Raw genomic sequence first — 144,179 nt, 5'->3', positions numbered from 1 at the left:
CTTGCACCTTGTGTGGAAATCCGAGGTGGGGGAAGATGTGTCGTAAAGTCTTTAAGGTGATGAAGCTTGTGCATGCTAATTTGTCTACTTGGGCATTCATAGTTAACTTGGAATCCATGGTGATTCCTAGGTTTTTGACTTCCTTGGATAATTGAGGAGGTGGTCCGAGATCGTCAGGCCAGACGCACAGAGGGTCATAATTTTTCCAGTCACCACATATGAGTATTTCTGTTTTGGAGGTATTGAGTTTGAGATGGCTCCAGGTCATCCACTGATCAACGGCTCTGAGACAACTGAAGATTTGTGAGTTTTCAATGTTTTTGGGGCCTTCTAATTTAAGTAGTATTTGTGTGTCATCTGCATAGTTGTAGCATGTGAGATGGAAATCATTGATCAGTTCTGGTAAAGATATCATGCAGATGTTGAATAGCAAAGGTGAGATGATTGACCCTTGGGGGACCCCTGCTTTTGTGAGGTAGGGTTCGGACGAGAAGGGGGGCGAGTGGATGATATTCGCTCTTTTTTGAAGATAGGAAGTAATCCAGTTGAGAGCAATCCCTTGTATGCCGGCTTCGTGGAGTCTTTGAGTTAGGGTGTCATGGTCAACCGTATCAAAGGCAGCTGAGAGGTCCAAGAGAAGTAGTGCAGCAACTCCATTTTGGTCGACTGTGTTTTTAAGATCGTCCCAGATTGCCATGAGTGCTGATTCAGTGCTTCTTCCTGGGTGGAATCCAGTTTGGAAGTCTGAAAGTATAGAATTGTCTTCAATGAATTGTGACATCTGGGCGAATGCTGCTCTTTCTATTAATTTGCCCAGGAAAGGTCCATTTGTGATTGGTCTGTATTTGTTGGGGTCTTGCGGGTCTAGGTTTTTTTTCTTTAATAATGGTCGTATGTATGCCTTTTTCAGGTCTGCAGGAAAAGTTCCTGAAGTTAAAGAGTTGTTGATGATTCTTCTTACAGGTGTGGCAGCAGAAGTAGATAGCAGGATGTTCTTGAAGATTTGTGGTGGACAAGGGTCAGAAGGGCAACCAGAAGGTCTGCTTGCTTTGACCAAATCCATAAATTGATCCTGGGATATTTGTTTGAAGGACTGTAGAGGTTGGGATGGTTTATTCTTAAAGGGTATTTTAGGAAAGGGGTTGGTGCTGATGTTTTTCTTCTGTTTTAAATAGGAGTCCAATGTGTCTGCCTTGGTTGTGTAGTGAGTTGCCAATTTGTTTGTGAAATCTTGAGTGGTGGGATGACTTCCTTCCATGCATGTAGGTTTTCGAAATTCATTGAGAATTTTATAAAAATCCTTGGTTGTAGATTGAGCATTTTGAATTCTGTCTGAGTAGTATCTTTTTTTAGCTTTTTTGATTGATGATTTGTATATCCTGTTAAGTTTGTGTAGCTGCAGTTTGTCTTGACTGTTGTTTGTTTTGAGCCAGGTCCGCTGCAACTTTCTGATTTGTTGCTTTATCTTTTTAAGTTCTGTGTTTCTCCAAGGTGTTGGTTTTCTTTTGTTGTGTTTAGTTTTTCTGAGTGGTATTAGGACATCAAAAGCTTCCAGTAGCCACTTATAAAGTTTTGGTACAGAATTAATTGTATCTAGATCTGTGTTTGCTGTTAGTTCTGTTTCTAAGTGATCCAAATTGAGTTTGCTCCATGGTCGATAGGTGTATGTATGTAAGTAGTTGTGGGGTGTGTTGATTTGTGGAGTTTTATGTCGCAAAGTTATCATATGGTGGTCTGACCAGGTGGTTGGTGTGATGCTATGAATAGTAACGAGTTCAGGCTTAGCAAAAATGACATCTAGGATGTGACCAGCGATGTGTGTGGGATTGTGTACAATCTGATGTAGGTTCAATGCGAGTAGGCCAGTGGTGATAGCTTTTGGATGGGGCATATTGGGTTTGTCAAACCAAATGTTTAGATCCCCAAGAATGCATAGATTGGAGTATAGTGTAATAAGGTTTGAGACTGTGTCAAGAAAAGCATCTGGGAAAGTGGAGTTGTTAGGTGGAGGTCTGTAAAGGAGGAGAAAGTTACAGGAGGAAGTTGGAGTAATTTAAGTATTACATTTTTTGTGCCTGGTTGTTCCAGGTGATGTTCAAAGTCAAGCCTTAGAAATGCAGGCAAGGTGGAAACATCATCCACACTGCAAAAATCAGACTGAGGCCCCCTCACATTCATTTGTATAAATGCAGGGAAAACAGACAATGTGGTATCCAGCTCTAAATATTGTACCTTTGGTTGTTTGCTTTTTGTCTATACAAATTTTAGTCACTATCATTGTTATTTGTTGTCTTTGAGTGGGAGGGCACTGCTAGAGATTTCATTCAAAACAAAATCCATTTAATTAATGACCAGTGTGAGTGAAATCTAGGCCTAACCAAAAGCTGCATTTTAAATGTGCACTTTCATTTCTAAACTTAGCATGATCCGTTTTCGCCTGACTTACTTGATTGCTAATGTTGACAAATTGCAAAACAACTTTAAATCACAATAAATGTTTCTATCAAAACTTTTGCATGGCCTTTGCATGACACAAGCTTTCCTATTCTGACAAAGAAAGCTTTCTTACTTTATTTTTTTTAACCACTAGACCTGCATTGGCATCTCAAATCTTAGTAAACTAAATGGAAACTTGATTTTTTGAGAATAGGCTTTAGTATGGAGATGTGTGGGAACAAATATGACACAAACTATTTGTGCATAACAGTTTACTTCAGAAAGTAAAGCACATGAAAAAATTAAGTAACAACCAATGTAGAAATGTTGACAATTGTATCCTACAACTAGAACTGTCTTTGTTAGAAGTTACCATATCAATAGAAATGTTTCTACTCTCATAGACGTCCTTACTCACGATTGGCTGTCTAATATCTTGGATGAAACAATTTTACCAAAATGTATAATTTGGGTTTGTTCTTTCCCAGAGGCATTTTTATAGTACAGATAGCAAGAACGTGCACAAGCTGCAACGTTCTCATACTCTCTCTCAGAACTCGACTGTGAGACTCAGACAGACTTTGCTCTCCACCTAGCCTATTCTTTATCAGAGTCTGTTACAGTAGTCTTTATTTTTACTGATAGCTTTACTGAGTAGGTTGCTTCTTAGACATCTCTTCCTTTTGATATTTTCTGGCTAAAATTATTTATTCTTACTGATTTAGAATGTTAAAATAGGGATAGATTTTAGGACACTCTTTATGCAACGCTCTGTAAACCTTGTTTGACTTTCAATTTTTCATCTTTATTATTTATGATAAATATAACCTTAAACTATAACTAAAACTCTCATTATTGACTCCTGACAATATATATTTTATGAAATGTAATTGAGAACTGAAGCTCTTTTTTTATTTCTAGCCCATATCCAATATGTCTTCATGGGGAGTGTTTTATAAATTTAGAATTCTCTGTGCTTCCAGCACCAAGCAACTGTCTATTATTCTATATGAACAATATCAAAATTCATAAAAGATTTTTGTGATTTACTAAAATACTGTCAGTAATTTAGAGACTAGCAACATTGTTTATGGCCATAGACAGTGTAGTCTGCAATGCTTTCCAAATAATACATAATTTTTAAATAAGCCTCTAGTGAAACATTTTTCTTCGTAATTGCCTGAACAATGAAAGATGGACTGGCGGCTTTAAACAGCTAGCCTGACTTTCACTAATGTGCTGATCTGTGTGCAGGTGTTGGTTCTTGCCTGCACTGGAAACAAATCATTTGCTGTGGTATATCACGTTGTCCCAGACTGCATCCAGTACAGATTTAAATGTGTGCAGTGGAACTGAGTGAGACAGTGGCCAGTATCCATAATGTAGCTCTGGGCTACATATCTGGTAACCATCCCGTCCATAACTACTAATATGTCATCAGATCACAATGCAACACAGAGACAGCTACTTTACCAATCATAGACAACCACTCTACTGACCACAAAAGATTACTCTGCCTTCTGATATTGCTTGACCCCCTCAGTTCATTTTACACTGTCAACTCTCCCACCATAATCCACACCCTAAAGGGATTCACTAACAGATCTTCATCAGTTCTCTTTCGACCTACCCAACCACCATTAGTTCACTCACATGGGCAATTCCTGGTCCCAGAAAATCCTATAAGTTTAAGTGGGTTTCATATTGTCCCTCTTCATTTTCATCTTCCACATGGAGCCCCTTGGTACAATACGAAATGACATCAAAATTTACCAATATGCTGATGACAAACAACTATACTTGAAAGTTTCCTCTGCTCAAGGCATCCGAGCCCTTTAACACTAACTCAAACACCACCAAAAATAAATTCCTCTTATTCATCTCTTCATGAGGATCCCAAATGCTGCAGCATGCCTCCTCAGGGCCTGAAGAAATAGGGCCACCTCATCAACAAGTCTTTTCCATTTATGCATTCATTGAAGAATCTGGCATGGTATCCCCAATTTAGGAATGAATGAGCTGAAAACAGACCTCTTTAAATTCCACTACACTAGGACACAGTAGTAGTAATTTTCCTCTTATAGAACTTAGATACCCCTCAAATTATTTGTTGAATGCATCCTTGCCCATGAACATGCGCAGCACTCCAGTGCTTTTTGGCTAGGTTTGAGCTATACAAATACTAGATACTTGGTGAGCCCTAAAATAAAAGAGTTGGATAAAACAGTCAAACATGCCTATGGTCGGGACAAATAGTTGTGCTACTACAAACCAACTTTGACTTCTAGCCAACAGCCTACTGTCAGAACCCCTGTCAGAGTGCTACAGGGAATACAGGGATTATTGGGCCGAACCTTGGTGGGTGAGATTTTTTACCATTGATGTCTGGGGTCTAACCTTCTATGGATCCTGAGCAACTGAGCCAAGTAACCCTTTAGTAGTTGACTTTCAGTGAAGCAGTCAAGGCTCCCTCAGTGTAGTTGCAGGTATCTGAACACGACTCATAACTGGAAGTGCACTCAGTAATGTTAATAAATCACTGTCCAGTCAGGTGCTTATTTTTATAGGAAAAATAAGTATTTTATTTGTAACTCTACACATTCGTAAGCAATAATACAATCCTCTTGAGATCCGGGCTCTAATGTTTGTCTGGTGTCAGAGTCACCAGATCCTCGGGGTCTGCGCATGTTCCCAACACGTCCACCACTGAACAGCTCCAAGACTCTGATAGATAAATCACAGAGGCTAAGAGAGGTCAAGAGGGGAAGAGGGGATTAGGAAGGGAACAGCTGGGAAGGAGACCTGTAGTAAGAAAAAGGTTAAAACACACAATATGAAAATTACATCTCATGAAATCAATACTAGACTATGACTCTATGCCTAGTCAGTCTGAAAACATGAACAACCTAAGAATTAGGCTTAAAATGACTAAGTTTGAAGATGGCTGGATACCTGTAAGGGAATAAAGATGGATTAAATGAAACTTTCAAATTCAAGTACTTTCCTTTACATGAGAATCAGGAAAACATTCTGAATAAGTTCTAAACCAGTCATATGAATCTTTTTTTGAGAATGTATACTAGGACCATGCAATATTCCATCTAGAAACTCTTGCCTTTTGTGTTCTCTTGAAATATTTCAACATGAATTGCGCACATTGCAGATTTTCATCTATATAGTAAACACCATAAAAGGATTGTGCACCATGAATAACATAATATGGATTCAGGAAACAAATCACACAACTTGTCAACTCGAATACTACCTAATAAATGTCTTAGAATAGTGGCATACAATGATCAACATGAATTAAGCTCGAGGAGAGAATCGTGTGTCTTGCCGATTTGAGTGTCACCATGTAAAATGTCAAGAAATGGTAGCACGCAATGAATATCAAGGTTAAATCACCATTAAAGGAATCGCGCGTCTTGCTGATTCGTAAGCCACAATGTAAATGCCAAGAAATAACAGCGCGCAATGAATAACAAGATTAAAGCACCATGAAACGAATCACGCGTCTTTTGCCGATTCTTAAGCCACCATGTAAATGTCAAGAAATGGTAGCGCGCAATGAATAACAAAGTTAAATCATCATGAGAGAATCGCGCGTCTTGCCGATTCGTAAGCCACCATGTAAATGTCAAGAAATGGTAGCGCGCAATGAGCAACAAGGTTAAAGCACTATGAAACGAATTGCGCATCCTGCCGATTCTTAAGCCACCATGTAAATGTCAAGAAATGGTAGTGCGCAATGAGTAACAAAGGTAAATCATCATGAAACGAATTGCGCGTCTTGCCGATTCGTAAGCCACCATATAAATGTCAAGAAATGGTAGCGCGCAATGAATAACAAGATTAAATCAACATGAAACTAATCGCGCGTCTTGCCGATTCGTAAACCACCATGTAAATTTCAAGAAATGGTAGCGCTCAAAGTAATCTGTTAATCATTAAAGAATTAGGCCAAGAATACGAAAGTTCTCGATAACGGCGTCGGGAGCCCAGCCCAATCACCGTCTTACCACCCAGAGCAAGGATCACCAATGAAGAATGAAGGGCAGAGGCCTGGAAGATCAAATAGGCCACTGGGACAGGAGCTCAGGAAGTAGCTGCTGCTCTGCACCGGGACCTCTGAAAAGTGAGCACTTGGAGCTGGGCTGGCTCCCTTTTATAGAGTCTTGGCCCAGCCCACAACCACACCCAGGCATGCTGCAGGGAAAGCCTCTGGAAGGCCCTGGAAAAGGACCATACCCTAACACACTCTGAAAGCCTGCAGCAATACATTGCAAATGAACAGTATTTGTAAACACATTAAAAATAAGTCTTCAGGATTAAACTCTGCAATGCAAAAGGTTAAACAACAACATATCAGCACAATGCATAAATTACGTTGTTTTGAGAGTGCTGGGTTTTTGCATTCTAGTCGCCAATAGAGCGCGCACTGCCCTGGTGTTGACATCTGGCAAATCCCTGTCCCACCTATATCCTTGCACTGGTGGCTGCATCCAGGGAATGCTCACTAGCAGGCCTTACTCAAGAGCCCCCCCTTAGTCACAAGTATCTAAGAGTCAATTTCCTAGGGTGCCTCAGCACTTATAGCGGTTAATCGCCCAGTGGTCAACAAGACCAATTCAAGTCCTACATGCTCCTGCAGCACGAAAGCGATAAGCGCTTCATCGAGTGCTCCAACTATGGGCACTTGCAAACTTTGATCCTTGTTCGCAGAAGTTAGTCTGCTTGCGGAACATGCAGCAGCATCCGGCTCTCTCCCGAGCAGTGCAGTCAGCTCCCTCAGTGATCCGAGATGCTCCCAGCTTCCATAGGCACAGTAATTCTGTTTTCACCTCATAGGCAGTTGGGGGGTGAATGTGGGAAGGGTTGATCTTCAGCTCCCAATTGGATCCCAGCAGTTGTGTCCCATTTTCCTCAGCATTATCAAAGGTCGAAGGGTCAATCGGGAGCAGCTCACAAGACACTGGCTAGACTCACGAGTCTCAGCTTCCACTTTCTTGGGTAGAGGAGCGTACTCCTGGCAAACTTAGTACCAACAGCTCCTACAGGTAGGGTTGCTGACTCCTCCAATGCAATCACCCACACCACAGCTCGCCCTCCTAGCACACGGGGTCACTGCTAAGGTATACACAAGTCTTGGTGAGCTAGTCAGCACAATCACTTCAACGGTGGCCCTCTCTGGCATGTAGGGTCATTGCAACGAGGCAGTACGAGCTTGGTGCTCCCCACATAGCGCTCGAAGCACGGTGCCATTCACGGCAGACTCAATCCTAACATCCAGGGGTCAACGAATCACTCCTGCACATGCGCAATGACCTGATTGGTGCACAGCCATCTTCTCACACCTAGCACAGGGAGTCTTCTAGGTAGGGCTCCTCACAGCCTTCTATGCTCTTCTCTCCAAACAAGGCAAACTCATCAGGCAGGTGCTGGTGCTCCAGAGCAGGTGGTCTTGGTTTGGCAGGGTGAGGTCCCCTTACCCAGCAGGGAGACTAGCAGGGTTTGGCCCTCAGTCTTGGTCACAAGCAGAAGTCTTTCAGAGCTTCCCCTTCTCACAGCCCACCTGGCTGCTTGGCAGATGACAAATTTTGAGGTCTCAACCTCTTATTTTTTATGTCCATTCCCAGACACCTTGGGCCTGATTCTAACTTTGGAGGACGGTGTTAAACCGTCCCAAAAGTGGCGGATATACCACCTACCGTATTACGAGTTCCATAGGATATAATGGACTCGTAATACGGTAGGTGGTATATCCGCCACTTTTGGGACGGTTTAACACCGTCCTCCAAAGTTAGAATCAGGCCCCAAATGTGATTTGGGGCCTGGGTTTTGAAGTTTTATGTTGGGATTCTGCTTCTTTGGAAGTGCATACTTTTCAATCTCTCTTCTTCCTCTTGAAAGGCTGTCACTGCAGGAAAGACTCAGAAGCTAATAGTCCCACAACACAGGCCAGAGTGACTACAGTTCACACCTGGATCACAGTCATAGTGATGTGTGCATCAAAAGGTTAATCCTGGGCTCTCAGCCCTACTCTTTATGATTCCTCTATCAGCCCCATCCCTTATTAAGATATGTCCAGGCTTCTTCCTTGTTATCTATCACTGAATCAAACAGCACCATTTTGAAGTGTACAAGAAGAGTCTATTTTTCTCTCTCTCTCTCTCTCTCTCCCTCCCTCTCTCTCTCTCTCTTCCTCAAGTGTGTCCCACTGGGCTCACAGAAATGCAGCAGACCACACGTCTGACTCCTCTACTTTTCTTGGCTACTCCTGGCAGGCCTGGGGTTCCCAAAATGGAATCCAGGGTCCTCCATGTGATGTACAATTACAGGCACTTGTTCTCAATGTATGTCTATAGAACACAAACTATCGAGTACTTTTACCTACATGCATTGTGCCATCACAGACACATACATTCAGCCCACATATTCATTCTGTGCACACTGCTCAGCACTGTAGCCTTTCGGCATTGTGTCATGGTGTACTAACAGTACATTGTAGGAGGCTGGCCTATTTTGTAGTGGGTACCTTGGGTACTTACACCTTATACCAGGTCCAGTTATCCCTTAATAGTGAAATGTAGTAGTGTTCTAGCAGCTTAGGCTGATAGAGGTAGCTATAGCAGAGCAGCTTAGGCTGAACTAGGAGACATGCAAAGCTCATGCAATACCACTTATAATTACATAGTACTTACACACAAGTAAAGACAATACTCAGTTGAGTGTCAGAGGGTGGAGTGCTGGGGACCTGGGCCAGGCTGTGCATGAAGGAATTTTGAAAAGAGTGCACAGAGGCCTCAGGAGGTGAAGAAGACACAGTACACAGGGGTACCATTGTTCTGGGGGAAGACAAGTCCTTACCTCTTCCAAATTGCGTCAGCAGGACCTCAGGACAGTCTATGTCAATGATGTCCACCCTCTGTGTCCTTAGGAGCATGCCCATCATTGAGAGAGGAGTCCCAGGGAACCGGTCGTCGTCTTGGAAGGTGCCTGCTTGGAGCAGGGGAGTGACTCTGTCACTCCACGGGAGATTTCTTCAGTCCTTCTGGTGCAGGATGAAGACAGGGAGTCCCCAGGGCGTGCACACCATGGAAACTGTTGCAGTTGCTGACTTGGAGCTGAGGTTGCTGAGGAAAAGTGTCTCTTGTAGACACTTTGTTGCAGTTACAGCGTTTCTTGGAGCAGACTGCGGTTGATCCAAGATCAGAAGAGTCTGAAGTTGTTGCAGAGGATTCCTGAAGGACACTGGCAAGCAGAATCTGAAGAGAAGCCACAGGAGGGACCTTAAATAGCCCTGAAAGGAGGACTGGCTACCTTATCAGGTAAGGACCTATCAGGAGGGGTCTCTGATGTCACCTGCTGGCACTGGCCATTCAGAGCCCTCCAGAGTGCCCCCACACCTTGCAAAGCAAGATGTCTGAAGTATGGGACACAAATGAGGAGCTCTGGGCACTACTCCTGGGGTAGTGATGGACAGGGGAGTGGTTACTCCCCTTTCCTTTGTCCAGTTTCCCACCAGAGCAGGGGAGAAGGGGTCCCTGAACCGATGTAGACTGCTTTATGCAAGGAGGGCACCATCTGTGCCCTTCAAAACATTCCCAGAGGCTGGGGGAGGCTACCACTCCCCAGCCTGTAACACCTATTTCCAAAGGGAGAGGGTGTAACACCCTGCTGTCAGAGGAAATGCTTTGTTCTGCCTTCGTGGGACTGGGCTGCCCAGACCCAAGGAGGCCAGAACCCTGTCTGTGAGGTGGCAGCAGCTGTAGCTGCAGTTCAAGCCTCAGTGAGCTGGTTTGGCAGTACTGGGGGTCCATAGTGGAGCCCCTCTGATGCATGGAATTGGCTCCCCAATACCAGATTTGGAATGGGAGGACAATGCCATGATCTTAGACATGTTATATGGCCATATTCGGAGTTACCATTGTGAAGCTACATATAGGTATTGACCTATATTTAGTGCACACGTGTAATGGCGTCCCCACATTCACAAAGTCCGGGGAATTCGCCCTGAACGATGTGGGAGCACCTTGGCTAGTGCCAGGGTGCCCACACACTAAGTAACTTAGCACCCAACCTTCACCAGGTGAAGGTTAGACATGTAGGTGACTTATAAGTTACTTAAGTGCAGTGGTAAATGGCTGTGAAATAACGTGGACGTTATTTCACTCAGGCTTCAGTGGCAGGCCTGTGTAAGAATTGTCTGAGCTCCCTATGGGTGGCAAAAGAAATGCTGCAGCCCGTATGGATGTCCTGGAACCCTAATGCCCTGGGTACCTAGGTACCATATACTAGGGACCTATAAGGGAGGTCCAGTATGCCAATTGAAATTTGTAAATTAAGTCACTGGCCTACAGTGACACATTTAAAAGCAGAGAGTGCATAAACATTGAGGTTCTGGTTAGCAGAGCCTCAGTGACACAGTTAGGCACTACACAGGCATACATATCAGGCCACAAACTATGAGCACTGGGGTCCTGGCTAGTAGGATCCCCGTGAGACAGGCAAAACACACTGACATATAGGTTTTCATCTATGAACAGTAGGGTCCTGGCTAGCAGGATCCCAGTGACACAGTAAAAACACACTGACACACACTCACAAACAGGGCAAAAGTGGGGGTAACCATGCTAGAATGAGGCTACTTTACTACACACATGCACTAATCATTTTACACAGCACTGCTCTAGCCCTTTACTGTACCCTTTCCAGGCACATACATCCAGCACAGCCACAACACCTGCACTCTGTGCAACTCTACATGTATCTGATTTAGGCCGAAGGTGAATTAAGCACACAGCAGCAGACTTTTTAAAAAGCGAGTGAGCATGTAATCATCACTCCAGTGACACAGGGTAAAAAGCACCTGTTCACTCCTACTGATCACTATACTGTATGAATTCAACACTACACTTGCACTACTTAGCTCCTGGTAAAACCAATAGCCTTTCACCACTAGGAAGGTAGTGCTTTGGATTTCCTGCCCGGTCCAATAAAGCCACAAAGTGCGAGACAGGCGTATGTTATGTTGCACACGCATGATTCGTGTTTGCCTATGACAAAAAAAACAGTGTGAGGGATCCATACAACAGTCCAGTTGAGCACTCTGGGCAGCGGGAAACATGTTATACCATGCAGAAGACACTTCTGCTTTGGAAATGGATATATACATTAGAATAACTTGACAGGCATCACAATTGGAATGCTAGCTTTAAACTTAATTTTGAGAGAAAACTTTTTTTTGCTGAAGACCCACGGTATCAGGCTTGATGACTACCAGTGATGACTTTTGCCCATTTTTTTGGTTTGGTTAAAAGCCTGCCCCATTCCAGAAAACATGCACTCATGACAGAATACATGCTGTGTGGTGGACCATCGCCAAAATGCACAACAGTAGAAGCCCCAACCTAGTCAATAATACCCATTACTTAATCCAGTTTGAAATCAACTCCTAAAGTTAGCTAAACATACCACACCATTTTAACTTCCCCAGAAGACAAGGAATTACAACGCATGAAAAGAGACAGGCAAACCCTGTGTTTGACAAAGTCCTTGAACAATGAGAAAATATAATCATGTTTATATACAAAATCTAACAGTTGCCAAACACAGAAAAGCCTCTGAAACACAAGCACAAAAATGCTTATGTCACACTAGCAATAATTCACCAGCAAAAAATGTTTTGCTGAGGAAATAAAATTAAAATGGAGATCAAAGGGTAGAGGAAATGTTGCGTACATCACAATGGGTTGTTACTAAACACCACCTCAGAGAAATCTTTTCAAAACACTTAAAGAATTAGGCCCATATTTATACTTTTTAGCGCTCCATTTGCTCCGCTTTTTGACGCAAAATCGGCACAAACTTACAACTGCATTTTGTAAGTTTGCACCGCTTTTGCATCAAAAAATGACGGAAATGTGGTGCTAAATAAGTATAAATTTGGGCCCTAGTCTCTCCCCCACAACCCACCACCCTCAGATCTGTAAAATGCAGTAAAGCTTTAAAATCACGAAAAACTATATAATAACTATACATATGACAGCATCTACCCATTGCAGTAACTTAGAAGGGAACTATCTTATCGTTTTACATTGCCTTGCATCGGAAACCAGTGAGAAATCAAAGAAATGGAGACTGTCAGGACATCATTTGAAATGGTTCAACATACGACTGTTGTGAGAAAACCTAACTTTTTTACCCACTTTTTCACTTTTTGCTGGTGTTTTCCTGACTCTGATGGTGCCCGGGGCACTGCTAACCAGTCCCAGGTCCTGTGCTCTGATTAAAATGATTATGCAAATTAAGCTAATTATAATTGGCTATGCCAACCTACCTATAAGTCTCTAGTATAAGGTAGGGCATGTGGGTTTAGGGACCCCAGCATAGGTAGTGCACCAATAGGTGCACTGCTGAAATGCCCAGTGTCATTTTAAAGGCAGGCTTGCCTTGCTGGCTGCTTTTAGATTGAAGTTACCTTCAAATTCGACTTTGGAATTAAAAGTACTTCCAAAGTCTTAAACTATCGTATTTTTACATAGAAGTCACCCTTAGGTGTGCCCTGGGTGCCCCCCAGAGTTGGGTACAGTGTAATTATGAGCAGGGACCTTATACAAATATGTTTTATAAGCCCTGGTGAGGAAAACATGTATTTTAAATTAATAAAGTCCCTAAAGGAGCTAGATATTTCAAGTTTGGTATCAAACTGTTATAATAAATCCAACAACTTGCCATTGTTGAATTTAATATAACTAGTTCATGAAAAGAGTTTTAGAACTCTACCTGAAAGTTGCCACCCTCAGCTCTGTAGTGCCCTTCTCTGATTGGCCAGCTTGCCTTGATGAGGTGTGAAGTGGCCTGGTCTGAAGACAAAGGAAGTGCCTGGGGGAGGAGATCTGCCTCAGCAGATGGTGAAACAGGATGTAGTGAGAGCAGCCAGACTAGTCTTCAAAGGGGGGAGGACATTTGGAGCAGCTCAGGACCACCCCTATTTCCTGCAAACCTATACAACCAGGTACTCCCTTGATTAGATTAGGAGAGGGCAGGAAAGGGGTGTGTTAAGGAATTTTAGCCACACCAGTGGGTGAACTCAGCCAGACCTAACCTCCAAAATTCAGATTCTGCCATTCTGGATTTTTAAAGAATGTTTACTCCCTGTGATGGATTTATGCCACACTTTCTAGGAAGTGATCATCCAAGAGGGTAGTGGCCTGCCTGTGATTGGACAGTTACCACCCTGCTTTCCACCCTAGGAGCAAGGATAAATCTGGCAGAGCTGCACCCACCCCTCAGACCCCTTCAAGGTACAATGACAGAAGAAGAAGGACTGTCCTGATGGACCCCTGACCTGCACCTGGATACTACACCCTGAAGGACTGCACCAGCTGCACACTTGAGCTTCATTACAAAAAGTACTTTGCCTGTCTTCAACTGATTCAAGAAGAGACTCCCTGTTTGCTACAGGTAGGAAATATGGCTGACCAAAGTTCCCTGCATCAAAATCTGAAGAAACTGACCCACTGACCAGTGGCTAGTGGTCATTTTTGGATTTGAAGCAGGTGCATTTTGGGAGTTGGTATTGTAACCCTTAAGGAGCAACTCAGAGCTTATGGAACCTTAGGGAGAGTTGTAGACTCCTAAAAGACCTTATAAGACCGTCTGGAAGAAGATCCAGAAGTTGGGAGAGTTTAGAGAACTTTTGGAAAAAAGTTCCATAAAGGGACCGACCCGACGTTGTGAGTCAGGCTGGCTTACCTCAACCGTGACTTGTAGGTTTGTCAGGCTGAAAAGCTTCAGAGCCCCAGACTTCCAGGATTTCACTGGGGGCTCCTGGAAAGGCAATCCGATTATGTTGACTCAAAATCAGCTCACTGTGGAGCATCGCCCAACATCAGAGAGAAAAAGCTCCAAAAAAGTGACAAAGTCTGAACTAAAAAAGTTGACCGGGACTTCCTGTGCAGTGTATCAGAGGAGGGATCCAGGGATATGGGATCCAGATTTACCTTCCACCCGGATGAAGTTTCCATCCTCAAAAATCAATTCAGTCCAAAAGTAGAATTCTTCACCGAGGTCTCCTGTGACACCTATCCGAAGACGGCTCCAGGGAGGTCAGATTGGATTGATGACTTTGTCCCGGTGAGTAAAATCTTCAAGAAAAAGACTAAGGGCCTCATTATGACCCTGGCGGGCGGCGGAGGCCGCCCGCCAGGATCCCGCCCTCCAAATTACCGCGCCGCGGTCAAAAGACCGCGGCGGGTATTACGAGTTTTCCCCTGGGCTGGCGGGCGGTTCCAGTAAAACCGCCCGCCAGCCCAGGGGAAAACGACCTTCCCACGAGGATGCCGGCTCGTAATCGAGCCGGCGGAGTGGGAAGGTGCGACGGGTGCAGTGGCACCCGTCGCGTATTTCAGTGTCTGCAAGGCAGACACTGAAATACTTTTCGGGGCCCTCTTACGGGGGCCCCTGCCGTGCCCATGCCATTGGCATGGGCACGGCAGGGGCCCCCAGGGGCCCCGCGACCCCCCCTACCGCCATCCTGTTCATGGCGGCTTTCCCGCCATGAACTGGATGGCGGTAGGGGGGGTCAGAATCCTCATGGCTGCGGAGCGCGCTCCGCAGCCATGGAGGATTCCAAAGAGCAGCGGAAAGTCAGCGGGAGACCGCTGACTTTCCGCTTCTGACCGCGGCTGAACCGCCGCGGTCAGAATGCCCATTGGAGCACCGCCAGCCTGTTGGCGGTGCTCCCGTGGTCGGTGGCCCTGGCGGCCACCGGCCGCCAGGGTCAGAATGACCCTCTAAGTGGCTGATTTAAGAGCCCCTTGTTCAATCCTAAAGACACATTAGCATCATTTTATTTATGATAGTGTGGAGTTAGATGGACAAAAACGCTGTGTCATATTTGCAAAGTGGCGCATTGCATGCATTGTGCCACTTTGTAACCCTTTGCACCAGGCATAATATATATGAAGGGGGCATTCCCCCGTTAGGGGGTCTGAAAAAATGCTGCAAGGAAGTCATTTTTCTCTGCACCTTTACTGCCTGCTCAGAGCATTGAATACAATGGGCTCCTATGTACTCTGCAGGAGTAGTGCAAAAATGTATGCACTACTCCTGCAAAGTACATCAATAGCGTAAAAAAAAATGATGCTATTGCCCCCTACCCTGAGCCATGGTGTGCCACATTGTAACTACGTTGCACACATGGAGGAGGTAGGGGGGCACAAAGGGCCACAGGAAAAGTGGCACTGGTCTGGGTGCAGAGCCACTTTTCTTAAATCAGCCCTTAAATCCGTACGAAAACTTTTTACAGAGGCCTCCCACTTGCTGTAGCTGAGCAGGACTCCATTGCGGTCAGCCTTAAACTTTGACTTTGCAACGATTGAGGTGTGATATGATATCTCAAGTGGCACTTTTAGTTTCTATGCACTAAAAACACTAAGGGGGTGATTCTGAGACTGGCGGGCGGCGGAGGCCGCCCGCCAGTCTTCCCCCGACAAAATACCGCTCCGCGGTCGCAAGACCGCTGAGGGTATTTTGAGATTTGCCCTGGGCTGGCGGGCGGCCGCCAAAAGGCCGCCCGCCAGCCCAGGGCAAATCTACCTTCCCACGAGGACGCCGGCTCCGAATGGAGCCGGCGTAGTGGGAAGGTGCGACGGGTGCTGTTGCACCCGTCGCGTATTTCAGTGTTTGCTTTGCAGACACTGAAATACTTTGTGGGGCCCTCTTACGGGGGCCCCTGCAGTGCCCATGCCATTGGCATGGGCACTGCAGGGGCCCCCAGGGGCCCCCAGGGGCCCCGCGGCACCCCCTACCGCCATCCTGTTCATGGCGGGAGACCCGCCAGGAACAGGATGGCGGTAGGGGGTGTCAGAATCCCCATGGCGGCGGAGCGCGCTCCGCCGCCATGGAGGATTCTCCCGAGCACCGGAAAGTCGGCGGGAGACCGCCGACTTTCCGTTTCTGACCGCGGCTGAACCGCCGCGGTCAGAATGCTCGACGGAGCACCGCCAGCCTGTTGGCGGTGCTCCCGTGGTCGGTGGGTGACCGCCAGGGTCAGAATCACCCCCTAATTCTTTAATAATTTATATCCCTGGTTCCCCTAATCCAATTTTCCTCTTTTTGGTGTCAAATTAAAGATAAAAATATTTCCTATTTCTATAAATTGGTTTTGGATTTTTAAACTGTTTTCTGTGTTTTATTTTATTACGGTTTTGTGATATTTGAATACACACTTTGGCCCTAATTATGAGTCTGGCGGTCCTGGGACCGCCAGACTCGTGGTGGCGGTCTGACTGCCGCCAAAGTGGCAGTCAGACTGCCACAGTATGACCGTGGCAGTTCGGTGACGGGAGGACAGCCAGCACTGCCACTTTTCGGCTGCCCGACGGCCTGGCGGTGCTGGCGGTCCCAATCTGCCAGGGCAGCACTGCCTGGGGATTACGACCCCTCTCTCCGCCTGTGTTTACATGGTGGCTTCACTTGGCATGAGCAGTGTGTGGGAGCCCCCCTGGCCAGACCTGTCGCGCAAATCACTGTCTGCTTTGTGCGACGGGTGCTGGTGCACCCGACTCACAACAGCATTGCCACCAGCCGTATTACGAGCCAGCATCAATGTTGTTGTGCATTTCCTGCTGGGCTGGCGGGTGGAAACTCATAATAGGGCCAGCGGGAAGGAGACCACACTGGCGGTCTCCTGAACGCAGGAGTTTGGCGGGTGGCCTTTTCCACCTGCCAAACATGGAATGGGACCCTTTGTCTCCTAATTTAGGCCTTGCTAAGCTACCAAGGGTTGAGCTGGGGTTAATTTATTGAGCCCTAACTGGACCTAGTGTGGATTAGTGGCCTAAGTGTAGGAGCTCACCTGCCCTTACCAATAATCCACTTTCCAACAATTGTGTGTAAGCTAAATAATTTATTTAGAGAGAATTTAACGCTGAAACATTGAAATGACTTCTAATGCATGATGTTGGTAGCAGAAATGATTCCATGAAGGCAGACTGCTGAGTCTGTCGGGGTAGGGGTCCTGGAGGCAGGGCTTACAATGCTCCTTTTCGAAGACTAAAAGCAAAATGTTTGGAGGATTCACACGTCTTCAATAAACATTGATTTTTAGCCTTCATATGAGTTGCATGTGAAGTGATCTCTCACTTGTTATACTCGATATTCTTGAAAAACTAAAATTAAATTAAATTCTATAAAAATACAGGACCTGATTTAGATGTCGGCGGAGGGAATACTCTGTCACAAACGCTCATAAGATATAATGGTATCGTAATAAGGCGGGCAGGATATCTGTAACGTTTGTGACAGAGTATTCCCCCCCACCGACATCTAAATCATGCCCACAGATTTAAGGGTCTAATTTAGATTTTAGCAGAAGTAACCCATCTGCCGAAATATAAATTAGGCCCTAAAGATTTAATGAAAACAAAAGAGAATATTGCCTCTATATACAACTGAAACATGAAGGGGGTTGTAATATTACAACATTAGCTGTAATTACAAATGTAATTTTGTAATTACAGCTGTCTAATGTTACATAATTTGTAAGATACTTTAATACTTTCATTTAGATTACACAGAGAAACAATCTTAACTTTTAATCTATTGCAGAAATGCTTCCCAAAATTAAGAGAAACAGACAAGCTCCACTCGGTGCCCAAAAGATGACGTATATGATGCCAGCTGCCCTACAGTACACACCGCCACTTGCCTAGGAGCAATTCTGGATGTACAGTATACATAATGGTGGTTTCCTTAATATAATTCTCGAAAAAATATGTGTGCGAGTAATTACATTTTATTAAACTTTTTTGTCTAAAGGTGAGAGGTATAAAGTGAAATTATGCCAGTGACAACTACAGCAAACTACATTTTATCAGCCAAATGTCTCTTCTCGTCAAGCATATTTATTGATACATAGATGACTGCAAAATACTTACTTGACCATAATAAATTACTCCTCTGATCATCACTGTATGGGTAAATACAAACACCTGTCTAAAGATGATTGCAAAGAAATCTCAAGACCAGTAGTGACCATAAATGACTGATGCTTCCAAATAAAAAATGTGGAACACAAGCATTAATGTGCACAAACATATCTTTTTAATGAACTCAGTTTGGGTAATTTCTACTTTTACTCTGGCACATTTTAGAATTGTTTTGGAGAAACAGTGTGTTTCATGGACTATGCTTGTAAATTAGCTTGATTACCACGGGATCGAAGTTTGTATACATTAACTCCTGCAACTTTAAAGGTTAAATGGTCTGTCATTCGTGCTTTTTGAGGTCCCTGGAATAATCTGTCTGACTCTTTGTGGTTGGTGGACAAACTCTTTAAGGGGTATGAGAATTTGCAGGTTCCACCTGTACGGATTTCTTCTTCCTGACATCTCATTGTGCTACCAGCTTTGAAACATTCTCCCTTTGAGTCTCTTGAGCCAGTGTAGCTACAGATATTGACTCTGAAGGTTATTTTTCTTGGTGGCGATTACATCTGCCTGACGCCCAGGGGAGTTGGGAGCTTTATTTTGCAGAGCTGCTTTCCTTCAGGTTTTTAAGGCTGGACTGGTTCTACAGTCAGGAACTGGGTTTGTTCTAAAGATCAATTCCTCTTTTCATTTGGAGCAGACATTCATCCTCCCTGAGTTATTTCCTAATCCTCAATCTACGGAGGAGGGTGAGTGGCATTATCTGGATATGAGGTATGTTGTTCTGATTTACTAGTCCAGAGATCAAGATTTACAGCTGATGTCCTCTCTGTTTGTTCATTTTGGACCAGCAAAGAATAGTTTGAAACCCTCTTTGCAGACTTTGATGGATTAAGTCTTTGGTGGCTGTGGCTTAAAGATAATTTGTTCTCCCATCTCCTCTGGGACTCCAGGGGAGGTAAAACAGGGAGATTTTAGCTTTTATTGCGGAGATTCAGGACCCTTATTTATCTGAGTCCCGCAGGGCGGCCACTTGAGCCACTCCTAAAATCTTTATTTCCCACTATCATGTGGTTCAGGCTCCATAAGTCGGGGAGTTTTATGGCTCCAAAGTTCTGTCTTCTGTGTTGTAATTGGGTATGTCTGAGCAGAAAATTGTACAGTTGCCCTGGTCTTTTTTTGGCTTTACGGGGGTCATTACAACATTGGCGGTAAAAGCCGCTTACCGCCGTGCAGAAGACCGCCAACACACCGCCGCGGAATTCCGCCACGGTCATTATGACCCACAGCTCGGAATCCGACAAAATTTAGACACCCACACAAGTCCGCCTCACCAAAGGTCAGTGATAAACTGGCGATAACAAAACCGCCACCATCACGCCAACAGGAATACGCCCACACTATCACGACCCACGAATCCACGCGGCGGTCTTTCAACCGCGGTATTCCATTGGCGGTACACACACCGCCGCGCTCAAAATACCCACACATTTACAAAACACAACCACATTGGACAATTCGAAATACACACACCTGATACACATACACACACCGCTCCCACACACCCAATACAATATAAAACACACACCCACATCACCCACAAACCCTTACGACCAGAATTGCGACAGAAGGCCAGAGAGACACCACAATTTACAAACAAGCATCCACAGGCACTCAACACCTACATAACATCCACGCACCTCACACAACACACCACTAAATATCACCCCACATATCACAACACACAGCACCCAACACATCACCCACACCACCCCATGGCATGGCAAAGACACCCCAGATTTTCTGAGGAGGAGCTCAGGGTCATGGTGGAGGAAATCATCCGGGTAGAGCCACAGCTATTCGGAGCACAGGTGCAGTACACCTCCATAGCTAGGAAGATGGAGCTATGGCGAAGAATCGTGGACAGGGTCAACGCAGTGGGACAGCACCCACGAAATAGGGATGACATCAGTAAGAGGTGGAGCGACTTATGGGGGAAGGTGAGTTCCGTGGTCTCAAGACACCACCTTGCGGTTCAGAGGACTGGCGGCGGACCCCCACCTCCTCCCCCACAACTAACAACATGGGAGGAGCAAGTCTTGGCTATTCTGCATCCTGAGGGCCTCGCAGGAGTAGCTGGAGGAAGGGACTCTGGTAAGTCAAATCTTTCACTACTTCATCCCCCACCCTACCTGCATGCCATCACATACCCCCACCCTCACCCTCACTCCCATCACTCCAACTCCTCACAAATGTCCCAATATAACAAACCACCCATCCCAACACCAAGCCATGCATGCAACAACAAAGCATGGACACCCATCACCAAAGCATGGCCACTGCACATACCCATACACCCCTAAACCATCATCACACAAGGTCCCACTCAGGAATGCAAGCACTGGGATACACGGTCACCCACCTATTGTACACCATGGCACACACAGATGCAATAATCATGCCTTTACACCCCTGCAGGAACCCTACCCAACATCACCGGACAGGAGGGTCCAACAGAAGAGGCCCACAGTGATGACAGCAGCTCTGTCCAACTGTATCTAGAGGACCAGCCTGGCCCATCTGGGACCTCGGGACAGTCGGTCCCCTGACACAGTCACAGGCCACCACAGAGCTTCCCCCCTCTGGAAACACCAGCACAGCACCCACCCAGCGGGCCCATACCTCTGTCCCCAGGACACGTCATTCAGCAGTGTGTCCACCACTACAGGGAACCCCGGCTAACCCACCACCCCAACAACAACAGGGACCTGGGGTCAGTGGCAGTGGGCACACGGTTCAGGGGACAGAGGCCCAGGGAAACAGGGGAACTGGGAGGGCTGCTGTGCGACAGGGGGAGGACAGACCCAGGGAACCCACTTTCCACGAGGCCATCTCCAGCATCATGAGAGCCTACCATCATTCCCAGGAGACGATGGCAACGGTACTGGCCAAGTTTCAGGAGACCCAGCAGCTGCAGGAGGAACAGTATTTGGGCTTCAGGGAGGAACTCAAATCCATCAATTCCACCCTGGGTACCATCGTAGGGGTGCTGAAGGAAGTCCTCAACACCAGGAGGGACACTGTGGCACAACAAGGGGCCCCTGACACTAGCCTGGACGATGAACTTCCCACCACCTCTGTCGGCGCTAGTGGATAGGATGCACCGCCATAGGACCACCACACCAGCACCCCACCCCCTGCAGATGGAGAACCATCCCGCAAACGGTCCCTGAGATCCAGGACAAAGACAAAGAATGATGCCAAGACCCCCGCCAAGAAATGAGACCACCCTGATTGTTATCCTTTTGTCCCACTTTGTCACCCTGTCCATCCTCAAATTGCCCCAGCTCCACTTCCTATGCCCCTTTGGACAATGCACCTGTGAGACTAATAGCTTGGACTCTGCCATGGACATTCCTGCACCATCACCCCTCACCATTTTACAACCCCCTCCAATATTGAGCACTTAAATAAACACCCTTAAAGCACAAAACAATCTGGAGTCTGTCTATGATTTCGAATTAGTGTATTAGCAATTACAGTGACAAAATGCTCTTCCAAAAGTAATGTCAACATACCTATGTCACACAGCTCTAATCCATGAGGAAACAAAGCAGATGTCACACAGTGGGACCCACATCTGTGAAATCATAAGGGAAAGTAAAAAATACAGTGACCATACACTGGGTGAAAAGGACAGACAGTAGAGAGGTAGTAGTGTTAAAGTACATGTAGCAGGCAGGTTTGTCTTCTTACCTGTGTCTCACTGGAAGTATTGCAGGATCACCGAGTTCCTGTTGTCAATGTCCTCTTCTTCTGCTTCCTCGTCTTCAATGTCCACAGGCTCCACAGCTGCCACAACACCTCCATCTGGACCATCCTCCTACAGAAAAGGCACCTGTCGTCGCAAAGCCAAGTTGTGAAGCATACAGCTGGCCACGATGATCTGGCACACTTTCTTTGGTGAGTAGAATAGGGAACCACCTGTCATATGTAGGCACCAGAACCTGGCCTTCAGGAGGCCGATGGTCCGCTCTATAATCCTTCTAGTTCGCCCATGGGCCTCATTGTAGCGTTCCTCTGCCCTTGTCCTGGGATTCCTCACTGGGGTCAGTAGCATTAACAGGTTGTGGTAACCAGAGTCACCTGCAAATTGCGAGGGACAACTGTTAGACACACACTAACTCTTAGGGATATCCCCAGACCCAGACAACTATTCCCACTGATTTGGTTCCAGGTGCTCACCTAATAGCCACACACGGGGCCTCTGGAGTTGTCCCATCACATAAGGGATGCTGCTATTCCGCAGGATGTAAGCGTCATGCACTGAGCCAGGGAATTTGGCATTAACATGGGAGATGTACTGGTCTGCCAAACACACCATCTGCACATTCATCGAATGGTAACTCTTCCGGTTTCTGTACACCTGTTCACTCCTGCGGGGGGACCAATACCACATATGTCCCATCAATGGCACCTAGGATGTTGGGGATATGTCCCAGGGCATAGAAGTCATTTTTCACTGTAGGCAAATCCTCCACCTGAGGGAAAACGATGTAGCTCCGCATGTGTTTCAGCAGGGCAGACAACACTCTGGACAACACGTTGGAAAACATAGGCTGGGACATCGCATACTGACTTTAACATGGATAGCCTGAAGACTTACCATGGTCTCAGGCAGTAAACTCTACACATGCTATAACTTACACACCATGCTGTACGGTTCAGTCTTTCCTGGAATTCCATCAATAATAACCTTTAGTTCATACACTATTAGACTTACCATGGTCCCAGTCATTGAACTTTAACCACCTTACAACTTATACACCATCCTGTGCGGTTCAGTTTTTTCTTGGATTCTTATCAGGATTGACCATCCAGTACGTACACTACAAAGCCTTGAAAAAGTCAAGGATGACGAAACACATGTCGGCTGTTTGTACAAAAATATGAAAGTTGTATAGTGCTTCCATATCATTCATCCAGTGCATTTCATGATATCAGAGGATTTCTACCCTGTTGTAACACAAAGAAATAAAGTTTTCTCATTTTGATCCTGGGATGTGCCGTGGTTCTTCTTCTCTTACTCTGGACAACACGTTGGAAAACATAGGCTGGGACATCCCTGATGCTATGGCCACTGAAATGACCCACTTGCAAGGAAATGGAGTGCTGACAGCACCTGCACTTGAGGGGGGGATTCGTGTGGGATGGCGGATAGCTGACATCAGGTCTGGCTCCAACTGGGCACACAGTTCCAGGATTGTGGCACGATCAAGCCTGTAGGTGATGATCACATTTCTTTCCTCTATTGTCGACAGGTCCACCAGCGGTCTGTACACTGGAGGATGCTGCCATCTCCTCACATGCCCCAGCGGACGGTGCCTAGGGAGGAGAACAGCGAGCACAGAGTCAACCAACTCTGCAGTACGTAAACACAGCTTACTCAGAAAACTATTCATAAAACAAAATTTGCCTGTATGAGTGTTGGGCCAAGGCCTAGGTATGTGTGACGCAGTTAAAAATAAAGCCATGTGAGGCCCTGAAATGGCGGCTGCCTGACCTGTAAAGTGGGACAATGGGATATGAGGTAACTGTGCTGGCGTTGTACACCGTCGCGGTAGGCAGTCGAAGACCGCAGTGCAATTCTGCATTGGTTAACAATGGACACTATGGGTCCCAGGTTAACAATCGACACTATGGGTCCCAGGAGCCAATGACGATGTACGCCGGCGGTGACGGTACGCGCTACCATGGACGTGACCGCCATTTTCTATCTGTTCAATCACTCGATACCTGATCTTCGACAGGAGAGGACCTACACTGCAAGTGCTGCTGTGACCTCAGTCTGGAAGAGACAATGGCTCGTGCGTCTGGGGAAAGGGCCCCTGCCTTCACATCGGAGGAGTTGGAGAAACTCGTGGATGGGGTCCTCCCCCAGTACACGCTACTTTACGGTCCTCCAGACAAACAGGTAAGTACACTGGGAGCATGCTGTATGGGCAATGCCTGTGTGGAGTGGTGTGGATGAAAGATAGGGGGTGGGGGGGGGAGAATGAGGCGTGCATTAAACGACGGTGAGTGCATGTGCCACATGGCAAGGGTAGGGATGCGGGCCAATGACTTTGACGGTGCAGTTGGTAATAACTTCTCTTTTTCCCTTGCACAATTCCTGTAGGTCAGCGCCCACCAGAAGAAGGATATTTGGCATGCCATCGCCAAGGATGTCCGGACCCTGGGGGTCTACCACAGACGGAGCACCAACTGCCGGAAAAGATGGGAGGACATTCACCGCTGGAGCAAGAAGACGGCGGAGGCCCAGCTGGGGATGGCCTTCCAAAGTGGGAGGGGTGCCCGTCGCACCATGGCCCCCCTGATGTTCAGGATCCTGGCGGTGGGGTACCCGGAGTTGGATGGGCGCTTGAGGGCATCACAGCAGCAACAAGGTGGTGAGTACACTCTCATTCAGCTGATTCAGCGCGCATTGTAGGTGTCTGGGTGGGGGCTGTGGGCTGTGGGTTCCCCTAGGCCAGGGCGAGTTTGCTAGTTAAGTCCCCTTTTTCAGGCAGACCCTGTGGCACCCCACCCCACCTGGGTACAGTGCCAACTACACCTAGTCAGGCTCCTGTGACATCCATGTGTGCAGAAATCGGCCATTGCCTTGTAAGCCATGTCACAGGGATTGAATAGTGGACCCCAAGTGTGCGGCGTAGTACAGTGGGCTTCTGTGTCTGTCGTGTCCGCCAACGGTAGCGGTATTGCATGCACTCAACATGTCTTTCTTCTGTCTCCCCCCCTTTTTGTGGTCTCCCTGTACTTGTGTGCATTAGCATCATCAGGTGGAGGAGCAGTGGCACCGGAGCAGGAGGGAGCTGCATCCCACATGGCCCTGGAGGGCGAGACTACGGTCTCCCAATTCACCAGTGGGACGGAGGGCGAGGGGAGCTCCATGGCGGGGACAGGAGCTGACACCAGCGATATGGACTCCTCCTCTGATGGGAGCTCCCTTGCGGTGGCGGGCCCATCTGTGCCCCCGCATCTACAGGTACAGCCACCACCCCCCCTCCAGCACCGCCCTCCCAGCAGCCCCTCAGCCTCTGCCCCGTGCCCGCTCACCCAGGAGGGTGGACATCACCTTCGCCCCAGGCACCTCAGCCCCTTCCCCTGTCACCCCTGCTGCCCTCAGTGAGGAAGCCATTGACCTCCTCAGGTCCCTCACTGTTGGGCAGTCTACCATTTTGAATGCCATCCAGGGTGTAGAGAGGCAGTTGCAACAAACCAATGCATTCCTGGAGGGCATTCATTCTGGTCAGGCAGCCCTTCAGCGAGCTTTTCAGACTCTGGCCTCAGCACTGATGGCAGCCATTGTCCCTGTCTCTAGCCTCCCCCCTCCAACTTCCTCCACCCAGACCCACACCCCTGTACCTCAGCCTATCCCAAGCACACCATCAGACCAGCATGCACACACATCGACACACAAAGGAAGCTCAGGCAAACATAAGCACCACACATCCCAGAGACACTCACGCAAGCATCAGACACATGCAGACATACCAACATCCACTGCCTCCACTGTGTTCCCCTCCTCCTCGTCTCCCTCATCCCTCCCTGTCTCGCCTCCACTCACACCTGCATGCACTACATCTTCAGCCACTACGTCCATCACCAGCACACCCACCACCACACCCCGCTCACGTGCAGTCACCACCCCCACTACCATTCACACATCCCCTGTGTCCTCTCCCAGTGTGTCTTTGAGGCCACCTCCCAAGGTACACAAATGCAGCCACACACCCACCCAACAGCCATCCACCTCACGGCAGCCTCCAGCCCATGCACTTTCACCCAAAGTCACCAAGCGTACACCTCCTACGACCACTACCTCTTCCTCCACTCCCAAACCCCCTCTATCTACCCGTCCCAGTGTTCCTAAGAAACTTTTCCTGTCCACCCTTGACCTCTTTCCCTCACCTCCCCCACCCCATCAGTCTCCTAGGGCCCCACTCTCCAGGTCCCAACGTAGCACCTCAGCCACAACATCGGCGGGACCAGTGGTGCCAGTAGTCACTGGGTTATGGAGTGCACCAGGCAGCAGGGCAGGCAGTGTGGCAAGGAGCCACAGCACGGACAGTCCCCCACCTGTCAAGCATCAAAAGTTGGCCAGTGCCCGGCGGGAAAGGGGGAAGACACCAGCCACCAAAGCCACTCACAGGGGTACAGTTGGGATTGTGGAGTAAGCTGCGACACCTTCCAAGGTGGGGAAGGGGCACAAGAAAACCGACAAGTCTGGGAAGATCAGAACGGCGGAGAAGACCTCCATCAGCCCCGCTGCCCAGGAGGCGACAGCCATCAGCCCCACTGCCCAGGAGGCGACCGCCATCAGCCCTGCTGCCCAGGAGGCGACCGCCATCAGCCCCACTGCCCAGGAGGTGACCGCCAGCAGCCCCACTGTCCCAGACAGGACCACCAGCAGCAGCCCCGCTGCCCAGGAGGTGACCACCAGCAGCCACACTGCCCCAGACAGGACCGCCAGCAGCAGCCCCGCTGCCCAGGAGGCGACCGCCAGCAGCCCCACTGCCACAGACAGGACCGCCAGCAGCTGAACCGCTGCCAAGGACACCGCCGCCACAAACACCGCTGCCAAAGACACCGCCGCCACAAGCACCGCTGCCAAGGACACCGCCGCCACAAGCACCACTGGCCCATGAGTGCCAAAAGCTCTGAAGCTACTGAGGCTGCCACGAGCAGGATGAAGCACTCTGGACACAAAGTCCCCTCCAGAACCAGTGGAGACTGTTATCCACTACCTCTGTCCTTGGCAGGATGAAGCACTCTGGGCACAGGGCCCCCTCCAGAACCAGTGGAGTATCACATCCATTACCTCAGTCCTTGGCAGGATGAAGCACTCTGGGCACAAGGCCCCCTCCAGAACCAGTGGATTGTCACATCCACTGCCTCAGACCTTGGCAGGATGAAGCACTCTGGGCACAAAGCCCCCTCCAGAACCAGTGGAGAGATACATCCACTACCTCAGTCCTTGGCAGGATGAAGCACTCTGGGCACAAGGCCCCCTCCAGAACCAGTGGAGTATCACATCCACTACCTCAGTCCTTGGCAGGATGAAGCACTCTCAGTACAAGGCCCCCTCCAGAACCAGTGGAGTATCAGAACCACTACCTCAGTCCTTGGCAGGATGAAGCACTCTGGGCACCAAGCCCCCTCCAGAACCAGTTGAGAAAGGCATCCACTACCTCAGTCCTTGGCAGGATGAAGCACTCTGGGCACAAGGCCCCCACCAGAACCAGTGGAGTATCACATCACCTACCTCAGTCCTTGGCAGGATGAAGCACTCTGGGCACAAGGCCCCCTCCAGAACCAGTGGAGTATCACATCACCTACCTCAGTCCTTGGCAGGATGATGCACTCTGGGCACCAAGCCCCCTCCAGAACCAGTGGAGAAAGGCATCCACTACCACAGTCCTTGGCAGGATGAAGCACTCTGGGCACAAGGCCCCCTCCAGAACCAGTGGAGATTGACATCCACTTGAGAGACTGTGGCTTTGCACTCCCCATGTTATAGCAGTGGGCAACCCACACACTGTAGAGACTTGAGAGACTGTGGCTTTGCACTCCCCAGGATTGAACAGTTGGCAACCCACCTACTGTAGAGACTTGAGAGACTGTGGCTTTGCACTCTCCAGGATTGAACCGTGGGCATGGGACCTCCTCGTGGATTTGGCTTCGTGCACTCAACCGGCTGAGGTGCCCACCCTTTCCCTTCCCCCGGAGGTGCCTGTTTTATTTCTATCTGATGCCCCTGCAGTGTTCTCTCCGTCTTGTTCGGGTATTGGGTGTGGGCCTCTCCCATTCCATTTGGGCCTAGTGATCCACGGACTATGATAGTGGAATCCCTTGGACTTGTGTTCTTGGTGTATTTAATTGTATATAGTGTAAATGTATATATTTGTAAATGTTTTGGATGTATGCAATTGAATATATCACAATTTTTCGACTCATTTCCTTTTGTCCTTGCATTCTTCCAGAGGGGGATGGGGATGTAACTGTGATGTATCATGATGTATTAGCGTGTGTGTTGTAGTGGGTGAGGGTAGGGGTGTTACGTGTGTGTGTCACTGTTTTTTCCCTCCCCCGTGTCGTAGGTGCAGTACTCACCGTGGGCTTCGCCGCCGGCGTTCGTGCTCCTGGTAGAGGAGCAGGAAGATTAAGGCTGGAAAAATCTGGAGCTCTGGTTCCATGGCGTCCTGGTTCCTCGTGGGGTGTGCAGAGGTGAGCGTTTTCCCTTCGAAGTCCTGTTTCCGCCTTGTTTTTTTGTTTGCGGTGAATCCGCCCCGGAAAAAGGTGGCGGATTGGTGGGTTGTAATACTGTGGGCGGTACATTGTCCTCTGCCTGTCGGCGGTGACCGCCGCTGTGTTTGTTTGTACCGCTGTGGCGGTCAGAGTGTTAAAGTGGCTGTCTACGTTGGCGGTTTCCGCCACGGTCGTAATTCCATTTTTTTTCTGCCGGCCTGTTGGCGGTTTTACCGCCGCTTTAACAACGACTGCCAGTGTTGTAATGACCACCTATATGTCTCACTATGTAGTGGAAATAAGCAAGAGAGACGAGGAGATAATGCTTCTATTACTTATCAGGTATAGCATTACTCTGAGTCCTACTCGCGCTTATTTCCATTACGGCCCTCCCTCCCGGTTGTCAGGCCGACTGTGTCTGAGGCGGCTTGGAACAAACAGGAGGTGTGGAGGGGGTGGATGCATTTTATACTGGGAGGGGTTGTGTCTTCAAGGCACAGGGACCTCACTGTGTAGTGGAAATAAGCGAGAGTAGGACTCCGAATAATGCAATTATTGGTAAGTAATAGAAGCATTTATGAGCAAGTGGATGGAGAGAGATCAAAATGATTGATTTTGTGAAGTGGATGTACCACTATCCAGAGCAGTAACAAAGATACAAATTAAAAAGATATGAAGATGGCTCCAGTATTTTTCAAGGCCATGTATCCAGACTGTTGGGCTACTCAATAAATTGTTCATTTAGATTGTTAATTTGGTGGGATGGGAGTGACCAGTGGGATCAGAGACACTATAGACTGTAGCTTGTTCCATTAATCTTTGCAGTTTAATAGAGTGTAAACTTGTCCCCAGGGCATTAGAGCACTTTACATGAGCACCTGATCGTATTTTACATTTTTAGGGTGTTAGAAATGGGGTCTTTGGTTGGAAGTCAGGTTACCCCCTGTCCAAGCAAGGACCCTCACTCTAGTCAGGGTAAAGGAGAATCACCCTCAGCTAATCCCCGCTCACCCCCTTGGTAGCTTGGCACGAGCAGGCAGGCTTAACTTCAGGGTGGCAGGTGTAAAGTATTTGTACCAACACACACAGTAACTTAATGAAACACTACAAAATGACACAACACAGGTTTAGAAAAATAGAAAATATTTATCTAAACAAAACAAGACCAAACATCCAACATACACAAGTCAAGTTATTGATTAAAAAGCAAATAGAGTCTTAAATCAGGTAAAACACTGTTAGCGTTGAAAAGTAACTGGGTTTCGTCAAAACAACATGCACGGACGAGTGTGCGACGAAAAAGGTAAGCGGTGAGTCGATTTCTCATCCGCAAGTGAGCTTGTGCGTCGTTTTTCCTTCTCCGGTCGATCCGGGCAGCCCTCGGGTCCGGGCAGGCATTGCGTCGTTTTTCCACTCCCAGCAAGGTTTGCATCGAAAATCCTGCCACACGGTCTCAGCAAAACCGCGCAATATGGGTTGTGGCATTAACTGCCTCCGTCAGCGGGTGCGAGCGTCGTTCTTCCAGCTCCGTGCGTCGATTTGCCAGCTGCAATACTGGTGGAGTGTCGATTTCTCCCATGTAGCCCGAGGCACGTCGTTTTTCAGCCACATCTCTGAAGGTGTTTCACATTTTTCCCCGCACAGCGGTCTGTGCGTGGATTTTCAGTCTTGGTCTGCCAGCTTTACCTTCCAAGGCCCCAGGAATTGGATAGGGCACCACTTGGCAGGGCAGGAGTCTCAGCCGAGAGTACAGGTGCTGGCAGGAGAAGTCTTTGATGGCCCTGAGACTTCAACTACAGGAGGCAAGCCAAGGAAAAGCACTTGGAGATTTCTTCACAAGCAGGAAGGCATACACAGTCCAGTACTTCACCTCTTGCACAGGCAGATGCAGCAACTGCAGGGTAGCTCCACAAAGCACAGTCTCAGGCAGGGCAGCACTTCTCCACAGCTCTTCTCCAGGCAGAGGTTCCTCTTGATGTCCAGAAGTGATCTAAAGTCTGTGGTTTTGGGTCCCCTTCTTATACCCATTTTGCCCTTCAAAGAAAAGTCTCTCTTGTTTGTGAAATTCTGCCTTGCCCAGGCCAGGCCCCAGACACACAACAGGGTGTTGGAGACTGCATTGTGTGAGGGCAGGCACAGCCGTTTCAGGTGTAAGTGACCACTCCTCCCCTCACTCCGAGCACAGATGGCTCATCAGGAAATGCAGACTACACCCCAGCTCCCTTTGTGTCACTGTCTAGAGAGAGGTGCCAACAGCCCAACTGTCAAACTGACCCAGACAGGGAATCCACAAACAGGTAGAGTCACAGAAATGGTTTAAGCATGAAAATGCCCACTTTCTAAAAGTGGCATTTTCAAACACACAATCTTAAAACCAACGTTACTAAAATATGTATTGTTAAATTGTGAGCTCAGAGACCCAAACTTCACAAGTCTATCTGTTCCCAAAGGGAATCTACACTTTAATCATTTTTAAAGGTAGCCCTCATGTTAACCTATGAGAGAGATATGCCTTGCAACAGTGAAAACCGAATTTGGCAGTATTTCAATGTCAGGACATATAAAACACATTAGTATATGTCCTACCTTAAACATACACTGCACCCTGCTCATGGGGCTACCTAGGACCTACCTTAGGGGTGTCTTCAATGTGAGAAAAGGGAAAGTTTAGGCCTGGCAGGTGGGTACACTTAGCAAGTCAAATTGGCAGTTTAAAACACACAGACACTGCAGTGGCAGATCTGAGCAATGTTTACAGAGCTACTAATGTGGGTGGCACAACCGTTGCTGCAGTCCCACTAGTAGCATTTGATTTATAGGCCCTGTGCACCTCCAGTGCACTGTACTAGGGACTTACCAGTAAATCAAATATGCCAATCATGGAAAGCCAATTACATACACATTTTGTACAGAAGCACTTGCACTTTAGCACTGGATAGCAGTGGTAAAGTGCCCAAAGTAACAAAAACAGCAAAAACAGAGTCCAGCACACATCAACAACCTGGAAAACAGAGGCAAAAAGTTAGGGGAAACCACGCCAAGGATGAAAACAGGCACGGCCTGTCCTTTAGGGCAGAGGGGCCACGCGATTTGCGCAGACTCCTGGCTGCCTGAGCTGAACTTTGCTGGGCTGAGGAGGTCACAGCTCCTATGGGCAAGACTTCCTTGGCTCAGCAAAGGTGCCTCGAGGCCCTCCCAAGGGTGACGTGGAAAGCGTCACCCATTGACTTCGACCTGGGTGCTTCAGGTTTAAGCCCTGAAGCGCCCAGTTTGAGTGTCAATCAGTGACACTTTGTCACATAGTGGGGTGGGGTCAGCAGTCTCAATGACCCCATCCCACTCTGTGACGAGGCTGGGACTGCAGTCTTCCCTCATTGCCTCACCTAAGACATAAGGTCAGCCAATGAGGGAAGGCATCAGTCCCAACCATCCTGGGACCTCTGAGGCCAAAGGTAAGTGTGTGTGTGTGATCTTTTAAAATGAATGTTTGGTGCGTGCATGCTTGTTTGAATGTTATTAGTGTTTTTAATGGATGTGCGTGTGTGCGTGTGTGTGAAAGAATGAGTGTGTGTGACCTTTTAAAATGAATGTCTAATGCGTGCGTGCATGTTTGAATCCTATGAGTATTGTTGATGGATGTGCGTGCGTGTGTGTGTGTGTGTGAAAGAATGAGTGTGTGTGTGTGTGACCTTTTAAAATTAATGTTTAGTGCGTGTGTGCATGTTTGAATGTTATGAGTATTGTTAATGGATGTGCGTGCATGCATGTGTGAAAGAATGAGTGTGTGTGTGCTTTCAGCCCGCCCCCTACCTCCTAAAGCTGCCGGCCTCCACTGGATGAAAAGTCTAACATAGAGAGATTAAGGTGTTTGCTCGGAGTCACACGATCTTGAGCTGGTTCCCTAGTTCCAAAGTTAGGAGATCTGTCCTTTAGGGTACATCCCTCGCCTATATATATGGTTCTAAGGGAGTACTTGGCTAGTTCTGTTGGAGTGTGTTAGCAACAATACGGGTTTTTGGTGAGAGACCTAGGTGTTAAAACGATGGTGTAATTAAAAATGTAAGTGATACAAGGACTAAGGTGCACAGTAAGGGTAAAGCTTGCAGCCACACTCTCTCATAGTGGTTCACCTTTACAGCCATGCTTTAACAACATGGTGTAACCCCACTCACGGCTCTCAGGTGTTACGGGGGGTGCGCATCGGGGGGCAGGGAGGGAACATTAATAAAATGTAAAAAATAAAATAAAAAATAAACCTACCTGCACGCCGTGCTCCGCCACCACTCTTCTGTCTCCTCAGCAGGCTGCAGGCACAGACTCCCAGCCTGCCCTGTGGCCAATCCTGATGCTGCTCAGAGCAGCTTTAGGATTGGCGGGGAGCACCCAGATAAGGGTGCTCCGAGGCAGACTGTGAGCCTGTGCCAGCTCTCTCTAGCCCGGCAGCAGCGTGCCGGGCTGGAGAGAGCCCACACCGCATGTATGTTTGGCTGGCACGCGAAGGCCGGCCAAACATACATGTGCAGCGAGGGGAGTGCACAGTGCACTCCCCTCAGTGCTCGTCTTCCCACATGACCCACCCCTTTAACAAGGAAAGGATAATAAACGTAGTTTATTACCCTTTCATTGTTAAAGGATTTGCACCTTTGCTGCTGGGGTTGGGGGGACACTCCTTCGCCATAGCGGAGGAGCGGCCACTGTATAACCCATACAAGCAGGAAACGGGATGGAGTCTACCAAAACACAAATATGACTTGTGTTTTCAGGGTGACAGTTGTCCTGGGTCTCGAAACCGTGCCTAATTTGAGCCTGTGGTTTCCGGTGCGGGGCATAAGCCCTCATTTTTGGGGGCCGGTACATACTTGTTGGCATCAGGCATTTCTTGTGCAAACAAGACACTAATGGGAAAGACGGAGGAAGAGAAAGACGGAAAAGCGTCACAAAAGGAGAAAGCAGAAAGGTGCAAGAGTGATCTGAAGGGAGTAGGAGTGGCTGTAAAGAGATTAAAGAGGCCCGAGATGGCTTTAGGATTACTCTGCCTCATTATTCCGTGCTTGCACATTTAATTGCAGCAGCCGCGTGCTTCAGAGGAGAACTTTAGGCACCCGCACGTTTTCATTTACAAATTAACCACTGCTCAAAATCTTAAGTACTGCATGGCCAAACCCCTGGTGGAAAGTACAGTCAAACCTTCTGCTTGTCTGTGAACAGCAATGTAAGTCAGCAATGAACTTGGGCTGACAAGGAAAAATGACGGCCTACATTTATAGTCATCTCTGTGGCACAGATGGCACGTTCACCTTCATAAATAGGTCAGGCTATGACGCGTTTTACAAAGAATGTGAGTCAGAAGCAAAAACATGAACTTCAGTGTGTAGTCAACAAACATATCTGAGGCAACATACCTGAAGAGGAGCAGGGACACTGCCTGATCGTCTGCATTCCAGCCCTACCTTTGTATTTAATGCCTTTGTGTAAGCCGTGTCTATGGCACAGGTACACGAGGATGATAACACCTGATTTGATGACGACCAGCACATATGCTCACCACCGGAGTCTCGCAAAATAAATCTTATTATTCTGCAAAGTAGGTCACGTTGTCTGCGTCAGCCGGTCACACCTACGTGATGCAGCGCCAATTACCAGAGGTAGCAATAGTTTCATTATAGCAGCACAAGGCGCAGCTTGTGAGTACTGTACTTAAACATTCATTCACAGTAATAAAATACTAATTGTTGTGGTATGCTGATAGGACTGAATGCTCACTTTTTATTCTTTATATTAAGCTTTAAGATATTTCGTCTCAATTTTATTTTGTTGAGTACTTAATTTTCGTGCTGTTTTAACGAGTAAAAGAAAATGAGGATGGGTGCCAAACGTGTGCAATATGTGCTATATCATTTGGGTGGCAATGGGCCATCCAACGTAAAGCGTGACTGCATGTGCTTGGAGGGGATTCTTAGGGCCAATTGAATTGTAGGGCAGGGAAGCACCAAATTATAGGCAGGGTTGCCTAAATTAAGCGAAAAGAACATGACAGTTATGCAGCATAATGACATAATAAAGTAATTTTTTTGCTAGCATTCGTTATTTTGTCATGTTTTAACATCATACTACTGTCAGGGCAAAGATTACACTTCTTCAGTACCAGTTTAACAACCAAATGTAGAACTGAGCAAATGAAAGCTGACAAGTTAACCTTTGTGAATGACCTACCCCTGCGCAAGAATACACGTCGCCACAGTTTTAGTAACTTTGATCATTTCGAGCTAGAACGATTTTTCTTTTTGTTAAAATCTGCAAATATTGCAGGAGATGATGGATTATGTAGCAAATGCCGCAAACCCATAATTATGCGAAAAAAGAAGCGGCTGCAGATTCGCATAATTCCAGAGACTCTGGGGATTGCCGAGGGGATCCCGTGTACTGATTGACACATATGAAGTGGTTCACAAACACACAATCCACATCCCTACGGCCTGTTTGCTCCAGCACTGTACTATAGAGTGGCCTCAGGAGCAGAGGCAAAGGCGTATGCAAATAAGGGAAAGCCAGCTTGAGATGGGGTAGGTGCACATTGCACCTGCCCCATCTACTTTAAAAAATAGGCCATGCAAGGGTCTGAAATGTTATTGCAATACTGAGGTGTCCCAGGGGCGCACTTAAAGGGTACAAATGCCTGTTGTACACTGGTGCAATATACAATATGGTGCTAGCTATCTCCTTTCATTTCAAGCAAATAAATCCTCCATTTTTTACTTCAAGCAAACAGTGGCCCTTTGGTTGTCATCTCTAGTAAGTCAACTTTTGTTTGCTGTGGTGCCCCGCATTGTGCATTATATCCATACTGCAATGCTTGGGGCTTTTTACATTTTAGAACATTAGGGTGACATTTCAAGAAGTAAAACGTGCAATAAGTAGTCGATCAGTTGGTGATAGAAATTTTTGTAGATGCAACTTTGCTTTAACCCCTTCGCTCCAGGCCTTTTCCCCCTCCTGTGCCAGGCCTTTTTTTGGCTATTTGGGGCAGTTCGCGCTTAGGCCCTCATAACTTTTTGTCCACATAAGCTAGCCAAACCAAATTTGCGTCCTTTTTTTCCAACATCCTAGGGATTCTAGAGGTACCAGACTTTGTGGATTCCCCTGAAGGAGGCCAAGAAATTAGCCAAAATACAGTGAAAATTTCGTTTTTTTTAAAAACATGGGAAAAGGGGGCTGCAGAAGAAGGCTTGTGGTTTTTTCCCTGAAAATGGCATCAACAAAGGGTTTACGGTGTTAAAATCACCAGCTTCCCAGCTTTCAGGAACAGGCAGACTTGAATCAGAAAGCCCAATTTTTCAACACAAATTTGGCATTTTACTGGGACATACCCCATTTTTATGATTTTTGTGCTTTCAACCTCCTTCCAGTCAGTGACCGAAATGGGCATGAAACCAATTCTGGATCCCAGAAACCTAAACATTTCTGAAAAGTAGACAAAGTTCTGAATTCAGCAAGGGGTCATTTGTGTAGATCCTACAAGGGTTTCCTACAGAAAATAACAGCTGAAAAAAATAATGTTGAAATAGAGGTGAAAAAAACAGCAATTTTTCTCTATGTTTTATTCTGTAACTTTTTCCTGCAATGTCAGATATTTTAAAGCAATATACCGTTACGTCTGCTGGACTCTTCTGGTTGCGGTGATATATAGGGCTTGTTGGTTCATCAAGAACCCTAGGTACCCAGAGCCAATAAAAGAGCTGCACCCTGCAGTGGGTTTTCATTCTATACCGGGTATACACCAATTCATTTGCTGAAATATAAAGAGTGAAAAATAGCTACCAAGAAAGCCTTTGTATTTCCAAAATGGGCACAAGATAAGGTGTTGAGGAGCAGTGGTTATTTGCACATCTCCGGGGTGCCCATACTAGCATGTGAATTACAGGGCATTTCTCAAATAGACACATTTTTTACACACTCTCTTATATTTGGAAGGAAAAAATGTAGAGAAAGACAAGGGGCAATAACACTTGTTTTACTATTCTATGTTCCCCCAAGTCTCCCGATAAAAATGATACCTCAATTGTGTGGGTAGGCCTAGCGCCCGCGACAGGAAATGCCCCAAAACACAACGTGGACACATCACAATTTTTGACAGAAAACAGAGGTGTTTTTTACAAAGTGTCTACCTGTAGATTTTGGCCTCTAGCTCAGCCGGCACCTATGGAAACCTACCAAACCTGTGCATTTTTTAAAACTAGAGACCTAGGGGAATCCAAGATGGGGTGACTTGTGGGGCTCTGACCAGGTTCTGTTACCCAGAATCCTTTGCAAACCTCAAAATGTGGCTAAAAAACACATTTTCCTCACATTTTGGTGACAGAAAGTTCTGGAATCTGAGAGGAGCCACAAATTTACTTCCACCCAGCGTTCCCCGAAGTCTCTGGATAAAAATGGTACCTCACTTGTGTGGGTAGGCCTAGCGCCCACGAAAGGAAATGCCCCAAAACACAGCAGGGACACATCACATTTTTTAACAGAAAACAGTGCCTACCTGTGGATTTTGGCCTCTAGCTCAGCCGGCACCTGGGGAAACCTAGCAAACCAGAACATTTTTGAAAACTAGAAACCTAGGGGATTCGAAGATGGGGTGACTTGTGGGGCTCTGAACAGGTTCTGTTATCCAGAATCCTTTGCAAACCTCAAAAGTTGGCCAAAAAAACACTTTTTCCTCTCATTTCGGTGACGGAAAGTTCTGGAATCTGAGAGGAGCCACAAATTTCCTTCCAGCTAGCGTTTCCCCAAGTCTCCCGATAAAAATGGTACCTCACTTGTGTGGGTAGGCCTAACGCCCACGAAAGGAAATGGCCCAAAACACAACATGGGCACATCACATTTTTTCAGAGAAAATAGAGGTGTTTTTTGCAAAGTGCATACCTGTGGATTTTGGCCTCTAGCTCAGCCGGCCCCCGGGGGGCAGAAATGGCCTAATAACAATAGGCTGATCTGCCCCCAGGGGGGCAGAAATGGCCTAAAATAAATTTGATGCAGATGGTTAGCCAGGATAGTAGGACTGTCTTTCGAGCAAGGATCGCCACAGATACTGGGCAGTGTGAGTAGGAGGGGATGGGGAAAATGTAGTACTATTTGAACTGATTACATCAGTTAAGCCTGGTAACCCATCCATGGCCCTGGTCTCGTAAACGGTTCTGAAGAGACCCAAGTGGTAAAGGTGAAAAAAGGTAGATGGTCAAAGTACAAGGAGGTAGCACTGCTATATTGCACTATAAACAATCCACTCTCTAGGATAGTGACTGTTTCATGCTTCCGCACTCAGTTGCATGAGAGGAGAGCCAAGCTGCCACACCACACAATGCCTGCTCGAAGAGAAACTGCTGTATGGCTTCCCCATGGTTGTTGACATAACCTGAGGCAAATTTCCTCTGCATGGGGGCATGTTGGGCTATGAATGGTCTAGTCACAGCCTGGGAGTCACCACCTGCACCTAGTTAGGCCGTGCAGCGAAATGTCTTGAAATTGTTGCTGCTCTTTGGAACCATGTTCCTGACGCTGTTCACCAGTCCATGATCCTTGGTTTAGTGTGCCTAGTCTTGCAAAACACGAGTTGAAACGTTTCACACTGCGTAGGTGCCTATCTTAAACATAGTTATTGTGCATTTTAAAGCACTGAGGATAAAATGTATTCTATTGAGCTTACTGTTCTCATAAGTTGCTTTTCTTCAGATATTTCTTCATTTTTGTAAGGTTGCTATATATTATGCACGTGTTTCTAGGAGCTGTTTTTGGATAACTGCATTCTCTAATATATATATATATATATATATATATATATATATATATATATATATATATATATATAATTATTATTTAGTACTATGTGACTGCATGTCTTTCTTCCCTTTACTAATAACATGAGGGAATGGATTTTAACTTTCTGCAGTGTCCATGTTTCTCTTTTTCAGGGGGATATTTTGAAATGTTGTAAAGTAGGAAGAGGTTCCTGTGTTGTGTGGCTTGCATGATTGTCTTGACTGGGGAAAAACTTTCATAGTGGCTGAAAACGGACAGAAGCATGGATAAACCTGGGAGTGTTTATATATCTATTTCCCACGCTGGACAGATTCTCAGGAAAGACAGACGTGACCTTGTGCACAAAGTCAAGGACAATGGTGCAATCATGATGGTGACCTGAGAGCTTGTAGTCAAAAACATGATAATTCACAAACCCACAAGATGCACACAGCAGATTTTGTAATAAATTAGTATGTGCTGAAAAGCATGTTTCAAGAATCATATGGTTAAGAATCATGGGCCAGATGTAGCAAACTTGGAAATTGCGACTTGCAATTTGCGAGTCGGAGTGACTCGCAAATTGCAAGTTGCAATTTCCAATGCAGAACGGTGTCTCAGACACCGTCTGCGAGTCGGTATGGGGTCGCAAAGACCCACCTCATTAATATTAATGAGGTGGGTCGCAAATTGCGGCCCCATACCGACTATGGGCACTCGCAAACATGGAGGCCTGCTGTAGTCAGCAGACCTCCATGTTCGTGACTGCTTTTAATTAAAGCAGTTTTTTTTTTTAAGTGTAGCCCGTTTTCCTTAAAGGAAAACGAGCTGCACTTAAAAAAAAAAAAAAACCTTTAGTTTCGGTATTTTTTCAGGGCAGGTAGTAGTCCCTCGGACCACTACCTACCCTGAAAAAATAATTTGTGGTCCATTCACAAAGGGGAAGGGGTCCCATGGGGACCCCTTCCAATTTGCGAGTGGGTTACCATCCACTTGAAGTGGATGGTAACTGCGACACCATTTGCGACCACATATGCGGTTGCAAATCGTATTGCATACCACTCCGAATCGCAAATAGGAAGGGAACAACCCTTCCTATTTGCGATTCTGAAATGCATTTTGCGAGTCGGTCCCGACTCGCAAAATGCATTTCTGCATTGGAAACTGGAATTTGCGACTTGCAAACGGCATTTTTTGCCGTTTGCGACTCACAAATAGTTTCCTGCATCTGGCCCCATATGATCAAAATTTTTAGACAATTTTTTAACATATTTCCAGGTTAATCGTTGCTTACTGCCTTTGTAACCTGGATTTCATCATCTGCAGAGTTCAAGTATGTCCTTGGTGCTGCGAGTCTGCGGCAGCAGCTGGGGGATATTGTTAGGAAACTATTAATCCTAGAGTTTTTGAGAGCATTTAAATGTAGGAAAGCTAAGTACCTTTTTTCCTGCCAGCTGACCCAGATCAAAAATACGCTTGGATTTTGGTTGACAACAGTCTCTTGAAAACATCCAAAATAGTGGAAAGAAATGCTAATTCCAGTGCAGTAATTAAATGTCTTTAACTCAGGATAGTACTCTGTCTTCTATTCCCCATTGAGGGGTCTAAACAAAAAGAGAACGATAATACCCTTAACCACTATATTGTGGCTACCACTAGTTTCCTCTGTGTCTGAGCAACTGATGTATTAAAAATGTAACGGTGCCAGAGAATGCGTACAGGACCATGATAATGTGACACACCGTAGTAGGTGAATTTATAGAAAAACGAAACCATAGAAAGCATATTGGAGGAGATGAAAATCCTTATTTAAGGAATGTCATTTAACACAAAACATTGAAGATTAGAAGAAACATTTAAATGGATATGCTTTTAAATAAAAAATGTAAAGGAACATTTAACTGAAAACACTAATTAATCTAAACTACACTACAAACAGTATTTAGGGTCATTAGCGATTTATTGGATTTTCAAAAACTAAGCAACAGTTGTAAAATGTTTATTTTTTTAAATGTCATCAGAAATAGAACTCCGAAACAATTTATTGTTAAACTGGCACAAAGGTCAAAGTTCACATGTACCCAAACAATTTTAGAAGGTAGTGCAGGCAGTCCTGACAGTTTGCCCTTTGATAGAGAGTGCATTTCCAAAAATCTTTCCCTTTTTAGGTCTTGCCTAGGCAGCGCTTGCGCTGTCTCTTCAAGACGTGTTGTATTTAGACTATAGGCTTTAAGTTCTGCCCATGTTTGTAATTGGGTAGTTTTATTGTCTTTCCTAAATGCTTGCTTTTGATTGGTGCAAATGCGTACTACTCCCCCCTTCTGCACTGTTGTAACCTACTATGAGGACTGCCCCTGTTACCTGTGTTCTTACTCTTCCAGTTATTTATTACGTTTGGTGAGCACTCTTCATTTTTTACTAGGGAGTTAGCTTGCTGTGGAAGCCACAACAGGAACAAAATACCATGACTATTATGTTTTTTTTTAGCGTTTGCTTTTGAGCTATAATAGGAATGCATTAGAAGATCCACAACGTTATCTTTATTTTTTTTACATTTTTCTCTTCCTTTTTTGTTGTGGTTCAGCTGCACTTTTTTTTGGGAAGTTTGATTTTTTTACTGTGTTTCCGTTTTATGTTAATACACAACAGGAATGTACTTTCAGAGGCTTGTTAGCATGTATGTGAAGAATTTAGTGACTGCTTGGGTGCCTTCCTCTTGCTTGTTTTTAACTTAGGAAATACACCATACTTTATTTTGATTTGTTGTTTTTTGGATCCTTTAATTTTATAGTAGGGGTTCTCTTTTTAATTCTTTAAAGGAAGGCTGTTTACAAAACATTGCTGTCATGGAGTTCTATTTGTAGATTTTACGTCTTCATTTTCGGTCTTCCGTCATGACAGACTTGGGTGCCTTTGCATTGCTTTTATTTAACTTTGGAAATTAACGAAATATTCAACGGAGTACTTCACATTTAAATAAAACAAACATGGTACGTTTCCTTTGCTTTGCTGCCTCAGGTGATTGTTACTTCTTTATTGGTAGGAAATACTTCACATTTCAATTTAAAAAAAAATTATGTTTCCTTTGCTTTGCTGCCATGGGTAATTTTTACTTCTTTATTGGTACGGAATACTTCACATGTGAATAAAAAAAAGCACAGAACGTTTCCTTTGCTTTGCTGCCTCTGTGATTTTTACTTCTTTATTGGTACCAAATACTTCACATTTAAATAAAAAACACAATATGTTTTCTTTGCTTTGCTGCCTCAGGAGATTTTTACTTCTTTATTGGTGGGGATGCATAAACTTTGTTTGGTATTTTTTTCATACTTGACAAAAACGCAAAGTATATGCATCTCCACAAATAAAAAAGTAAAAATCACCTGAAGCAAATTTTAAGGAAAATAGTAGGTTGGGTGTTTTTGGGAATCATTTTATAGTAGGGACTCTCCTTTGAATCAATTGGAGGAACGCTATTTCACAAAGATTGGTATTATGAAGTTAAATTTCACATTTTTTGAACTCTTTGTTTTCGGTCTCCTGTCACAACACAGTTGTGTGGCTTCTCGTAGCTTTTATTTAACTTTGGAAAAGGACAAAACTTTCAACAAAGCAGTTCATAATTTAAAACAAATACATGGTACAATTCATTTTATTTGCTGGCTCGCGTTATATTTACTTTATTGGTTGAAATGCTTATACTTTAATTCGCATTTCGTTTTAAAAACACAACAGGAACACATTTTCCACAACATACTAGGAATAATATTTTATTTTGGTGACTTTCACCTCTTTGTGTTCGTCTCCCTCTCTATTTTTTGCCCCCCCCTTTCTATCTCTGTACTCTCTCGCTCCCTTCTCTTTTACTTCTACTTTTTTCTCTCGCTATTTATCTCTCTTTCCTTTCTCTCTCTCACTTTTCTTTATCTCTCTCTCTCTATATCCAGAGCTTTCTTTCATTTTCTTTTTGTCTCTCTCTCTCTCTCTCTCTCTCTCTCTCTCTCTCTCTCTCATGCACCTCTCTTTAACTCTGATTTCTCTTTCACTCTCTTTTTTTCTCTCTTTCTTTTGTCTCTTTTTTTATTTTTCTCTCTCACAAAAGGAACATATTTAAAGAACCACAATGTTTTATTTTTATTTATTTTTTTCTTCCATGTTATGTGTGTTTCAGCTGCTCTTTTTGTTGGGGAAGTTTGATTTTTTTTACTGTGTTTCTTTTTCATTTTAATACACAACGGGAACATACTGCTATAAGGATTTCAAATGCAAAGTGAAAAAACAACCCCCTAAATCAAGATGACCTGGAATGAGCCTAATGAGAGGAATAATTGTATTGCAAAAAGAGATGGAAGGTGTCAAATATTACGAAAGCAGTATTTAAATACTATACTATACTACATATATAGTCCTAGTCTACAACAGAAAAAAATTCTCTCTTGTGAGCTTTACTCTGTCTCCCCATCACACTATACCTCTATCAATCTATCCTCCATCCCTACTCTCTGATTCATCCCAAACCCATTCTACTACTATAATCTCCAAAATAACCCTACCTAAGCTCTTCCCTTCTCTACTGCTCCTGGCTCAACCCAAACCTCAGTTTACTACTACTATGATCTACCAAACAACCCAACTACATTCTCCCTCATTTATCTCACCTTTGACTCATCCAAAACCCCTTCTACTACTATGATTTCCATAACCCCTTTCTAAAGACTCTTCCCTCCTCCATCTCTCCTTTACTCGTCTCAAGCCTCATCCTATTACTGAAAACTCCCAATTAACACTTCTGGATTCTTCCTCTATCCCTCCATTACTCTATTCAATCCAACTAAAAAACTTGCATATTGTTCACTCCAATTAACTCACACTAATACTGTACTCATATTTCCCTATATTAATCCACCACTAATCATTTTGGGTTCCGGAGTAACGTGCTATTCACCGAAAGGCGCTTCAACGCTTCATCAGGGGTAGTAAGTGCTATATAAATATATAAATACAATACAAATACAATAAATACTTTCACAGGTATGTTAGTACCTCCGTCCAAAATGTTGTGACTTCTTTGTTGCCTTCGTGTAGTTTTTCTTCAACTTGTGAAATACACATTACTTTATTTAGATTTGCAGTTCTTTTGCCTCATTTAATTTTATGGTAGGGGCTCTCCTTTTAATTATCTGAAGGCGTACTCTTTCTCAAACATTGCTATTGTGGAATTCAATTTGAAGTTTTTACCTCTTCACTTTCGGTCTCCCATCACAACAGACTTGGCTGCCTTCACATTGTTTTGGAAAAAAATTAAATTTCACCAGAGTTATCCTGACATTTTTACATTATATGAACTCTGTGAGCTGCCTAGTACATGGTTTTTGCAGGAGGCACATTAACACTGCGCCTCCTTCTGATGGGGAAACAACCCGAACAACTACGTTGGAACTACTACTTGCCTTGACAACGAATCCTGAAGAACTACTGGGTCTTAACAACGAAGTTCAGAACAACTACTGCCTTAACAATGATTTTGCCTTAACAACTAATGCCAGAACAACAAATTTTAAGGTAAGTGCATTTTTTTAATAACTAATTTTAAGGTAAGTTTTGTGTTTTGTTATTTATTTGTTTAGGGTTTAATTATTATATGTTTAATTTTATATACATGTATATTTCATATTTGTATTATTGTATATGTTGTGTTTATTTATGTTTGTGTTTGTATATATTAATTTATATATGTGTAAATATATTATTTTTTATGTATATATGTCTTTAGATATATATTTTTATATATGAATTTTTATATATTTATCTATATGGGTAGTGATACTGAAGTTTTTATTTTAAACTGTTTTGATTTTGTCTAGTGTTTTTGGAGTTATGTAGCGCAATTATGAATTTGAATGTTTGAGTATTTTTTTAAAAATGTTGTTCGGTATTAGGTAATAATGTATATACTTGGGTATTTTTTTACATTTATTTAAATTATTATGTGGATTTAGGGGTGGTATATGTGGGATGGAGGGGTTATGAGTAGGGTTGGGTATTATTACTCAGGTATTAAAATTTGTATTTGAGTATTTTTGTTATGGCGTGGCATGCTGTGGGTTAAGGGACGGGATATGTGGGATGTAGGGATTATGGGTGGGGAAGTGTGTTAGTAATTGGGTATTAATTTATATACTTGGGTATTTTTGTTTTTTGTGAAATCTGGGTGGGGCAGTGTATTAATACTTGGGTATTTTCTTAGGACTTTGAGTATATTTTTTAATAATTTTTTAAGGATATGCTGTTGATTAAGGGATGGAATGTATGGGTTGTGGACGTTATGGGTGGGGAAGTGTATTAATACTCAGGTATTAATTTAAATACTTGTATTTTCTAAATGTTGTAATTTATGTTGTGGGTTTAGGGGCGGGATATATGGGATGTAGGGGTTATGGGTGGGGAAGTGTATTAGTAATTGGGTATTAATTTATATACTTGGGTATTTTTTTTATTTTGTGAAATATGGGTGGGGGAGTGCATTAATACTTGGGTATTTTATTAGGACTTTGAGTATATTTTTTTATATTATTTTTAAGGATATGCTGTGGATTAAGGGGCGGGATATATGGGATGTAGGGGTTATGGGTGAGGAAGTGTATTAGTAATTGGGTATTACTTTATATACTTGGGTATTTTTTTTATTTTGTGAAATATGGGTGGGGGCGTGTACTAATACTTCGGTATTTTTTAGGAATTTGATTATTTTTTTACACATTTTTTTAAGGGTATATTGTGGATTAAAGGATGGAATGTATGGGTTGTGGATGTTATGGGTGGGGAAGTGTAATAATACTCAGGTATTAATTTATATACTTTTTTAACATTTGGGAATTTATGTTGTGGATTTAGAGGCAGGATATATGGGATGTAGGGGTTATGGGTGGGGAAGTGTATTAGTAATTGGATATTAATTTATATACTTGTTTTTTTTAATATTGTGAAATATGGGTGGTGGAGTGTATTAATACTTGGGTATTTTATTAGGAATTTGAGTATTTTTATTTATATTTTTTAAGGATATGTTGTGGATTAAGGGATGGAATGTATGGGTTGTGGTTGTTCTGTGTGGGTAAGTGTATTAATAGTCAGGTATTAATTCATACAATTGCTTTTGTAAAGTTTTGGACTTTATGTTGTGGATTTAGGGGTGGTATATATGGGATGTAGGGGTTATGGGTGGGAAAGTGTATTAGTAATTGGGTATTAATTTTTATACTTGGGTATTTTTTTCCTGTGAAATCTGGGTGGGGCAGTGTATTAATACTTGGGTATTTTATTAGGACTTTAAGTATATTTTTTTATATTTTTTTAAGGATATGTTGTGGATTAAGGGATGGAATGTATTGTTTGTGTATGTTATGGGTGGGGAAGTGTATTAATACTTAGGTATTAATTTATACAACGTACATTTTTTAATTTATGTTGTGGATTTAGGGGTGGGATATCTGGCATTTAGGGGTTATGGGTGGAGGAGTGTCTTAAAACCCAGGCATTAATTTATAATGTGGGATAATTTTTTATTTATAATTTCTATAATTTATGTGGGTAAGGGGTGGGATCTATGGGATGCAGTTTTTTATGGGTCGTGAATTGTATTAGTATTTAGGTATTAATTTATGCTGTTGGTTAATTTTTTATTTGTTTTTTTGAAAATTAATTGTGGAATAAGGGTTGGGATAGATGAGATGGAGGGGTTATGGGTGGGATAGTTTATCAAGAGTTAGGTATTATTTTAAATAATTTGGTACATTTTTATTAAATATTTACAAATATTGTATGGGGTAAGGTATGGGATAAATTGGTTGTAAGGGTTCTGGCTTGGAAAGTTTAGTAATACTGAGGTATTAATTTGTAGAATTGGGATTTTTAAAAAAAAATTGGGAAAACTTGCTGTGGATTTAGGGGTGAGATATATGGGATACAGGGGTTATGGGTGGTTAAAGTCTATTAATACTGAAGTATTAATCGATATAGTTGAATAATTTTGTATATATTTTTTATTATATGCTGTAGGATAAGGGGTGGGATGTATGGGATGTAGGGGTTATGGGTGGGGAAGTGTATCAGTACTTTGGGTATTAGTTGGTATACTTGGGTAATATTTTATTTATTTTTTCAACATAAGATGCAGGATAATAGATGGGATATATGGGATGTAGGTGTTATGGGTGGTAAGTATATTAATACTCGGGTATTTTTTTATACACTTAGGTAATTTTAAAATGATTTAAAAAAAAAATGTGGGATAAGGGATGGGAGAGATTGAATGGAGGAGTCATGGGTGATGAAGTGTTTTAGTACTTAGGTGTTAATTTGTAGACTTGGGTTGTTTTGTAATTTAAAAAAAAACACGTTGTGGTGTAATGGATGGGATATTTGGAATCTAGGGGTTATGGGTGGGAAGTATATTACTACTCAGGTATTATTTAATGTATTTGGGTAATTTTTTTATTTTTTTATTAAAAGTATGAGTAGAATTAGGGGTGGGATATAGGGGATGTAGGGGTTATGGGTGGGGAAGTGTTTTTATAATCAGGAATTTTTGTATACCTTTGGGTATTTTTTATATTGGTGTAAAAAAATGTTTAGGGATTGAATTTTGTTTATTGGTTGATATTGATTTGGGAATGTATTGATAATGTTTTTTTTTTAGTACAGGTGATCTTATATAATTTTAATGTTTTTTTTGTTTTTTTGTTAAAGATGTATATATTTTTTTGTTTGAAAATAGTTATGTTTAAAAATGTATATTTGAATGTTTAATATAATAGTATTTGATAGAGTAGAATTTTGATTATAAACATGTAAAAGTTTATTTTTTAAAATATTTTTTATTTTTGATTTATTGTAATTTGTTTTTGTCATTTTTTAAATTTGATAAAATATTTTGTTAATTCATTTTGAAAGTATGAATATTTTTTTCTGGTGTGATAAAATTAATATGATTATTTTTTTTAAATTACTTTTTTGGATGTATAATTTTTTATATATATTAAATTGTATTAATATTATTTTATTTACATTTATTATTTAATTAAATTTTTTTAGAAAATACATAGATATTTGTATTTTTTTATTTTTGTAGGTGTTAGAGAAATTTTGTCATTCACAATAATACATTTTTTTATACAAATTTAATTTTTAAATAATAAAAACAGCATTTAAAAAAAAAAATATTTTCAACATAATAAAGTTTAAAAAATGCAAAACAAAAATATTATTTATCATTTAATATTTACAGATTTTTTGAAATTTGTTACACATTTTTGTACATTTATTTAACTATTTTTTATGGTATTTTCTTCTTTTCCCCATTATAGTCTATGAGTGAAATAGTCAGTTTTCTATTTTTAGTGCTCTTCCATGTTTACGTTGTTTGACGTCTTCTGTTTTCAGTCGGAGGAGCGTCGCGGTCAAGATAGGATGGAAGTGGGGAGACCTTGTTCGGGTAAGTGGGATTATTCTTTTTTTTTACAATATGTTTAGGGTATTTTTATTACAGAAATAGTTGTTGGAGGTAGTTGTAAGGTAGGTAGTAGATTTTCAATGTTTGGAATGGTTTTTTATGTTAAATTTTCTGTTTTCGTACAGTTTTGTATACGATAGTGGTATCGTAAAAAAATAATAATAATGTTTAGCAGTGTTTTATGTTTACAATGATCGTACTGCTTTTCTAATAGTTACGAACAATTGTCTTTTTGCTTGCGATAATTTTGTTTTAGGGATTTATAAGGAAGACAATTGTTCGGTTTATGAAAAAAATATTTGGTTCATTGTAACAGCCTTCATAATTATTTTTTTCTTTTGTATTAGTAGTGTCCTTTATTTTGTTTTCATGTCTTTTTGTTGATTGTTAATATTTTATTTAATGATGTTGCTTTGGTAAGTATCTGATTATTTTTTTTTACTTTTTTTGGGTAAAAAATGTTAATGCAGTGTTTTTAATATTTGTTTTTTTTTCTAATTTCTGGTTTGGTAAAGTCTTATATATATATTTGTTTTATAGTTATTATCGTATACAGAGTTGTTTTTTTATCATCCATTTTGTATCACCAATTTTTTTTTTTGGATGGTTAATGTTTATTTATTTACTTTCTGCAGTATGAGATGCTTCTTCTATATTAATGAAGATTTCTTCAGCAACACGTGTTTGGATAAAGACATGAAAACTTCAAAGGTAGGAACAATTTTGGTTGGATAAATTTAGTGTGAAAATAATTTCAAAAATGCCAATTTAATTGGTGGTCTATTTTTTTTAAACTGCCAAGTAATTTTTTAGTAGGTTAGTGGTTGTTAGTAATGTAGAATATATGCTAGACTGTCGATGTAGTCTGATGCTTTTATTGTATCAAATTGTTGTATTTTTGCCAAAATTCTTTCTGTCATTTCTTTGCTTTTTTTACTTGTGCGTGGGTTCAGGCTACCTGAGAGTGACGGAGCAAGTCTCATTTCTTGGAAACTTTGTTCCTTTTTCAAAATTTTCATGAAATTATACAGGCTTGGGTGGGTTTTACCTATTGCTTTATTGAAGGAGTTGTGCCATCCCTCTATGGCATTATTAGTCTTTGCACCACCTTCTAAGCAGGTCTATTAGCAGTTCCACCATTCTATTGGAAATCTTGGCTTTCGTCTGTGACCAGAACTGTTTAGGTGTCCAATCCAGGTTTCTTCAAAGTAATTTAGTAAGGGTGCCAATTTGTCTTCATTTACTGTATAATAGTTAGAGTCTGTTATTGTTGTGTAATACTCATCTACCTTTGCAGGTGGTACAAAGCATAATGCTGTGAGTTTTTTTAATTCAAATTGTAGTATGCAGTCTGAGAAATATTCTCTAGTTAGGGATGATTTTTGTATTCTACGCCAATATGCTTGTGAAAAGTGGAAAAAGCATCCTTGAATTTGGGTTTGTGGATATATTTTCAATATTGTGTTTATCATTGATAATTCAAAATCTAGCTTATTTTTTTTTTATTGATTTTTTTCAATTTTTTACGTCTCCTGGTGTTTTTCTTTGTTCCTTGGAGTCTGAAATAAATAATAAAGAGTGTATTATTTAGTTTATTATTTTGTATTATTAATGATTTACTTTACTTAATTTAGAAGTAATTTTTTTAGTAGCCTTGAATTTTGAGGTGAGTAATGTTTGGTTTTTGATTCAATTTACTAGGTGAATTCATTTTATTTTTTACTAATTTGTAGTTGAAATATTTTATACATATATTTTTATTTATATTATAATTAATTTTAGTAGTCTTATGATATTCATTATTTAACAGTTTTTTTAATACAATTGGTAATGGTTTAGTGAAATTGTTTTTGAATTATGGTAATCGTTTACCTTTGATGCTACAGGTGTGTGTTTATTTTTTGGTCACTTTCCTGAAATTTATGCCTGTAATACAAAAGTGAAAAACTAGATTAATTATTTATTTTTTTAGCTGTGTTATAGGTTTGTATATTTCTTTATATTTATTTTAAGGATATTTTTCCTTGTAATCTCAGTAGATGGCGGTGTTGAATAAATTATAGATTAATTTCTTTTCGTAGTGATATGCACGTCCTCTCTGTAAGCTGTTCGGTGTAATAATGAGTACAAAATGGAGGTCGTTGGTATTTATATGTGTTTTTGTAAGTAATGTTATAATTGTAAATGGAATATGTTTTGGACATGTTTTTTTATTCTGAATTCGTTTGTGATATTAGACATATATAATTTTCAAGTATATTTATTGTGTAGTTTGTATTTTTTTTCTATGTTAGTCATCGTTTGTTTAGTAGAGGAAGTACTTCCTGGGTGATGTAGAAACTGTTGTAGGACTATCGTTTTATACAGTGTTTTTTTCTTTAGTGTTGTGTCCTTTTTATATTAGTTTTAAAATGATTTATTTTAAATTAAAACGGTGTTTATATGTTTTTGATTTTTGCTGATGTTTTCTTTGTTTTATGTAGGAAAAATATTGTTGTTTTCGATTTCGCTGTTTTTTTGACGTAGTACTGTAGTGGTTCCAATATTTTATATATAAGTCGTCGTTGTTTCAGTGTAATGCAGATTAATCGTATTTTTCGTTGTTTAGAGTTCGTTGTGAAAAGATGAGTTGTTTAGGCGTTTTCGGTGTTGGGTAGTATTTGTTTGGGTATTTGTAGTTTGGGTAGTCGTTTGTTTGGGTAGTAGTTATTTGGGGAGTCGTTGTTTAGGTAGTCGTTGTTTGGGTAGTTGTTGTTTGGGTTGTAGTTATTTGGGGAGTCGTTGTTTAGGTAGTCATTGTTTGGGTAGTTGTTATTTGGGTAGTAGTTATTTGGGGAGTCGTTGTTTAGGTAGTCGTTGTTTAGGTAGTCGTTGTTTAGGCAGTAGTGGTTCAGTGGAATATTCGTACTTTAGTGGTTCCTGTATTCGTTAAATAGGTGGTCGTTGTTTAGGAATAATTTAGTTTATGCTTTTTTTTAGTTGTTTAGACTTCGTTGTAAAAAAAATGTTTTTTAGGTATTTTCAGTGTTGGGCAGTCGTTGTTTAGGTAGTAGTGGTTCAGTGGCATATTCCTTCTGATGAATCCAAGCTTCCACTAAATAAAAGTACGTTCTCTTTCCAGAAAGAACATACATCACCAGTTATTTTGACATTTTTACATTATATGCACTCTGATCTGATTAGTACACCATCTTTGCAGCAGGCATATTAACCCCTTGGGTGTCCTGGACGTAACGGTTACATCCTAGGCAGCAACGCTCGGGTGCCCAGGACGTAACCGCTAGATCCAGATAGGGGCCCTCAGGGGAAGTGCTAGCGCTCACCCCGGAGGCCTTGCCCCTCCCTCCCCTGGGCAGGGATGGAAGGGGAATCGCTTCCCTTCCTCCCCCGCCCCCTCCATGGCCCCCCTGGCATCTGATGACATCAGCACACTGTCACACGCTGACCTCATCAGAGGCCTACCCCTCTGCGCTGGAAGCCCAGCTTCCAGTGTGAATCGGAAGAGAAATTCTTCTGATCATGTGGAGGGGGCAAGAGAGGCATGAAAGGAGAGTAAAGGCCTTTCCTTTCCTTTCATGTCTCTCTCAAAATTTCTGTATTGCGATCGGGCAGCAGAAATGCCACTAAACACCAGGGAGTTTGTTATTTTTTTATTGTTGAATTAGGGGAGTGGCCCCTTGGGCAAGGGCTGCTCCCTACGGGGGCAATTGATTATTAGGCCATTTCTGCTCTGCTTGGGGGTAGATCGGCCTATTATAATTAGGCCGATCTGTCCCCGGGGGTGGGGGGAGCAGAAACCACTAGACACCAGGGATAAATTTTTTTGTTTCTTTTTTTTTTTTTTTACATGTGGGGAGCGACCCTTTAGGCAAGGGTCACTCCCCTGGGAGCAAAATTAATTTTATTAATTTTAGGCCATTTCTGCCCCCCCCCCGGGGCAGATTGGCCTATTTTTATTAGGCCAATATGCTCCCTAGGGGGGGCAGAAACCACTAGACACCAGGGATTTTTTTTTATATTTATACATAGGGGAGCGGTCCCTTGGGCAAGGACCTCTCCCCAGAGGGCAATTTATTTTTAGGCCATTTCTGCCCCCTGGGAGCAGATCAGCCTATTATATTTAGGCCGATGTGCCCCCTGGGAGGGTGGCAGAAATCCATAGACACCAGGGACTTTTTTTTGTTTTGTTTGTGTTTATTTTTTTATATTTGGGGAGCGACCCCTTGGTCAAGGGTCACTTCCCTGGGGGCAAAATTAACTCTAGGCCATTTCTGTCTCCTTTGGGGGCAGATCGGCCTATTTTTATTAAGCCAATCTGCCCCCAAGTGGGGGCAGAAACCACTAGACACAGGGGATTTGTTTGTTGCTTTTTTTTCTTATATGTGGGGAGCAAACCCTTAGGCAAGGGTTGCTCCGCTGGGGGGCAAGTTGTCTTTAGGCAACTTCTGCCCCCCTTGGGGGCAGATCGGCCTATTTTTATTATGCCAATCTGCCCCCAAGGAGGGCAGAAACCACTAGGGCCATGGGATTTTTTATAGTGCCAATTTCACGCAAGAGGAGTGACCCCTTAGGCAAGAGACGATCCCCGGGGGGAGGGGACATTGATTTTATGCCATTTCTGCTCCCCTTGGGGGCAGATCGGCCTATTTCGATTAGGCTGATCTGCCCCTGGGGGAGGGCAGAAACCACTTAGGCACCAGGGATTGGTGTGTGTGTGTATATGTGTGTGTTTTGTTTGGGGGGGCAGCCCCTTGGGCAAGGGTCGCTCCCCTTGGGGGCACATTACTGTTGGCCCTATCTGCCCCCTTGGGGCAGATCAGCCTCTTTTGGGAAGGTCGATCCACCCCCAAGGGGGCAGAAAGCCCAACAGTGACCAGGGCAGATTTTTTTTCAAAATAAGAGGGTGGGGGTATGGCCATACCTACACCCCAAATAAATGGGGCCAAAGTTGTTCTGCCCACTAGTGGGCAGATGGGGCAATTACCCCGATCCACACCCTGGGGGCAGAGAGTCTACTAGATGCCAGGGAATTTAAAAAAAAATTGCGGGTGGTGGCTACCAACCAGTGTGGGCATTGTTCTGCCCCCACCCCAACTGAAGGGGGTAACAGTCTTTCAGCTCTCCCCTGCACACTAAAACATCTTATCCCACGGCAAGCAACAGGACATTTGATTATTTTGGGGTTTGGTTTTACATTTGAGCTATGAGAGCTTGGCTAACTCTCAAAATAGCCCCACTTGGAATGTTGAGGGCTGCACTTTTTGGACTTTGGGACGCATCTGAAAACTAAACATCTGGGTGAGTCCAGGGTGGTGTGCTTCACATGCACTCCCCACCATTTTCTTACCCACAATGCCCTGCAATCCTCCAACTTTGCTGGAAATCACATTTTTTTTCTACATTTTTGTGATGGAACCTTCTGTAATCTGCAGGAATCCACAAAATTCCTACCACCTAGCATTGTCTCATCTATACCGATAAAAATTCTGCCCCAGTTATCAGCCTCGAAATGTTTTTATCAAACTGCCCTTTTGGACCATCTTTGGTTCCCCCTCAATTTTGACATGTTTTTGGCTCTTCCCTGTCACGGGCACTTGGCCCACCTGCAAAAGTGGGGTATCATTTTTACCGGGAGACTGAGAGGAACGCTGGGTGGTAGATAAATTGTCCCGGTGCGGTGATCCCACACAGAAATGTTGGAAAAAAATGTTTTTTTAGCTACATTTGAGGTTTGCTGAGGATTCTGGGAAAGAAAACACTGGGGGATCCACGCAAGTCACACCTCCATGGACAGACTCTGGTGCCTAGTTTTCAGAAATGTCTGGGTTTGTTAGGTTTCCCTGTATGGATGCTGAGCCCAGGACCAAAAACGCAAAAACAGGTAGTTTTGTATTTGATAATTTTGATGTGTCCAGATAGTGTTTTGGGGCATTTCCTTTCACGGGCACTAGGCCTACCCACACAAGTGAGGTACTATTTTTATCGGGAGACCTGGGGGATCGCTGGGTGGAAAGAAATTTGTGGCTCTTCTCAGATTCCAGAAGTTTCTGTCACCGAAATGTGAGGTAAAAGTGTTTGTTTGGCTACATTTTGAGGTTTGCAAAGGATTATGGGTAACAGACCCTGGTGAGAGCCCCACAAGTCACCCCAACCTAGATTCCCATAGGTGTCTAGTTTTGAAAAATGCACATGTTTGGTAGGTTTCCCTAGGTGCCGGCTGAACTAGAGGCCAAAATCCACAGCTTGGCACTTTCCAAAAAACAGCTCTATTTTCTTAGGGAAAATGTGATGTGTCCATGTTGTGTTTTGGGGCATTTCCTTTCACGGGCACTAGGCTTACCCACACAAGTAAGGTGCCATTTTTATTAGGAGACTTGGGGGAATGCTGGGTGGAAGGAAATTTGTGGCTCCTCTCAGATTCCAGAACTTTCTGTCACCGAAATGTGAGGATAAATTGTTTTTTTGTTCAAATTTTGAGGTTTGCAACGGAATCTGAGTAAAAGAACCTGGTGAGAGCCCCACAAGTCACCCCATACTAGATTCCCGTAGGTGTCTAGTTTGAAAAAATGCACAGATTTGGTAGGTTTCCCTAGGTGCCGGCTGAGCTAGAGGCCAAGATCCACAGCTAGGCACTTTGCAAAAAACAGCCCTGTTTTCTTTGGGAAAATGTGATGTGGCCATATTGTGTTTTGGGGCATTTCCTGTCCCGAGCACTAGGCCTACCCACACAAGTGAAGTACCATTTTTATCGGGAGACTTGGGGGAACGCTGGGTGGAAGGAAATTTGTGGCTCCTCTCAGATTGCAGAACTTTCTGTCACCAAAATGTGAGGAAAAGATTTTTAGGGCAAAGTTTGAGGTTTGCAAAGGATTCTGGGTAACAGAACCTGGTGAGAGCCCCACAAGTCACCCCATCCTTGATTCCCCTAGGTGTCTAGCTTTAAAAAATGCACAGATTTGGTAGGTTTTCCTAGGTGCTGCCTGGGCTAGAGGCCAAAATCCACAGCTTGGCACTTTGCAAAAACCACGTCAGTTTTCTTTGGGAAAATGTGATGTGTCCGCGTTGTGTTTTGGGGCATTTCCTGTCGTGGGCTCTAGGCCTAGCTACTCAAGTGAGGTACCATTTTTATTGGGAGACTTGGGTGAACGCTGGGTGGAAGGAAATCTGTGGCTCCTCTCAGATTCCAGAACTGTCTGTCACCGAAATGTGAGGAAAAAGTGTTTATTTGGCCAAATTGTGAGGTTTGCAAAGGATTCTGGGTAGCAGAACCTGGTGAGAGCCCCACAAGTCACCCCATCTTGGATTCCCCTAGGTGTCTAGTTTTCAAAAATGCACAGGTTTGGTAAGTTTCCCTAGGTGCCAACTGAGTTAGAGATCAAAATCCACAGCTAGGCACTTTCCAAAAAACACGTCAGTTTTCAATGTAAAGATGATGTCCATGTTGCGTTTCCTGACGCGGGTGTTAGGCCTACCCACGCAAGTGAGGTACCATTTTTATTGGGGGACTTGGGGGAGCACAGAATAGCAGAACAAGTGTTCTTGCCCCTTGTCTTTCTCTACATTTTTTCCTTCCAAATGTAAAACAGTGTGTAAAAAATACATATATTTGAGAAATGCCATGTAATTCACATGCTAGTATGGGGACCCCAGAATTCAAAGATGTGCAAATAACCACTGCTTCTTAACACCTTATCTTGTGGCCATTTTGTAGATACAAAGGTTTTCTTGATACTTATTTTTCACTCTTTATATTTCACCTAATGAATTTGCTGTATACCCGCTATAGAATGAAAACCTATTGCAAGGTGCAGCTCATTTATTGGCTCTGGGTACCGAGGGTTCTTGATAAACCTACAAACCCTATATATCCACGCAACCAGAAACGTCCAGCAGATGTAACGGTATATTGCTTCCACAAATCTGACATCGCAGGAAAAAGTTACAAAGTAAAACGTGGAGAAAATGGCTGTTTTTCTCAGCTCAATTTCAATATTTTTTAATTTAAGCTGCTACTTTCTGTAGGAAAACCTTGTAGATCTACACAAGTGACCCCTTGCTGAATTCAGAATTTTGTCAATTTTTTTTTAATGTTTAGCTCTGCGGGATCCAGCATCGGGTTCATACCCATTTCTGTCACTAACTGGAAGAAGGCTAAAAACACAAAAAATAGTAAAAATGGGGTATGTCCCAGTAAAATGCCAAAATTGTGTTGAAAATGTGGTTTTCTGATTCAAATCAGCCTGTTCCTGAAAGCTGGGAAGATGGTGATTCTAGCACCGCAAAACCTTTGTTGATGCCATTTTCAGGGGAAAAAATCACAAGCCTTCTTCTGCAGCCCTTTTTTCCCATTTTTTGTAAAAAAATTGAAAGTTCGCTGTATTTTGGACGCAAATTTGGCGTGGTTAGCTTACGTGGACAAAAGGTTATGAGGGCCTGAGCGTGAACTGCCCCAAATAGCCAAAAAAAAGGCCTGGCACCTGAGGGGGAAAAGGCCTGGCAGCGAAGGGGTTAACCGTTTGTTCTACCTTATCATGAGTCCAAGCTTCCACTAGATATAAGTACATCCTCTCTCCAGAAAGAACACAAATCACCAGAGTTATTTTGACATGTTTACCCTACATGCACATTTGTGATCTGCCTTGTACACTTTCTTTGCAGCAGGCACATTAACCCTCTACGCTACCTTATGAGGACTTCAAGCTTCCACTAGACAAAAGTGCATTCCCTCTCCAGAAAGAACATAAATCGCCAGTGTTATATCGACATTTTTATATTACATGGACTTTATGATTTGCATAATGCACGTTCTTTGCAGCAGGCACATTAATCCTCTGTGCTACCTCATAATGACTCCAAGCTTCCACTAAACAAAAGTACATACATCGAAAGTTATTTCGAGATTTTTACATTATATGCACTTTGTGGTTTGCCTAGTCCACTTTCTTTACAGCAGGCACATTAACACTCTATGCTACTTTAGTATGACTCCAACCTTCCACTAGACAAAAGTATGTTCTCTCTCCAAAAAGAACATTTTATAAATATACAATATGTTTCCGTAGTTTGCCTTATCTTGCCTTATACATACTGTATACATTTGTTCTACTAACCGTAGTATCTTAAAAAACACTGAAATGTATAACCCAGCTATTTACAGTCACAAAAAAAAGGAAATGAGCCCACTCAGGAATATAGTGATTTTTAACAGCATGCAACAATTGACATTGTATTTTCCTACTCAAATATCTAATTTGGGGTGCTCCTTCAAAAGAACTGCCCAACAACAGGCAGACCGATGTTATCATTTGTTTTATTGGTGATGAAAACATCTCCTCAAGCAATCAATTTGGTGAGCTGGTTGGAAGCCCTTTGTTTGTTATCTAGTAACCATATTTTGTCAATGTAAACTCAGCACTCCCAACCTCACGATAAAGTGCTTTTAAACACGCCCTGCTCCAGTTCATGCTTCTTTGGAAAAAACCTCCCAAGCATCTGCATTAGTACCAGATTTCCTTAAATTACATAAATTACTGGCAAATCGAACTAGTTAACATTTAAAAAAACATGGTACTGTACTGTCTCGGGTGCTATTTAATAATTTATTGAGAAAACTATGTACCATTGTGGTGAACTAGATTTAAAAAAAACTTTACTTGGAAAATGAAACCACTTTTCTAAAACAGACTCATTTTATCCATGTTTTGCCTTTCTCCACATGCTTTGGAATTTAAAAATATTTTTTGATTATTTGCGGAAAAAATGGGTGTATTGAACAAATACCCATTAAAAACGTGCTTTCTTTAGCTATTTCGTTATCCTTACAACACTGGATTGCATTAACAAATGTGTGCTTCTGTGGTGGTTTCATTGCTAAGTTTATAAGAACTTGCCGCAGCTTCTTTCTATTCACAACAGGATCGCATTTCTCAGATCATATTCTTTATACTAATTTGTGTTATGTAGCTTTTACACACTTCTTTGCGTCACTGACATTTTTTTTAAGTCGTTCCCATTAAAAGCGTGCTTCTTACAGACTTTACGTCATAATAGCAACGCACTCTCTCTCTATTCATCTTTCTCTCTATTTTTCTCTCTCTTTATTCATTGCTCTCTTTCTATTCATCTCTCTCTCTGCCTTGTGCTCTGTCTCTTTCTCTCCATCTTTTCTCTCCCTTTTGCTCTCTCTCTCTCCCTCTCTCTTTCTCTCTCTCTTCCTTGCACTCTCTCTCTCTCTTTATAATCAACTCTTTGTGTCTCTCTTTCTACCTTTCTTTCTCTCTTCCTACCTTTCTCTCTGTCTCTTCCTTTCTCTGTCTTCCTATTTTTCTCTCTATCTTTATTTCATCCTCTCTTTCTCTACCTACTCTCTCCATCTTTCTCTCTTTCGCTCTACCTCTCTTCCTCTATGGTTTTATCTCTCCTAGCTCTCTCTTTCTCATCTTCCTGTCTCTTTTTCTCATTCTATTTTTTCTCTCCTTCTTTCACTCTCTTTCTTTCCGTCTATCTCTCTTTCTCGCTCTCTCTTGGTTTATAGCTACGACAGGAATGTTCTTCCCCAAACGTAATGGTTTCTTTCTAATTTTTATAAGTAACTTTTTGAAAGGCATGGTTTCAAACTATAAAAGGAATGCACTTCCACCACCATATTGGTTCGTTTTATAGCTTTTTTTCTGTCTTTTAGCTGCTCGTCTTTTTAAATGTACAATTAGTGACCCTTTGTAACAATACTCTACAGAAACGCACTTCAGAGACCATAATCATATTCCTTATTTTTCACGCTTTTACATTCTAGTATTCATTACATACAACATATTGTTTACATCCAAATTTAATATGTTATTTTTAAAGTCTTGCTCTTGCCTCCATCAAAAACACGGTGGCTTGCAGTGTGCCTTCGCGTTGCTTCTTTTCGACTTACGAAAATAACCTCACTTTAAACTGACTAGTTTACCTATAACAAAAAATACACAGTACCGAAAATGTCCTTCCATTTGCTGGCTTGGGTGATATTGACTTATTTATTAGTGAAATGCCTACACTTGGCGTTTTATTTTAATACACAATAGGAACCCACTGTCTCTAACAGAGATCATGACCTTACTTTGGAGATTATTACCTTACTTTGGTGGCTTTTACCTCTTTGTTTTTGTCACAGGGAAGTTAATAGTTTGTTTGTATGCCCATTTTATAGTAAAAACGTTCCTTTTAATCCAGGAGAGGAATGCTCTTTCTCAAACATTTGTATTATTAAGTTAATTTTATTGTGTTTAGCTCTCGTTTTTCGGTTTCCCATCACAACAGCAACAGAGTTCGCTCAATATTAAAGCTTTTTGAGCTTATTTCCATATTTGGTGGAATTTAGTTAGTTTTGGTTCCCATTGTCTTTGTCAACAACATGGTGATTTCTTTGGTGCCTTATTTTTATCTAGTTCTCTCTGTCTCTCGCTCTCTCTCTATCTATATATAGATATAAATATCTATATATAGATATACATATAAATAAAGATAAAGATATATATTTACTGAAAAAAAACAGATGTTACAGGGACGTTATAGTTAGGCTCACATTTTAAATGTGCAAAACCATAGAAATTCCCCACTCACAGTTATAGTTATAGATATCTGAAGTAAGTATAACTCATGCCCTAAGGTAACTAAAACCAGCGCCCCCGCCATGCACAGTTTTTTTGTCAAAAATGGTACTGCAAATATCACAGTGATATTATCAATGATGTTATCTAAGATGTCATGAGTGCAGTAATTTATGGGGTAATTAGCAGTACATAGTGAGTGCACAAGTTATTGTTACCTTAGGGTACCAGTTATACTTACTTGAGATGACTCTAACTATAACTGGTGAATGTCTATGGTTTGTGAGCCTAATTATAATGATCCTGTAACATTGGTGTTTTCAGTGAATTTCTATGATTTTTAAAATTATTTTTCCCAACTATAACGTCCTCGTAACTTTTTTTTTTCAGTGAATTTCTATGTTTCTTTTAACGTATAGTGATTTTCATTACCATACGTTAATTCAACCACCGCTGAGCACGACCTTTGGCTGTGCACGGTGACAGCTGGCCACAGGGCCAGGCCTGTGGCAAGGCCCAGATGTCAACCCCCTGTAAGCACCCAAACTTGCACCAGGCACAGCCTTTACACATGTGCAACGGAGGTCACCTTTAAGACCTGGCCTGCAGCCAGACCCTATGGCCAACCTCGATCACCACGCAACCCTACGCTGCACATGGCCCTTTAGCTGTGCATGGTGGGAGTTGGCTGCGGCCTCTCTGTGTGTGAGAGTGGCTGTGAGAGTGTCTGTCTGGGTGTGAGAGTGCGTACATCAGTGTTTTAGTGGTTGCGTCAGTGTGTGCGTGGGTCTGTGAGTAGGTGCATGAGAGTGTCAGTGGGTCTGTGAGTAGATGTGTAAGCGTCTGAGTGGGTCTGTGAATGGTTGCATGAGGGTCTGACTGGGTCTGTGAGGGGGTGCACAAGGGTCTGAGTGCGTCTGTGAGTGGGTAAGTAAGTGTCTGAGTGGGTATGTGTGGGAGAAAGAAATTGAAGGACAGAGAGAAAGAGAGAAAAAGAGGGAGAGGGAGAGAGATAGAGATAGAGTTTTTTAGGCATTGATGTATGGTATGCTTAGAATGAGATATTTCTGCACAATTTGAAAAGAAAAATGTATTTGTCATTTAAAAAGAGTAAGATCACCTTTCGGTATGAACCTTAAGCATGTGCAGTAGAAAAATAAAGAAGGGAAATTACTACTCCTGGAGTCAAACCCTGAACTCTCAGTGTGAAGAAGGTCTGCGACCCTCACCATTACGCTATTCTTTTTTTCCATTTTTTTTGGCCCCTTTAGGGGCTATCTGGGATCGCGGGGAGGGCTTCAAGGCCTCCCCTGCGGTCCCATTGTCCAGCATGTGTGAGTGGGTGTGTGAGTGTGTCTATGGGTGAATGAGTGGTTGAATCATATGCTATATGGGAGACTGAATGGATGTGTAAGTTGCTGTATAGGTGAGAAAGTGACTGCGTAAGCAGCTGCATTTCATTTAGTGAGTGGGTCTGTGGGTGGCTGCATGTGTGAGTGATTGGGTGCCAGGGTGGTTGTCTGGGTAAGTGAATGGGTGTCACTGTATTGGTGAGTGACTTGGTGAATCACTTACTGTATAACTGTAAGTATAACTGAGTGGCTGTGTCAATGACTGTATGCAAGAGTCAGTGGGATTGTGAGTAGCTGTATCGTAAACTGAGTGGGTGAGTCAGTTTTTATATAGGGTAGTAAGTGGATGTATGAGGACTTGTGTAAGTCAGTGAGTGGCTGTGTGAATGGCTGTAAGGGTGACTGAGTGGGTATGTAAGTGCCTGTTCATGTGAGTGAATTGGTGTGTGAATACTTGTACAGTTGAGTGATTGCGTGTGTAAGTGACTGTAATAATGAGTCAGTGACTGTGTCAGTGACTGTATGGGTGAGTGTGAGGGTGTGTCAGTGTTTCTACAGCTGATTAACTGGATGTGCCACTAGAATAGTGATCTATTAATGGGCTGCATGAGTATGAGTGTGTGTGTCAGTGGGTGTATAAGTGGGTGTATAAGTAACTGCGAATACCTCAGTTAGTAGTGTATGGGTGAGTGAGTGGTTGTGTCAGTGACTGACTGAATGAATGTCTGCATATCACTACTTTTATGCATCTCTGAATAAGTACGTGAGTGGATGTGTGGGTATACAAGAGTTTGTATCAGCAAATGAGTGGGTGTATTACTGTTTGCGTGGATGATGTCATCAGTGATGTCACTGACCATGTCATAAGTGATGTAATATGTGAGGTCATAAGCAGTGTATTACGGGAGCGCCAGTTATAGTTAGCTAAAGTAACTATAACTACTGAATTTCTGCGGTTTTGTAGGACTAAATTCAGAACCTAACTATAACGTCACTGTAACCTTTTTTTCTGTGGATTTCTAAGGTTTTTTTAAGTCTATTTCCTAACTATAACGTCCATATAACCTTTGTTTTTTTCAGTGAATTTCTAAGGTTTTTTTAAATTCTATTTCCTAACTATAACTTCCCTCTAACCTCTGTTTTTTTCAGTGAATTTCTATGTTTTCTTTAACGTATAGTAATTTGAATTACTATACGTTAATCCAACCACTGCAGCACACGACCTTTGGGCATATGTTGCAGCAGTTGGCTACATGGCCTGGCCTCTGGCCAGGCCCTGAGGCCAACCCCCTATACGCACCTAACCGTGCACGTCCATCACCCATGCGCAGGGGAGGTCCCCAAGACCTGGGCTGCAGCCAGACCCTGTGACCAACACTCCCCAACCACTCAAACCCACGCTGTGCACAGCCCTTTCACCTTGCGCGGCAGGAGTTAGCCGCAGCTTCTCTGGGTGTGAGAATAGATGTGACAGGGTGTATCTGGGGGTCAGAGTGGCTGTCAGATGCTCTGTCTGGGTGTGAAAGTGCGTACATCAGTGTTTTAGTTGGTGTGTCAGTCTGTGCGTGGGTCTGTGAGTGGCTGCATGAGGGTGTCAGTGGGCATGTGGGTGGGTGGAAGCTATTGATTGAAAGAGAGACCGAAAAAGAGAATGGAAAAGAGAAAGAAAGAGTTTTGTTAGGCTTTAATTTCTCGTATACTTAGGATGAGATATTTTTGTTATATTTAACAAAATGTTTTCTTTATTATATTTAAAAAAATACAATTCTTTCAATAAAAAAAAATTGAAATGAGTACAGCTAGCGTCGAATCCCCCATAGCTCAGTGTGAAGGTCTGCGGAGGTATGGGGGTTTTCTTTTTTTTTTTGGTCCTTTCTGGGCTTTTTTATTAAAAATAATTAAATAAAGAAAATAGGGACCACGTGGATAGCCCTCAAGGGCCCTCACGCGGTCCCTACTTTTTTTATTTATTTGAATTTTTTTCTTTTAAAATAAAGCCCTTTGCGGGCTATGTGGGACTGCGAGGGAGCTGTCAAGAGCTCCCAGCAGTCCCTACTTTATTTTTTTTTTAAAACAACGCCTTAAGGCTTCCCCGCAGTGCCAATGCTTCAGCAAGCACAGAGCTGCTCTCTCCATCCTTTCTCTCACTCTCCTTTCTCTCTCTTTTTTCCTCTCTCTCTTTTTCCTCTCTCTCTTTCTTTTTTATCTCTATCTCTTTCTACCTCTTTACCTCCCCTCTCTCTCTGTCTCTCTCCCTCTCTCTTTCTATCTCAATCTTCCTTTCTCTCTCTCTCCATCCTCTCTCCCTCCCACTGTCTTGCTCTCTTCTTCTTTCTCTCATTTTTCTTTCTCTCTCCCCTTTACTTTCTCTCTGTTTATCACTCTCACTCTCTCTTGCTCTCTGGCACTCTCTGTCATTCTCTCTATCACTCTGTCTTATCTTTTTCTTTTTCTTTAATTCACTTACTTTTTTCCTCTCTCTCTCTCTCTCTCTCTCTCTCTCTCTCTCTCTCTCACACTCTTTCTGTATCTCTGTATCTCTCTCTTAGTCTATCTGTATCTCTCTGTCTCCCTCGCTCTTTCTTTCTCTCTCCTCTGTCTATCTTTCTATCTTTCTTTCTGTCTCCCTCCCTCACTTTATCTCTCAATTTCTATTTCATTATCTCTCTTCTTCCTTTCTCTCTTTTAACTCTCTCTCCTCTCTCTCTTTCTCTCTCTTTATGTCTCTCTTTTTCTCTCTTTCTTTCTATCTCTCTTTCTAAATTTCACTCTAACTCTCTTTATCTCTCTTACACTTTCCCTCTCTTTTTTCTTTGTCTTTCTTCATCCTCTCTCCCTATCTCTCTCTCCTCTTGTTTTCATCCTCTCACTTTCTTCTCTTTTTCTCTCTATGTCTCTCTAACTCTCTGTCTCTCTACCTTCCTCCCTTCCTCTCTTTGTTTCTTTCTCTCTCTCTCTCTCTCTCTCTTCTCTTACTGTCTTTATCTCTCTTTTTTCTCACTCTCTCCCCCTCACCTTGTCTCTCTATTTCTAATTCTCTCTCTCTACTTCCTGTCTCTCTTTCTCTCCCCCTCCCTTTCTTTCACTCTTCCCTCTCTCTTTAAGTCTCTCTTTTTTCTTTCTAAATTTCTCTCTAACTCACTTTCTCTCTTTCTCTCTCTCTCCCTTTCTCTCTCTTTTTTCTCTCTCTGCCTTTCTCTCTCCCTCCTTTCTCTCTCTAGCTCTCCCTCCTCTCTTTCTCTCTCAACTCCCTTTCTACCAGCTCTCTCTCCACTCCTTCTCTTTCAACTCCTTTTCCTCCTCTCTATTTCTATCTCTCGCCATCCTTTTTCCCTCCTCCCTCTCTGTTTTTATCTATCTCTTCCTCTATCTCTGACTGTCACTTCACCTCCTCTCTCTCTCTTTCTCTCTCCCTCCTCTAACTTTCTCTCTCACTCTCTTCCTCTCTCTTTCTATCTCTCTTCCTTCTTTCTCTCTCGCCATTCCCTCTCTCCCCATCTCTATTTCTCTTTCTCCCACTTTTTCTTTCTTGCTCTTTTTCTTTCTCTTGTTATTATCTATTTCTCTTTATCTCTCACTCTCTCTCTCCCCCTCTCTATCACTCTCACTGTTGCTCTCTCTCTCTTCCTCTCTCTCTTTCTATTTATCTTTCGCTTCTCTCTCTCTTTCTTTCTCTCACTTTCTTCTTTACTTTCTCTTTCTTGCTCTCTCTGTCTGTACCTCCCTCTTTCTCTCCCACTCTATTTTTTTCTCCCTCCTACCTCTCTCTTTCTCTCTCTCTCATCTCTGCCAACCTCTCTCTTTTTTCTTTTTTTCTCTCTCTCTCTCTCTTTATCTCTTATTTCTATTTCTCTGTACCTCTCCTTTCTCTCTCTCATTCTCTTTCCCTCCTCTCTCTTTCTTTTTCCTTCTCTCTTTTTGCGCTCACGTTCTATATTTCACTCTTTCTCGTTTGTTCTCTGTTTTTCTCCCTCCCCTCTCTATCTCTGTCTCCCTCCTTTCTCTCCCCCTCTCCCTCTCCCTCTTCTCTCTTTTTCCCTCTCTCTCTCCCACTCTTTCTGTCTTCCTTTCCTTCTCTCTTTCTTTCTTTCCCTTTCTCTCTTGCTTCTTCTCTCTCTCTTTTTCTCTCTTAATTTATCTACTTCTCTATATCTCTCTCTCCATTTCTCTCTCTTTTCCTCTCTGTCTTTCTCTGTCTCTCTTACTCTTTCTTTGTTCTCTCTCAGTTTCTCTGTCTCTTACTCTCTCTCTCATTCTGACTCTTTCACTATTTCTCTCCTTCTCTATTTCTCTCTTTCTATAGCTCTCTTTTGCTTTCTCACGCTCTCCCTTTCTTTCTCTTTTTCATTCTCTTTCGCTTTATCTCTATTTCTCTTTCTCCTTCACTCTCTCAGTCTCTTTACTCCTTTTATCTCCCTCTCTTTTTGTCTCTCTCCCTCCTCTCTCTCAATTTTCTTTCTTTCTTTCTTTCTTTCTTTCTTTCTTTCTTTCTTTCTTTCTTTCTTTCTTTCTTTCTTTCTTTCTTTCTTTCTTTCTTTCTTTCTCTCTGTCACTCCTCTCTCTCTGTCTCTCTCCTGTCTCTCTCTCTCGCTTCTCTTGCTCTCTGTCTCTGACTCTCCTTCTTACTCTAACTTTCTCTCCTCTATCTTTCTTTATCTCTCTCTCTTTCTGTCTCTTTCTCTCTTTTTCTTTCTCTCTCTTTCTCTCATTCTGTATTGGTCTTTTTCTATATCCCTCTCTCTCTCTCACTCTCTCTCACTCTCTATGTCCCTCTCTATCTCATTATCTTTCTCTCCTTCTCTGTCTCTTTTTCCTCTTTTATCTTCCTCTCTCTCTTCTCTCTCTCTTTTCTTTTTTCCCCCCTCTCACCTCTCTGGATCTCTCTCTCTCTTCTTCCTCTCTCTCTCTCTACTTTCCTTCTTCTCTGTCACTCTCTTTCTCTCTTTCAGTTTCTCTGTCTTTCTCACAGCCTTTCCTTCTCTCACTACATAAAATATGTAAATAATAAAACATATTTTTGGATAGTTTTCACACAGTTTACTTCATTCCAACAAATCAAAACATGTGCTCACTGTGCCACTGGATTCAAGCTAGGGTGGCTGATGAAGGGTGGTACCATGAAACCGGCCCAAGGATGCTTGTTTCCACTCCAGAGAGGACCTGGCCTGGCAGTTTGGGCTGGACTGTTCCCATGGAGAACAAGGTCAAGACTGATTTTCATATGGCTGGGTTCAAACTGGGGTGGTATGGCAAGAAAAAGAACAATGGATTAAACACAGATCTGTGACTGGGGGCGAGTGTTTGAAATATTTCCGCACTCCACCCATCTTCCTTTTGTGTGGTTAAAGTTGCCTAAGTGGGAAGGGTATGCCCAGATGTGGGTCCCGTGCTCACTATGCCACTAGATTCAAGTTGGCCTGGCTGATGATGGGTGATACCCTGAAACTGGTCCAAGAATGCTTGTTTCCATCCAATGAGGACCTGGCCTGGTAGTTTGGGATGGACTGTTCCCATGGAAAGTTGCCCTAAGTGGGAAGGGTATGCCAGACGTGGGTCCTGTGCTCACTGTGCAACTGGATTCAAGCTAGCTTGGCTGATGAAGGGTGATACACTGAAAACGGTCTCAGGATGCTTGTTTCCAGTCCGCAGAGAACCTGGCCTGGCAGTTTGGGCTGGACTGTTCCCATGGAGAACAGTCAAGACTGATATGCATATGGCTGGGTTCAAACTGGAGTGGCATGGTGAGAAAAAAAACTATGGATTGAACCCAGATCTGTGACTGGGGGAGAGTGTTTGAAAAATGTCAGCACTCCGACCATCTTCCTTTTGTGTTGTTAAAGTTGCCTAAGTGGGAAGGGTATGACCAGACGTGGGCTCCATGCTCACTGTGCCATTGGATTCAAGCTGGCCTGGCTGATGATGGGTGATACCCTGAAACTGGTCCCAGGATGCTTGTTTCCATCCAAGGAGGAACTGGCCTGGTAGTTTCGGCTGGACTGCTCCCATGAAAAGTTGTTCTATGTGGGAAGGGTATTCCCAGGATTGGGTCCTGTGCTCCGTGTACCACTGGATTCAGGGTAGCCTGGATGATGAAGGGTGATACCCTGAAACCGGTCCCAGGATGCCTGTTTCCGGTCCTGGAAGGATCTGGCTTGGCAGATCAGGCTGGACTGTTCCCATGGGAAACATGGTCAAGACTGATTTGTGTATGGCTGGTTTCAAACTAGGGTGACATGGTGAGCAAAAAAGCAATGGATTAAACCCAGATCTGTGACTGGGGGCACATTTTTGAAAACTTTCAGCACTCCGACCATCTTACTTTTGTGTTGTTGAAGTTGCATAAGCAGGAAGGGTATGCCCAGACATGGGTCACGTGCTCACTGTGCCACTGGATTTAAACTAGCCTGGTTGATGAAGGTGATATCCTGAAACAGGTCCCAGGATGCTTGTTTCCAGTCCAGCAGTTCGTGCTGGACTGTTCCCCTGGGAAACAGGGTCAAGACTTATATAAATATGGTTGTGTTCAAACTGGGTGGCATTGTGAGCAAAAGAACAATGGATTAAATCCAGATCTGTGACTGGGGGCGAGTGTTTGAAAACTTTCAGCACTCCGACCATCTTCCTTTTGTGTTGTTAAAGTTGCCTAAGTGGGAAGGGTATGCCCAGACGTGGGTTCGATGCTCACTGTGCCACTGGATTCAAGCTGGCCTGGCTGATGATGGGTGATACCCTGGAACTGGTCCCAGGATGCTTGTTTCCATCCAAAGAGGAACTGGCCTGGTAGTTTCGGCTGGACTGCTCCCATGGAAAGTTGCTCTATGTGGGAAGGATATTCCCAGGATTGGGTCCTCTGCTCTGTGTACCACTGGATTCAGGCTAGCCTGGCTGATGAAGGGTGATACCCTGAAACCGGTCCCAGGATGCCTGTTTCCGGTCCTGGAAGGATCTGGCTTGGCAGATCTGGCTGGACTGTTCCCATGGGAAACATGGTGAAGACTGATTTGTGTATGGCTGGTTTCAAACTAGGATGGCATGGTGAGCAAAAAAATGATGGATTAAACCCAGATCTGTGACTGGGGGCAAATTTTTGAAAAGTTTCAGCACTCCGACCATCTTACTTTTGTGTTGTTGAAGTTGCCTAAGTAGGAAGAGTATGCCCATGGGTCACGTGCTCACTGTGCAACTGGATTTAAACTAGCCTGGTTGATGAAGGTGATATCCTGAAACAGGTCCCAGGATGCTTGTTTCCAGTCCAGTGAGGACCTGGCATAGCAGTGTGGGCTGGACTGTTCCCATGGGGAACTGGGTCAAGACTGATTTGCATATGGCTGGGATCATATTGGGGTGGCTTGGTGTGCAAAAGAATGAATGATTAAACCCAGATCTGTGATTTGGGTGCAAGTGTTTGAAAGGTTTCAGCACTCCGTCCATCATCCTTTTGTGTTGTTATAGTTGCTCTAAGTGGGAAGGTTATGCCCAGACGTGGGTCCTGTGCTTACTGTGCCACTGGATTCAAGCTAGCCTGGCTGATGAAGGATAATACAGTGAGACCAGTCCCAGGATGCTTTTTTTCAGCTCAGGTAATACTGGCCTGGCATTTCGGGCTAGACTGTTCATATGGGGAACATGGTCAAGACTGATTTGCATATGGCCCTGTTCACACTGGGGTGGCTTGGTGATTAAATCCAAATCTGTGACTGGGGCAAGTAGTTGAATAGTTTTAGCACTTCGCCCATCATCCTTTTTTGTTGTTAAAGTTGCCCTAAGTGGGAAGGGAATGCCCAGACATGGCTCCCATGCTCAATGTGCCACTGTTTTCAAGCTAGCCTGGCTGATGAGGGGTGATACCCTGAAACTGGTCCCAGGATGATTGTTTCCAGTCCAGAGACAACCTAGTGTGGCAGTTCAGGCTGGACTGCTCCTATGGTGAACAAGTTCAAGACTGATTTGAATATGGCTGGGTTCAAACTGAGGTGGCATGGTGAGCAAAAGAGCAATGGATTAAACCCAGATCTGTGACTGGGGGCAAGCGTTTGAAAAGTTTCAGTACTCCGTCCATCTTCCTTTTGTGTTGTTAAAGTTGCCCTAAGTATGAAGGAAATGCCCAGATGTGGTCCTCTGCTCACTCTGCCACTGTATTCAAGCTAGCCTGGCTGATGGAGGGTGATACCCTGAAACCGGTTCCCGGATGCTTGTTTCTAGTTTGGAAACTGATTTGCATATGGCTGGGTTCAAACTGGGTTGGCATGCTGAGCGAAAGAATAATGGATTAAACCCAGATCTGTGACTGGGGGTGAGTGTTTGAAAAGTTTCAGCCCTCTGCCCATCATTGTTTTGTGTTGTCAATATATCTATCACACATTACTTATCAAACTATTATCCATCTATGTATCTAGCCTCAAATTATCAAACCAACTAACTATTACACATCTATTAAACATCTATCTATTACTCAATTCTATCCAAATCGTCTGCCTACAGTCATATCTAAAGCACATGTACAAAATACATAAAAAAATGTTTAGACTCCCCTTTTTCTCTGCTTACTGCTCCATAAATCACCCCTAAACATTCTAAACATCTAAAATAACTAACATTCTATTTTTCAAAATTTCATACAACCACAAACCTTATCAAGAAAACAAAAAAAAAATCCTTTCTGTCTATTACACAGCTATTACCCATTCATCTATTATCTTTCACTCTATCCATCTATCTGTCTATCATCTGTCAGTCTGTCTATCTATCTATCTATCTATCTATCTATCTATCTATCTATCTGTCTATCTATCTATCTATCTATCTATCTATCTATCTATCTATCTATCGATCTACCTATATATCTAACTTTCAAACTATCTATTATCCATCTACTTATCAAACATGTATTTATTACCCATATAACTATTAACCTTCTATCTAGTATCCATTATCTATCTATCTATCTATCTATCTATCTATCTATCTATCTATCTATCTATCTATCTATCTATCTATCTATCATGTATCTATCTGACAATCTATCTATCATCTATCTATCTATCTATCTATCTATCTATCTATCTATCTATCTATCTATCATCCAATCAATAGATTATCCATCTATCAATCTATAATCTATTTATCACTATCTGTTATCCATCTATCTGTAACTTGTCAGTTATCTAAATATCTAATATCCATCTACATAGTATACATCTTTTAAACACTACCTATCCATCTATTACACATATATCTATAATCCATCCATCTATTATTCATTTATCTATATATGAACAATCTAACTGTTACCTATCTATCTATATAAATATTATCCAACTATATACTACACATCAATTACACATTACCTATTCAACTAATATCCATCTATTATCCATCTATCCATAATCTAACTATTATCTATTTATCGCTCTAAACATGTATCTAGTTATCTATCTATCAAACTATCTAACTATTATTCATCTATTGATTATACATCTATCTATTAACTGTATCTATTATACATATATTTAATAACCATCTATCTAATGGCCATCTAACTATTCATCAAGCTAACCATCAATTATAATTCAAAAAAGCATACATCTAACTATTATTTATCTATCTAATACCCATCTACCTAATGTTCATCTATTATCTATTATCTTCTATCTATTAACCATCTAACAATTAATCATCTAATATCCATACATACATATTATACAACTATCTATTACTATTATCCTCCATCAATCTATCTATCTATCTATCTATCTATCTATCTATCTATCTATCTATCTATCTATCTATCTATCTATCTATCTATCAATGTATGTTGCACCGATGTATCTATCGCCCCATCCATCTATCACCCATCTATTTCTACAAAACGTTTTTACACATTAAAATAATTTAGACAAAAAATAGGTTAAAACTACTACTAAAATTTAAAAACCTACCCACTGACAAATTTACAAATATTACGACATAAACCTAACAAAACATTTCTTCTATTTCATTCACAGCAAATACAACCTCCGAAAGAAACTTTAACGTTCCACATACATGGGATTGAAAAAAGACACAAAAAATGACAATATTAACAACGCAAATTGCAAATTATGAAACCCTAAATCTATGGACATAAAAAAGTAACTATTAATAGATTGGTTCTTTATCAATCCACAAGCAGAAACCTTTGAGGAGAAATTAATAGGACATCTACCAACAACACTAGAAATCATTTTCTGCAATGGATGTATCAAGGAGATTGTAAAACAAATTGACACAGTTTAAACAATTACACACATTTAAATATGTATATGTTGTAAATTTTAAAGTGAATACAATCCTTTACGGCTATAACAATTGTATACTACAATGGAAAAATTAAAAAATGAAACAACAGAAAATGTTTACTTTATTTCCACAGTTTTATTTTAAAAAATACAAACTGCACCAAACAAGTTTATAATTGCATATGCATGCATACTACCTGTTTTCATGTGGTTATGCCCTCTAGAGGTTGAATGAATGTTTATAGACCCATGTTTCATCCAAATGGTATTTTTAATGTGGTGCACTACACAGTTTTCAGCATTACATTCTATTAACTAATGTTTATTTCTGTTACAAACTCCAGCTGCTACAATATTCACTGCACCCAACAAACTCACCCCATGATGCTTTGTGGGATATTCTTTTTACAGCTAGGGGTAGTTTGTTGTTTAAGGCCCTTATTTAAAATAATTTAAACATTGATTCTCTTACAAACTGGAGCCTCTAAAACATTCACTGCACTTAAGAAAATGTACCCATAGTGCTCTGCAGGGCATTTCTTTTTACAAAAATCTTTAGCTCATAACTCAGCCTATGGTGGTCTTAAGACAATGGAACAACCTTCAAAATATTCAACACAACGTGCTCTTTACACCTAGGTCGTCTCTAAATCCACACACTAGGTTAGTGAGGAACCCAAAATAATAACCTCTCCCACCATTGAATGTCTTTCTAAGCTGTCTCATTGTTGGAACTTTTGTTTACTGTTGAGAGTAGTTTGTGCTTTTAGTGCCTTATTTGTATTAGTATTCCAGTAGGCTTGTTAGCTCTAAATATGTATAATGCACTATGGGGCATATTTATACTCTGTTTGCGCTGGATAAATCCGACGCAAAGCTAACTCCATATTTATACTTTGGCGTTAGACCCGTCTAGCGCCAAAGATCTTGGAGTTTGCGTCATTTTTTAGCGTGGACACCTACCTTGCGTTAATGATATGCAAGGTAGGCGTTCCCTTCTAAAAAATGACTCTAAGGCATGTGCGCCTTATTTAAACTCCCGTGCAAAAATGACGCACAGGAGTGGGCGGGCCTGAAAAAATGACGTCCAGCCGCTTTTGCGTCATTTTTTAATGCCTGGTCAGGGCAGGCGTTAAGGGACCTGTGGGCTTGGAAGGAGCCCAGAGGTGCCCTCCCATGCCCCCAGGGACACCCCCTGCCACCCTTGCCCACCCCAGGAGGACGCCCAAGGATGGAGGGACCCATCCCAGGGAACTTAAGGTAAGTTCAGGTAAGTATTTTTTATTTATTTTTGTGGCATAGGGGGGCCTGATTTGTGCCCCCCTACATGCCACTATGCCCAATGACCATGCCCAGGGGACATAAGTCCCCTGGGCATGGCCATTGGGCAAGGGGGCATGACTCCTGTCTGTGCTAAGACAGGAGTCATTTCAATGGGGGTTGGGAGTCAAAAAAAGTGGCGCAAATCGGGTTGAGGCCAATATTTTGCCTCAGACCTGACTTGCCCCATTTTTTGACGCCCAAGCTCCATTGTCCCCTACGCCCGCGCTGCCTGGTGTGGGTCATTTTTTTTGACGCACACCAGTCAGCTGCGCCGGCTAACGTCATTCAATAAATAAGGCGCCCGCATGGCGCTTTGGAATGGCGTTAGCCGGCGTTCAAATTTTTGACGCACAACTGCGTTGGCGCAGTTGTGCGTCAAAAAGTATAAATATGGCCCTATGTTCTCTAGAGGATAAACATATAATTACATTACCACTTTTTATCATTATGTTATGCACTCTAGGGAATTTCTGAATAGTTACTTAACCATATTTCTTCCAAATGCAAGTTTTCTTATGATGACCTCTAGGGGCTGTCTTCAACGTTATAAACTAATACCAAAAGTATATATATTTTTTTAAAGGATTTATATAATAATTGTATACATTTTATTAATATCTCCTTATTACAATTATAACCATAATTCAAGCCAACATAACTGTTTAAACACTCTTAATATGTTTGAGTAACCGTTCAATTTTATTTCTCTTGTCACTCCTCCGTTGCTCTCTTGTGTCTTTTTTTTTAGGAATTATATTAACCAGCCAGAAACTCTAATAATGGGGTGGTGAAGGTGGAATTCTATTGTAATTAGCATGGCAGTTTAAATTAGGGTGCTAAATAGCAACATTTTTTTTTTTTTATAATCTCTTTTATGCCTCATTTTTAAAAAGGGACAGGAGATATCAAACTTATAACCAAGCTCTGGCCTTGACCTTGACCTCCACCAACAAATAGAGAGAAAAGAAGGCAGAAAAATTCCCTGCCCTTACTCCCTCCCTGTTGGGCCTTTTCTCTTAATCATAGGAGGATCACACACTCAATGTCGGAGCCAATTGACTATTTCCCAGGACAAGAACAGGGGAACTAACTGAGTAATAAGAGAAGAAAAATTCCCACATTTTAGGACATTTCTTTGAACTGTTAATACAATCTAAACAAGTGATTTTTTTAATTGAAAATGTTGGAAATGGCCTTTTTGCAGGGTCATCCCCAAACTTTTTGCCTTCCTCCTTCTCATTGTCTGACCTCATTTTTGCTGGTTTTAGGACTCTGCGCATTTACCACTGCTAACCAGAGCTAGTGCATATGCTCTCTTCCTTAAAACATGGTGACACTGGCTCACACCCAATTGGCTTATTTAATTTACTTATAAGTCCCTAGTAGAGTGCACTACATGTGCCCAGCGCCAGTAAATTAAATGCTCCTATTGGGCCTGCAGCACTGATTGTGCCACCCACATAAGTAGCCCCTTAACCATGTCTCAGGCCTGCCATTCAAGGCCAGTGTGTGCAGTTTCACTGCCAATTCGAATTGGCATCTAAAAGTACTTGCCAAGCCTTCAACTCTGCTTTTTCTGCATATAAGTCACCCCTAAAGTAGTCCCTAGGTAACCCAAAGGGCAGGGTGCTATGTAGATAAAAGGCAGGACATATACCTATATAGTTTATATGTCCTGGTATTGTAAAACTTCTAAATTCAGGGCCAAAAATACTTCATCTCTACAAAGAACTCCTTGTGCAGTGAAAATTGATGCACAGCCTGCCAGAATCGACGCATAGCCTGCTCTGCGGTGAGAAAATCGACGCATCCCAGCTCCCTGAGTGGAGATCCACCCATTGCTGTTTTTAAGAACTAAAGACTCTATTTATCATTACAAAAGTGATATTTCAACTTGTTTTTCAAATCTTGATATTTTTTACCTTAATCTACGCAGATAAATATTCTATATTTTTCTAAACCTGGGTGGTGTATTTTTGTGGTGTTTGCACTGTTATTGCATGATTTATTGCACAAATACTTTACACATTGCCTTCTAAGTTAAGCCTGACTGCTCAGTGCCAAACTACCAGGGGTGGGCACCGGATAATTTGGTTTGTGTGTGACTTACCCTGACTAGAGTGTGGGTCCCTGCTTGGACAGGGAGTAACCTGACTGACAACCATAGACCCCTATTCTAACAGAAAGTAACCAATCTATATAGTTAGGGGGAGACTTAGATAGCCATTTTATGCAGATCTTCCTATGCGCTATTAATACCAGGTGAAAACAAAGGTGTGTGGGGGCATGGCTAGTGAGACAACAGAGCAGACACAGAGTAAATCAGCTCCGCTTTGCCACCCCATTATCCAATAACATTATACGCTACAGAAGCAGCCCAGCAGGGGAAAACAAGATCCCCTGCTGCCCGAGACAGCTGGAGGCAGCTTGATGATTTAAACGATCGTAAAGACCGCATCAGACGGCAATGACCGATAGCGGCCTACAAACGGATGGAGCGGAGCCACGAAGATGATGCAATCAGACTCTGCTGAGGGCTCCCCTGCAGGGGCGCCATCCGGACAGCACATGCGGGGGCCAACTGCTCAACAAGAATGGTGGGAGCAACCACAGCTGGAGAGAACAGCAGCGATTAGGAGAGGCATGCGTGCGCTGGCCTGAGGTGAGCCGGAGCAGGGAGGAGAATACTGGCGGAAGGCTGGGAGCCGACGGCGCTGAGGTCTGTGGCCAGGAGATTGTGTGGGGTGAGCAGCGCACAGGGAAGAAGATCGATGAGCCTGAGGAGCGTGGTCCACAAATATTGAGGGTCCCTCGCAGAGTTGTTTGGTGAGAAGCCTGAACGCCAAATTCAGAGAAATAGAATGGGTCGAGGATGTGCTACGCTGCATTGAATGCCCGGGGGCTTAGCACGAGAGAAGACGGCTGACCCACGATTACATTGAATGTTGAGGTTGTTACCCTCTACCCTCTGACCCCAGCATTCGCAATCAAACAAGCCTGAAGTAGCGGTTCTTTCACCATCGAAAACATTCAGAACTGACCTTATCTATACTAGTGTAGACTTCATAGCCTGGGCCCGGCACGTCTGAGTGAACTCCTGTTGACTCACTGCCTTCTGTGGCAGGGATCTCCCGGACCCACTCACAGCCGCTGGAGTTCCTGGTGCTGCACGTGGCTGCCACCACACAGTAGTGGACTGCGACGGTACGGATACCACAAACACCGCACTACCAAGTGGCTGGGCGCAGGTGGACTGGAGAAGGGCTCTAGGAAGCCACTCGAGATGGGGATAAACTCAGACAACGGATCATCAGGTGACCTCTCGTGGACAAGCAAACCCCTTAATGTCGACAGTACGCAGGTATCGCAGGATAAGGAGGTGCACCAGGCCTCCTTGGAGGAGAAATTGGATGCTGTGTTGACAGCCATAGAACACACTAGGACCTCGTTGGAGTCCAAAATAGATACCGTAGCCTCTGATCTTAGTCGGCTTCACGTGGACCACTGGAAACTTGCCAATAGGGTAAACATGGCAGAACAAGCAATAAACTCACTGCAACCACAGGTCCGTGCCATGAATACATTAATGCAAGCACTTACTGACCGAGTGAAGGCTCTGGATGCAGAAGTACGGTCTCGCAGGAATAATATTTGAGTAGTGGGACTTCCAGAGGGCACTGAGGGCCAGAATGCGGTACAATATGTAGAATCCTGGCTGCGTGACTTGCTCCCTGCAGACTCTCTGTCAAGTTTCTTTTCCATTGAGAGAGCCCATAGGGTACCGGCAAGTAGACCTCCAGCCGGGGCGTACCCCAGACCTATGGTGATCCGCTTCCTGCACTTTCAGGACAGAGATGCAGTGTTAAGGGAAACCAGAACAATACCTGAGATAGAAGTTGAAAATGCTAAAATTATGTTCTTCCCTGATTACACACTAGCAGTCCAATGACAAAGAGGAACCTTCCTTTCAGTTAAGCTCAGACTCCGCAAACTAGACCTTTACTACTCCTTACTGTTTCTAGCTAATTTATGGGTGGTGACCAAAGACACCACACACTTTTTTAATTCCCCTTGGGCTACATGGGAATGGTTAGAAGCCTCAGGTCTGGAGGGTCAGAAAGCTGACACCCCAAAACAATAACGTGCACAGAGGGAATCCTGCACGAAAACAAGAGGCCCTAAGAGACCTGCTCCAGATCTTGAGCAAATAATAGCTGAGAGGTGGCAGGCGCTAAAAGAAGCTGCTGCACTAACGACCACACCTCACTGCCCGAGTCCGGAGGTGGAGAAGATACTGTCATTAGATGAAGAAAGCTCTGTTGCAACATGGCCCTCTGGAAATGACTCCCTGCACCCACCAGTTGTCACCCTGCAGACGGCAGACAATATAATTTAGAACACAGAATCAAGTCAACATTTGGGATTTTATACAATAGCTGCAACCGTAAGATCCCCCGGGGTTCAATAGGGATGGCTTCTCTCTTTCACTCTTTATTCCTTTCTCTCCTACTTCCTTTCTTTTTCTCATAATATTTTCTGACATACTCGGCTGGTCTGTACTGGTCTCTTGCTGTACTGCCACTGACTCCCCCTTTAAAGTAAGTATTGTTGTAGGTTTGGGTGGCCACTGGTTAATGTGTACTGCTCTCATGGTATTCAACCTGTTGTTGTTTGTACATTATACTTTAAGCATTCACTGTTTCTGCCAGTTGATTTATGTATATGCCAGCGTCACTTGCTATAGTATGATCAGAATGGCTGGGCTTCGCATGTTCCGGTTGATGGTGTCGATGAGGGGGGGACCCGGAGTCACGAGGGCGAGGTCAAAAATCCCACATGGCTCCCACTAAAATACTGACCTGGAATGTGCGCGGCATTCATACGCCTGGTAGATGATTCACCATTTACTCCTATCTTAAAAGACACACAATACAGATAGTGCTGTTGCAGGAGTCCCACCTGACAACGCCCGAAGTCTATGGACTACGGCAAAAATGGCGCAGACAGATATACTCCACTAACTATTCCTCCTAAGTTTGGGGAGCCCTCATCTGGATATGAGCGGGGTCCCATTTGCAACAGAGGTTTTTACGGATCTTAAGCCATGTGCTGTCACAGTAGCCCCTAGCAGGATGCCTGGTACTTGACCTAGAGAAGGCTTTTGATTCCTTGGAGTGGAACTACCTCTTTCGGGTTTTATGACAAATGGGGTTAAGCACTTGGTTTACAAGCATGGCTCGATTACTTTATACCGTGCTAACAACTAGAGTGCGTACAGGGTCCTTCATCTCACCCCTCATCAATATAGAGAGGGGAACGAGTCAGGGATGCCCCCAAACCCCCTCTTATTTGCTCTGGCAGTGGATTCCTTAGCCTTAACTCTCAGAGAAAGGGGAGAAGAATGAGGAATACCTCTGGGTGATGTTGTGCACGTGGTCTCGCTGTATGCAGATACTATCCTAATATAGCTATGTGATGCCACGCAACTACCCCCCCCCAATTATCACAATGTTCACTACTTTTGCAGAGCTATCAGAACTCCGAGTCAATTGTACTAAATCCTGTATTTTTCCATTTTTGTTCACAACGCAGGCCCCTTCCCCCCCCAACTGAGGCACCGTTGATGTAGTTGTGATATCTATTGGTCCAGAGGTGGATCTATCTAAAGCAGGATTCAACAGAACATTAAAATGTCCTCCTATTATTATCAGATTCCTATTCTCAGCTAAATGCTAACATAGCTCCTTAAGCTGGGCTGGGTCATCTATATTGGGACCATAATAGGAGACAAAGGCATACTCTATCTCATACAATCTAACATTTACAATACACCACCTACCCCAGGGGCCCACCATTATATCCACCAGATGACCCTGGATTGATCTCTTAATTATAATTTCCACCCCTTTCACATTACAGCTTTGGTTTGTACAAGCAAATTGATTAATCAATTTTTGGCCCCCTAAGGATTTTTCCCCACACCCCCTGCCTTACATGTGTTTCTTGTAATAGGATAGCCTCACTATCTGAAAGCCTCAAAAATTCTAGAATTCTTCTCCTCCTACTGCCTACCCTGAGCCCATTTACATTCCAAGAAAGTATTTTTAACCTAAAAACAGCCCCGGGCCCCTTCATCCCGTTCCTATTCCTGGTGATGGCAACATGTCAATAAAAGAATCGTAATCATGGTCAACCTTGAGGGCTCTTATTTTTTTTATTCTTTCCCAAATGCTCCCCACCTTGTGAAAACATATCCTATTTAGTGCTCTTCTTCCCCTCAATTTACCCACACCCACCCTCCCTAGGGAACCCTACCTTTAAACAAACAGGGCAGCTCATCCTACCCGTTAGCTCAATTGAGCAATTAGTTACTCAATTTAATCTGGTCTATTAGCCTCACAACCTCTTGAGTGCCCTTTATATTCTGCATTTTGTTCTTCCCCATTCGGGTGGCAGGGAACTTAAATTGTTGAATGGCTCCTAATGATTTAAGCTCCTGAATAAATGTCCCTAATTCCCACTGCTGATTCTAAGTTGGCCTAGAGATGTCCGATCTTGTACTAAAAGACCAACACCCGTTCTTACATTTTTTTGCTTTTAGGGCTTCCTAGAGGATCTGCTCTTTTACTGAATATGAGCTCAAATTAACAAGAATTTTCCTCAATCTGTCTCTATTGGGGTTTCTCCTAACAGGGTCGCAATGGACTCTCTGTATCTCTAGGTTTAGATTTGTGAAGGCTACTGTGGGGACATGTTCTTTAATTAGGGTTATAAGAAACTCCTTAATTTTATTCCCTTCTGCTTCTTCTGGAATATTCAAAAATCGTAAATTATTTCGCCTACAGTTATTTTCCAGAAATTCCAATTTTTCTTGCAGTTCCTTTTCACTTTGCTTTAATGCCTGAATCTCATTACTGTTGATCTCTACGTCTTTCTGTAGTACTCCCAGGGAGGCCTTCATGGCCCCTAACTTCTCCATTAAAGAAGTTATTTTTATGTCTAGATTATCACAGACTCCCTGGATTTTGGCTTGATTAGACTCAGATATTGCAAATTTGTTCCTCATCTCCCCTGTCAGTGACAATAGTAGAGTTTCAGTATTCTCATGATTTACAGAGTGCTATATACTGTCAACTTCGTCTAGTGGCATAGAAGTTACACCTTCCTCTAGACCTTAGGGCCTCTGAAGGTGCCCTCGAGCCTGATATATAGGCGAAGACTCTATTTTATCTAAATCGTTTGACGGGTGACAAGGTCAATTCCATACTTATCAGGGGTTGACATGAACTGTGGTCTTGACATCTTTAGATGTTCTTGCATCTTCTGTACATTGAAAAAGGATCTAAGCAAGAGAGTAATTTTTAATTTCTGATTAGATAGTTCCACTGTAGCCCCTACTTCTCCCCTACTCTTTTGTGTTGTTAAAATAGCTTGCCTACTTTGATTGGAATCCCCTTCTTCGTGCCTCAGCAGTGGCAGATTTGAATTCCTGCTTTTAGTGGCGCATCTACTCCTCAACCCTTGGCCTTGGGAAGTTTCGGGGTCATACTATATTTTACTTAAGGCAGACCTAGTTGTTGGCAATTTTCCTGGCTTTTGCCCTTGCCGCCTTATCCTGGGACAGGGCCACGATACTCATTTTGGGGTCATACAGGTGTATTCCTGCCCGTTCTGTATATCCTGTATGACCTGTGCAGGAGAGATGAGGTGACCAGTAGATCATCGGTTGAGAGAGTCCCTTGAATGTGGCAGCCAGCTTGTTCTAACTCTGCCTAAAATCCCATGGAAACCTAACCGAGTGGAGGCGTTCCTGCCTCATCGGAGTCACCGAGCTGCTTGTGTCCACGGTGTCAGGGGCAGTGAGGCCCCCACCCACACAAAAGAAAGCTCAGCCAAGTCTGGCATCGGTGAGCCCATCCACCCAACGCCGAGCTGCCCTTCCCACTGCCAAGGATCCATACAGGTGAGACAGGCAGTCTGCCTGCCCGACCGGTGTGTCGCTCCAGACAGGTGGGGAGCTCGCGGCTGGCGTGCTTAGGTGGATGCCATGTTCCCCTGAGTCCACTGCCATTTTTGCTGCAGATAGAGGAAAAAATAAATTGAAGTGCTTTAGTTATATGCAGGACCACTGGAATTATGTGACATGAAAGGACAACATTATTTGCAGGGTAGACCAATTTATGTGGCACGAAAAGTCCAATAAGGCATTTACAATATTAACTGTTGCAAATGTTAGACCTATTGCATTGCAAATGATTAATAACTTTTCTCTCTGCTGTAAATGTACCTTCCTGTGTTAACAACAGTCTACCATGATTAGAGTTACTATATTTTACTTCAATTTTTGTCGTCTTTGTAGGCACTGGAATAGAACAAAACATATATAGGGCCTTTTCTGTTTAATGCAAGGAAGGGGAACACTAGATTTAAAGCAAATTTGTGTTGGCAAATGGTTAACTTTACCTTTTGTGTGACTGAGTGAACTAACACAAGTTTTGTGGTGCTGCTTCCTCTGATGCCTTCCACTTAGAAGGACAGTTGATCTGACAAAGATCAACAGTCTAAACTGCTGCCTCACATGCACTAGTAGAACATAGCTTGAAACAGAATAAAATTTATATTTTTCTAGAAAAAAGACATTCCTCCAAGAGGTTTCGATAAAACGAACAAACCAATGTTAAAACCATAATTTGATAAAAATGTTTCCATTATATTGTATTGATGACACTGTGGTTCGAGGAAAACATTTTACATTCATTGGCATACAACTGTGACACACTGGTATCCATGGCCCAGCCATAAAAGAAGAATCTAAGAGATTTCTTTGCGTCATTTTTTTCAGCACTTTTAATGCCTGCTCAGAGCAGGTGCTAAAAGGAGGCACACCATTAATTACAATGGGCCTCAATGGACTTTGCAGGATTAGCATCAACATTTTTGGTGCCAATCCTGCAAAGCCTCGGACTAGGGTAAAAAATTATGATGCTAATCCCCTAGCTAACACCATGGTGTGCCGTATTTAAATACAACGCACACATGGTGGTGTTGGGGGCCATAAGGGGGCAAGAAAAGTGGTGCTGCACTGTGTGCAGCACCACTTTTCTTAAATATTCCTCTAAGTGTCTAGGGATGTGGTTCATACCCCAAAGTGTTAGAATGTTCTGCAGAGCTACATTCAAAGCCAGACCTATCTGACATTCTTTACGTATTTTGAGTGGAAATGTAAGGACATTGGGGAGTCATAGTAGAATGTATGTGGGAAATCGGGGGAGTTGTGTGTCAAAGTGTAGATCAATCTTGTCTATGATACCGGATCAATGGTGGATAAGCCTTGGGCAGTCCCATAAAATGTGCAACAGAGTTCCGGGGATCCGCATCCCCTCCAACAATCGGCCATCTTCGTCTTGTTTCCCCTATGGAAGCGTACCGGGGTGAGGTACCAGTAGGTAGCTATCTTGGTGGCGGTTTCAGTACTGGCTGTATTCCGTGCAGTATGTCACACTCTATATAATATCTCCTCCCATTTGTGTGAGAGAGTTCTCTCCCTATTTCCGTCTCCCATCTCCTCTGCCTCGCTGCCTTACTGACCGATAAGCTGTGATTCAGCAAACCATAAAGTTCCGTAACTAAGCATCTGTCTGAGGTCTTTGTCACCAGCTATTTATCAAAAGCGGTGAGAGATCTTTGTGCCCCAGGACAAATGTTCGAGTTTTGAAGCCAATGATTAACTTGAAGAGGGCGCTTCTGTTCTGATTCTGGGAGGATGCACGCAGCTTTAAGCTGCTCAGAAGGAAGAAGGCCCTCCTCAACAAACAGAAGCCCATCAAACGATAGCACTCTTGTTACCACACCAAAGACGATGCCTGATTTATACCTGGCGTACGCTCAGGGTTGCCTAGGATTGGCTTCAAGGGGGATGGGAACATAGGCCCTTGCGCAGGCTCACCTGGTCCCATGCTTCCACTGTAGCCCTAGTGACACGGGAGGAGTAGAGGCTCCCTGGGTGGTGTTTTCTTAAGGAAGGGAACCTTCCAAAGGTGTTTTCTAGCTTCAGCCTGGTCCATGAAAAGCCAATGCTTCTCAGACGCATCCCTTCCCCAATCCAGCAGATATTTAAATTGGATTACTTGAAAGTATTACAAGAGGTTCGGAATCCCTAAGCCTCCCTCATCTGGGGGTCCATAGCTGTGATCCCACCTCATCCGGGGCTGGCCCCCGGCCTACATGAACAAATTCATTTCCCTTTGAAGGGCTTGAATCATGCCCGTTGGAGGCGTCAGTGGGAGAGTCTGAAATAGTAACTGTAGGAAGTTGGCTCTGTATATACTATCTCAAAGTAAGAGATAGTGTGCACAGAGTCCAAGGGTTCCCCTTAGAGGTAAGATAGTGGCAAAATTAGATAATTCTAATGCTCTATTTTGTGGTAGTGTGGTCAAGCAGTAGGCTTATCAGAGGGTATTGTTAAGCATTTGTTGTACACACACAGGCAATAAATGAGGAACACACACTCAAAGACTTAACTCCAGGCCATTTTTATATAGAAAAATATATTTTCTTAATTTATTTTTAGAACTACAAGTTCAAGATTTGAAGTAAATACATAAAATGCAAGGTACTCCACACAGGTAAGTTAGGTACTTTGAATTAGAGCAATAGCATACACAGTTGTAGTAAAAATGGCAAAAGCTATTTTAAAAGTGGACACAGTGCACAAATCAACAGTTCCTGGGGGAGGTAAGTGATGGTTAGTTTGTCAGGTAAGTAAGACACTTACAAGTCTAAGTTCCTGTGCATAGGCAGCCCACTGTTGGGGGTTCAAGGCCACCCCAAAGTTACCACACCAGCAGCTCAGGGCCGGTCAGGTGCAGAGGTCAAAGAGGTGCCCAAACATATAGGTGCCTGTGAAGAACAGGGGTGCTCCGGTTCAGGTCTGCCAGCAGGTAAGTACCCCCGTCCTCGGAAGGCATAACAGGGGGGTTTTGTAGAGCATTGGGGGGGACACAAGTAGGCACACAAAACACACCCTCAGCAGCACAGGGCAGCCAGGTGCAGTGTGCAAAGCAGATGTCGGGTTTTGCATTTGAATCAATGGAGGGACCTGGGGGTCACTCTAGCGGTGCAGGCAGGGCACAGGGGGGCTTCTCGAGCCAGCCACTGACTGGGCTAGACAGAGGGTCATCTGGTGGTCACTCCTGCACTGAGGTCCTGGGGGCTGCGGGTGCAGTACTTGATCCAGGCATCAGGTTCCTTGTTACAGGCAGTCGCAGTCAGGGGGAGCCTCTGGATTCTCTCTGCATGCGTCGCTGTGGGGATCCAGTGGGGTCGTCTCGGGCTACTCACGAGGTTGCAGTCACCTGGGAGTCCTCCTTGTAGTGTTGGTTCTCTGGAGCTCGAGCCGGTGGCGTCGGGTGCAGAGGGTGAAGTCTCACGCTTCCGGCGGGAAGAGTGAGGTCTTTGAAAGTTGCAAGAAAGTTGCAAAGTTGTTGCTGTTTTTTAACAGAGCCGCTGTTCATGGGAGTTTCTTGGTCCTTTGGTTCAGGGCAGTCCTCTGAGGCTTCAGAGGTTGCAGGTTCCTGTCGGATGCGTTGCTGTTGCAGTTTTCTTCGAGTCAGAAGACAGGCCGGTAGGGCTGGGCTCAAAGCAGTTGTCGTCTCTGTCGTCTCTGCAGGGCTTTCAGGTCAGCAGTCCTTTTTCTTGTTTCAGGTTGCAGGGATCCGATTTCTTGGGTTCCGTGGTGCCCCTAAGTACTAAATTTAGGGGTGTGTTGAGGTCTGGGGGCAGTAGCCAATGGCTACTGTCCAGGATGGTGGCTACACCCTCTTTGTGCCTCCTCTCTGAGGGGAGGGGGCACATCCCTAATCCTATTGGGGGAATCCTCCAAAACTAAGCTGGAGGATTTTGAAAGGCAGGGTTCACCTCAGCTCAGGGCACCTTAGGGGCTGGCCTGACTGGTGGGTGACTCCTCCTTGTTTTTCTCATTATCTCCTTCAGCCTTGCCACCAAAAGTGGGGGCAGTGGCCACAGGGGCGGGAATCTCCGCTAGCTGGGATGCCCTGGGGCGCTGTAACAAAAGGGGTGAGCCTTTGAGGCTCACCGCCAGGTGTTACAGTTCCTACAGGGGGAGGTGAGAAGCACCTCCACCCAGTACAGGCTTTGTTCCTGGCGACAGAGTGACAAAGGCACTCTCCCCATGTGGCCAGCAACTCGTCTGGTTGTGGCAGGCTGGCAGAAACTGGTCAGCCTAACACTAGGAGTCGGACTGGTATTCAGGGGGCATCTCTAAGAGGCCCTCTGGGTGCATTTTGCAATAAATTCCACACTGGCATCAGTGTGCATTTATTGTGCTGAGAAGTTTGATACCAAACTTCCCAGATTTCAGTGTGGCCATGATGGAACTGTGGAGTTCGTATTTGACAAACTCCCAGACCACATACTCTTTATGGCTACCCTGCACTTACAATGTCTAAGGTTTTGCTTAGACACTGTAGGGGCATAGTGCTCATGCACATATGCCCTCACCTGTGGTGTAGTGCACCCTGCCTTAGGGCTGTAAGGCCTGCTAGAGGAGTGACTTACCTATGCCACAGGCAGTGTGAGGTTGGCATGGCACTCTGAGGGGAGTGCCATGTCGACTTAGTCATTTTCTCCCCACCAGCACACACAAGCTGTGAGGCCGTGTGCATGTGCTGAGTGAGGGGTCCTTAGGGTGGCATAAGACATGCTGCAGCCCTTAGAGACCTTCCCTGGCATCAGGGCCCTTGGTACCAGGGGTACCATTTACAAGGGACTTATCTGAGTGCCAGGGCTGTGCCAATTGTGGAAGCAAAGGTACAGTTTAGGGAAAGAACACTGGTGCTGGGGCCTGGTTAGCAGGGTCCCAGCACACTTTCAATCATAACTGACATCGGTAATAGGCAAACAGTCAGGGGGTAACCATGCCAAGGAGGCATTTCCTTACAGTAACAATATCCTAGGTAGAAATGCCATCTTGAGAGTGGCAATTCTGCCCACCCAGGAAAGCCCAAGGTGCTTCCATCGGATAATCTCCAATTTGAAATGGTTAAGTAAAGGCCCATAATTGAGCAACGCGGTCGACTTAACAGTAGATGCAATATGGATCCTCAGGTAGGTACAGCAACAAGGGTGAAAGAGAGCACCTCTGTAGCGTGCCTGTACTGATGGGGAAGGGTTCTGAGGTGTAACCATTCACCCACACAGTCACCCTAGGGCTGTTATAGTTACTAAGCAACCAGGTTCCGAATCACTCACCAATGCCAAAATAAGTAAGAGTAGCCTCCAGATAGGACCAATGAACTTGATCGAACACCTTCTCTTCATCTATGGCCAGAAGCATTACTTCCCTCCTGGAACACTTTGCTTAGTAAATGAGGTGTGAGATGCATTTAGTATTATCGCTACACTGCCTATGAGGCAGGAAACCCAGCCTGGTCAGGGTCTATCAGACCCGGCATGAGGGGACCTAGTCAAGCAGCCAGTATTCTGGTAAACATCTTATTATCAACATTGAGGAGAGAAATCAGACGATAGGAACTACATCATTGTTTGTTCTTCCCTGGTTTGGGGATGACTACAATGGCTGCATCTAGCATCATAGGTGGGATCGTGCCCCCACCCGCAAGCAGAAGGTTTTCTAGAACAAGGCTGAGAAACCATCTGGTTCCTGGGATTTTAGTGGCTTCTGACGGGTGATTGCAGAGAACACTTCTGCTACCTGAATCGGGTGGTCCGCCTGTTCGGGAGTAAGGCCCAGTGGCGTGTGTGCTCTACGTAGGTAGGATGAGGGGCCATCCGGATGTAGCTCTTGTCCTGTGTAGAGCTCTTCACAGAAGTCCCATAAAGTAGAAGCTATGGACTTGTCTCCTATTATTTCAGAGTCATCTTGGGCCCGAAGAGATTGGATTCCGATGGCCTGTCTCTGTGCCCTTGAGGTCAGGAGAAGCTCCCCACGCCGCACAGCTCTACCTGTTGTGCCCGTGTCCTTTTCCTCGCCCTCGCTGCTGCGAGTTCAAGGCCCTCCTCCACCCACAGGCTCCCGGCTGCGCCTCATCCCTGGTGGTCAGTGGTGAGCCGTAAGTACTGTCTGTTTGTTTGCCTTTGTGTCTGTTTCCTTCTCTGTTTCTTTTCTCTGTTTCTCAGTTTTTCTCTGTTTTACTGTTCGCTCTGTTTATTTTGGCCTTTTTTTCAGCTTTTCTCTGTTTCTTCTGTTTTCTCCGCTTATTCTTGCATTTTTCGGCTTTTCCCCTGTGGGTCCCGCCGCTGAGTCCCCTGTGTCCCTGCCCCCCTCACACACCCATTCGCACTTCCCTCCCGCCTCCCGGCTGCTCCTCCCTCCCACCTCCCCCTCTTAATGGTGGACGCTGCACGGTGAGGAGAGCAACCCTTGACCTGTTATTAAGGTCAGGAGAAGCTCCCCACGCCGCACAGCTCCATCTGTTGTGCCTGTGTCCTTTCCCTGCTCTCGCCGCTGCTTCTGCGAGTTCGAGGCCCTCCTCCACCCACAGGCTCCTGCCTGCACCTCGTCCCTGGTGGTCAGTGGTGATCCGTAAGTACTGTCTGTTTGTTTGCATTTGTGTCTGTTTCCTTCCCTGTTTCTTTCCTCTGTTTCTCTGTTTTTCTCAGATTTACTGTTCTCTCTGTTTATTTTTGCCTTTTTTGGGCTTTTTCTCTGTTTCTTCTGTTTTCTCTGCTTGTTCTTGTATTTTTTGGCTTTTCCCCGTGGTTCCCACTGCTGCATCCCCCTGCGGCCCGCCCTCCTCGCGCGCCCATTTGCGCTTCCCTCCTACCTCCCAGCTGCTCCTCCCTCCCACCTCCCCCTCTTATTGGCAGCTGATGTGCGGCCATGCAGCGGGCGTGCCGGAGGTGTGCCAGAGGCAATCCTGTCTGCGCCCATCTGCGCCTGGACCGTGCCCAGCGCCAGACCCCTTGGTCCCCACGACCCGCCGGTCACCCGACACCACTACGACACCAATGCCAACCACGCCCTCAACACCGGCCGATCTACCACCTGCTTCCAGGCTTTATCAAAGCTCAGTGACTGACTTTCTGCAGCTTCACCACCCCCCAAGCCACCGCCTCACCCGCAAGAACCGGACACAACCTCCTCAGATGCATCCTTCTCAACACTCGCTCAGTCCACAAGCACACCATCAAACTCTGGGACCTTCTCAACTCCTCCTCCCCGGACATCGCCTTCCTGACGGAGACCTGGATGAACCCATCCTCAGCACCCGACATCGCCATAGCCATCCTGGACGGCTACTAGATCACACGCAGAGAACGCACCAACAGACCGGGAGTAGGGATCGTCCACAGGAACACCATCAGAATCTTACCCAATACCGAAGACACCCTCAGCACCGCCGAACACATGCAATTCTGGGTAGACGCGGGAGACGCTTGGCACCTTTGGACTCTGCCTGGGTTGGGACTGCATCCGCCAGGCGTCCCTGCTCTCGTGCACTAATTAAAAAGCACTGCTTTCACCCACTGCGCAGGAGACGCGGGAGACGCTTGGCACCTTTGGACTCTGCCTGGGGTGGGACTACATCCCCCAGGCTTCCCTGCTGTCACGCGCAAGTTAAAAAGAGCTGCTTTCACCCGCTGCGCGGGACTTGCCCGGTTGTGCACCCGGGCGGAGACCTGGACAAGACGGGCCAGTCTTCACCCGTCATCGCCCGATAGAGGCCGGGCTGGGCACATCTCCTTGATCTCCAGAAGTAAGTTCACTGTGGAAGTTAATCCTAGGTTTTACATTGTTATTTTATTTATAATTCCTGCTGTTTTACGATGGGGAAAAGCAAAACTGTGGATGTTCCTGCACCGTCGAGAGGTACAATTTTTTTTTTTAAACGGTCAAGTAACCAAGTGAGTCCCTTAACTCATAAAGGAAATGATCCCTTAGATGACATTGACACATTGTTTGAAGAGGTGGAGGCCATCTTAAAGAGTAACTCTAACCCACCGTCCTGAAAGAGTGGCACATCTGGGAAGAAAAAAATTCTGGATATATTTAAGAAGTCACAATTAACCAATTCCCCCCTGGAGACTGTTTCAAAACAGGCATCTCAAGTTCTTAAGGCAAATTCTCCTTCCTTGTTGACTACAACATCCCGTAGTGACTTGGGTGCTACTTTTTGCGCGAGTGGTGCCTCTTCCAATGAGGATGAGGCTCTTCGTCCCCCGCTAAGTCCAGTGATTATGGTGGTTCCTAATATACTGTGCACAAATCGGTTCGGGCCCTTGGCGGAGGAAGGGGGACCCTCTGTCTGTGCGTTATATACATCGTCTGGAGCCCGTGTCGATGACAATGCTTTGACTAATCTGCCCCATGACACTGGTAGAACGTTACGTCACATGAGGGAATTGATTTGGCCACCGTTCTTCAGAAGGTGGATGAAGTCAAGAGTTTGGTGTTACTATGGATGGAAACTTTAACGGGGGAACAGGCACAGAAGTATGGGTGTAAGTGCCAGAGGTCAGATAGGGGCTTAAAGGGGGATGGGAGTACTACCATGTCTGAGTTAAGGCTGAGAGCAGGTACCCCTTCTTTGGGGTCTGTTATCACTCCCCATCCAAATAATCTGTCTATCTCTTGTACAGAAGGATTCCAGCTTGTGTCTGCAATTGTAAGGCGGAAGCATAACATAGTTTCTAAAAATAGGAATCCCTCGGGGTCTCAAAAGCTCGTTAAAGTTCAGTCCACTGACCTTGTTAATGGCCCTCGGGGGATGTTGGTATCCAGGTACCTGCCGGGGTTGCTAGCTCCCTTGCACATTCTATCAAGCCCTCTAAGTTTCCTATTGATACTGTATCCCAGGCTGGCACAAATTTGCCAGTTCCTATGGAACGGGGCCAAGGACTGAGGAGCAAAGGTGGCACCATTTATATGGCTGAGGGGCCTAAATTGCCCTCTGGCTCATTGGAAACCCATGAGTCTGTGATAAATAAGGTTATTTACTGGTTACGTGACCAGAGCAATTGTCTTTCAGTCATTCGTGCTGATATCCATGAGGTGGGCAGACATAGTCAATTTGGTTCAAATTTTGATTTTATTTCTATTTGTTTTGCAGACAGGTCGTTGGTGGACAAACTTATGGATTTTGAATTACGCACATGCCATCTTATGGATATGAGAGGGGTTGGCATTAGACTTGTATCTTACCCACCCTCCGCCTGTCCACTTACGCTCTCTAACGGCCCAGCCTCCACACAAAAGTGTGCCTTAGCTCCGGCAGTAAAAATCTCCCATACATTACCAGCAATTGATTGACTAAATATTGACCTATACCCAGCAGTTTCTCCGGAGGCTAAATCTGGAGTACCTGATGAGGATATACATCTAAGGGAGGCCCAATGTCCTAGGCCTAGAGATGAGGCAACCAGTTTGGAACTATCTATTATGTCCTGGAATTTAGTGGGTTTGACAGGAAGCTGGGAGACCCGGAGTGGGTCAACTACATTAACAACCAGGATATTTGTATTTTCCAGGAGACTTGGGCTGAGGATCAAGTCTACATGGATGGGTTTCTATCATACTGTGTTGTGGCTCAACCTGCAGAGAAGGGCTCAGGTCGTGCTCAAGGAGGCCTATTGGTATTGCTAAACAAGAAACTACTGTGTGATCATTTTGTATTAAAAATACACTCACCCGATTTATTGGGAGTACAACTCATATTTGATCGAGATTTTAGGATTACTATAATTAACATTTATGCTCGGTCTGTCCCTCGGGGATTTGAGTCGCAGACCCTGGCGCAGTTGTCTGAATTCTTGGATACCTTGCACCCTCTGACTAATTTAGTGATTGCAGGAGATATGAACTGTACTTTTTAACCCTCTTGCCTAAATAGTGGTCTAATGGATGAAGAAGATGAACTTTGGGGTATTCCACACCTAATGAATAAACAACAGTGTATGCGTTATTGTGCTGCTTCTCAGTTGGTATCTGTCTTAAATACGGACTCAGGGCCTGTAATGGCCGTACTCCCTCTGATCTGAGCACTGCGCTTACATTCAAGCGAGGTTCGTCCACTAGTGTAATTGACTACTTCTTAGTGGATATTAGGTTATGGCCTTCTCTAAAAGATATGAAGGTGGACTCCCGCTATGAGAGTGATCATAATCCTTTGCTCCTTACCATGCACAGGGATGTATTTAGGAGATCACAGAATGACCATTGTACTGTGGTTCCAGCCCCACTGTTGGATAATAGTCATACTTAGGTCTGTTGGCCAACATTGTTGTCTAATCCCCACTTGATAAACAGGATCTATCAATTGTCTGTTGATGTAATGGCTGTCTATGAGGAGTATGAAGTTAATAACATTCCCATTCTTAGTATTCATGAAGATATGCTGAAGAAACTGCAGAGTTTTTTAATAAAAAGACCAGCATTAAGTATTTCAATGGTAACTCTCAAAATAATGTGTGGTTTAATAAGGATTGTTCAGAGGCTAAGTCAGAATTAAAAACAGCTATTACGACATGTTCTCAGGGGGCCATACAATCAGCTAGACTTGCTTATAAGAAGATCACAATACAAGCAAAGAAAAACTGGGAAGACTCAATCTGGCAAAATTTGCTTGATGCAAATAAACATATTGATAATATGGCATTCTGGAAGCTACTGTCCAATAGACAAAGAGGGGGCAAGAGCACTATAAGTAACCATATTCAACATGAGAGCTGGGTGAATCATTTTACTAAACTTTATGCTCCACCTTGTAATCTCCCAACCCATTAATCTTCTTCCCCGTTGTTGGCTAGAACAAGCAATTTCCCGGATGAACCATGATTGGATCCTTGTATTTATGAAGATCCAATTATTTTTACTCTGGAATAAACTATAGCAGCAATTAACTCCCTAAATTCTGCTAAAGCGCCAGGCCCGGACAAGATTCCGGGGGACCTATGTAAATCTGAACCAATAATATGGTTCTGATATATAAACCTGATTTCGAACAAAATCGCAGCTGGGGGCCCAATCCCGAGTCCTGGAAAGGGGCTGAAATAATTCCTATTCATAAAAAGGGCGATGTGAGCTCCCCAGCCATTTATAGACCTAGTAGCCTCATTGATAATCTCCAGAAAATTTTTGCTAAACAGCTTTTGGAAAGGCTATTAAGTTGGGTACAAGACCATCAGGTGCTATCCCCATTACGGGCGGGTTTTCGTCCACAAAACAGTACAGTAGCTCAGGTCTTTAGGCTGATGCTTTTATATTGGAAATATGTAGTCCTTGCCAAGCAAAATCTATATGTTTTTTTGTGGACCTTGGATCTGCTTTTGATATGGTCCCCATAGAAAAACTATGGGAAGTGTTACACAGAATGGGTACTCCTATGAATATAATCCATCTATTTCAACGGCTACATGAGAAGACATATGGTCAGGTGAGATGGGGTAATCAGAGAGAATTAACAGATAATCTTCCCATTCAGAAGGGGGTTCACCAAGGATGTGTCTTAGCTCCAACCTTATTTACTTTGTTTATAAATGAGGTGGTACAAATGTTGTCCTCTTTTCAGAATGATGCCCCCTCTCTAAACACGCAGAAAATCTCTATACTACTCTTTGCAGATGACTCTCTACTTATTTCTAAGACCTCAGTGGGTCTTCAGATTCTTGTTGATAGGTTTAAATCATACTGTGTGGACTATGGCCTGGAACTGAATGTTAATAAAACCAAATTAATGCTGTTTAGTTCAGGATTAATTAGGAGATGTACCATCATTTTAGATGGGACCCCTCTAAGTAAGGTTAGCTCAATAGATTACCTGGGAGTGAGGATCTCAAATAATTTACAATGGGAGGATCAGATTAGCAAAAGTGCGGTGCTTCTCCAGAATAGGGCGGGCGCTATCCTGCGTTTTTATAAGAGCTCTGTATCAAAAGCCGTATCTCCAGCTATCAAGATCTACGTGGCACATTTCTAAATGTCTAAGATCTAAAGGCACAGGGCGGCTATGGTGCCGAAGTGTGGGGGTTCCATAATAGCAATAGATGTCCGTGTGCAAAAATAATTTTGCCAGTGCTCTACTTACGTGCCATTGTAGCACACCCCTGACCCTGGGTTTTTTGGATCTTGGGTTTAATTGCATCGCTGATCTGATAGCTCTGAGACCCTTACTCTTTTGGGTAACGATTTGGACTACTCCTGAGCTTATTATAGATAGGGACTCCCTTCTTGACATCCTAAAAAGACAGAATGTAGTTTCTATCCCATGGTTTAGGCATGTGTCAAAATGGTTTCGTACTATAGGGCTTGAAAGTTACTGGGAGAATCCACAGAACTTAGGGAAGAACGACAAATTGTTTTTGAAAGCAGCTTATTGGTCCTATGTAAGAAATAATCTCCTTCGTTGCATATCATATGGTCGGTTGACTAATCAATTTCTTGATTTTAAGTGGTATCCCCAGTTTGAACTTTACTTAGATCTTATACCTGACTTATTGGGAAAGAGTTTGTATGCTCACTTTCATTTTGGGTGCTTACCGTTGCTGTCCTTAACTGGTAGTTGGTGATCGTCTTTAACATCTGACTTCTGTCCTGCCTGTTGTGACAGTACTGAATCTGTTGAACATTTTATGTTTTTTTGCCGGTTATATTCCATTCCCCGACGCAAGTGGATTCATACAATTTGCCGAAATTTGGGTTTCGGACAATGTCGTACTGCCTTAAGGATTTTGAAAAGTGACACTTCAAACATTTTAATTTCTGCAGTTAGCAGGTTCCTTGTGGCTGCCTGGCATATACGCATCCGTTCTCTTAAAAAATCTTTAACTGTTTTGTAAATAAGTATGTTACGGAGATGAAGTGGGAGGTTTTATATTTTATTGTTGAATGATCTCTTAATTTCCTCCATGTTTTAACCTTTTTTACAAGTTTAAATTGTTTTATGGTTGCTTTAATGGTTATGTTGACCGAATAAAGCTTGTGTTTATCTTTCTGTTGATCTACATGCACCTCTAAATCCATATCAATCCCAAGACCACCCTCAGAGGTACCCTCATCCACAGACCCCCCGGACCCTGACCTCAGTTCAGTAACTCCATCGCCGACACCATCAGCACTCAAGAACTTGCTTCGACAGACTGCATCCTCCTTGGAGACCTGAACTTCCACCTCGAAAACACCAATGACAGCAACTCCACTGCCCTGCTCGACAAACTTGCCAACCTCGGACTCAAACAGCTCGTCACGTCACCCACCCACACAGCCGGACACACGCTCAACTCCATCTGCTCTGCCAGCAGCCACATCGCCTTCAGCCACACCACTGAATTCCACTGGACTGACCACCACTGCATCCACTTCACCTTCGATAAACCCACCACCACCCGCAACTGATCCCCCACCGCAGGTGGAACAAGGTCTCCAATGACCAACTAATATCTGCCCTCGCCCAAGCCCTGCCAGCCGACACTACCGACAACGACACAGCCGCCTGCAACCTCATGCAATGGATGGATGACTGCGCCAACGCTCTCGCCCGATCAAGAAACCCTCCTACAACGGCGCCAACAGAAAGGCCACCTGGTTCACCACCGACCTCCGGACCTTTAAACAGACTTGCCGAAAACTCAAGAAGAAGTGGCGCCAAGAACAGACACCAGCCACCAGCCACCCACACGGCCCTCAAGAACGCCACACAACAGTAAAGAGCTCTTCAACATCGTGAAGGAACTCTCCAACCCCAGCTCCAGCACTAACAACATCACACCTTCGCAAGACCTCTGCGACTCCCTCGCCACCATCTTTCACCGCAAGATCGCAGACATCCATGACAGCTTCAAGACCCCACCGGCAGTCACCAACACCTCCGGCTCACCACCCCCAGCCACACCAACCTCCTGCCCTCCTGGACACACGTCAGCGATGTTGACACCACCAAAGTAATGAACACCATCCATTCTGGCTCACCATCTGACCCCTGCCCACACCACATCTACAACAAAGTGAGCTCCATCATCGCCCCCCAACTTCATACGATCATCAACAGCTCCTTCGAGACCGCCACCTTCTCGGAATGCTGGAAGCACGCCGAGATCAACGCCTTACTCCAGAAACCCAAGGCAGACCCTAAAGACCTCAAAAACTACTGGCCCATCTCCCTGCTCCGTTCCCGGCGAAGGTCACCAAGAATATCGTCAACAAGCAACTGACCCACCACCTTGAGGAAAACAACACTCTGGACCCGTCCCAATCTGGTTTTCGCAGCAACCACAGCACCAAGACCACCCTCATCGCTGCCACCGACGACATCAGGACCTTCCTGGACAAAGGCGAAAGTGCAGCTCTCATCCTCCTTGACCTCTCGGCTGTCTTTGACACCGTCTACCACCACACCCTGTGCACAGGATGCAGGGATCCGTGACAAAGCCCTGGACTGGATCACCTCCTTCCTCACCAACAGAACCCACAGAGTCCACCTCCCTCCATTCCGATCTGAAGCCACCAAGACCATCTGTGGCGTACCACAGGGCTCCTCCCTCTGCCCGACACTCTTCAACGTCTACATGCTCCGCTCGCCAACATCGTCCGATCTCACAACCTCAACATCATCTCATATGCCGATGACACCCAGCTGATCCTCTCCCTCACCAAGGACCCTGCCACCGCCAAAACCAACCTCCACGAAGGTATGAAGGCCGTCGCCAACTGTATGGAGAACAGTCACCTAAAACTGAACTCAGACAAGACAGAGGTCCTCATCCTCTGCCTAGGACGCATCCTGGTGGCCGACCATGCTGGGAGCCGCACCAACGCCCACCAACCACACACGCAACCTGGGTTTCATCCTTGACTCATCGCTCTCCATGACCCAACAAGTCAACGCCGTCTTGTCCTCCTGCTTCAACACCCTCTGCATGCTCCACAAAATCTACAGGTGGATCCCTACCGAAACTAGAAGGAAGGTGACACACGCCCTCGTTAGCAACAGACTAGACTAAGGCAATGCTCTCTACGCAGGAACCACGGCCGTTCTCCAGAAAAGACTGCAACGGATACAGAACGCCTCCGCACGCCTCATCCTCGACATCCCTTGCCAAAGCCACATCACAGCCCACCTGAGAGACCTAGACTGGCTCCCCGTCAACAAAAGGATCACATTCAAACTACTCACCACGCCCACAAAGCACTCCACAACGTTGGACCAGCATACCTCAATGATCGACTCACCTTCTACACCCCCGAACCGTCAGCTCCGCTCCACCGACCTCGCCTTAGCCACTGTTCCACGCACCCACAGGACAACAACCGGCAGCAGATCATTCTCCTACCTCCCTCCCAAGACCTGGAACACCCTCCTCATCCACCTACATCAGACCAAGGATCTACTGACCTTCAGGAGACACCTCAAGACCTGGCTGTTTGAGCAGTAGCAGTCCCCCCCCCTCAAGCACCTTGAGACCCTCAGGGGTGAGTTGCGCACTCTACGAATGTACTGATTGATTGAATCTGTTAGCCAGTAGGCGGGCGCTTCACAGTGCTTTACAAAAGCAACACAAGCAGCAGCATTCTGTTTGTGCACCCCCTACATAAACACCATACATTGATGTGTAGAGGCAGAGAGATTAGAATAAATGATCGTCAACAGGGGTTACAGGATGTTGACCGTGACTGATTTATTTAGAAACTCCATCATGGCACTGAAAATCATGACATTCAAAACAATAATGCTGTTTGCTACTGCAGATAGTCAAAATGAAACGTCTTAAATAGTGGGGAAAAAACAATCATTATTTCCCACCAGATCATCCTCAGCACTTAATGAGACACTTTTTATACTTTTTTTAATTAAAAATCATAGCCTTGAATTAATGTCATTATTATTTGAAATGTTAACATTTATTAGTTGGACCCCAGCAATACTAGTCTTACATAAGAAACGATGTCAACGCTTAAAAGTGAAAATAGTGTAGGGGGGATTTGGACAATCTTTACACGGAAAATCTTGTTATCATCCTCAACATCACATAACCACTTTTACATTGTCACTTAGCGCTATTTGAGAATTCCCTCTGTCCTAGACTTGGAAATTGTTGCCAAAATTCTGACTGATGACCAACTCTGGATGACAAGACACCGCGCCGTTCTGGTCAAAACCTGGCTCAACTTACAAAACTGTAAATTACCGGCTAATTGCAACAAAGTCCATATTCGTACCCAGGGTGAAGCCTAAGATAAGGTGCATGGTGGATGTTCAGCAGTTTACTCGCTCAAGAACAACTGAACGGTCTCCCTATAGAGAAAAGACGTATCTGTAAGCGAAACAGCATTAACATAAGGCTCTTTACTCGGGCTCCCCATCCTATCTGACCATTTCAATTGGCCAACACCAAATCCAGAGCGCAGACTCACTCCTGAAATCTCAGCACCCCAAGACTCTTAAGCAGACATCAGGAAGTGCTCTCGAGATCGTGAATCCCATCCCTCCAACAATCAGGACATTAACTCGATATGATACCTTTTATTAAGAACTGAAAGATCTGCTTTGCATTACCACGTCATACACAGAGAGGCTTGTGTTAGCGCAAATGCCTTCAAATTTTATAGTATCACTGAAGCGAAGTCCGAGATCTTCCCCATCCATTTTACATAATCATGTTTATCACTCAAATTATATTAGCCTATAATAGGTTTTCCACCTATATTAGACATAGAGTCCCCTTGTGTAACCTTTAATTTGCATTTATTGTTTATTTTGTCCTTCCTTCTTTGGTGTTAAATGCCATATTTTATGCTGTCTCTGTGTTGTAAGGCAAAACATGGCCTCTTGTGAACGGACCCTTCTCCTAATTGGTCTAGTCAGCACTATATAAACTGCAAATAAAATTAAAAAAATATTAACATCTTTCAGAGAGAGATAGATCGTTCCCAACCTGGGCACTGGATGACATGGCAACTCACTTTGCGTACTTTGAATGCCTTTTATCTGAGAGCCTTTCAAATAATATCAGAGTTCAATGTTGCTTTTAAGGAGTGCATACACAAGTTCTTTTGATTAGCTAATTTGCATATACTGTTGTCAACAAGTAGAAACTGGTGGTAATTGCCTACACATTCTCAAATGCTGAAAATCGGATGCATTTTTGCATCAGCAAAAAAAAATGGAAAATAAGACTCACCAATGGTACTTGCACCTGGTTTGTGCATCTTATTACCCCATAATAAGATGCACAAACCAGGTGCAAGTACCATTGGTGAGTCTTATTTTCCTTTTTTTTTTGCTGATGCAAAAATGCATCCGATTTTCAGCATGAATGATGAATGTAATTTGCATGCTTTAGGATGGTTTTCAAACTGTTACTACCGGAAAGGTCTTCCAAACAAGAATTCTCAAAAAATGACTGCCCAGGAATTCAGCTGGCCCTAAGGTAACACATGCTACAATGTGTCATCAAAACGAAATTAAAAAGAACAGAAAGAAAAACATTGCTCCATTTTGTTCTTATTAAAACTCCACTAAAAAACTAGCTGCTTCCTACCAGCAGGTCATTGGTTCCATACCAATTTACGAAGTCAGGACACATAAACCAAAGAGCGTTGGGCCTTTATCATGATGAGCTTGGCTGGCTAAGCATAGAGCTCACCCCCTGTTTTTATGCGCCGCGGTGTAAAGTGAATTCATTTAACTCGATTTTTCTGAATTAGTGTTATACTTTCAGATAGTACAGCTAGGAAAAGGTGAGCATATATTCCCTTCTACTGTTTGAGCTGTGCTGTCTGTACAAAATAGTTACTCAGAGAAATGTGAGCTTACGTGAATTCACTTCACGCCCTGCAGACTCGTACAAATGGCTCTATTGTGCACCAAAAAAGGTTTTGAAACTCACCTGGGCTGATCAGTTAGTAATATTACCCGATGTGCTGCAATTGCGTTTCTGTCGGGGTTTAGATATCAGTGGTGCAGTGCACCAGGGCCCAGGGATGTGAGGAGCCCACTGCAGCTAAATTATAGTAGCCTTCCTTCTCGAACCGTGGCTTAGGAGCCATTGCGTTCTTGCTGCCCTCTCTATCTTACTGTACACCTTTTAATCAACAATTAAATCAAATTTTAAAACAAGAACGGAAATCATAATAGCCAAGCAGAAGGGGAGCACCAACCAATTGCCCTCACCGTATTCTTTACTAATTATGGGAGATGGAAGCAATAAAGTCATCTGTCGCCTTGTAACATTTAAAGTTGTACATCTTATTATTGAACATCAACCTTAAAGTGGCAGGGAATTTCAGCTGAGTTGTAGCCTCCAACTTTCTCAAGGGGTCAATCTTTTTCCCTAGCTCCCATTGCCGGTTTAAGGTTGATTATGAAGGATTTGATTGGATTTCAAAGGTTATCACCCCCCCTGCGGTCAGCGACTTCAATTTCAAGGCACTCAAGAGAATACATTCTTTTAAGGTGAAAGTGTGGAAGGTAAATAAAATCTTCCTTAGTTTGATTCTATTGGGATTCACCTTAAAGGGGTCTCTATGCACCCTTTGGATGTCATTAAGGATTTCCTGGTCGGTGTCTGGTATCTCAGTTCTCACTTTAGTCAGCTTTTCCATAAATGCTTTTAAATTATCCCCCTCTGTCTTCCCCGGAACATTTAAAATATGCAAATTGAGTCTTCTTTGGTTATTCTCCAACAATCCAAGCTTCCTCTGACATTCCTCTTCTACAGCCTTCAAACAGCATATAGGTGGTCATTCCAACATCGGCGGTAAAAGCATCTTACCGCTGTCAGAAGACCGCCACCATACCGCCGCGGTAAACCACCATGGTCATTCTGACCCACAACACGAAACCGCCAAAATACCGACACCCACAGAAGTCCGCCACACCAAAGGTCAGCGATAAACTGGCGAAAACAAAACCGACACCGTCACGCCAACAGAAATACGCCCACACTATCACGACCCACGAATCCACGCGGCGGTCTTTCAAATGCGGCATTCCATTGGCGGTACACACCGCCGCGCTCAGAATACACACAAACCTACAAAACACAGCCACATTGGACAAATCGAAATACACACACCTGATACACATACACACACCACTCCCACACACCCAATTAAATATAAAACACACACCCACATCACACACAAACCCCTACAACCAAAAATTAGGAACGAGGCACAGAGAGAGACACCACCATCTACAAACTAGCAACCACAGGCACACATTACCATCACCCACATTACTTCCACGCACCGCACACAACACACCACTAAATATCACTCCACACATCATAACACACCCCACCCAACACATCACCCACACCACCCCATGGCTCTGCAAAGACACCCCAGGTTTTCGGAGGAGGAACTCAGGGTCATGGTGGAGGAAATCATCCGGGTAGAGCCACAGCTATTCGGATCACAGGTCCAGCAGACATCCATTGCCAGGAAGATGGAGCTATGGAGCAGAATAGTGGACAGGGTCAACGCTGTGGGACAGCACCCAAGAAATCGGGATGACATCAGGAAGAGGTGGAACGACCTACGGGGGAAGGTGCGTTCAACGGTATCCAGACACCGCATTGCAGTGCAGAGGACTGGCGGCGGACCCCCACCTCCTCCCCCAGAATTTACAACATGGGAGGAGCAGGTCTTGGCGATCCTGCATCCTGAGGGCCTCGGCGGAGTATCTGGAGGAATGGACTCTGGTAAGTCACATCTTCACTACTTCATCCCCCCCACCCCACCTGCATGCCAATACATACCTCCACCCTCACCCTCACCCCCATCACTTCTTCTCCTTGCAAAAGTCTCACCATCACAACCCACCCATCCCAACACCAAGCCCTGCATGCGACCACAAAGCATGGACACCCATCACCAAAGCATGCCCACTGCACATACTCCCCCCCCCAAAGCCCCGTCACAAAAACCCCCACACAGGAATGCAAGCACTGGGGGACACGGGCAGCCACCCATTGCACACCATGGCACACACAGATGCAATAATCATGCCTTTATACCCCTGCAGGACCCCAACGCAACGTCATCGCGCAGGAGGGTCCACAAATGTCCACCCCCCCCTAGAAGAGGCCCACAGCGATGACAGCAGCTCTGTCGACCTGGATCAAGATGACCAGCCCAGCCCATCGGGGACCTCAGGACAGTCAGTTCCCCTCAGACAGCCACAGGCCACAGCAGACCTTCCCCCCTCTGGGAACACCAGCACAGCACCCACCCAGCGGGCCCATACCTCTGTCCCCAGGACACGTCAAGCAGCGGTGTGTCCACCACTACAGGGCACCCAGGTTAACCCACCACCCCAACAACAACAGGGACCTGGGGGCAGTGGCAGTGGGCACATGGTCCAGGGGACAGAGGCCCAGGGAAACAGGGCAACTGGGAGGGCTGCTGTGCGACAGGTGGGGGACAGGCCCAGGGAACCCACTCTCCACGAGGCCCTCACCACCATCATGGTAGCATACTACCGCTCCCAGGAGACGATGGCGACGGTACTGGCCAGGTGCCAGGAGACCCAGTGCCTGCAGGAGGAACAGTATTTGGGGTTCAGGGAGGAACTAAGAACCATCAGTTCCGCCCTAGGCACCATCGTAGGGGTGCTAAATGTGATAGCCACCTCATTGCAGCCCACCGTGGCACCACAAAGGGCCCCTGACACTAGCATGGACCAAGAACTGCCTACCACCTCCGCCGGCGCTAGTGGACAGGAGGCCGCCCCACAGGACCAACAGGCCACCAGCACCCCACCCCCTGCAGAAGGAGAACCACCCCGCAAGCGGTCCCTGAGATCCAGGAAGAAGACAGAGTAAGATGCCAAGACCCCCGCCAGCAAAGGATACCACCCTGATTGTCATCCCACTGTCCCACATTGTCACCCTGTCCATCCTTAAACTGCCCCAGCTCCACTTTCCACAGGCATCTGGACAATGCACCTGTGATCCCAATAGTCTGGACTCTGCCATGGACATTCCTCCACCATCCCCCCTCACCAATTTGCAACCACCCCACAATATAGAGCACTCAAATAAACACAGTTATTGCACAAAAAACTCAGGAGTCTGGTTGTGATTTTGAACAAATGTATCAGACATTACCGTGACAAAATGCTTATTTACATTGTGATGCCAACATACCAATGTCACACAGCCGTAGTCCATGGGGAAACAAAGCAGATGTCACACACTGGGGGCCACATTTCTGAAATCACAAAGGAAAGTGACAAGTCAGTTACCATACACTGGGTGAAAACGACAGACAGGAGAGAGGTAGTAGTGGTTAAATACATGTATTAGGCAGCTATGTATTCTTACCTGTCTGTCATTGGAAATACTGCTGTATAACTGTGTTCCTGTTGTCTATGTCGTCTTCTTCTGCTTCCTCCTCTTCACTCTCCACAGGTTCCACAGCTGCTACAACACCACCATCTGGACCATCCTCCTGCAGAAAAGGCACCTGGCGACGCAAAGCCAGGTTGTGAAGCATGCAGCAGGCCACGATGATCTGGCACACCTTCTTTGGTGAGTAGAATAGGGATCCACCTGTCATATGGAGGCACCTGAACCTGGCCTTCAGGAGGCCGAAGGTCCGCTCGATCACCCTCCTAGTTCCCCCATGGGCCTCATTGTAGCGTTCCTCTGCCCTTGTCCTGGGATTCTTAACGGGTGTCAGTAGCCAGGACCTGTTGGGGTATCCAGAGTCACCAATTAGCCACACACGGTGCCTCTGGAGTTGCTCCATCACGTAGGGCATGCTGCTATTCCGCATGATGTACGCGTCATGCACTGAGCCAGGGAACTTGGCATTAACATGGGAGATGTACTGGTCTGCCAAACACACCATCTGGACATTCATCGAATGATAACTCCTCCGGTTTCTATACACCTGTTCACTCCTGTGGGGGGGGGACCAAAGCCACATGGGTCCCATCAATGGCACCTATGATGTTGGGGATATGTCCAAGGGCATGGAAATCACCCTTCACTGTAGGCAAATCCCCCACCTCAGGGAAAACAATGTAGCTCTGCATGTGTTTCAGCAGGGCAGACAACACTCTGGACAACACCTTGGAAAACATAGCCTGGGACATCCCTGATGATATGGCCACTGTTGTTTGAAAGGACCCACTTGCTAGGAAATGGAGCACTGACAGCACCTGCACTTGAGGGGGGATTCCTGTGGGTTGGCGGATAGGTGACATCAGGTCTGGCTCCAGCTGGGCACACAGTTCTAGGATTGTGGTACGGTCAAGCCTGTAGGTCAGTATGACATGTCTCGCTTCCATTGTCGATAGGTCCACCAGAGGTCGGTACACCGGAGGATGCCGCCATCTCCTCACATGTCCCGGCGGACGGGGCCTATGAAGGACAACAGCTAGCACAGAGTCAAACATCCCAGAGGTACGTAACCACAGCTTGCACAGAACAAGAATCTTAATCCATAGAATGGCTTGTATGAGTGTTGAGGCAAGGCCTAGGTATGTGTGACACAGTTTAAATATTAGGGCATGTGGGCCCCTGAAATGGCAGCTGCCTGACCTGTGAAGTGTGACAATGGATGTGAGGTAACTGCGCTGGTGTTGTACACCGTGGCGGTCGAAGACCGCGGCGCAATACTGCATTGGTTAACATTGAATCCTATGGGTCCCAGGAGCCAATGACAATGTGCGCCGGCAGTCGCGGTACGCACCGCCGCGGACGTGACCGCCATTTTCTATCTGCTTAATCACTCGATACCTGATCTTCGACAGGAGAGGACCTACACTGCAAGTACTGCTGTGACCTCGGTCTGGAGGAGACAATGGCTCAAGCGACTGGGGAAAGGGCCCCCGCCTTCACCACTGAGGAATTGGAGAAACTAGTGGATGGGGTCCTCCCCAGTACGCGCAACTCTACGGTCCTCCAGACAAACAGGTAAATACACTGGGAGCATGCTGTATGGGCTATGCCAGTGTGGAGTGGGGTGAATGAAAGTTGGGGGGGAGGGGGGTGGGGAGATTGAGGCGTGCATGAAACGACAGTGGTTGCATGTGCCACATGGCAAGGGTAGGGATGTGGGCCACTCACATTGACGGTGCAGAAGGTAATGACTTCTCTTCTCCCTCTGTACTTTTCATATAGGTCAGCGCCCACCAGAAGGTAAATATTTGGCGTGCCATCGCCAAGGACGTCCGGACCCACCGCAGACGGGGCACCCACTGCCGGAAGAGATGGGAGGACATCCGCCGCAGGAGCAGGAAGACGGCGGAGGCTCAGCTGGGGATGGCCTCCCAACGTGGGAGGGGTGCCAGTCGGACTTTGACCCCCCTGATGTCCCGGATCCTGGCGGTGGCCTACCCCGAATTGGATGGGCGCGTGAGGGCCTCACAGCAGACACAAGGGGGCGAGTACACTCTCATTCTGCTGACTTTGAGCGCAGTGGAGGTGTCTGGGTGGGGGAGGAGGGCTGTGGGTCTCCCTAGGCCAGGGCGAGTTCTGTAGGCTAGGCCCCTCCATAAGGCATGGCCCTGTGCCCCGCCCCCCACCTCTGTAGGGTGCCAAGTACAAGAGATCATGCCCCTGTGTCATCTATGTGTGCGGATGTTGTCCATAGGCTTGTAGGCCATGTCCCAGGGATTGAGTAGTTGACCCCAAGTGCGCGGCGTAGTGCAGGGGGCTTCTGTGTCTGTCCTGTCCGCCAACGGTGTCGCCAATGCATGCACTCAACATGTCTTTATTTTGTTTTCCCCCCCTTTTTTGTGGTCTTCCTGTTCATGTGTGCATTAGCATCATCAGGCGGAGGAGAAGTGGCACCGGAGCACGAGGGAGCTGCATCCCACATGGCCATGGAGGGCCACAACACGGAGTCTGAGTTCACCAGTGGGACGGAGGGAGAGGGGAGCTCCACAGCGGGGACTCGGGCCGACAACAGTGACACCGACTCGTCCTCTGAAGGGAGCTCCCTTGTGGTGGCGGCAACATCTGTGGCTACCCCAACTACAGGTACAGCCGCCACCCCCGCACCAGCACCGCCCTCCCAGCAGCCCCTCAGCGTTTGTTCCGTACCCGCACACCCAGGAAGGTGGGCATCTCCTTCGCCCCAGGCACCTCAGGCCCTGCCCCAGTCACCCCTGCTGCCCTCAGTGAGGAGGTCATCGACCTCCTGAGGACGCTCACTGTTGGGCAGTCTACCATTTTGAATGCCATCCAGGGTGTAGAAAGGGAAGTGCACCAGAGCAATGCATACCTGGAGGGCATTCTTTCTGGTCAGGCGGCCCTTCAGCGATCGTTCCAGACTCTGGCCTCAGCACTGATGGCAGCCATTGTCCCTGTGTCTAGCCTCCCCCCTCCAACTTCCTCCACCCATTCCCTATCACCTGTACCTCTGCCTATCCCAGGGACACCATCAGACCAGCCTGCACACACCTCAACACCCAAGGGGGGCTCAGCCAGACATAAGCACCACATATCCCACAGGCAGTCACACAAGCATCATACCCATGCAGACATAGCAACAGCCACTGCCTCCACTGTGTCCCCCTCCTCCACGTCTCCCTCCTCCCTCCCTGTCACCTCTACATTCACACCTGCATGCACACCATCTTCAGCCACTACGTCCCTCAGCAGCACAGACACCAGAACACCCCGCACACGTGCAGTCACCACCCCCACTGCCATTTACACGTCCCCTGTGTCCTCTCCCAGTGTGTCTGTGACGCCCCCTCCCAACATACACAAACGCAGGCAGCCACCCACCCAACAGCCATCCACCTCACGACAGCCTCCAGCCCAAGCACCAGCACCCAAAACCACAAAACTTACACCTCCTACAACCACTACCTCTTCCTCCACTCCCATAACCACTACACCTACCCATCCCACTGCTCCCAAAAAGTTCTTCCTGTCGAAACTCAACCTCTTCCCACCAACTCCCCCACCCCATCCATGTCATATGACTCGATTGAGCACCTCAGCCCCCACAAAACCGGGCCCTGCCATCAAGGTCTGCCAGGGACAGTGGAGTGCCCCACCCACCAGGGCAGCCAGTTTGGTCCGGAGCCAAGGCACGGCCAGCCCACCCCCGGAGAAACACCCGAAGATAGGCAGTGGCCGGCAGGAGAGGCAGATGACATCAGGCACCAAAACCCCGACCAGGCCTCCGCCAGGGAGTGTGGAGACAGCTGCCACACCGGGCAAGGTGGGGGAAGGGCCACAGGCGAACTGGGAAGGCTGGGAAGGGCAGCACGGCCGACACCACCGCCATCAGCCCAGCTGGCCAGGAGTGGCCCACCAGCCCCATCCCATGTGGGCAGGACCCCACCAACAGGCCCGGCCCCGCTGCCCAGGAGGACACTGCCAGCCACAAGTCAGGTGGGAAATGAGCACCCCGCCATGGCCGGGGCCGCTGACCTGCCCACTTCCATCTCAAGCACCACTGAACTGGGCCCTTCATCTCAAGCACCGCTGAACCGGGCACCGCCGTCTCAAGCACCGCTGAACTGGGCCCTCCAACTCAAACACCGCTGAACCGGGCACCGCCGTCTCAAGCACCGCTGAACTGGGCCCCGCCGTCTCAAGCACCGCTGAACTGGGCCCTCCAACTCAAGCACTGCTGAACCGGGCACCGCCATCTCAAGCACCGCTGAACTGGGCCCCGCCGTCTCAAGCACCGCTGAACTGGGCCCTCCAACTCAAGCACCGCTGAACTGGGCACCGCCATCTCAAGCACCGCTGAACTGGGCCCTTCATCTCAAGCACCGCTGAACTGGGCCCTCCCACTCAAGCACCGCTGAACCGGGCACCGCTGTCTCAAGCACCGCTGAACTGGGCCCTCCAACTCAAGCACCGCTGAACCGGGCACCGCCGTCTCAAGCACTGCTGAACTGGGCCCTTCATCTCAAGCACCGCTGAACTGGGCCCTCCAACTCAAGCACCGCTGAACCGGGCACCGCCGTCTCAAGCACCGCTGAACTGGGCCCTCCAACTCAAGCACTGCTGAACCGGGCACCGCCGTCTCAAGCACCGCTGAACTGGGCCCTTCATCTCAAGCACCGCTGAACCGGGCACCGCCGTCTCAAGCACCGCTGAACTGGGACCTCCAACTGAAGCACCGCTGAACTGGGCACCGCCGTCTCAAGCACCGCTGAACTGGGCCCTCCAACTCAAGCACCGCTGAACCGGGCACCGCCGTCTCAAGCACAGCTGTACTGGGCCCTTCATCTCAAGCACCGCTGAACTGGGCCCTCCAACTCAATCACCGCTGAACCGGGCACCGCTGTCTCAAGCACCGATGAACTGGGCCCTCCAACTCAAGCACCGCTGAACCGGGCACCGCCGTCTCAAGCACCGCTGGCCCATGTGCGGCAGGGGCTGGGCCGCATCTGTGTCGGGCAGGCCTGCACGAAGCACTCTGGGCACCAGGCCCCCTCTAGAAGCAGTGGAGACATGCATCCACTACCTCTGTCCTGCACAGGATGAAGCACTCTGGGCAGCAGTCCCCCTCCAGAACCAGTGGAAGAAGGCATCCACTACCTCTGTCCTGCACAGGATGAGGCCCTCTGGGCACCAGTCCCCCTCCAGAACCAGTGGAGACTGTCATCGACTTGAGAGACTGTGGCTTTGCACTGCCCAGGATTGAACAGTGGGCAGACCACCCACTGTATAGACTTGTGAGACTGTGGCTTTGCACTCCCCAGGATTGAGCAGTGGGCAGCCCACCCACTGTATAGACTTGTGAGACTGTGGCTTTGAACTCCCCAGGATTGAACAGTGGGCAGACCACCCACTGTATAGACTTGTGAGACTGTGGCTTTGCACTCCCCAGGATTGAGCAGTGGGCAGCCCACCCACTGTATAGACTTGTGAGACTGTGGCTTTGCACTCCCCAGGATTGAGCAGTGGGCAGACCACTCACTGTATAGACTTGTGAGACTGTGGCTTTGCACTCCCCAGGATTGACCAGTGGGCAGACCACCCACTGTATAGACTTGTGAGACTGTGGCTTTGCACTCCCCAGGATTGAGCAGTGGGCAGCCCACCCACTGTATAGACTTGTGAGACTGTGGCTTTGCACTCCCCAGGATTGAACAGTGGGCATGGAGGCCCCTTGTGGATCTGGCGTCGTGCACTCATCCGGCTGAGGTGCTCCCCCTTCCCTTCCCCCTGAGGGGCCTGTAGTTTTGCCATCTGATGCCCCTGCAGTGTTCTCTCCGTTGGATTCAGGTATCCTGTGTGGGCTTTGCCCATTTGATTTCGCCCGAGTGGTCCACGGACAATGCCTGCTACAATGCTCGGACTTGTACATTACTGTATTTATTAATGTGTTTTGGTGTAAATATTTAAATAGCTAGTTTTTTGATATATGCAAATGTTTCAAACTAATTCATTTGGTCTTTGCATTCTTCCGGGGGGTTTGGGGGGTGTAACTGTGATGTTTTGCTATGCATTGATGTGTGTGTTGTAGTGGGTGAGGATGGGGGTGGGTGTGTCGCGTATGTGTGTGCCCGTAATTTTTTGCCTCCCCCCTCCCCTGTGTCGTAGGTGCAGTACTCACCGTTGTCTTCTGCGCCGGCGTTCGTACTCCTGGTACAGGAGCAGGTATACTATTGCTGGGAGTATGTGAAGTTCCGGTTCCATGCTGTCCTGGCTCCTCGTGGGGTGTATTGAGGTGAGCGTTTTCCCTTCGGTATAGCGGTTTCCGCCGTGTTTTTATCTGTGGTGCTACCGCCCCGGAAAAGGTGGCGGATTGGTGGGTTGTGATACTGTGGGCGGTACATTGACTCCCGTCTGTCTGTTGGCGGTGACCGGCACGCTGTTTGTTGGTTCCGCCGTGGTGGTCGGTGTGTTAAAGTGGCGGCCTCTGTTGGCGGTTAGCGCCACGGTCGGAATGTCAATATTTTTGCCGCCAGCCTGTTGGCGGTTTAGCCGCTGCTTTCACGCCGACCGCCAGGGTTGGAATGACCACCATAGTCTCTTTATTAGCCACTGATAGACTTTTCACCTGTTGGACTTCCCCCTCCAAGATTGCCGTTCTACTAGTCAGGTCGTCAATTTGTTTCCATATTACCACAAACATCACAAATGTCTCTTTGATAAAATTTGGATTTTTCAAACCTGATCCTAATCTGTAAAGTTAGAGCCTGGAGCACTGCTTCGTTTGATTGGCTTCTGAGCGTTTGTGTTTGGTTTCCCTGTGCTTCATTAAGGGATGGGTGAAGAACTGCTAGAGTACTGGGAGGAGGGCTTCCCACCAAAGGGATCACACTACTAGGGGGTGTCACAATTGTTGCCAACAGAGGCTTTTTGAGTTGTTGCTGTTGGGGTTGTTGAAGTTGTTGAGCAGACGTACCTCCTTCCACTTGTTCTTCAACAGCTAAAGCCTGGTATCTGTTGGAGGTGGCCCAATCCAGGGGCCCCCGTAGCCGTGATGACCCTTGAAGCTTGCTTATGCTGGCCCAAGATGTTAACCTGCAGTTCTTCCTGACAGCCCCTTCACCCACGACATCCATTTTACTTAAAGTTACTCTTGAGGGCACAACTTCAAAATACGAATGCAAAGAGGTGGTAATCTTTACTTTACCCTCAGGTTTCTCACATTACCCACAGCTTTCTCTCCCTGTAAGTACCTTCTTGCCCAGGGCCGATTCTGTGATGCTAGAGGCATTTAATGGAGCACTAAGAACATTCTCAGGGCCTCCCAGTTCAAGAGAGTCACTGGTGCATATACTTCTGGGTGCGTTCCTCGCGATAAAAATGGGACCACTTTCATTCCCCCCCTCACTGCATCACCTGTCTCCTTATGACCCAAGTTTTTATCCGACGTCGAAGGTCTTACCCCGAAGTTCGATTCCTCCTCAGAGCTGTCAGCTGATGGAACTCTGGCCTCAGGGCACTGCAGGCATATTGTCTTGGTCGCTCTGAGAACTCGATGAGCTGTACAGCCTCAAGAGCCATCGCGTTCTCTGGGGCTTCCTAAACCGCCTTTCCCCTGGAAGGGTACCTTCGCCGCTGCTCTCCGGCCCCTGGACAGCTCGTGCGCAGACCTCATCCAGCGCATTTCCAGCACCTCCCGATCACCCTCTCCCACTGCACAGGCAGTACCGATGCGCAATTCCTTCGAGCATGTGCTTTCTGGTAAAATTGAGGAGGACACAATTATGGCGTACTTAGTAGAGGTGGCACCCTCCCTACTTAGCTGTGCCACTGCTCTGCATTGTATTAATTCTCCTGGACCAAGACCTCTCCGTGTGCTTACGGCGGACCAGCTCCCGTGGCCTGCCGCTAGCCGGCCTCAATGTTTCCCCCATCTCAATGTTTTCCAGTTTTTCTGTTTATTGTTTTTTTTCCTGTTTTTTTCACTCCGAGTAATGTGCATTCAATGGAAGGGTTCCCTATGGCTGTAGGCCATGACAAAGCTGGGGGGGCTCTCCTGGGGAGAGGGGTGGGGATAGGTGTATACTCATGTGGTGGGGAGCATTAGGAAAAAAGACTCCTTAGGTCCATTTATAGGCAGGTGGCCAGTCCCTTGCTCTACTTTAAATCATAGTCAGGATTGTCGCCGTTCTTATCTTAGACAAAGGGTAAGCTCTTTAGGTTATGGGAACTCACATTAAAATTTTAGCTTGGAATATAAATAAATATAAAATGATTGCATATGAAAGGTCGGATGGGGAGCCTTTTGAAATATTTGAAAGATTCTGCTGCTCATATCTGCATTTTGCAGGAGACCCACTTGACTGAGAAAATAATGTATTGATGTGTTTAAACGGAGGAAATGGGTCCAACAGTTAGTATGTACAAACCACAACTCTAATACAAAAGGGGTGGGTATAGTACTAAAGAATAACCTGAACATTCATATCAAAAAGAGTGTTGTAGATTAAGCAGGAAGGAGGGTCATTTCAACTTTAGTGGGATATGGTCAAAAGTACACCTTAGTAGGATATTATGGCCTGAATGTAGACAACCCTGGTCCTCTTAGGGACATGTTATCCAATTTGCTAGATTTTCCGATCCCATTATTTTGGCAGGAGACTTTAACATAGTATTATATAGTACCCTAGGTAGATCTAGTAAGAACAGATAGGTGATCAACACGAAAATGCTATCGCAAATTAAACTGATTATGTCTCAGCTTGGGTTGTGTGATCTCTGGAGGAAGAGAGCAGGGTCTAAAAAGGGCTTAACATTTAATAATAAAAAATATGGTCACCAATCTCGAATTGATTACTTCTTGGTGGACCATGTATAAGGACCCAGGACTTAGGGATAAAACACGTAGGAGCCCACATCTCTGACCACTCAGCTGTACTATTAGAGTTCGTTTTGGCAGACAGAGTGGGAACCAGAAGGTGGACGTTGGACCATACCCTTTTAGCTCATGAGGAAGTGGTAGGAGCTCTCCGAGTTGAGACAGATGAATTTTTTGGGGGAAATATTGGCTCTGCACCTCCAGGAATAGTGTGGGATGCCTATAAGGCTTTTGTAAGAGGGAACTTGATTTACATTGCTACGTTCAAAACGAAGGCTTATATTGCTGAGGTGAGGGCCCTGAAGTCTCAAATACAGGCATTAGAGGTAAAGTTGGGTCAAACAGCGCTTGGGCAGGTTGAGAAAGAGCTCCTACACCTCTTACTGCAAAATAAACAAGATGAATTTAAGGGGGTTATTGATGAAAGAGTGAAGAAGAGACTGGAAGCAAGTAGGTTAGCCTTCTTTGACCACAGTGAGAACTGTGGCAAGTTGCTGGCTTGGAAAATTAAAGCCGATCAAGTCAGAAATCTGATTAAAGAGGTCAAATGCGAAAAAAACAGATCAAGGCTAAAGGAGAGTGAGGACATTGGGAAAGCGTTTCTGGACTTCTTTGAAAATTTGTATCAGAAGGAGTTAGTGACTTTAGAGGAGGGGTTGAAGTCTTGGCTGGGCCAAGAGGGGCTAGCAAATGTGAACAGTCTGAGTGAGGAAAATAATATCATTCTCAACAGTGCTATAACCCTTGGGGAGGTCAAGAAGGGTGTGCAATTGGGTAAAACAGGTAAAGCAGCAGTGCGGACGGCCTGCCACATGACCTGTATAAAGTCTTGATTGACTCTTTGTTGCCAGTCTTGACTGATTTATTTAGCAAGATATTTGAGAAAGGGTCTTGCATCCTTCTGTCTTGGAATGAAGCCATAGTTACACTGATCTTGAAGTCAGGAAAGTGTCTTAGAACCTGTGAGTCATAGAGGCCAGGCTCTTAGATTTTTGCTAAGTTACTGTCAGAGGGGCTTAATGGGGCAAATGGGTTTCTGATATATGAAGATCAGAAAGGTTTCCTTAAGGGTAGGTCCCTTCATGAGTTAACTTATGGCTTAATTGGATCTATAGATCTTGCAATGGAATACAAGGCCCCCTTGCTGTCATCACATTAGAAGCAACAAAAGCATTTGATCGAGTTAATTGTGTTTACTTGTTGTTTATGTCAAAGTTATACAATTTAGGTGACAACTTTTGTAAAGCCCTTGCGTCGATGTGTCAATGCCCTGGCGCAAAGTCTTAGTAAATGAGAGTCTGACCCCTTTTTTAACATAACTCGGGGGACTAGACAGGGTTCCCCTCCATCCCCACTCCTTTTTAATCTCTATATTGAACTGTTACCCTAGAAAATTATAAACATGCAGAGCATACCTCCATTCATTTGTAATGGCTGGACAAAAAAAGTAGTTCTTTATAATGATGACCTTATGGTCTATACCTCTGATGAACAGAGGGCACTGCTGACAATTGAGAGCTTGACTTTTAACTTTGGTGAGGTGGCAGGATTCTCAGTCAACAACACCAAGACAGAAATAATAGCTTGGAACATGCAGCGGGTGGGTAGCCGAGTTAAGAACCAAATGAGGTATTTAGGGGTCAAAATTATGCATAATTTAAGGTTACTGCTGGAAGAGAAATTTCATAAAGTTAAGAAGTATGAGCCTTAATGACAAGCTGGCTCATTTACCGCTCTCTGTTTATGGGAGAACAAACTTAGTTAAGATGTTTATTTTGTCAAAACTTATTTTTTTATTCAATGCAGTTCCCCCTATCATTAGGAAGAAGGAACTAGAGAAGCTACATTGTACAATCTCTAGCTTTATTTGAGCTTGAAAGGGTGCATGGATAGTGCGGAAGAAACTTCAGAGGAATAGGGATAAGGGTGGGCTGTCTCTTCCGGATCTACAACTTTATGCCTGGGCTTGTATGTTAAAAAATGGTAGAATGTTATTGCAGACCTGAGACAGCTCTGAGATAGGTGTTATGTTCAAAGCAATACTATAGGACATCGGGGTGGTGACTTTGGCTTCATGTATAAGTTTGCTGACCCCAAGCCCTTTAAAAGGGTCAGGATTAAGAAACAGCAGGGTATGGCTGAAACAAGGTATGGTATTAGGAAGGCAGTTAAACTAACATATTATATTAAGTTTGCACCTTTATGGGATTCACCAGTTACCCCTGACTGGCTCAAGGATCGATTGGCTCTTCCCTTGAAAGAGGCGGGTTTTTCAGGAGGGGGCCAATTGTTTGAGGAGGGAAGGCTCGTATCCTGGGATAAGCTTTGAGAATGGACGAACAACTTGGTCTCAAGATTCAAATATCTTCAAATTATGTGCTGGTATCAAGCATTGGCCTTGAAGATAGGTGGTTCAAATGAATTGGAAGAGTCCTTAATCGTGGGGGTTCACAAGAAAAAGGATATCTCGAGATGGTACTGGCTGTTGACTGACATGACTGACAGAGATTTCATGTTGCCGGAGGAGTTGTGGAATGAATGCTTGCCTGCGTTCCAGCTAGATCTTTTATGGCAAGTATCTTTGAATCTTCTTTATAGCTCTGTAAAACCTGCCAATTTAAGGAGGAAACATCTGTTCTCTCTCGACAGAGCCTACTGGACCCGACTCAGGATGGCAAAAGTGGGGAAAAGTGGGACTCCAAGATGCATGAAGTGTGGGTTAGAGCAAGCAGATGACATCCATATGTTTGTAGATTGTTCGGTAATACAAACATTTTGGGAGGAGGTAAGGTTCTAACAGATATTCTTGCTGTTACCATCCAGGTTAGCCTCTCTCTTGTTATTTGTGGTTTTGTAGAGGAGTACTCCAGACTGAGGAAGGAGGATCAGAAGTCGATTTTATATATGATCCTTTTGGCTCAAAGAGAAATATGCAATAAATGATTACCTAGCTCCCCAGATGAGTGTGGATTGGGTGAGGTCCATTGAGTACAATCTTAAGGTGGGCTTGTCAGACACGGGAAGTAGGGAGTGCAAGTTCTGGACTCCTATGATAAAGTAGCTGGACGGACAAGGGCATAAAGGGGGTATCGGTTGAAGTGTGTCTAATGGCTATCTTTGTCCTATGAGTATATCATCTGGTACTATTGTACTTCACTACCTTGCGCAGCTCGCCTTGGTATTAAAAAAAGAAACAGCATAAGTGCCTTTGGTATGGCGACCCCTCTAAGATAAGGGCTGGACCGACATAGTAATTAACAACTAAGAGAGTTACCTAAGGTGAATGAGGACAAAAAAAATAATTTAATCCAATTGTAGGACTCCAGTTCTTTGCATCAACTTTTTTAAATAACATCCTCAAAAGGCACTTGCAGCTTCCCTAAATTAAGAATTTCTTAATGAACTTCCAGATGTTACAGCAGCACATTGAAAGTTTTGAATTATTTAGGCTAACATTATTACATTAGAAGTACTTGAGCACCCTCTTCAGTTCCTCATCAAGTCATCCTGCTCCACATGGTGCATATTAATATCAAACAGTAAAATCCAAAAGAGATCCTTTCACAGATTTTACAACATACTTTGGTAGTCTCACAAAGCTCTCACTCAGATACTGCATGGTGCACTATTTGTCCTTACATCTTCATTCAGCTTTATCAGACTGCACAATTTTTTTTGTCTAAATCAATGGCTCCCAGCCTGTGGTCTGGGGACCCCTGGGGGTCCACAAAGCCTCCTCCTTGGATCTGTGACTATTTAGCAAATTCAATAATAACAGACTAATAAACTTTATATAGATAAACTGGCTAACTGTACAACTGAAAATTACAAAATATACTATAAATGCCAAGGAATCTGAAATTGGAGGCTAAAAATGTAATTAGTATCATCAGATTGATTCGTGGGAGCAGTGCAAGTGCATCAAAAATAATAAAGTATAGATGATGTGTGGCTTCAATTGAATTTAGAAAAGCTCCAAACTTCCTATAAAAATGATTGCTTTATTTATATTTGTTTGCAAATTAACTAAGATGTGTTACCATGTGTGTATGTATTTGATGAATGCTTGTTTCTGTATTTATTGTGTATGTGTGTTAATTTGTCGTTCAAATCATTGACAATGTTTAGGCCGGGGTCCCTGGATTCCAATAATGATTCAGTTTGGGTCCCGGGGTTCCAGTAATGATATGGGGGGAGGGGGCACAGAAGTCAAAAGGTTACTGGTCTACATTTTTTACACACTTCATTTTGATCAATCCATTCAAAACTGATTAAGCATTCTAAAGCTAACTGCTAAGCTAATTAACATTTTCATTTAGTTCATTATAGTTTTGGGCCCACAGGAGCAACCGAGAGACAGCCTTGTAACAAGTAATGCTTGATGTTCCAGGTAGGCCACTAATTAGATTTTAGTTCAGACTCCAAGAACTTACATTGAGTCTTACTTTTCAATAATAATGCGCCGGTCTAAAGCTCACATAATGATTCACAAAGTTAAAATACACATATATTTATTCTAGGATAAATTTATCTGTAAGCCTCCATTCTAATGCAGTTGACCTTTTTCAGAGTGGAGATTTACACCTAGATGTACACTTAAAGGCCCTTACCTCATATGAGGAACTGGTACCTTCTACAACAGTTTTTACGTGTGTAAAGTTATTATTGCAGATCTTTGCCACCAGATATCAGCAATCCCTGTGGGAAAGTGTAAAGAAGTTGAATAAGGTTGATTATTTTTTCAAAATAAAGTAGTTTAATGTATATTAGAAAAGTAATTTAATTTAAAATTATTATTATTAACCTTGTATTGATAACACTTTACAGCACATCAATTCATTGGATTAAATGTGTATAATACAATTCAAATAAATTAATTTGTACATATTTTAAAATAAGTAAAACAATTAGTCAGTGTTACTAACATTTTATTTTTCTTTAACATTTAGTAATCATGATTGAAACATATATATCAAATTCAAAAACTTTTACTTTTTTGCAAAAGTTTAATTTATTTTTAAATACAAATGAAACTATATATTGTAGACTGATACAAAAATATGTCTAATTATTATGTTTATTATTAGATTAAACAAATATATATTATACTAATTCAGTTTGGTTAACATTAGTTGCTCTGGGGTGTTATTTTAATCCTCTGCCTCCAGTGATTTTAATGGAAGTGTGTTGCAGTATCAGTTGTAGGGTATAGGTGGTGCTTGATTTACTTCATCTCATTTACTCATGTTGTGCTGGAAAATATTTGAGACGGTTTTGACATCTATAGGGCTTCACTAACTTTAGAAGTACATTTTGCAAGTTATAATTGTCTTACTCCTTGTGGGTGTGTGTTTGGTAATAGCACATCCCTCTAAGACCCCTCCCATTAAGTAGAAATTGTTTCCTATTTTCCCTGCACTTTCCCTTGTCTGTCCCATATTTGTTACTAGTTCGTATGGCTACATATGTAGAGATCACTGTCACCATGTGGAGATCTCGTCATACAAAAGATAGGAGAAGCAAATCAGAGGTCTCCAACCGTAGGTTTGTGAATTGCATTTTGCAGTACACGAGTAGTACTATTGTAGTACCACATTACATAATTGAAAATAGAGTTTGTCAATTTGGGCTCTAGAATTGCAGATAATAAATATAATGTCTAGGCAGTGTTATGACTTTAATGAGAAGTTTAAAGCTAAATAGCACAAACTCACAATAAGTTCCTTTGAACACAAAGTAATGTGGATAGTCTGGCTCTCCCTAGTATGGAGTGAGAACCTTATGTGCATTAATACTATCTGTGGGTGGAAATGTAAGTATATTAGCAGAGTTGTGCAGGTGCAGTGTTTGATTTTTGCCCTTAGACTATAATGTCCAATTCACAAACTCCATTCTGTCAAGAAATAGTACACTATACAAACCTCCACAGGATACGGCAAACTCAATTGGTTGAAATTCATAGAACCCCATTCAGAAACATATCAGTTGTAGTAGCTGAACCTCCCACAGTGTTATAGTTTGCTACACTGGGGTAATATTCCACTATCAAAAATTTACTAACATCATGTAAATATATATAGGCGTTTACAGGGGATTGGATTCTACAAGAGGAAATGCCTATTCAAAAAATGGTGTGGAAAGTGACAAGTGAAGATGGGGTACTAGGAGGGCAATACAATTCCACTAACATCCCTTCAAAGGTGTAAAGAATATAGGCTCATTCTCATTCACAAAAGAAAATACTTATGCAAGCCAATGAGTCCTAGGGGTAGATTTACTAAAGCATACCTTATTGTCTAAGTGTGTTAGACCTGGTATCTTTGGTGTGTTTTCCCCTGACGTTTTGCCTTCTGACCTCCTGTTTTGCTTTTTATTGGAGTTAGGACTCTGGGCACTTTACCACTGCTGACCCGTGCTAAAATGCATGTTCTCTCTCCCTAAAACATGAGAACATTTGCTTAGCCACAAATAGCATATTTAATGTACTTATAAGTCCCTAGCAAAGTGCACTAGCTGTACCCAGGGTCTGTAAATTGAAGGGCTACTAGTAGGCTTGCAGCACTGATTGTGCCACCCACTGCAGTAGCCCTTAAAACATGGCTCAGGCCTGCCATTGCAGAGCCTGGGGTGTAGTTTTAAACTGCCATGTCGAGCTGGCAAGTTAACCGTCTTCCTAGGCCTAAACCTTCTCTTTTAATACATATGTCACCTCTAAGGTAGGGTCTAGAAAGCCGAAGGGCAGGCTGCAGTATATTTAAAAAGTAGGACATGTATTTTTTAGTTTTAAATGTCCTAGTAGTGAAAAACTCTTACATTTGTTTTTCATTACTGCAAGGCCTATCTCTCCAATGGGTTAACATTGGTATTACCTTATTTCATTTTATAAGTGTAATTTCCAATTGGGAAGAGATGGGACCCACAAGTTTGGTGTCTCTGGAATCAAAATTTAAAAACACAATTTATGGTGAAGTCGTATCTTGAATTGTAATTCTGAAAATGCTACTTTTAGAAAGTTGGCATTTTCTGACTTTAAATCATCTAGGGACTTCTGCTTGTCTCTGACTATGCATCTTGGTGAGTGACAGCTGTTCTCACATGCATTCCTTCCAGAGAGCCACACACAAAGAGAGCTCAGGTGTGATTGATGGACCATCAACATCCTGATGGCCCATCCTGGGCAGGACGGGAGGGAGGAGCTGACATCTACAACTGGATGGGCTGTGTCCTGAGCCCACACAAAGGGATGCATAACACCCTGTAGTGTGATTAGAGCCAGGGGAGAAAGGGCAGTGACTCTGTGCACCTCAAAGTCTTCTCTTTGAAGTTTCCCCCACTTCAAAGGCACCACTGGGTATAAGAATTGGACTTCTGACTCGACCAAATGAGTACACCGGTGGGCCAGTGGATACTCTGCCAGGAAGGACTGCTGTGCTCCTGACAGGACTGTCACTTTGCTGGACCCTGCTGGACTTCTGTTGTGCTGTGCTGGCCTGCTGCCCTCTTTGCTTGATATTGAGAAGGACTAGAACTGACTCTCTTCAACCCAGAACTAGAGTGACTCCAAGGGCTTGCTGGCTTGCCATCTTTTCTTTGGAATTCTCAAGGACACACAACACTTACAGCACATCTGCTACAGCACCTGGACCAGTCTTCTATCAGCTCCTGACCCCAAGAGGTGCCCCTCCAGTCCTTGGCTCTTCCCAAACAAGCCAACTCTCAACGGAAAAATGCTGCTTGCACAAAGAAACAGCAAGAGACACTGCAAGATTGTCTCCTTGCACAGCATGCATCACTGCTCATGACCACTAGGCCCGAGTCCGCCCGGCCAACTCCTTGCACCCGCAGACCACCAACAGCGATGCTCTCCCTGCATCTGGTGAATGTCTCACCTGTGAGCTGGACTCTTGGCTCAAATCTGAAAATGTAAAACTTCAGCAAGACTTGTCTGGGACTCTATCCAACCCAGGCTCCATCGAGCTCAGCCTGAACTTTTGGATTTCACCTGGTCTTGCGTGACCAGATAGCCCTGGCTGGCGCTTTATGTTTCTAAGCACTATAACTAAGGGCCTCATTTAAAAGGCCCTAGCAGCATACTGCGCCACCGGAGCATAATTTTTTTATGCTCTGGTGGTGAAGTGGGCCAGACCATATTTACAAGGCCACGCAAGGCCACCTTGCATGGCTTTTCATGGCCTTCTAAACATGGACCCTTTTCACACATAACATTGCTTGAAAGCAGTATTCCTTGGGTGTTTCCTGGTGCATTCCAAGATACACCCATGGAACCTGAAGAAATCTGTTGTATCTGATGCATCCACATTTACAAGTCTGGGAATGCGTTAAATTCCTACGCCACCTGAGGAGAGGCGTAAGAATGACGCAACAGGGAGAAAAATATGTATTTCTCCCCCAATTTTCCTCTTGTGATTGTTTTTGTGCAGGAAGGTGTCCCTTTCTGCACAGAAACAATCACCCCCACAACGCAGGCATCCTTGCACCATGGTGCAAGGGTGCCTGCGTTGGCGCTAGGCAGCAATTTGTGCACCAGAGCAAGGGGAGAGGACAGAAATGCAGCGTATCTTGTAGATACAGTGTATTTCTGCCCTTTCCCCGTGGCGCAGGGTGAAACAGCAAGGCACTTCATGCTTCATGGGCCTCGTAAATGAGACCCAACGTTTATTCGTTAGAGATTCGTATCTCCACTTCTCCATTTTGGCTTTTTGTCATTTTGGATGTGCTTTACTCATAAAATGTAGCTCTGTTTTCTAACCTGATGTTGAGCCTTTTTGTGGTGTTTTCACTGTGTTACTGTTTGTAGTGTTGCACAAATACTTTACACATTGCCTCTTAAGTTAAACCTGGTTGCTCTGTGTCAAGCTACCATAAGGTGAGCACAGGTTAATTTATGGTGGGTAACTGACTTACCCAGGCTCAGATTGTGGTTCCTGCTTGGACAGGGTGCATACCTGTGCCAACCTGAAACCTAATTTCTAATAAAGTGCAAACTCTTTGCGATGCGCCATATTTCCAATGCAATATACATTAAAGCGCAAATGCAAAAAAACGTTGTGACAGCACAAAATGTCACAACATCACCAAAATGACACAAAATAGAATGGAAAAGAAGACAAACATCCACACAAGTACAGGATCCAAAATGACACAGAATAAAGGTAGGCATGAAGTCCTGTGACACAGAGAGAACACCAGGAGCTAGTCCAGGATTAATCTTGTGAAGGAACACATCAGAGTGGAAGGAAGCAAACATTCTAATACACTCAAGAAAAGTTCAATTAATTTCTTGAGTCACAAAATATCAACATCAGCGATGTCACTTTAAAGCTATCTCTTGGAAATAAAAAAAAGCCTTAGTAAAATTAATGAAGTTGACTGCAACAAAAAGAATAGATGTTAAAAAAATAAGGGGCATATTTATACTCTGTTTGCACCGGATTTCCATCGTTTTTTTTTACGCAAAGCTAACTCCATATTTATACTTTGGCGTTAGACCCGTCTAGCGCCAAAGATCTTGGAGTTTGCGTCACGTTTTAGCGTGGACACCTACCTTGCGTTAATGATATGCAAGGTAGGCGTTCCCTTCTAAAAAATGACTCTAAGGCATGTGCGCCTTATTTAAACTCCCGTGCAAAAATGACACACGGGAGTGGGCGGGCCTTAAAAAATGACGTCCAGCCGCTTTTGCGTCATTTTTTAACACCTGGTCAGGGCAGGCGTTAAGGGACCTGTGGGCTCGGAAGGAGCCCAGAGGTGCCCTCCCATGCCCCCAGGGACACCCCCTGCCACCCTTGCCCACCCCAGGAGGACGCCCAAGGATGGAGGGACCCATCCCAGGGAACTTAAGGTAAGTTCAGGTAAGTATTTTTTTGGGGTTTTTTTGTGGCATAGGGGGGCCTGATTTGTGCCCCCCTACATGCCACTATGCCCAATGACCATGCCCAGGGGACATAAGTCCCCTGGGCATGGCCATTGGGCAAAGGGGCATGACTCCTGTCTGTGCTAAGACAGGAGTCATTTCAATGGGGGTTGGGCGTCAAAAAAAATGGCGCAAATCGGGTTGAGGCCAAAATTTTGTCTCAGACCTGACTTGCCCCATTTTTTGACGCCCAAGCTCCATTTTCCCCTACGCCGGTGCTGCCTGGTGTGAGTCATTTTTTTTTACGCACACCAGTCAGCTGCGCCGGCTAACGTCATTCAATAAATAAGGCGCCCGCATGGCGCTTTGGAATGGCGTTAGCCGGCGGCGCAGTTGTGCGTCAAAAAGTATAAATATGGCCCTAAGTGTCACGATTATAAAAGCAAACCTAGGAAAAATGAGCTTATATGAGGTGGTCTAAAGTCACTGTCAGCAACGGAGGAGCAAGTAGCTGCATTGATTGGACCTGAAATAGTTGGTAAGATATAAGGATCATATTCTGCAGACCTAGAAGGGATCAGTTGAGAGTAAGTCTATTCCTAAATTCATATTTTCTTTTCTAAGATTTACAATAAAAGTTACAATAGAATTACATTTTGATTACAACTGTTATTTAATTTATTCTTCAAGAGCTTCATTTAGTTCCACAAAATTAATAAAATTACTCATAACTTAATTACAATTTGTTGCACTGCATTGAACAAAGAAGAGAGAGCGGTAAACCAAGCTCACTAAATACCTTTTAGTGTCAGAAGCATACAGCAAACTGATAACATAGTCCAATGAGTGTGTGAGAGCTGAGATTTTCTTGATAATTTGTTTAGTCTTTATGCAATTATACTTACAGATTAATGTGTGAATTAATTTAATAATAATATTGTGTTTACAAGAATTCTGATCAACTAAATGGCCACCATCATATGTAAGGCCTATATTTTGTTTTCAGTGTTAACTTAAGCTGATGAAATTATTCTGTCTTTTTAAAAGTGTGTGTTTCCTAACTAAAATAAATACCAGAATTAAACTTGTATTTAGTGGCCTCTGCTAGACTGAAGTAGAATCAGATGCAAGGTCACTGTCAATGTAAGCTGAATAAAATGTTTCTAGTGTGTTCCGTAGTCTGACTGACTTCATTGTTTGTAGTGATGTTTCTAACTCGTATGTTTTTCCTTGAGGGAAAAGAAATGGTGTGGTAACATATTTTGTAATTGTTTTCCTGTGACTTCGTATTCTGGTGGAGTAAAAACACAGAATCCACAGATGAAACTGGTGAAGAGGAAACACAAGATACAAATGTATTAGTTTAGATTTCGTCAATGAAATAACAGCAAATAGAAGAGCTTAGAGTAAATAAATTGTATAATTTTGATATCTGTTAATGTTCTGATTGGTCATAACTTTCTCACCTCATGCTTTATCCAATCATTTTCATTTAACAAGTTTAATTTAATGTGCAGTCACTATGAGTTAGGGGTTCAGTTGCTCTTTGTTCGTGTTCCAGGTTCTTGAGTTCCAGAGACTTATTTTATGATCTGTCACTTTGACATTTCATGTTTTTCCAGATAGTCTATTGACATTCTGATACTTTATTAGTTTATGTCTGTTCAATACTGAACTTATGCTTAGATGGTTTAGTATATCTTATAGTCCAAATTCTAAACCATCACCCCTACTCATATTCCTGATGCTATCTGTTGATTATATGACGGAACACCGAATTAAAAACAACTACTAACCTTAACAACGAGGTCGGAACACCGACCTCGTCCTTACTACTAATGATTTTACCATGAATGCCTTAACAACGATATTTCATTGTAAAGGCATTCACCCTACATCCCTCACCCCACCCCCCCCAACCCCACCCCAAAACCTAAAACCCGCTGACCCCCCACCCACTCCCCAAAACCAAAAACGCCCCACCCCCCAACCCCACCCTAAAACCTAAAACCCCCTGACCACCCACCCACTCCCCAAAACCAAAAACGCCCCACCCCAAAACCCCCTAACCCCCACCCCCTCCCCAAAACCAAAAAGGCCCCAGCCCCCCAACCCCACCCCAAAACCTAAAACCCCCTGACCCCCCACCCCCTCCCCAAAACCAAAAACGCCCCACCCCCCAACCCCACCCTAAAACCTAAAACCTCCTAACCCCCACCCCCTCCCCAAAACCAAAAACGCCCCACCCCCCCAACCCCACCCCAAAACCTAAAACCCCCTGACCCCCACCCCCTCCCCAAAACCAAAAACGCCCCACCCCCCCAACCCCCTCCCCAAAACCTAAAACCCCCTGACCCCCACCCCCTCCCCAAAACCAAAAACGCCCCACCCCCCAACCCCACCCCAAAACCTAAACCCACCACTTACCTTCGCCAACTCACTTCTTTGTACCTTAACCACGCATGTTCGTTGTTCAGAACATACGTAGTTAAGGCACAAAATTACGAAGTCGTGGTTAAAAAAAGCGTTGTTACGCTTTTGTTAACCACGACTTTCGTAATAAAAAAGTCGTAAAAAAGGATGTTTCCCCTATCTGTTCCTGTTGTGATGTCCGTGCCTGATGTTGACATTCCCCTGATGAAGTAGCTGTTGATGCTGATTACCATAGTGATTTGGTAAATGTATGAGCTGTGAATTGTTATTTGTCTTTTGTTTTTCAGGTACCAGCTGTAAATGTTTATTTACTGTTGCATATTTTTGATAGCGCCTTGGCTAGATGTTTTCTAAATTTGTGTTACTAAAACTTTTACATGAAGCCCAACATGTTGATGCTAATTAGTGGTTAGTGAGGTGTTATTCAAATGCTCATGAATAGTTATTGATATTTTTGTCTTATCATTATCAGATGTATTCAATTTCTCCTCCTCTGGTTTTGTGTAATAACCATTGAGATTATTTGTCTTTTTTCATTGAGTAAACTTAGATGTATCCTTCATTTGAATCAGCCTTTGTTGTTTCTCTACTTGTATCATTTGTGTTTGAGAATCCTTTTAGTGACTTTAGTGTTCTTAATATGGGGAAATAAATCATTAACTTCTTGATAAACTAGTGTGGTTATTGGAGTTGAATTGATTATCATATGTCATATGTGATGTCTATGACGTATTTCGAATGATATTTTCTTTAAAGCAGATTCGCTTCGGTTCATCGACCTAGTGTGTGAAATCCACTATCTAGTCCCTTGTGAATAAAATATAGCTAGGGTTTCTCTGCATTAACAGTTTTGGTAGCAGAGTTCAGTTACGTATCTCTTTGGATGATGTCATTGCTTGCGTCATATATTGTGAAACTTAATTGGTGTGTTTTGATTATTATTTTTGAAAATGTTGTTCAAATTTGATAAAATGAGTTGCTAAATGCCCAAAGTTACTTTCCCTGTCCTTGGAGGTTTATTTGTTGGATAGAACATACCTTATCAATGTATTGTTTTCTAAGTTCTCAGTGTTCTGTTGCTGGATTGAGTGAGTAGAATGCGTGCTTGCACAGCTTTAGCTAATTTGCAGTTGATTGAGTTGTTTGTGAGTTTTATGGCAGTTGGTGTACTCCAGAAGAAGAAATAATGTTAAAGGTAGAGTTGGCGTACTCTGAAGTATGTGAGTATGGAAGTCAGCGAACTTCACATGTCTGTGGTGCTTGGAAAAATTGTCCACGTGGTTTTTGATAAGACGGACCTAACAGGAGAGGTCTAAGACTCCGGAGAATATTGAAAAGTGGAATGAGACATTTGTTTTTTGTTGTAATTTGTCTATTTAGTAGACCAATTGGGAGTGGTTGGTAAGTCGAGTTTGCAAGTTAAATTGGGTGTTTGTGATTTTTCAACTGAGATTTGGCAAGTTCAATATCCACCAGAACTGTCTCCATTGATCAGTTGAGGGTGAAGTTTGCAGGTCGAATTTTACTTGTGAATCTGGGGAAGTGAGAAAAAAGAATTACTGCAAGACCGAAAGCCGATAGTGAAATTTAGAAGGTTCCTGAAGCGACTGTGTTACCCTACTTGTAGTAAATAATCAAATTTGTTTTTCTCTTGGTCTTGAAAAAGTGCTAGCGATTAATCTTTGCATTACGTTTGAGTGTTTCTGAGTTTAGGAGGACAAGCCGCTGTGTGTGAGTGTGAAGTCAGTTTTGTGCCGCGCTGGGATAGGTTGGTTAGTGAGAAGGGTCACGCACAGATTGGTGGACAATCATGAAGCTTAATTGGACGAGAAGGGAGTTGAAGAGGATTGTGGGATTGTAGTCACTTCCTGATTTTTTTAATAAAATTTGTGGAAAATAAAGTTTTCAAAGCTTTTAAAAGTGTTCTTAAAGGAGATGAGTATATTCCAGCAAGGGAAGGAGAAAATTGTCTACCAGAAGGTACTACATCATATATCATGATTGAGGAGAAAGGTATGGGAGCATGTTTTTGCTTAAAACACTGGATTGGGATTACAAAGAAGGAAGGTTGTTTAGCTTTTCTCTGTGAGCCAAAGTTCAGGACAGAATTCACAGAGCTCAGGACAGACTAGTCCTTTAGTGCAAATACCGATGCAGAGTAGCTTTAATCAGTCAATGGACAATAGACAGCTACCAGAGATTAATGTTCCTGCGATCTATCCAGATTTTCTTATTGTAAAAATAACGACTAATTTAGTATTATCTTCGGGTCAGAATCCACAGGAGCTGATATTGATTCAGAAAGAGCCTACTCCGATATTATTACCACAAATGCAGAATACAGGAATGATACAGTCTCAGAATGTAGAAACCAGGAGCCCAGATGTAATTTCAGCACCAATTACATTTGGTCCACCTATGCCTTTATATGTTCAGGGCAACAGGGGTGTAGCGAATCAATTAGTTCAAAGCCAGAATGAAAACATTGGGTTAATGTCATCTATAGGACAGACTCTAAATAAGTCGAAACCTTAATAGATTTGACTCCTGTTTGAAACTCTGAACTAACTGGATAATGCAGTGGCCAGGGGAGGGGATTGTTAACACCTCAGTGTGTGAGTCCAATGCAGCAGCAGTTATCGAGTGTTCAGCCTGATAATATTTTATTAAAGGGTTTGACTGCACAAGAAATAATTAAATGGTTAAAAGATTTGAGTGTTTCAAAAGTCCCAAAGAATCAAAGTAAAGAAAATTAAGTTTTAAACAAAAGGAGATTGTCAATGGAAGCAGATGATCTTCTTGAATGGACAATGGGAGTAAATAGACTTGAATCATAGCCTGAAGCTAAGTTGAGATATTTGTGTCGATTAATTACAGAGGGAGCAGCTGAAGTGCATCAGGAATTACAAGAATTAGCAGACAAATACTAAATAGATCTTACAAAAACAAAGAACCTGAAGAGAAGTTATAGATTACATTTTGAGACTGAAGATTTTGTACACATGAGGTCTGCAGGGATGAAATCATATCTTAGAGAGTTACTTGAAAGAGTACAAATCTAGAGAGCATTAGAAAAATGGGAAGGCAGATGTGTCAAGAAAAGAGAAAGGCCAAGGAAAGGTTCAGATACTCTTGTAAATGTAATACAAACAAAAGAACCAGTAAACATTTTGCCAATGAGAGAGACTCCGGGAGGGAATTTTGTACATGTCCCTTGGAGCAGAAGTCACATTTTGTCATTTACAAATGATTACCTCAGGATGAGGGAGAAATAAGTGGAATGGACAGATAGGTTTCGGAAATTTGCCAAATGCTTGTGGGAGGACTTGAATACTCTTTTTGAGATTGTTGTTCCAACTGATTTGTGGACTGAGTGTAAAAGGAGTGTAGATTGGCCAACAAGTGAACCGCAAAAAGATCAGAAAACAGGTGCACCATCTCCTGAAGTATTGAAATATTACTATAAGGTCAGTGAGTTCCTGAAGAGAAGAATTTCGCCGAAAAACATTGATTAGCAACCCATAGATAGAACAGCTCAGGAAGGAAAAATCAATTCATGCGTACTATGAGAGGTCATTAAATCATTAAAAGTGTTTAAACATTAGAGTGGAACAGAAACAATTGAGCCGAAAGACATGATTAATTTTGTGTTCAGGTTTGTCGAAGGTTTAAGACCAGAGATTAGCCAGATGATTAAGGGGCATATTTATACTCCGTCTGCGCCGAATGTGCGTCAAAATTTTGATGCACATTCAGCGCAAACCTTGCCCCATATTTAAACTTTGACACCCGAGCCCACGGACGTCAAAATTCCACTGTGTGCGTCATTTTCTGGATGCGGGAAACCGCCTTGCATTAATGATATGCAAGGTAGGCGTTCCCGTCCAGAAAATGACTTTAACGCCGTGCGTCGTATTTATGCTTCCGGGCAAAAATCCCGTACGGCCGGGATGCGGAGTCGGAAAATGACACACAGCCCAATTTACGTCAAAAATTAACGCCTGGGTCAGAGCAGGCGTTATAATGGGGCAAACACACCTGTATTTAACCAGAACACACAGAAGCAACAGCAGAGCAGCAAAAGGGAGACATGGAGGTGCTTCTCATCCAGCGTGCACGCAGACGCAGTGCCCAGCAACAACAACAGCAGCCACCACAACACCAGCAGGAACCCCAAAGGCAACGCAGAAGGCAGGAGAGGATATTCCGCACCAGGACGACCCTTCATGGCCTCAGGTAACATGACATCTTCCAGAGGTACAGGTTGAATTGGCAAGCCATTCAGCAGCTGCTGCGCAACATAGAGCCACAGTTGGCACCCAACTTGCTGACACCCGCACCATCCCAAAAGAAACCAAGCTGCTAGCTGTACTTCACATGTTGGCAAGTATCTCCTTTCAAACCACCGGCGCCCTGATTGCTGGGATATCACGGCCATCATTCTCTGCCTTCTTGCCCAAAGTACTGGATGCCATCATTGGACTCACACCCCACCAGATCTGCTTCCCAAACACACAGCAGAAGCAGCAGGAGACAAAACAGGGGTTTTACCTCATAAATGGATTCCCACATGTCCTTGGTGCCATTGACTGCACACATGTACGCCTTGTGCCACCTGCAGCAACTGAACACCTATACCGCAACAGGAAGCACACACACTCCATCACTGTGCAGATCATTGTGGATCACCAATGATTGATCACCAATGTTGTGGCAAAGTATCCTGGGAGTGTCCATGACTCATTCATCTTCCGTCACTCTACCATCAATCAACACTTCCAGGATGGACGATATGGCAATGGACTACTTGTTGGTAAGTACAGAAACCTACTTATATATACACTGCACAGTTACCCTCTAGGACACACTACACATACACCACGACAGCAACATGTGGACAGGAACACACTAAGGTTGTGGCACCGCTAGCCATGTTAGATAGGTCTGCAGTGAATGTGTCACACATCTGAAATTAGTTTACAGTCTAATGTCAATACGTCAATGATCACAACGTATGGAGAGGTTTGGCAATTGTCACCTTGCAAAATGTAAGCGTCTCACTGATGTTTAAATTAATCCATTGCATATGTCTAAAGGTATGGGATGTCCAGGGTACATAGATGCTAACGTGTTACCACCACTGTCAATTTGAATCTGTGTATGGAACTATCATCTCACCCCCAGTGAAGACACAGGAACACCTGTATCACAAGTCACAATGCTAGGGAGTGCACACTGTACTGCAAATCCCAAAACATACTGCTGACAACCGGTCAGCAGGCAAACACTCGTTCACCCAAGGAAACAACCCAATGCAGATGGTACATCCTAGAAGCCTAGGAATCAACACAATAACACAAAATAGCCACAGACACCACAAGACAACTACTGCCATGCAAGGTGATATGAATGGGGCAAGATAAGTCAACATGATCCCAATCATTTTCTCTTTCAGCTGATCAGGGGTATGGGAACCAGCCATGGATTATGACACCATTTGGCAACCCAAGCACTGCAGCAGAGCGTGCCTACAATGAGGCACATAGGAGGACACACACCATAGTGGAGAGGACCTTTGGCATCCTCAACTCGAGATTCAGGTGCCTCGACATCACTGGTGGCAGCCTCCTATATTTACCAGAAAGGGTCTGTAAGATCATTTTAACATGTGCCATCCTGCACAACATTTGTATACGAAGGAACATTCCCCTATTAGAACCAGAGCCACAAATGCCCGAATAGGAGGAAGAGGAGGATGCTGGCCTGCAACATGAGGGGGGACAACAAAACAAAGCTGTTCGATTGCGTAGGCGCCAACATATTGTGAACAATTTCTTTTGAAACAACTCACCATCACCACTGTGTCAACATATGTAAATAAACACCGATAATAATCACCATATCATGGTCTGGGTAATCATTTTTGCTCACCTTTATTTCTAACTATCAGAATAAGAGTGTAGCCTCATGGAGCATTGCTGATATACCGATCAGGACACAGAAATTTGCAAAGCAATTGTGATGCGTATAATTCAACAGTCACATTCACACACACTGTAAATGACATATATCCTGTACATTTTACCTTTGAAGGGCAATAGCAGAGGACCACACCTATTTCACACATACATGTTGGCAAAATGGTTCATCGCAGCTTACGGCACACAACTAAGACACCATCAGTCTATAAGGGAAAAAAATGCCTCATACATGAGGCAGTGGATGTGCTATTGCATTGGTAACAGGAATGTATGACCAGACCCTTGACAGCAGTAAGTCGTACAGCACCTACCTTTGCAAGGACTATCTGTGACTAGAGTTCCATATAAGCAGAACATAGACAGCACAAGTGCCACACCTATGACAAGCATTGCGCACATGACATTCCATGTACATGTCAGCCCATATCCTGACTCCTGAGACACCCATGCTCCTGGTCTCATCCCACCTGTCTGAAGAGGTCCCTGGAATGGTAATATGTGTACCCAGATATTCCCTCCTCTCCACACACAGACTAACAATAGTAATCCAGTGTGCTTCACCCTTTCGTATGGTATGCCATTGTCATAGTACATCTGACTGCATGGACGTCAGGTCAATTAATACACTGGCTTGTAGTTTCTAAGCCCTGTTATCACCTGTAGATTGCTTCCCATGTGAAAGGTACTGTTAGCCATTTGAACTCAAATCTCACCTACAGGACTTGTGAGAACCTGATGCAGCACACACCTGTGAGCACCTCCATGCAGACCACCCATTTGAACATGCACTGCCCTTGCAGATGCTTGGAATAGCATAGAAGCTGCCATTTATTCTATTACACTGTTATGCATTGCTAGAAAAATAAGCCGTGTAACACAGCCCTTGGGTTTATGTATCACCTTCCAAAACACAGGACAAACACAGTCTTCCATGTCAACTGTCTTATTCTTCCTCCGACCAGTGTAAGTCAGACCACTGAGTATGTACCTTGTGAAATTGCTGGACCCTGATTGACCCTGCATCCTGTCAGCCTGACTGGCACCTGTCTGTGCGTTACCCTAAAGGTTCCTTTTGTCTACATATGTACCACACTTGCTTTCCCAAACCTCACATTCCTCAGGGGGTATTTTGGCCAGGTGCTTCCTCAATACATACTCAAATACCTTGTATAGCGTCATCTGCCTTTTTATTGTACCATAATTGTAAATTTGCCTCCAAATACCAAAATCATAGCCTATCCCTTTTCTGGGTCTCATGTATGCATTAACGACAATGTGTGACAGTGTACCAGGGCCGTATGCAGGGATTGGGTATGGTGCCTCCAGCAGAACCAGCAACCTCTGATAATGTGCATGAAAATTCCACACATGTTAGGACCCTGACAGTTCACACGCTGAATCAGATTGCTCACAACATATTGATGGCCTGTGCGTGCTGAATAGCTGCAAGATTAATCAACACAGAGGCTATGATGTTCCCAGATGGAGTGGGAACTTCACAGGCCAACCTGTGTACAAATGGTGTAATAACACTTGCCGGAACATGACTCCTGAGATATATTACTCAGCACACCAAGGTTGCCCTGTTGACAGTCTCATAACACGTCTGCAGTGACAGGGTGGGACCATCCCCACGTAGGTTCTCATGTCCTCATCAACTTTACTTCCATTGATCTCCGAAGGATACTCAGTAGATACAGGAATAGACACCACTGACTCATGATGAGACCTGGACGTAACTGTGACAACATAGACCCCTAAAAATATACACGATCAACATTGGACCACACATGAACCAGACACCTCTGTGCAATTGATCACTGGAAATATGTGGCCACATGCCGCCTCGTCTGCTGGTCCACCACTGCCACAGGAGATATGACCACAACTGTGGGGTGATATTATCAGTCATATGACCACAACTGTGGGATGATGTTACAGTTGTGGGTCACCTTTGGCATTCCGTGTCAATAACATGGTACCCACTAAGTCTGTACATGTGCCTGAATCACGGTGGGTTCACCAACAAGTACCTAGAGAGCAGTTTCCAAATTTCCAGGACATGTGATGGGCAAATTTTGGACCATTGACATGAACAAGCGTCTGCCATCTATCTGGTGCATGCTTTGTCATTTGTGGTGTCTACGTTGCCCAAAATCTGGGAAGAGCACACGACAGATGTTGCTACATGTATGACTAACACATGTTCTCTCTCATTTCCACACTGACTTGCATCTAAGGTTTGGAAACATTGACATCACATTCATACAGGCATATTTTCAATAATGCATCTTGTGATGCACACACACTGGGTCAACAACTACATTAGTAGCCAATGCACACACATTGAGCCATAGGCATTGAGGTATTGTACTTATGTGCGTCACCTTGCTATCCTCTCCTGACGCCAAACATGCCCAATTTGTGCAATACATATTTGTAGGCCACACATATGGCCATCTAGTGCTTCAGCCAAGAGTAAAAATCCTGTGAAGGAAATAGCGGATTATGGTCCGAAGCAGTATGATGTCTCACATGTGCCCATACACAGTCAAGACCAAAGTGGCTGCAATCAGCCTATCTCAGTTGTGTCACAAATGTTACATAACATTAAAATGGTAAAGTGACCCAAACCCAGTTAATGCCCTGAAATTTTGACACACATGCATCAAGAAATGACGCACAAGCGTCAAAAAATGACGCTTATGCCCAAAAAGCGACGCATAATGCCCTGAAAACACCATTGACTCATCCACACTGTACCTCAGAAAATTGGTTAAGTGTTAGACTATTTCCAAATAAATGGATGCGGGCTCATTTATACTCCTGTGCATCGAAAAAAATGACGCCCAGACTGTATGCGTCAAAAATGTTTGACGCATAACCATAAAAACGGCCGCCATTTTAGGCAGCAAGTGATGTAATATGATATCCTGTTTACAGATTATGTACAGTGGGTGTACTTTCACTTTCACTTTGCAGTCTGTGATTCTTCTAGACTGTGTGGCTGTGTTGAGAGTTTTGTCTGGTCAAATTGTGCTTTTGTCTCCTGTGTGGTCCATTACTTGTCATTTTGTGAATAAAATATTGTTGTTGTATCCTGTCTGAGTGTTTATTGTGCACAGTTGTCTAGTATTGTATTGTCTTTGTTGTTTTTGGGAGTCTGTTGTGGGTAGTGATAGTTTGGGGATAGTTGGGCTGTTTTAATTGTTTAGTTTACGTTTTTCATATTCTACTTTCCCCCTCTTCTCCTTTGTTCTCCTTTCTCCCCTATTTCCCTTTTTTCTGCTAAGATGTTGGGTAGGCCTCGTCTTGGCAAGATGGGTGAGGAGGAGCTTGGGGGTTTCATATGGCTGGTGTGCCATTTCCTCCCCCTTATGATTGAGTCAGGTGGGCGGGTGATACAGGGGTATCACACCGAGGCACGGAGGCTCCGGTGGGGAAAGGTATTGCATCACCTGCAATGCATCTATCGGACCCCAAGGAATGACCACCAGCTGAAGCACCGCTGGGCTGACCTCATCTCCAGGGAGCAAGATCTGCTGGACCACCTGGGAATTGTGATTGGTGGCCCAGTTGGTGAGTACAAATCATGTAAATGTGCACGATTAAATGCTCTGTAGTGACATCAGATGATTTGTACAATATCTGCCGGCAATGTTGTTGAGTGTGTGGAATGCTTTGGAAACATACAGGGTCATTCATGGACTATGTTAAGGACCACAATTGCTAACTGTTAGGAAGCAAGTGCTCTGCAAACTTACTGAATACTTTTGCTTAATGTAAGTTGGTGCCGCCTTTGTGTCAAACAGCAACACAAATCAGGAGCCAATTATGTATAGATATAGGTCACATTTGCCTGTGAGGTATAGATTTTCAAAATCATTACCAACATTTGTTGACACAACAGCTAGACTGACTTTCGAAACACTACATGAGGCTGAAAATGAGTGCAGGCTTCACCTCAATTGATGATAGCAATGTGGCCCAAACATATGTCTCATGTGTGTCTGGTGAGTGTGTAAGGAAAGCTATCATGGAAGTTCTTTAAATCTTAGGGATTATTGTGGCCCTTCATCATTTGGTATACATGTCAGATCTGGATTTGGAGACATAGGGAAAAAGTTCAAGGTGCCCTCAGCTAACATCTTAGACTGGTATTTGGTGTTTGTTGTTTCACCTTTCATTTACGGATGGCTGGCCAAAGGTATGCACATGGGTTCATATCTCTATAGTTGGTGCAACACATCATAGCTGGGCAACATCAAATGAAGAAAATGTAACAACATGAGGGCTTACAACTGTCCCTGCCCCTCTGTACATTGTACCTGTGTGTCATAAATTTGTCATGGCCACAATGGCTTGTTGAATGGTAATGCACTCCTCAAGGAAAGTGGCTTTGGATGTCTCTCTTGGGTACAGATGATGAGACGAATACACTCCATTATTATGTCTGCTCACTAATGAAAGAGCATGTTTTCCACCACATGAAAGTTAGAGCCACTGCATGTGTACAGATATGTGTGTAAAATTCACAGGAGACCCATGGTATGTACATGTTAGCTGTGCTATATCGGATGCAGTATCATCGTGTCTGAGTGACTTTACTTACTTATGTAATCTTACACATAGTATTTGTCTTTGGAATTGTTGGACAGTGCACAGAATTTGAGCACATTTCCCCTTCCATGCCTTAGAGGTTGACCCGCACCCTACACTGTGGGTGAGGTGGCTTCATTCGAGGACCCTCACAACACCAGTAAGTGTTGATATGTCTGTTATGTGTTGTGTTTGCTGGTGATGTGTGATGGACTCCGGTGTGTTGAACACATAGCAAGGTGTGATGCGCTGGCCCATCATTTGTCTTGTTCCATGAGTGGGATTTCATTTTATCACCATTTTAGAGTTGGCCAATGCTTATCCTATTGTCTTATTTAGGGATTCTAGGTCAGTCCTGTAGGCCCCGCAATGTGAATGGGGATGAGTCATGTGGATACACTTGTATCAGCAAGAGTCGCACTGGACCTAGTCTGTGATTTAGTCAGCCTGTCAGACCCACATTCTCCCAGAATGGGGCTGTTTACGCTTACCCACAGACTTCGGCTTCCCTATTCACTAATGTACTTATTAAACTGTAGGTTGAACTTCCTAGCAGCATGTAGCTCCACATGTAGCGTTACGAGTATGTGGCACTTGAGTGCAATGGCTTAGGTGTGCATGCAAACCATGGCCAAGGGTGTTCTTGCATCTCTGTGTTAGTTGTAAGTCATGGCTTACTGGAAGTATATGATGTGGACAAAGCTCTGCATTTCCAGACATGTGTGGTGCTGGGATTGGTCAAGGGTTTGCTGTCTCCTAATTGTAGATACACCTTTGCTGTGGTGTGTGTGTAGAGTCAAACACATGTCCAACTTTCATAAGCTTCCTGGGTGTCCATGTTGTTTGAAATTGTTAGTTGTTACTCCACCCCCCCACCCTCAAACACAGGCATGGGTTTGTGAATAGTGTACCTAGGACTGATGATACAAGTTTGGTACACAGACATGAAAATCAGTGAATCTTTTGTCTGAGCCTAGTTTACACAACCATTTTTCCCACATGAATACTATACTAGAAAGTCCATTTACAACTTGCAGATCATGTGGCCCTAGATTTCCATCCCGTACAATGACATTTGTAGCTCTGGCATTGGCGGAGGATGTGATGCATGATTGTTAGCTGACAACTGGCAAAACTCTGATGCCAAAACATGCCAGTTGTTACCCATCTTGAAGGGTTTGGATGTGCTATGTGTGATAGAACTTTTGTAGGCTGGCCTGCCATGTACTTCCTCAGGGACATTCAATGATCTGTATGATGATATGAGCTATTACAAGTACAGTAGATGTATTGTCTGATTTACTTCTTGTGCCATTTCACACAATGCAGTTCCTAATGTTATTTTTTCGATTTCTCTTCACAGCTGCAAATATGACATCCAGCCAGGTGCGAGAATTCCAAAGGCGGGCAATGAGGTATCAGCATATACTTCAGGTAGAGTCTGGGTACCGAAGAATGGCCCGCAGATACTGGAACGAATGGGCCTCCGGAGCCTGGAGGGCATTCCCACAGGGCAGCCCCACTTTGCCCACGACAGCCACCACCAGCACCACCACCACTACCACCCAGGTGGCACCACCAACAGCTGGGACCGCAGTGGCAACCACATCAGCAAGTGCTCCAGGCCCTAGCACAGCACCACCTGCAGGGCAGCCTACAGACATGGACACTACACAGCCTTACACTTCATCAGCTGGCACCCAGACCACCCCAGCTGCTGCTATTGACCCTGCTGCTTTTGTTGAGATGCAGCGTAAATTGGGCCGTGTCCTGCGAAAAATGAGTCGCATGCGGCAGGATGTGCGACATATAAACCGGCGGGTGCGGTCCATTAAGCGGACCCTCCAGAGGGCCAACCTATAGACATTTTGATGGATATGATTCCCTCCTCTCCCTCCTCTTTCCTTATTCTTATACTTTGTGGGTTTAGGGGACTTAGGGGGTCATTACAACCCTGGCGGTCGGCGGAGAAGCGGCGGTAAGACCGCAAACAGCCCGGCGGTCAAAAAAATTGAATTTGGACCGCAGCGGTGCCGACTGCCACTTCACCATTCCGACCGCCATGGCGGTAATGACCACTGGGCTGGAGGTTGCGGTCTCCGGCCCGGCGGTCATCACTAGACCGCCAACGGTATCAGGACCCTGCATACCGCCATGGTTTCTGGTGGTTGGGAACCGCCATGAGAACCATGGCGGTAGGCACTATCGGTGCCAGGGAATTCATTCCCTGGCACTGATAGGGGTCTCCCCCACCCCCCACTACCCCCCACGAGTCCTCCCCCCACACCCTCCCCCCCTGCCACCCCCAGAGGTGGTACAAACCCCCTCCCCACCCCTACCCCAACATGCACATACACGCACCCCTACACGCAAACACCCCCAACATGCACATATACACACCCCTACACACACACACACATACACAACGAGGACACATACCTGCACACATACATGCAGACATGCACACCGGCCGAACCGCACACATTTCCCATAGACACAGCAGCACCCCCCGCACACATACAAGCACTCACACACCCCCTCTACACACTCACATGCACACCCCCATGCACGCACACAACACACAACACCCCCCATCCCCTCCCATAACGGACGATCAACTTACCTTGTGCGTTGGTCCTCCGGTAGGCGACGGGATCCATGGGGACATCACCACCACCAGCACACCGCCACCAGAACACCGCCACACAGAATCGTGGGATGTGATTCTGTGGGCGGTGTTGTGTTGGCGTGGCGGTGGAGGTTGAGCAGCCTCCACTTTACCGCCGACCTCCAGTGTAGCTGCTGGTGGATTTCCGTACGGAAAACGTTGGAAGCCTGCCAGCGGTCATAATACGTGGTGCGGAAGACCGCCACGGCTGGCGGTCTTCACCTCGGCGGTAACTTGGCGGTCTTGCGAAAAGACCGCCAATGTTGTAATGACCCCCTTAGTGTTACGTCAGTGTAGGTTGTTAGTTTTGTCAGTGTTAGTGGGTGGGGGGTTCTGATTATTTCTACTGTTTCTTTTTGAGTGTGTGTGTGGGTGGGTGACGGCAATGTTGGGGTTCTTGTGAGATTTAAAAAAAAAAATTACAAACAAATATATATTTGTTTAGTATAGGATAGTATGTGTTTAGGTTAGTATCTGTTGTCCTCCATGTGTCCCATCTCATAAGGGGGGTGGGGGATTGATGTTTAGAACGTTTCGTTACATGTGATAAGTAAATTTAGCTTAGGTTAGTTAGGGACAGTTGTGGGTAATGAGTAGTTAGGGTAGATTAGGGTAGGTAGGGCTTTTCCCAAAGTTTTCTCTTCTGTTTTTACAGTTTTATTAAATATGCAGTAAACCCTTTACAGTATGTGTGACATGCTTGTAGATCAGGGCCTTGGCATGAGTGTACATGATTTCTTTTGTATTACAATTTGTGTCCTATGCTACAAACAAATCCCAAATTAGCTGTAACATTGGCAGCTACCCCAAAGCAACCTTGCAAAGATTAGACCATTCATTGCAACCACCAATCACAGTTACTATGGATCCCAACGTGTTTTTTCCAATAAGTATGTTTTCAATGTCACATACAGTGCTTCCAGATTTGGTAATGGGGACACTATGTTATGTCTGACTGCAGTCTGATGTTCAAGGAAACCCTTATAAGCTGAGTGGTAGTAAGCCACATGTAGTATCGTGTTCATGACTCACATAGATCATTTGTTACAGTGTTCAGCATGATTACTTATTTGGATGTAAACTCAGACACCTCCATTCACGCAGTTTGGTGACTGTTCACTTAGATTTGTGGGCAATGTTATTTGTGTTAGTTTTGCATGAAGGCAACATTTTGCAGGCACTATTTAATGGCTTATATATCCCTTGAGGAAGCATTATTCTGTCCAACACAGCATTATGGTGTATAGTTTCGCTTTTCATCAGATATTACCCTCAGGAAGGGCAGAGTATGTTAGAATCCAGGCCACTGTGCATAGTTAGCAGACTACATTATTTCAGGACAGTTGTATTGACAAGCTATGTAATTTGACAGGAGGCAAAATTCAGTGGTCTCCTGCACGGTTGATGTGTCACATTACACAGACACAAAGTGGTTGTGGAAGTGCTATTTATTGAAAAGTGCTGTAGTACTATATGTACATTGTCCATGAGTGTGAGTTCATTATAGTGACATCTTCCATTGTGATCCTACACAAGTGCTAAAGGAAAATGCATTTGACATGCTGGGGTGATGTGTCAGACAGTGCAGAGGGACAGGATTTGCCAATGAGTAAGTGAAAGACAATCACAAGGCAGGCTGACAAGATATACAGTGGTTTGCAGAACAGTCGTTGAGTACAGTTGTTGCAAGACTGGCATGTTACAAAGCGCAGGACCTTGGTAATAGGTGGCCATGTGGCAGGGACTATTGCTTCCGGGTACTTTTACGTGTGAAGGTGATCTATTCAATGTCTTCCTCTTCTGATGTGTGTGTTGCCTCCTCTGTCCTTGGTGGTGGTGGTTGTGAAGGGGCAACACACACCTCAGTGTTTGAAGACGTGGAGTCAGACATCCTGGTAGCTGCTACCTATGAGGGTCTTAAGGGCAGTACTGCTGCAAGGAGGATCTGCTGGTTCTTAAGAATAAAAGCCACATCACGATGGTAGGCAGCCAGGTCAGCCCTGTGGGGTTCAATGTTGCATTTGTGCACGCGTTGACAGGATTGCTGTTGTAGGTTTGGGGCAACTGTATTATGGCTGTGCTGATTTCCTTCAGCCTTTTTTCTACTTCCTGCAAGATAGCTGTTCGCGCTTGCATAGCTGCTGCCTGTTCTTCAGTTGACATCATGCACAAACTCACCCCCTCTAGGCTGGCTGCCATAGTTTGCATCCCCACCCGCACCTCTTTGGCCAGCTCCCGCTGTACTCCGACTACAGTTCTCTCAAAGCTGGTGCCTGTGTCATCTGACTCGTCAGCTGTATTGGAGCTGGCAGGTCTCACAATTGGGTTGGTGGGTGGGTCCTCTGTGATGGCTGCTTGTTCGGTGCTCCTCCTTGTGACTGAATGTGGGGTCTGGAGGGTTCCAAGGACATCTTGGAGGGTCTGGTGGCTGATGTTTGTCAGCTCGTCATCCATGTCATCAGGGTAGTCCTGCACAGGCATATCCGCAGGAGATCCATCGTCCTCTGCAATGAAATAGGGTACAATTAGTGTGTCTGTGTTGTGGCATTGGTGATGTGACATGCCTGCCTTGTGATGATTTTACAATGTGATCTTGTTTCCTGTTCATTGATCCAGTCTTTCTGATGGGCATTCTCCTAGGCCTATGCCCCACCTGCACGTCACATGTATTGTGGTAACTTATTAGACTTCTCAGCATCATCTCCTCTAGGTGTTGGTTTTGGCCAAACAGTGATTTGCCACCTTCTTGTCCTACTCAACCCTCCCCCTGCTTCCATTCTCATGGTGAGACCTTTCACTGGCTGTGGGTGCTCTGATGGCACTAGCAGCACACTTAACAATCTGGACCTGCCCCAGTCTCTGATCTTTCACATCCACTTATATGTAGTTGAAATGTAGCGTATACTATGCATAGCATTGTTATGGCACGATATGGATGTCAGCATTGGTAATGTGTACAGCTGATGTTGGGGAATGTGTGGTACATTGGATTGCCCTGATAGTCGTAGCAGTGTCCTATTTCCTCCTCTGACTGTGCAGGTGTATTTCAGTGACCAGTTACATGTGTCCTCCCCCTCAATGCTGTAGTCTGAGCAGTATGACATTTGGGATGTTGCATTGTGACACAGGCACAGGATGGACCCTGACATATGCAGCATGGGTGTGACCTTAGTGCTGTGTACCTCCTAATGTTGATGACATTGGCTGATGTTTGCGGCAACTATGGGCATTCACAATTGACAGGACTGGAACATTTGTCTTGTTTCAGGGGATTGTTAAAGTTGTCATCCTCAACCCTCTAATTTAGGTGTGTATGATCCATGGGGACGTTACTGCCATTGACTACTTGAACTGCACACACAGCTGAGGTGGCAGTTGCAAATGTTGTCACTGTTACATTCCAGTTGTCGGTATGGCTAGAGGTTGTTAATTGGGCCCTAGTTAATATAGGGGGTATAGTGGGTGACGTGTGATAGGATGTCAGTTTGACGTTGTGCTCTTCCCTCCTGGCGTGGCGTTGCCTTTGCTACATCGTTGGCATGGCAGCATACCCCCATGGAACTGTTGTTGGTGTTGTGTTTTGGTGTGCCCCAGCTTTTCTCTGTACAGGCCATGACCCCGTGCCGTATCCCTTTATCCATGCCACTCCATGTATATGATGAATTCCATGCATTTTGTAGACGGTATCCCCCCCGCAGTTGTAGTTGACATTAGTGCATTTTAATTCCCCATGCGACTTACCTTGCATGTGCGTTGTCTCCTGGTAGTCTGCGCTGTCCTGTCCTTGAATCCCTGTGACAATCTCCTCAGGGATGACGGCTGCCACCATCTCCTCCATGTGATCCAGGGCCTCCTGGTGTGGTGGACTCCCACCTCCAGTCTGCAGTGCTGCCTTCCTGTTTCTGGCCATCTTTTCCTTGGTCCTGCGCTTGCAGTCATGCCAGCGTTTCTTGCACTCGATGAGTGTTCTGCGTACTTCTGCTACATTGTTAATCGTGTCAACAATTTGTTGCCGTATTGCCTCTCTCCTACTGATTGGCAACTTTGAGGTGACAAACAGTTGGTGCTGGTGTTCCGTCACCTCTTTTACCAGGATTTACTCCTCCTCTGCACTGAAGCAACACTTTCTTTTCTTCTTCTCCCTGTCCTGGTTCTTGTGTGGGTCCTCCTGGCTGGTTCCTGGTCTGTTATCATCTTCCTGAGGTCGGTACAGGCATCTAGAATCCATTTTGGCACTCCTCTGCTGAAATGGCTGTGTTTGCGGCGGATTTTTACTCTATTGCGTCAAAAGACGCCGCATATCCGGTTTGCGGTGTCATAAATCGGCTCACAGTCATTTCTGCTGCTTTAATGTCGTTTTCCTTTACGACGTGACGCTGCGGTGTGCGTAAAAAAAAAGATTTACACCTGTGGTTTGCGCCACCGTGCGTCAAAGTATAAATTTGACGCCCGCCTGGAGCAAAGAAATGGCGTTTGCCAGCGGTAATATTTTTGACGCAAAACTGCGCCGGCGCAGTTTTGCATCAAAAAGTATAAATATGGGCCTAAGAGTCATTTGATTTGTTGGCAAGCAAAACCGATTGATGAGGTGTTGCAGTATGCGAAATACTGTAGTGATGAGATTGAATTGAAACAAAGAAAGTTGAAAGAGAGAGCGATGGTGATGAAGATTAAAGTTGCACAGACAGGGATTCTAAGAAATTTTCAGCAGCAGCCACAGTGAAATGGTATGTTTCAGAATCAAGGCAGAGGGAGAGGACATGGTGTAATGACACTTCTGGTTGTTAATTGAAGTGTGGATTTGAATTCTGTGATTATGAAAGGAGAGCAGCAGGGAAAAAGAATGTTACCTAGTCACATTTGCGGATTAATTGGACATTGGAAATGGCAGTGCCCAATGCTAAATCATGGAGGTGTTGTTCAACAAACAAATGGTATCAATACTTTTTAGAGTATGAGAGGATTAAAAATGAGGGGTCAAATTAAAAATTTTCAGAATGATGTAAATTTGATGCAGGGATTCCAACCCTTACAACCAATGCAGCATGTGCAAAATGTACAACCGCAGGTACAATCGATACAAATGCCCCCAAGTACTGCAGATACAGCCAAAAGTCCAGATGGTACCTGCACAACAAATTCAAATGCCTAGACAATTGCAAATACCACCGAGCCCTATGGATCAGCAACAGGTGATGCTTTCTCAGGTGGTCACAAGTCAGAAATTAAACCAGAGTGACAATACAGAACATCAATTTCCTTTACATAGTGAGAATGGAGTAAACAAAGTATGGATAGTTCAGATGAGGAGGAGTGTGTGATGGCTGCATCATTAGAAGTGGATCAGAAAGGTCCTTATGTTAAGGGAAAGGTGTATGGTCACAAAGTTTCTTTTCTGGTTGATACTGGAGCTACACATTCAACAGTGAGATCTGCAGAGGTTCCAGATTTACCCTTGTTCGGGAGAACAGTTCAGATAGTGGGAGTTGCAAACAAACATTTGACAAATCCGATTACAGAGCCAGTTTTAGTTAAAATTGGTAATTTTAAGGGTTTGCACAAGTTTGTGGTTTGTGACTCAAGTCCAGTGTCACTTTTGGTAAGAGATCTGTTGTGCAAAACAAGATGTTCAATTACTTGTACAGATGAGGGAACTGATATTCAGACCAACAGTGATGATGAAGATCCGACACTAACTGTTAACAATGAGTCGGTTTCTGAGGAATTTCCTTTGATTAGTTTTGATGAGCTGCAGGTTGAAGAAGCAACTTTGATTGGTTTCTTTCCAGTTTTTAAAATAAAAGATCTTCCGGTTGATTTGCAGAAAACTGTTAAGTCTAAAGTTTGGGATCTTTCAGGAAAGGATATTGGGTTAATGAAAGGAGTACAACCAGTTAGGGTTGCAGTGAAGCCTAATGTGGTTTTCCCTCAGACTCCACAATATCTGATGACAACTGAAGCAATCAAGGGTGTAAGACCTTTGATAGAACAGTTTGTAGAGAAAGGAATTTTGAAGGAGGTGTTGAGTAGCCCATGTAATTCACCAATCATGGGTTTGAGAAAACCATGTAGAAAAATGTGTCTTGTATAGGATCTGAGAAAAATAAATTATATTGTGATAAAGTGTTGTCCATTTGTGCCAAATCCAGCTGTGATTATCTTTCAGTTCCCATGTGATGCTGAATGGTTTACTGTGTTAGACCTGTGTCAAGCATTTTTCTCTGTGCCTCTTCATGAGGACAGTAGATATCTATTTTGTTTTAAATTTTTGAGCAAAGTCTACTGTTGGTGTAGAATTCCACAAGGGTTTTCAGAGTCACCATCTATTTTCAACCAGATCTTGAAAAAAAAATCTAGAGTCATTGGTAATGCCCTATCAATTGACATTGGTGCAATACTTTGATGATCTATTGATCGCATCAAAGGCAAAGGAAGGGTGCAAAGATACGATAGCATTGTTGAATTTCCTGGGAGACAATGGTCATAAAGTTTCTCCTAATAAATAGCACTATTGTCAGAGAGAGGTGAAATATTTGGGTCACCTAACTGAAAAAGGAACTAGGAGAATTTTGAGCACGAGAGTTGCAACAATTTTGCAGATGAAAGTGGCAAGTTCGCAGAAGGATGTGAGGATGTTATGGTTGGTTATTGTCGCCAGTGGATTCTGAATTTTTCAGTTCTTTCAAAGTCCTTGCAAAGACGGACTCATAAAGGTGTTTCAGATCCTATAATAATGCATCTTGTATGAAAGAATTTACTGATCTGAAAGAGAGTTTGTGTCAAGCTCCAGCTTTAGGTATGCCTGATTACACAAAGATTTTCCTGTTGTTTTGTCATGAACGTGATGCATGTCCTTTGTCTTTTTTGACTCAGACACATGGTGGTGTCAATTGACCAGTAGAATATTTTTCAGCTACTTTGGATCCGGTCGCAGCAGCTATACCGGGATGCTTGCGGTCCGTTGCAGCAGTAGAGCAGAGAATCACTCAAAGTGAGAATATTGTGATGGGCTACCCTCTTACTGTGATGGTTCCCCATTCAATATCAATATTGCTCACTCGTTCAAAGACTCACTCGTTCAAAGACTCAGGCGGTCATTATGAACATGTCGGTCTGGACCCAGCTTGCCTTACAGTCTTTGGGGTCCGCGATGACAGCTACTGGGGCCCCATGTTGTGTATGGGCAGTCCTACACCGCCGACGTCATCCCGCTCTCAACCACACCGCCGCGCTGAATTGTACATCATTATTTGGTGGGCAGGGGGTTTGTAGGGATCGTGGTGGCAGAGTGCTGTGTCCTGCCTTTCTGCAGTTGTTGGCCCTACACAGATAGTCAATATAGATTTGGAATTGTGCATGACTTTGGCCAAATATGGTCAAAGAGAGGTTTCTTAACTTCTTCTGGTTCACCAGTAAGAAATGGTGAGAAAATTAATGAATTGTTGCAAGCTGTTCAGAAGCCAGAGAAAATTGCTGTGGTGAAATGTAGTGCACATCAGAGATCACAAGATTACGTGTCATTGGGAAATGCATATGCAGATCAGGTTGCAACATTTTGTGCCTTGAAAGGCATATCTTTCAAAGGAAATTGGGAATTGTTACCTGAAAATGATGAAGTGTATACAAATTTTACTATGCAAATTATTGATACTTTGGAAAAGCTAAAGGCTCTACAAGATAACGTTTCTAAAGAAGAGCACAAGGATTGGATTAGGCTTAAATATGTCCAGAGGGAGGATAATGTCTAGGTGACAGGAGAAGGGAAGGTAGTACTGCCAAGTAGTCTACTGACTCAAATGACTAGATACTATCATGGACAAGCACATATAGGGAGCAATGCAATGGTTCTATGTTTTAAGAAACACTGGTTTAATCCAAAGTTTAGAC

The sequence above is a fragment of the Pleurodeles waltl genome, chromosome 1_2 (assembly GCF_031143425.1).
Source record: "Pleurodeles waltl isolate 20211129_DDA chromosome 1_2, aPleWal1.hap1.20221129, whole genome shotgun sequence".
Classification (NCBI taxonomy): Eukaryota; Metazoa; Chordata; class Amphibia; order Caudata; family Salamandridae; genus Pleurodeles; species Pleurodeles waltl.
Note: the sequence above shows the minus strand (reverse complement) of the source record.